This window comes from Amblyraja radiata, chromosome 1 (genome assembly GCF_010909765.2).
Source record: "Amblyraja radiata isolate CabotCenter1 chromosome 1, sAmbRad1.1.pri, whole genome shotgun sequence".
Lineage (NCBI taxonomy): Eukaryota > Metazoa > Chordata > Chondrichthyes > Rajiformes > Rajidae > Amblyraja > Amblyraja radiata.
Window position 1 is genome coordinate 90,740,327 of NC_045956.1, and position 144,179 is coordinate 90,884,505.

A 144,179-nucleotide genomic window follows, 5' to 3' on the forward strand; every position below is an offset into this window, starting at 1 on the left:
GGATTAAAGGGCGCTCTTTTAGAAAGGAGGTGAGGAGGAACTTCTTTAGTCAGAGGGTAGTTAATCTGTGAAACTCATTGCCACAGAGGGATGTGGAGGCCGTCAGTGGATATTTCTAAGGCAGAGATAGACAAATTCTTGATTAGAATGGGTGTTAAGGGTTATGGGGAGGAGGCAGGAAAATGGGATTAGGAGGCTGATATCAGGTATGATTGAATAGCGGAGTGCTCGATGGGCCGAATGGCCTGATTCTCATCCTATGACTTGTGAATTAACTTGTTCTTTCCATTTCTCAGTTCCCCCAACACCAACCATTCCCCGTAATGACCTTCATTTTCATCATTATCTCCCAAAAAAGACAGTGCTTGGCATAGATGGTGGTACTACTGCTTCACAGCGTCAGATTCGAACCTGACATCAGGTAGTGTCTGTATGGAGTTTGCAATGTGAACGTGCCAAATCAGGGGGCGTAAATCCGGGGGGTGGGACAGGCGTGACACGCCTGCCCCTGTTTTGAGAGGTGGGGGGACCCCCCCACCCCCCCATTTTTTGTAATCCGGATTTTAAAACACGGTGAAATCTCCGCTTTCCGCGAGACAGTGGGGGCGGGTCTGCTGATCGAGGGCGCCGATTGGACAAGAGGGACGTCGGTTATCCGTCAGACCTGCGCCTCATCCACAGCCAGGATCGATCCCGGGTCTCCGGCGCTGTCCCGTCCCCACCCGAGTGCCCCCCCCCCGCCCGGGGGTGGCCAGAGACGTCGGGAGTCAGACGGGCGTGGTGCCCCCAGGCCCACAGCTAGCGCAGAGAAGCAGCGCAAAACCCAGCTGAACTCTGCCTCTCCCGCCAGGTTAACCTACAGCCCTGCCTGGACTTGCGGGAAAAATGGCCCAGGTTTACAGCCTGCACGGAGAAGCAGCGCTGGTGTCCCGTCAGTCCAGACAGGGCTGTAGGTTAACCCGGCGAGACAGGCAGTTGAGCTGCATTTAGCGCTGGATTGAGCCTCCGAAGCCTCGCGCACGTGTGTGTGTGCGCGCGCATGCGCGCGCGGCCGCCAAGAAATTGTGTCCCCCCTGTCCCCTCCATGTTCGATATATTAATTGATCATTTGAGTTTCGATTTGAACGTATCAAATCGATATATTAATTCTGCTATCAACCTAAATCATTATAAATAAAGAGGCCAACGTCAGGCAACGCCATTGTAGTGGGAGACTCCATTGTGAGGTACGGACAGGGGTTTCTGCGGCAACAGACGGGATTCAAGGATGGTGTGCTGCCTTCCTGGTGCCAGGATCCAGGATGTCACGGACAGAGTGCAGAAAATCCTCAAGGGCGAAGGTGAACAGCCGGAAGTGGTAGTGCATGTCGGCACAAACGATGTCGGAAAGAAGGGGATGAATATTCTGCAGCGTGACGTCAGAGAGCTCGGAAAAATGCTGAAAAGCAGGACCTCCAGGGTTGTTATCTCCGGTTTGCTTCCTGTTCCTCGTGCTGGCGAGAGCAGGAACAGGGAGATACGGGACCTGAATGTGTGGCTGAGGAACTGGTGCACGGGGCAGGGATTTAGATTCTTAGATCACTGGGATCTGTTTTGGAGTAAGGGGGAACTGTACAAAAGGGACGGATTGCATCTTAACAGGTGGGGGACCAGCATTCTGGCAGGCAGGTTTGCTACTCCTACACGGGTGGTTTTAAACTGAATAAGGGGGGTGGGGTGTCAAATGGGATAGTCGAGGATGGAGTTAAAGGGAAAGGGTTTCTTAAATGTGTGAGCGTAGAGACAGAGGGGTGTAAAATGAGGGTAGAAGCAATAGGTAGCAAGGTGAAAAGTAAAAGTGGCAGGCAGACAAATCCAGGGCAAAAATCGAAAAGGGCCACTTTTCACCATAATTGTATAAGGGGTAAGAGTGTTGTAAAAACAAGCCTGAAGGCTTTGTGTCTCAATGCAAGGAGCATTCGTAATAAGGTGGATGAGTTGAATGTGCAGGTAGCTATTAATGACTATGATATAGTTGGGATCACGGAGACATGGCTCCAGGGTGACCAAGGCTGGTAGCTGAACATACAGGGATATTCAATATTCAGGAGGGATAGACAGGAAGGAAAAGGAGGTGGGGTAGCGTTGCTGGTTAGAGAGGAGATTAACGCAATAGAAAGGAAGGACATTAGCTTGGAGGATGTGGAATCGATATGGGTAGAGCTGCGAAACACTAAGGGGCAGAAAACGCTAGTGGGAGTTGTGTACAGGCCACCTAACAGTAGTAGTGGAGTTGGGGATAGCATCAAACAGGAAATTAGAAATGCGTGCAACAAAGGTAAAACAGTTATAATGGGTGACTTCAATCTACATATAGATTGGGTGAATCAAATTGGCAAGGGTGCTGAGGAAGAGGATTTCTTGGAATGTATGCGGGATAGTTTTCTAAACCAACATGTAGAGGAACCAACGATAGAGCAGGCTATTCTAGACTGGGTATTGAGTAATGAGGAAGGGTTAGTTAGCAGTCTTGTTGTGCGTGGCCCCTTGGGCAAGAGTGACCATAATATGGTTGAGTTCTTCATTAGGATGGAGAGTGACATTGTTAATTCAGAAACAAGGGTCCTGAACTTAAAGAAAGGTAACTTTGAGGGTATGAGACGTGAATTGGCCAAGATAGACTGGCAATTGATTCTTAAAGGGTTGACGGTGGATATGCAATGGAAGGCATTTAAAGACTGCATGGATGAGCTACAACAATTGTTCATCCCAGTATGGCAAAAGAATAAATCAGGGAAGGTAGTGCATCCGTGGATAAGGGAAATCAGGGATAGTATCAAAACAAAAGATGAAGCATACAAATTAGCCAGAAAAAGCAGCCTACCAGAGGACTGGGAGAAATTCAGAGTCCAGCAGAGGAGGACAAAGGGATTAATTAGGAAAGGGAAAATAGATTATGAAAGAAAACTGGCAGGGAACATAAAAACTGACTGCCAACGTTTTTATAGATATGTGAAGAGAAAAAGATTAGTTAAAACAAATGTAGGTCCCTTGCAGTCAGAAACAGGTGAATTGATCATGGGGAACAAGGACATGTCAGACCAATTGAATAATTACTTTGGTTCTGTCTTCACTAAGGAAGACATAAATAATCTGCCGGAAATAGCAGGGGACCGGGGATCAAATGAGATGGAGGAACTGAGTGAAATCCAGGTTAGCCGGGAAGTGGTGTTAGGTAAATTGAATGGATTAAAGGCCGATAAATCCCCAGGGCCAGGTAGGCTGCATCCCAGAGTACTTAAGGAAGTAGCCCCAGAAATAGTGGATGCATTAGTGATAATTTTTCAAAACTCTTTAGATTCTGGAGTAGTTTCTGAGGATTGGAGGGTAACTAATGTAACCCCACTTTTTAAAAAGGGAGGGAGAGAGAAAACGAGGAATTACAGACCAGTTAGTCTAACATCGGTAGTGGGGAAACTGCTAGAATCAGTTATTAAAGATGGGATAGCAGCACATTTGGAAAGTGGTGAAATCATTGGACAAAGTCAGCATGGATTTATGAAAGGTAAATCATGTCTGACGAATCTTATAGAATTTTTCGAGGATGTAACTAGTAGATTGGATAAGGGAGAACCAGTGGATGTGTTATATCTGGACTTTCTGAAGGCTTTCGACAAGGTCCCACATAAGAGATTAGTATACAAACTTAAAGCACACGGTATTGGGGGTTCAGTATTGATGTGGATAGAGAACTGGCTGGCAGACAGGAAGCAAAGAGTAGGAGTAAACGGGTCCTTTTCACAATGGCAGGCAGTGACTAGTGGGGTACCGCAAGGCTCAGTGCTGGGACTCCAGCTATTTGCAATATATATTAATGATTTGGACGAGGGAATTGAATGCAACATCTCCAAGTTTGCGGATGACACAAAGCTGGGGGGCAGTGTTAGCTATGAGGAGGATGCAAGGAGGCTGCAAGGTGACTTGGATAGGCTGGGTGAGTGGGCAAATGCATGGCAGATGCAGTATAATGTGGATAAATGTGAGGTTAAAACAGGAAAGTAGACTATTATCTGAATGGTGGCCGATTAGGAAAGGGGGAGATGCAACGAGACCTGGGTGTCATGGTACACCAGTTATTGAAAGTAGGCATGCAGGTGCAGCAGGCAGTGAAGAAAACGAATGATATGTTAGCATTCATAGCAAAAAGATTTGAATATAGGAGCAGGGAGGTTCTACTGCAGTTGTACAGGGTCTTGGTGAGACCACACCTGGAGTATTGCGTACAGTTTTGGTCTCCTAATCTGAGGAAAGACATTCTTGCCATAGAGGGAGTACAGAGAAGGTTCACCAGACTGATTCCTGGGATGTCAGGACTTTCATATGAAGAAAGACTGGATAGACTCTGCTTGTACTCGCTAGAATTTAGAAGATTGAGGGGAAATCTTATAGAAACTTACAAAATTCTTAAGGGGTTGGACAGGCTAGATGCAGGAAGATTGTTCCCGATGTTGGGGAAGTCCAGAACAAGGGGTCACAGTTTAAGGATAAGGGGGAAATCTTTTAGGACCGAGATGAGGAAAACATTTTTCACACAGAGAGTGGTGAATCTCTGGAATTCTCTGCCACAGAAGGTAGTTGAGGCCAGTTCATTGGCTATATTTAAGAGGGAGTTAGATGTGGCCCTTGTGGCTAAAGGGATCAGAGGGTATGGAGAGAAGGCAGGTACAGGATACTGAGTTGGATGATCAGCCATGATCATATTGAATGGCGGTGCGGGCTCGAAGGGCCGAATGGCCTACTCCTGCACCTATTTTCTATGTTTCTATGTTAAATGCATAAGATACCCTCGTGATTTCGCTGTCGGCAATACATCGATAGTGTTCCCACGTTGCGAAATGTTGGTATTTTTACATCCTAGGCAGTTGACTGAAGCCGGGTCTGAAATCGAAACATCGCCTGTTCATTATCTACACAGATGCTGCCTAACCCGCTGAGTTACTCCAGAATTTGTTATTTTTTACACAGTTAATAGTACAAATTGGCCGACTGTGACAATAAAAATCCCAAAAATCATGATCAGGTAGTCACAGCAAATGTGCAGAGGGAGCCGATGAGAATTCTGGCTCCAAAGAACATCACTGTCAACTCCCCCTCAGTGTCCCATGGCAGCAGGACCTCAGATCGTTGCTCTCTCTCTCTGCCACCAACCCTTGGTGGGGATTGCGACGGGCTCCGCAGATTCAACGTGTCTGCCGGCAGGTTTTCATCCTCAACTATTCCAAGCTGGAACTCTCATCGGTTCCTTCTCTTCTGCACATTTGTGGTTGCGCTGCTAACGACCCGATCCAGAGTTCGGGATTTTTTTGTTGTCGCAGTCGGCCCCAAAAAACCCCACACAAATGCTGAAGTAACCCGGCGGGAGCCAAGACCCGGCTGCAGACAAATAACGGCTCAGGGTGTAAATACATTGCAAACAAGAGCCAGAGACAGTGTGTGATCTAAACACATCTGATCGATCCAGGCTCTGCTTTGCTCCAACGCCTCGGGATTCCCTCTCCCGACACTCAGTCTGGATGAAGGGTCTCGTCCCGAAACGTCACCTATTCCTTTTCTCCAGTAATCAACCAGAACCAGACACGCTGTTACTCCAGTATTTTGAGTCTAATCTTCCATACCGCCCCCTTCCTCACTCACTCATTCACTGCGCCTCCATTGAAGACTTGCGACGGTTGCTGTGACTGTGGGGGGGGAGAGCGCGCCCGCGCTGCGTCTCGGGGGGAGGGGGAGGGGGAGTTTGTTTGTTTGTTTGTTTGGGGGCGGGGCTGTGCGGGGCGGGGATGGGCGGGGCTGTGCGGGGATGGGCGGGGCTGTGCGGGGATGGGCGGGGCGGGAGAAGGCGATGGGAGGAGGGACTGAAGCTGAGGGTCAGGCCGGGCGCCGCCTCGCGAGACTAGGAGTTTGGGGAGAGTTTGTGGAAGATGGCGCCTGTTGTGACAGGGTAAGTGTCCGGTTGTATGAGGTCGCGCTGCTCGCTCGGCGCCCCGCTCCCTGCCTGCCCGCTGCCTGCCTGTCTCCCTCTCTCCCTCCCTCTCTCTCCCCGTCCGGCCTCCCGCCCGGGCCAGCGCCCCAGGCCGCCGCGGCGAGCAGGGCTTGTTGCTCCGCCGTCCCATTGTTCGCTGCCCTGCCTTTCACGGGCTTCCCCCGGGTCTCCGCTGGGCGACTGACCCGGCCCCGGAGCCTGGTGCCCTGTCCCGACTGCCTCCCGCTCTCCCGGTGAGAGTGGCCTCACTCCCGGGACTGGACAGGCCCTTGGCCAGCGCCTTGGGACACTTCGTGGGTTAGTTTTTTTTAGGAGGAGCACTGAGCTCGGGAGGGACAAGCGAGGCCCCGCTGCCCGTCAGGCAACCGGGCTGTTCCCGCAGGCAAAACATTCCGCGTCCGGAGCTGCAAGCGCCGAGCTATGTCTATGTGAGGATTAGAACCGTCCTTCCTACTTCTTCTTCTTCCTCCTCCACCACCGCCTTCTCTAGCTCCTTCCCTTTTTCTCCCACATTTATCTCTCTTTAAATGTTCCCATTGAGTTTAAGTGTTTGGTTGATAGTCGTCTTGGGTGTTTTCGACTTTTTTGTATGTTTTCTTTGTACTCTAGTCAGCGAATTTTAAGCGGTCAGCTTTTACTTTCTAGATTAGTGTGGGAAGTGGGGTGGGTTATTGGGGGTTACCTAGTCTTCCACCGTTTATCACTTCGTTACGCAGCGAACAGTGTCCGAAGTGAAAAATCGCAGCTGGCTACGGATTACCTAAATCAAGGGAATCAAGCTACTATCTTGTAACACAAACACATATTCACGTCTACATGGTGTCAATAGGGAATTCCGCTTGAAATGATTGCAACCTTCTGGGATTCTATTTCCAAATTAACCCCCTCGCTCCATGAATTAAAATGTTGCTTTGTTCAGATAATCTTAAAGGCAATTGATTTACCGTAATTAGTGAAACTGTCAGATGCTATGCTGACATGTGTCATGGATAATCATTTTACTTGTATGAACCCAATCCAGTGTGTACGTTGCTGTAGTGTATGAAGGAACATGCCAGTCAACATGTTTTCCCTCTACTCTTTATATTTTGAGCGTCACATAATTTATGGTATGTTTGTCATGCTGGGAGGCCAGAATTTAAAGCTATCCCAAATTGCCATGAGAGTTTTGGAACTGAAAATTAGTAAGCCACTTCAGAGGGCAGTAAAGCGAGACCCAGGTTTATGTGTCTAGTCACATAATGCGTGTGGTGGTTTTTAAATTTCCTTCCCTAAAAATAGAATAATTTTAGGGAATAATATCAGTTTGTATTTATAGATCTTTAAAAACAATATGAACTACCATTATGGTATTTTCCAATAGCACTACTATTAACACAAGCCAAATCCTGTAATATTTAAATAAATCAACCTTGAACACTTCAGAATATTCACTGTCAAATATTCTGAATTGAATACCAGATTCAGACGTACCAAGATATAGCTGCTGACTTTTTCCCGACATTTGTAACTTATTTTGTAAGTGACTCGTGTTGAATTTAAAACATTTATTTTAGCACCAAAGCTTATCTTAAAAAATGAAATCCATGGTCATTCAAATGCATTCTTCATTTCGAAAGTGAATTTGCAAAAATACTGAATTCTATATTAAAAGTTACAAATAAGCCATGCTCACTTTCAATGAATTAAGTTTCCTATTTAGATTGTCCAAAGTAGCAGTCTCATTCTTATGCATTCTTTTTGAATGGGATGACCATTTTGCTGATGGCTAACTTTGGATAAGTAAATATGGATGAACAGAAAAGCCCTTATTTACAAATATGATTCTGAATTAATTAACTACTCTATGGGCACATATGTTATATTCTATGATGCATTTCGTTTTGGGGAACTAATGTGACTAAAATGTATTTGAGCATTGAAGCTAGAATTAATATTCAGGTGTCGGTCAGAGTTGGCAGATTGAAATTGAATGTGATTTTTTTGTATTTGGATAAATTGACAAACTTTGTGGTGGTAGGATTTAAGTTTAAGGTCGTGTACTGCAAGAAACACTTTGAGTTTGGAATAAGAATGTTTCAAACGTCAGGTTATTGCCGTCTTAATAATGCTCTAAGTTGGGCTCTCTTTAGTGCTGTTGCAGTGGCAAGGGATGTGAATATTATTTGAAAAAAAACTTGTGCTTGCCATTCTTTTTTTCTTTTGTTCCTTAATTTGTAGTAATGATTTATCTTTCTAAAAACCTAGTCAAGCACTGAATGATATGACATTGCCAAAACTATTTTGAAAATAAAAGTTAAAATTAGGGCCCTGATTTCTCCTTGGGTAAAATGTAATTAACCCAGAAGGACCGCACATAGGCAGATTATTTTGTAGTGGAAATTCTCTTGAGCCAATAATGCCTGTAGTATTTTTCATATTGCTCTGCACAAATTGTCTGCTGTATTCATAAGTGAAACTTCAATACCGCTGTGACAATTAATTGATTTAAGGGCCTCCTTTTTGTAAAAGGTGCCAAAAATACGTGTTGTCTCACTTAAACATCTTTAAGTGAATTCCCATTCCGAATCCGACCTCTCTGTCCTGGGCCTCCCACATGGCCAGAGTGAGGACCACCGTAAATTGGAGGAGCAGCACCTCATATTTCGCTTGGGAAGTTTGCACCCCAGCGGTATGAACATTGACTTCTCTAATTTCAGGTAGTCCTTACTTTCTCCTCCAGTTCTCAGCTCTCCCTCAGCCCACTGGCTCCATCTCTTCCTTTCTTCTTCCCGCCCTCCCACCCTCACAGTCTGAAGAAGGGTTTCGACCCGAAACGTTGCCTATTTCCTTCGCTCCATAGATGCTGCCTTACCCGCTGAGTTTCTCCAGCATTTTAGTCTACCTTTGATTTTCCAGCATCTGCAGTTTCTTCTTAAACATCTTTCTTGTTCTAGACAATGTGTTTAGTAACTAATTCAGAAACTTAAAAGTAACATTTAATTATTCCAGTAGAATGCTCAAAGAATTACTTTGTATGATATTGCAATTTAACTTGAATTTGCAAAGCTTGGCTCTTCCAGAGCAAAATTCATGGGCTGAATAATTGTGATATGTTCAGTTTTCTGAATTATTGTGACTTTAATTTAATCTAATTATTAATCTGATTAGTTGAATATCTTTCATTTGACTGGTCAAAGCAGGGTTTCAGATGAAGTACTAAAGTAGAGAAGCATGTTAAGATTTTAAGTTTTCTATATTCAAAAGTTATTTGAATGCCTTTTTGGGAGGTACTGAAATAGATAATGATTCTGAACTGATTTAATTCAATATTTGGTTTTGTAATTGAGCTTGCTATTTTTCATTACTTTGGGAGTTTTGTAAAGTTATGTCTGGTGTGAAAGTAGTTTTGTTTTGAAATATTACATCCAAGGAATTGAAACTTTTAATTTTCAAACAAGTTCTTACCTTGTGTTGTTCCCAGGTGAAGAGGCTTTATAATTATACCGTAATAGATTCTAGAATCTCATTACAGTGTTGGCTAAAGGCCTGTCCCACTTGGCGAATTTTTTTCGGCAACTGCCGGCGTCATCAATGTCGCCAAAAGATTTTGAACATTTCAATATCCAGCGGCGACAAAAAAAATGTTGCGACACTTGAAAAAACACCGCGCGTCATACGTCATCACGCCGCGAATTTTTCGGTGACCTGATACGTCAGTCAATGATGCTGGCAGTCGCCGAAAAAATTGCCAAATGGGACAGGCCCTTAAGTTTGACCTCATGCCCTCCTCTCTCATCCACTTTCGGAAAGCACCTAATATCTACAGTGTGCTTGCCAAAGCCTAAGTTTGCTGCATGCAAAGTAACATCAGAAAATGCTTCCTACTGGGTAAATTTTCAAAACAGTCTAGTTTCATATTTTGAGAATCTTTGGATTTACACAACGAAATTTATAGCACAAATCTATTTTCCTGGATTATATTGATGACTTAAAATATTTAATTGTCTGTGAGGAACGATGAGACATCTTGAGGTCATGAAGGGTTGGATTAAAAAGAGCATCATACTTTCAACTTTCATCTACATAAATGTGATTTGTAATGCTGTTATTTTTTTTCTTGCACTGAGATTTAGTAGATTGTGTGTCAATTAAGGTGTTATTGTTTGGGGAGTGTCAAGAAGGCAAATTCTTTAACTTGGGAGTTAGAAATCACAAAAAGAAGTGCTGTCTTGGTCATACCTCTCCTGGAGTGTTGAGTTTAGTTCAGAAAACCACATTTGCAAAAAATATGCAGAGGTTTAAAGCATTAAATTATTGCATATTGCATAATCTGTTTCTAATTGCTTCAATTTAAACAATTAAGATGATGTCTAGAGACACCTTTGGAGACTCAATATCCTATTTCATATAGACACAAAATGCTGGAGTAACTCAGCGGGTGAGGCAGGAATGAGAAGGAATTGGCGACGTTTTGGGTCGAGACCCTTTTTCAGATATTTGATATTTCATATATTTGGTTGGCAAATATAGGTTCAAGTGAGAGCATGATCTTTCAAATAACCTAGTTTTAATTTTAATGCGCAGAAGGCAATGGAAGTCTGGAACTCTGTTCATCAAGGCTGCAGACTTTAGATCAATTGAAATCTTCAGTACTAACATTATTAGAGATTTATTAGGTTATGATACAGGGTGAAAGTAGGTAAATGTACTTGAAGTAAAAATAGGTAAGGATTGACTTTTGCGTCTTTTCTAGCTAATGGTGAGATCCCAGAATATTGGAAAGTAGCCAATGTTCCTTTCTTTAAGAAGGGAAGCAGGAAAAATCCAGGGAATTATAGGCCGATGAACCTCACATCAGTGGTAAGGAAGATATTGGAAAATATTCTTTGGGCTAGGATATATTCCCCTTTGGAATATAAATGACTTGAAGGTAAATGTAGACAGGTTGGTTCGTAATTTTGCAAATGACACCAAGATTGTTGGGATCGTGAACTGTGAGGAAGGCTGTCAAAGTATTCAGCAAGATATGGATCTGCCACCGAAATGGGCAGCAAAATGGCAGCTGGAGTTTAATCCGAGCAGGTGTGAGGTGTTGCACTTTAGGAAGTCGAATGTAAGGGGGAAATATGTAATTAATGGCTTGAGCCATAACAGCATTGGTGTAGTAGAAGGATCTTGGGGTCCAAATCCATAAATCTTTAAAGTGACACACAAGTAGATAGAGTGGTAAAGAAGGCATGTTGTATGCTTGCCTTCATTGGTCAAGTGATTGAGTATAAGAGTCAGGCAGTCATGATGCAGCATAGGGGTGCATGTGGCACTTGGGAGTATATTGTGCCATTCTCACGGCGCTCCCGTGAGGACGGCCTGGCGCGGGGCTGAGGCTCCCGTGAGGGCGTCCTGGCTCGAGGGTGGAACGGCGCTCACGTGAGGGCGACCCGGCTCGGGGCTGGAACGGTGCTCCGGTGGCTGAGACGGCGTTCTGGCGGCGGCGTCCTGAGTCCGGGGTTCGGCCGCGGGCCAGTGGACGACATCGTCAACAGCTGCGTCCGCTGGACTGGAGGGCAGCAGCTTTGTCCATCCCAGGCCGCGGAGTTTGAACCGGCCCGTTCGCGGAGCTCGGTGAGCCGCGGGACTGACTTACCATCGCCCGGTGGGGTATCGTCTCAGCGTAGAGGGAGAAGAGGAGGGAAGAGACAGCAGCCCTAAGATTTTTGCCTCCATCACAGTGAGGAGGTGCTTGGTGGACTCACTGTGGTGGATGTTAATTTGTGTTTACTGTCTGTTCTGTTGTTTATTATTGTATGTATGGCTGCAGGGAATGACATTTCGTTGAGACCGTAAGGTCTGAATGACAAATAAAGGATCTAATTCTAATTCTGGTTGCCCCGTTACAGGAAGGATGTGGAGACTTTGGAAAGAGTGCAGAGGAGTTTACCAGAATTATGCCTGGATTAGAGGGTATTGGGTACAGGGAGAGGTTTGACACACTTAAATAGTTTTCCCTAGAATCCCGGAAGTTATGGGAGACGTGATAAAAGTGTGTGAAATTATGAGAGACATAGATAGGGTAGACAGTTGGAACCTATTTCCCAGGATGGAAATATCATATACTAGAGGCACAGCTTTAAGATGATAGGGGCAACGTTTAAAGGAGATGTGCAGGACAAGTTTTTTTGTTGTGAGTGCCTGGAACACGCTGGGTATGATGTTGGATCCGATACGATAGAGACATTTAAGAGACTTTTGAAGAAGTGCATGGAATGCAGGGATGTGGATTATGCGCAGGCAGATAAGGGTTGGCCTTGGCATCATGTTCAGCAAAAACATTGTGTTGTTCCTGTGCTGTACTGTTCTATGTTCTATGTAACGGAATTATGAAATGTGCCCAAGAACTTGAAATTCCTGTTTTTGTTTCTGTTTTTGTTAATGCAGTAGCCCCCAAAATGTTGGAACAGTACCATTAGTGCCATGACTGGTTGTTTTACATTTGCATCTCACCAGATATTGTTAAAGCCCGTTAGCTTTCTAAAAAGCAGCCCTTTGAATTGTTTTAGCGGTTGTTTCATAGCAAAATTTGCTTCAGGTAAAATGTTACATTTTTGTTATTGATCATGGATCAGGCTTTGCAGGCTGACTTGTAGCTTAATTCAAAGCTCTGATAAAAGTGGTAATTTTTTTACAAGTTTACAATAGGCACTGGTTACGCTGCCATTTTAAGAGGTCAAAAATAATGTTATCTCTTTGCACTGTGGTATAATGCAAAGTACTTGCTGCTTGGTGAAATAAAACACATCACTACTTCATAAACTTCATTCCTAGAATTGACTTGCAAATCTGCAGCTTGTGAAAAGGAAATTGTATTCTTTGCTAGTGCATATGTAAAGAATAACATAGGCGGCACAAGATGTCACGGAGAATGATATATTTTCAGTTCTGACTAGTAAACCACAACAGCAAAACCTTTATATCTTTGTGCCACCTCAATGCAGCACACGTACTCAAGGAGGAAATCGGGATGTAGTAGTTGGTTTACTTCAGTGCATCCTGAGTTTAGCAGATTGTTTGTCAAGAAGGGTAGGGGTTGTTAACCAATATTTTAAGCAATTTGTTAAAAAATTTAAACTGCTTGATGTTAATTTTTGTGCTGTGTGAAACATGTTTTATAATTATGTCCTGTATTCAAAAAATCTTTTTTCTTTGTTTTATTCTTAAATTGGTACAAGACTAACATCTACTCAAAGATAGAATTGCCCAACTGTCCTATTCACAAGAAGTACGACAAGCCTTATCTATTTATCTATCTATTAGTTATATAAACTATTATTCTCTATTAGTTATCTAATAACTATTCGATCAGTCACCAGCAAAGTGACAGATGATGTCATCATCAGTACTCTTTAAGTGGTACTTGCCACTAGTAGCTGTTGACCTTTGCCCAATTTGTTTTGTCAGTCTCCAGACTTCATGACTTTCTTGGTCCAAAAATCGGCCTATGAATTCAATGGTGAGATTAGAGTTACCGCTCTTGACATCAAGGTTGTATTTGACCAGATACAGTGCTATCAAAGAGCTCTGATAAAACTTAAAATAATGGGGATTAGTGTGAAAGAACTCCCACGGTTGGAGTAATATCCAACACGGAGAAGGTTGTTGTTGTTGGAAGATGTTCAATTCAACCCAAGCACAAAGCATGAATTCCTCAGGGCAATATTTTGCGTCCAACCATCTGCTTAATCAGTGATGTATTTTCCTTCGTAATCAATTCTAGTTGCAATTTCTCAGAAAATAAAGCGGTCTCTGCCAGCATACAAGCACGTCCAAGATGACCTTCAGGCATTGACTGATAAGGTCAAAAATAAGTCACACCATGAAGGTGACAAACAATGATCAGAGAGTGAGACTAACCATGCCTTCAATCACATCCTCTGGATTCCCATTGATCAAAATTCAAGTGAGGCAGCTGCAAATGCTACAAAGGGTGGTTGAGTATCCAGCAGTGAGTGATTTGCCTTCTCGCACTGTAGGCTTTTCACCATTTGCAAGACACTTCAGGTGATCACATTTTCTTCACTTGCCTGTATCAGCACAGGATCAACGGGATTTTAGTAGGACAACACCATCGAAGACAAGGTAGCTCAATTAATTTGTACTCCACTATCAAGACATTAATTTCCTGCACTATTCGTGCAGTGTAATGTGTAACATCTACAAATGCATTGCAGAAACTCACCTCGGCTACAGACTGTACCTTCCAAGCTCATAACTTCAACTAAGAAATGCATGGTCTTCAGGGACATTAGAACACCACCTCCTACATAGAATCATCGAGGGTTATAGTACGCTAACTGGTCCTAGAGCCTTCAAATCCATGTTGAGGAACAACCAACTTATTTTCATTAACTACACACATCCACCCTTGAAATTTAACACTCACCGACATAAACACATAAAGGGAAATGTTAGGCTGACCAGTTAGCATCTTTGCAATACAAAAGTTGACTGGAGTATACTTTGTGGTCGTGGAGAATGTGTAGACTGCATACAAACTGCATCTGATGTCAGAATTTAATCCAGTACTCTGTGCTGGGCTGAATCAGCATAATTGGTGAAAAGGCAGCTAATGCAGTGTTATCTGGTAAACTAGCTGAGAGCTATATATTTATTAGGGATATACATTTTGCTGGTTGCATTTTTAATCGAAGTGAGTAAAGGACAATGTTGATGTTCTTTGGCATTTTTGTTTGCATTTGGAGTTCAAGCAAGATGAAAATTAGAGTTGGCAAAGGTTTGATTTTTGTTGATCATGATGTAGTTCATCAGCTAAAATGGTGTGTTACTCGTGAAAATGGTGAACTTCAGTGTGATGGAGTGAATTCAAAGTGAGAAGTCATTATTGATTTGGATGGCCAGTTGAAATGAATGGCTAGGCAAAAGAACGGAAATAGATGATACAGAGATGCAAGATTGCAGACTCCGTATTCATGAGCAAAAAAAAAAAGGATTTCAGCAGCATCTGTGGCGGGAAAAGGACAGATAATGTTTCGAGGTTCGAAGTGTAAAAAAAGTTTTTTGGTCCATCTCACTCCGCAGATGCCGAGATAACGAATCATTCAAAAGAGACATGTCATAACAATGGCAGCAACTATTTCCTGGTTGGATAGCAGGGCCTCATTATAGAACATTTTCAGGGGTCATACTGTAATGAAAATTCCACTTGCAACAGCTGGTCAAACTTTTTGAAATTGGTCTTGGGTGTGTTGAGCACTAAGATAAAAATTGAATTCTAAAATGAAATAAGATTGCAAAGTTTGAACTGAATTTTGTAAATGCTAAGTAAGTTAGAACATGTGTTCTCCAACACTTCGGTGCTGGCTCGACTGGGCGAATGGCCTACTCCTGCACCTATTGTCTATATTGCAATTTATTTTGCATGCAAAGCAAATTTCACTAAAATTATTTAACACAAGGTGGCCATGTTCAGTCTTGTGAATACTTGGCAATTTCCATTGCATAGCATTTTTTCAGGAGTCCACCATATGGGATGACCAGCGAGTGTAAAATTGATTTGAGCCTCAATAAATTGTGCTGCAGAGGGTGAAATTGATAGGTCATGTTGGAACAAGTGAAGGATTGATAATTCATTTAAGTTGTAATTATAGAATAGTACTTGGTAAAATAATGACTTCATATTGTCAGCATTAAATATCTGAACAAAAATAATATTTAAAAAAAAACAGCAGTCAGTATATATGGTGTGAGTGGGGCAAGGGGGTTGCAGAGACATTTTAATGTTTTAAGAGAGCATTACTGCTATTTTCTAATAGTTAACAATTCCACAGGAAGGATTATTCTAACTTGAAGCAGTGTTCATTCAGAATAAGAATTAGGGGTGGAAAGAAATTGACTGAGGACTGGGAAGCAACAGGTGATGGGTGCAGCTAAAAACAATGCTATTTAATGAGTGCCGAAATTTACTTGATTAGCTGGTCAAATTAGTAATAATAAATGAAGAGTAGCAGTTGAATCTGAGTGGTCATGTTTAAACCGACAAAGTAATTGCAAATTATTTTCCCTTATTATTTGTCATTTTCAACTGGAAATGGAACTGGAAACTGACTAGGAAGATTATAAATGGTAAATCATGGAGATCTACATCCTTGCATCAAACCAAAATGTGCGGCGAGATCCAATGGATACGAGGGCAAGATTCCCAAATGGAGTTTGATGTTTGGAACTTTTTCATGCAATGCTGGTTATATAAACTGTTTTATGTAGGAGCACTTTTTGATAAATAAAAAAAATAAAAAAAGATGGTGCTGACCAACTCCAAAATCTTTGATTGGGCTGAATAATTTTAACCAGAAACCAAATCCCTTGTGACAGATGATAATCCTCTTCAATCATTGTTTATTTAGTTGATTAAATAAATTTTGCTGCTCTGAGTAAATCCGTTTTCATTTTGGACAGTATTTAACCATTAATAGCACAAAAACCTTAAATTCTGAATCTGCTTTCAAACTTTTGGCAAACTGCAATTTAAATACAGGTCCACCACCAACTTTCTGGCAACTGATGTTCTGGTACCTCCTTTAATCCAGACAAAATGAAGTGAGCACACATGAAAGCACCCCCCCCCCCAGCCAGAAACTGTGGAGCCTAGGCTGGGTGAGGAAGCCAATCTCAAAGTCATCGGGACTTGCACTCCGATCGGTGGGTTGAATTTGCCCCTTGCGTCTGAGGCTCTGGAACTCCGGCCCAACCGAAACCGACACATCGATTCCCATAGCCGACGTCCAGAGCAAATTGGCAGGTTGAATTTGCCCCCTGCAGTAAAATACAGAATTTGAAAGTTTCCCATCAGTAAATCTGGATTGTATCATGATTAATGTAAGATTTGTACCTTTTTTTGTTACTCTACTAACAAATCCAAACGTCATCCATAGTCCAAAGACATGCGTGCTTCCAGGTTAACTGGCCCCTGTAAATTGTGCCATGTGTGTAGGAAGTGGATGAGAATGTGGGATAACATAGAACTAGTGTGAACTGGTGATCGATGGTCACCTTGGACTTCGTGGGCTGAAGGGTGAATACTTGAGGGCATAGGGTTAAGGTGAGAGGGGCAAAGTTTAAAGGACGTGTGCGGGACAATTTTTTTACAGAGAGTGGCGAACGCCTGGAACACGCTGCCGGGGATGGCGGTTGAGGCTATTATGCATGTGGCATTAAGGAGACATTTGGATAGGTATATGGATGTGCAAGGAACAGAGTAATATGGAATATGTGTAGGCAGCTAAGAGCTGGTCTTGGCATCATGTTCGGCACAGACATTGTGGACTATAGGGACAGTTTTTGTGCTGTATTGTTCTATGTTCTAAATTATGTTCACCATTTCTCAACCCCATTCTCCTGTCTTCTCTCCATAACCCCTAACAACTTACTAACCAAGAATCTGACAAATCTCCACCTTAAAAATATCCAAAATCAGAGGGCGGTGAATTTGTGGAATTCATTGCCAGAGATTGCTATTGAGGCCGTCAATGGATATTTTTAAGGCGCAGATTGACAGATTCTTGGTGAGTAAGGGTGTTCGGGGTTACGGAGAAAAGACAGGAGAATGGGGTTGAGGGGGAAAGAGATCAGCCATGATTGAATAGGGGAGTAGACTTGTTGGGCCGAGTGCCCTAATTCTGCTCCTATAAGTTATGAACTTATAAAGGCTGCCTTGAACCACCTTGTCCAGCGCTACTAGGGAACAGCAATAACCGCTGCCCCTGCCGCTGATTCCTGCATTCAGAGATTGAGAGAGAAATGAGACATCAGGAGTGTGGGGCGGCGTTGTGAGGAAATCCTGTCGCCACCCCAGTTGTAGCAGTGAGATGCCCTCAACCAATCGCCCGCCCGGAGATCGTGGTGAAAGGACAACCTTAAATGTTAACTCTGTTTCACCTTCCAGAGACCCTGCATATCCTGCTGATTGTACAAAGTTCTTTTTAACAGCTAATAGTGCATTTTCTGTTACTGTAAGCTAAAAATACAAAAGGCTGTTATAATGTTTAATAGAGTATCATTGCACAATTGCGGATCGAAGCAATTGCTCGTCAATTACAATCATCTCCTGCAGTGTAACTAGCAGCCTGTGTTCATAAGGATTACTGTGGGGGCGCTCAGTCCACTACAACCTAAACCTATTATAAAGGGGTCCATAATAACAAGGGAAGCCTGTATAAGGTGATTTTTGTTTGCAGTTGAAATTTTTAGAATAAATCTCTTGGAATTATTTTTACCACTTGAAGTATGTGAACCTCTTGAATTACATCATCTTGGTTTAAGGAAGAGGCGAGGACCAATGAAGTATCTTTACAATCTTAACAAAAATAATCTCTTACCATAAATTGTTCAGCCTTAAGGTGGATGTCCAGCATTAAAACATTTGTTTGAGAGTTTGTATTTCCTGAATGCTGCAATGACTGATAGTGCTTTGTGGTAACGAACAAAATAAGTTCTGATGTACCATGTTGCTTGTCAGCAGTGTGATATTTGATGTGGTGAAATGCTAGTTATCTAGAAAAGATATCTTCCACTGAGAATAGAGGAAAGCAAATTTAAATATAGAAAATATCTTCAAACATTGTTTTTATAATCTGTTTAATGATGGCTACGCTACTAATTTGGCCTATCTGGACCAGGCACATGCCGTGAGTAATTACTCGGGGTAGGCAGCCAGTTGGCTTTAAAAAAACAACTAAAACCGTGCATGCACAGATTGTTCTCTCCGTAAAAATAAAAATAAAGACAGTAGCAATTCAATTTGCCCAAGGCTTCCAAGTCTCCTTTATTTTGAATTACTGAATGGATGGCGGGGGGGGGGGGGTAAAGGTTGATGGCAGGTGGAGAGATGGTGGGGGGACATGGGAGCACAGGGAAAAGTTGAATCAGTTGTCATCTTATTGAATGACAACACTTGTTCAAGGGACCAATTGGGGGGACAGTTCCTTTCACTGTGTGTGGAGAGTCTGACCAGGGGTAAAGTTGCGGGGAGGGCAGGAGTGTTGAGAAGGAGGGGGTTGGGGATAATGGCAGTAACTCACTCACTCACCGCTGCTGCGGCGCTCCGGACGCAGAGCCACCGCATTGTAACCGGGGATAGAAGCAGCTCTGGTGGCTGCGAGTGGCCGCCGGGACCCGACAGCAGAACTGGCCGCCACTTCAGTGCCTTCTGCCGGCCCGCTCACCTCTGGCAGTGCTCTCCATCTGAACACCTCTCACCTGCCGCTCGCTGACTTCGCTCATGTCAGCCGCTTCCCGCAAATCCTTAAATTGCCACAGCCAAGTAACCTGAATCGCGCTGTCGGAATTTAAGGATTTGCGAGAAGTGGCTGACAAGAGTGAGGCCAGCGAGCGGCAGGAGAGAGGTTTTTAGACTGAGAGCTGCCAGAGGTGAGCAGAAGCCGGCAGAAGGCGCTGAGGTGGCAGCTGGTTCCGATGTCCGGCCCGGCGGCCGCTCACAGCCACCCGAGCTACTTCTCCCTCCCCCCGGCCTCAATGCGGTTGCATTGCACGCCTCCGTGCAAGGAGCGTCGCAAGTGGCATGATCCCGACCCCCACCTTCACAACACTCCTGCCCTCCCCGCAACTTTACCTTGTCCAGACTCCCCAAACGCTGTGAAAGGAACTCTTCTCCCCCCCCCCCCCCCCCCCCCCCCCCGGGAAATATGGTATTTAAAAACATATAGCACTAAGAAATGTACTTACCGTATTATTGGTACACAAACTCCATTCTTCTCTCTTTGTTTCCTAATATACTCTTCAGATAATGGCAATCCATATTTGAAAAACCCGCCAAGAAACTAGCGCTGCACATGCGCAGTAGGCTGCTACACCTGCGCAGTACAGCAAAGGCAGAATTTCTGCTGCCTTCAGTTCCCCTTGAAATTGACGGCTTGAAGCAGCGCTGACGGCACGTGGGCTGCACAGACCTTCGCCTGTTGCAAGTGCTGCAGATGAAAGCACGGAGAATTATGTCTACCTAACAGATCGATCTCTTAGATAGGCATAATTTTCCAATGCATTTACTATTTATATTTAGTAATTACCATTTTATAATTTTAGTCAGGGTAAGCAGTGCCTACCTTGCCTACCCTGACGGCACGTGCCTGATCTGGACCAATCGATAAAATGTATGGAGCCTTAAATGTTGACATTGACTCTCCATTTTTCTTATATCATGGCCAAAAAAGATTACCATTATGTTGTGATTTGGAATGGATGGAAGGTATTATTGAAATTGACTTAATTTTCACGCATTATTCGAATTGACTTAAGTCCTAATGAATGGTGTGTTGTTGATACAGTAAACCCTCGTTATAACAGACCCGGGGGAGCGATGTCTATTATTGCTGATTGTCCACTATAACTGAGTAAGGTATTATTGTATGTAGTTGAAACAGAACTGTAGATAATTGTTAATACATAAAAGGACACAAAATGCTGGAGGAACTCAGCAGGCCAGGCAGCATCTCTGGAGAACATGTCAGGACCCTTCTTCAGACTGATTCAGTCTGCTGAGTTACTCCACACTTCATGTTATTTCTCCTTAAACCTGGACGCTGATGCCTGTACCAACAAGCCCTTCTTTAGATACTGCATGGTCCGGGTGAAACAGCAGTTGTCGCGGCTCACTTTGCAACGTGTTGCTGGCAGCGATTTCTTCTGGCAGCTGCCATTAACCGACAGGATGCGCTCGGTCATTGTTCCGGTCAGCCATTGCTTTCTCTGCTCCCTGCTTCCAAGTTGGAGTATGTCGGCTACTCTGAGGGAGAAGGAAAAGGTGGCAGTGGAGGAGGAAGCAGCGGAGTGGATAGAGGAACAGGACGAGGAGGAGGAGGCGGCGGTGATGGAGGGGAGGGAGGGGTGGTGGGGTGGCAAGTGAACAAAATGGCAGCTGGGGAGAGGGGAGGGAGCCACATGGTGACCAAGCACATTCTGTTGTTGGCCGCTCTCTGAAGAAATCATTGTCCCCAGGGCTATAACATGAGCCACAATAACAGCCTTGTCAATGGACCTTGCTGTGGCTTACTGGTGCACCTCGCGAGCTGGTGCTGCCATCAGAAGTCGGGACTGGGTGGGCGGTACGAACCGGGGATGGGCCAGCAGGTCCATCAGCCATAAGCAAAATATGTTATAAAGAGGCAGTTAAAGCCAGGGTTTACTGTATACCAAAGTGCAATATTCAAGCCATATAACTTATTCCCCATTTGAGTCCTCATTGATTAAGAGCTTCTGACATGGCTGTTAGATATTGTATTAATATGCATTATTTTTTCCAACAGCTGGTTTTTGTTGATGTACATTCCGGGGGAATGAAATATCTGCTAATCTTAAGTCAATGATTGAATGAAACAGCCAGGTTTATCAATATTAGAAACATAGAATATAGGTGAAGGAGTAGGCTATTCGGCCCTTCAAGCCATTCAATGTGATCATCGCTGATATTGTTTAAAAATTAAATCATAAAATATAATTGACTTATTTATTTAATCTACAATTATAAAAGTGAGGTATATTTAGCAGCCCATGTTACCAGTACTGATCTTAATGATTTTAGATGGATCTCAATAAGTTGACATTGTGAACCCACATTTTATATGCTATGCTTTTCTTGAAGAATTTGCCGAAGAAATTAGGTCTGGAGCAAAGAGGATTTATTTTACCTTGGTTAGATTAGTTATTGTTTACCAAATATTTCAATTTCAGCAGACGAGACTACAGATGCGGGAATCATGAGCAGAAAAAAACTGCTGGAGCATTTTAGCAGGTTAGGAATAAAGTATGGAAGGAATGGACAAATTACATTTAAGTTTGAGACTTTCTTCAGAGTCGAGAAGGCTCCCACACGCGCACACACAGGAAGCCTCTCTTTTCAGCTCCTGAGAGTTTCCACATGGGCACACTAGGGATAAACCATGGTGAGCTTAAACCAAGAAATGTTAAGTGGTATTCAGTGGAAAATGATGTACAAAAATGGAGAATATGATTTTTCAAAATTCTCTGGCACTAATTAAATCAGAGGTCATATTATTGAAGAACTTGTTTGCTAACAGTAAAGGCTTGCCCTCTGAGTTACTCCAGCATTTTGTGTCTACTTTCGATTTAAAACAGCATCTGCAGTTCTTTCCCAAACAGTAAAGGCTTGTTGCACTTTATTTGAAAAATCCCTTAGTTGTATGGGTTGACTCCTAACTCACCATGGCATGCAAAATGGTGCCCAGGATATCAGGGAGAACGCTTCAAATCTTTGGAATAACGCCATGGGATCGAGCAAGTATATCAATATATTTCCACATATGAAAGAAGGCACCTCTTGGAACAGCAATGAAATGTTTGTCTTGTTTTTATTTTGTACTTGTATCTCTGGTGTGGAACATGAACACACAGTTTTGAATTACTCAATATGTTTGGCAGCGTGGTGGCAGAAACTGTAAACGCCTTGGGTTGGTGATCTATGTCACTCTTGAAATGTTAAAAGTTTCTCTTTCCGCAAATATGTGTTTTTTGTATCTTCTGTTTATTTTAGATTTCTTATGTTTTTCTTGGCCTGGGTTAGAACAAGCTCTGGCACATCTTGAGTGACACTTTAAAGAAGTGCGCAGTGTGCAATTTATAATTGTAGATATATCTTAATGGCTCCCTATGGTGTTTTTATTGGTCATACGCTGTTATGACAGCTGCTTAACTTGTCTCTTTAAAGCATTTGGACTTGTCGGCAATTCTAAGTAATCGAATATGATGACAACATTATACAGATTTCTTAAGAATATCAAACTTCAGTTTTGGGTGTTATTCATAGTCTATAGTTACACTATTTTTCAACAAAAAGATTTGATTGGACAGTTTTTAAATTTTATGCAAGATGGCTTGGAGCTAATGAAGCAGAAAAAGTGTGATGCACGAAGGGCTTACACAGGCACCAATCGGCTAAATGATCAGGTTATCTGTTTCAGTAATATTGACGGAGAAATAGACTCAATGATGGAAAAATTCTATTGGTGTTCACAAAATAACAGGATCTTAGTAACCTTCTAAAGGGATGGGTGGGATGATACCGCATCTAAAATACTGAGAAGTATAATAGTACGGCTCTCACTAAAAGCAATTTGACACTTTAGAAATTGTGTTAGATTAATAACAGAATGCAGCGTTTTAATGTGTAATAAACAATGTGATGTATGATGTGTAACCATAGAAAAATAATAGATAGAAATCTTAAACTGCATGGTTATAATTTAGCTCAGTTGTAGTTCTTAAAGTCAATTGGTGTTTAATTGAAGTGTTATAAAATGTAATCGGAAAGAATTCTGGTGAGTGTTTTCCTTCAAGGATGCATACTAATTGCAGAGCTCAAAATGTAGCTGTTTAACATTCTGATTGTTTCATTGAAAAGTGCATTGTTTTGTCAAAATGCGTTTGTTGCAAAGTGTGACATCTGATGTACCAAAATTTGATACAAATTTTCTGTTACTGAATCCTTTTAAAATGGGGAAATATGGAGTCACAAGAAACTGCAGATGTTAACTTCTTGAACAAAATGTGTTAGAGAAACTCGGTGGGTCAGGCATTATCTGAAATGCTAGCTGCACTGCTTAGTTCCTCCAACATTGTGTTTTTTGATGGGGAAATATGTATTATGACCAGGTGACACATAAAGAACAATTGCTGGATTTGTTTTGTTTGCTTGTGTGCAGGTGTGGGAGGATAGGAATAAAATAAAATAATTCTCAAATCTAATCGCAAAATATTAAAGAATCACAATTGCAGAATGAATTTTGTTTATTTTATGGATTTGATGTGGATGTTGCTTTTCATTGTTTTTTTCATAGATTATGCTCATTATGTGTTAACGGTCAGTTTGTTTGCACAGAATAAAATATCAGTTTTGATTGTTAAACCCATGGGCCTGTCCCACTTAGGCGACTGCAGGAGAGTATGCAGTCGCCACATGGTCATCACATGTTCGCGGGTGGTTGCCGGGGAGTCGCCTTCATGGTCGTGAGGAGTTCCCGCATTCTGGAACTAGTCGCGGCCTCATTATGGTCGCCGTGAATTTTTCAACATGTTAAAAAATTAGCGGCGACTAGAATGAAGCCACCATGGAGAGTAGCGAGAATTCTCTTGCCGTGGGTGGGTCGCCAGGAGGTCCTAATAGGTTGCCAGGAGGTCAAAGGTTCTCGTAGGTTTGATTTCCAGCTCGAGCACTGTTTGAAGAACGTGGCATCAGACTGGAGTAGACATCGGGTATTGGTGCCTTCAATCTGATGGTGTAAGATGGGTCTCGATGGTGGGATTTTGTCAACAGATGGAAAACTAAAAATAATTTAACTTTACAAAATTGGAGAAATGAAAATTTAAATTGTCATCTGGTATGACTTGTGGGAAGTGGGTCTCTTGTGGACACTTTGAAACAAAACTGAAATTTTGAAGATTATATTCTCAAAAGAGCGATCGTTAGGTAATATGCTCATTCAAACCATTGGAATATGTTTTAGCAGTTATTACTTTATCATATTTGTCATCAAATTATTGAGTAACGCAGATTTAAATATAGATAAGGTTTTGTTATATTGTCAAAATGATTAAAAAGTTGGACCATTTTAGTATTTGCTGTTGTGCTAGTAACATGTCATAGCCATGGGAAATTGGGATCAAAAAGTATGATGCCATGAGGAAAAAGTATTGAGTTATTGTATCATTTTGAGCATCACAGCTGGAATGCATTATTCTTGAATTAGTTATGTTTTACTTTTGTAAAATATTTTTGTGGAGAAAGAGGTTGCAGTTCACACGCAGGCTCTAAATTAAGAGTTTTCGATACTGTGTGGAAACGGGCCCTTTGGCCCACCGAGTCCATGCCAACCAGCCATCTCCATACCCTAGTACTATCCTACACACTAGGGACAATTTACAATTTTTACTGAAGCCAATTAACCTACAAAACAGTGCATCTTTGGAGTGTGGGAGGAAACCGGAACACCCGGGGGAAACGTATGCGGTCACGGGGAGAATGTACAAATTCCTTACAGACAGTGCCCATAGTCAGGATCGAACCCGGGTCTCTGGCGCTATATGGCAGCAACGCTTACCACCGTGTGATGCATAGTTGTCCCATGCATTTCCCAGGTTGTGGGTGTCATTGGCAAAATATTCCTTTATTGTCTACTCCAAATTTCCTTTGAGAAGGTATGGTTTTGGTATGTTGTGGACCAAACATTATAAACAATTCTTGAGGCAGTTTGTGGCTTTGGAATGGGTGACAATCAATCATAGTCTATTTCTAAGTGATGATGGCATGTGACATTGGAGGAAAATTTGGTGGTAGCTGCTGTTATAATTTTAGGCTTTCAAAATCGCAGTATGTTCTGCATTACACATTGGAAATGGCACTATAAATGGTGGTGTGTCAGTGGTGAAGGAAGGAGATACTTAAAGTGAAGAATGAGATGATCAAGCAGACTGCTTTGTAAAAGATGTCAAACTTGAGTATTGAAACTCCAGATTGTTGGAGATAATTTTATCTCCCTTCCTGCGTGTCTTACAGGTGGTGGGAACGTTTTGTTGTTTTAGCAGGAGAGCCGATCACCACAGAGCATCCTGGTTTTGTTGCATCATTTGTGTAGTTGACAGTGATGACCATCTACTCCCTTCAAATTTGATGATGAGGCATTTGGCAGTGATCAAAATATTTCATTGCAAAAGGAGGGTGGTTGGCTCATGGGAGATTGTTATGGCCTGCACTTAAGCAGTATAAATGTATTTTCTCCATCAGTTCTGGGCACCAAATTACTTGACTGATGTGAAAGTACAAGAAATATTTTGGGATGTTATCATGACAGTCATTTTCATAAGTGCAGAAGGACCGTTCGGTCCATCGGGTCTACTCCACCATTCAATCATGGCTAATCTATCTTTCCCTTTCAACCCTATTCGCCTGCCTTCTCCCCATAATACCTGGCACCCTTACTAATTATAAATCTGACAATCTCCGCCTTAACATACCCAATGACTCGGCCTCCACAGGCATCTGTGTCCGTAACTTCCACAGATTCACCACCCTCTGACTAAAAAAATTCCTCCATCTCCCTCCTGAAGATACATCATTTTATTCTGAGGCAATGCCCTCTGATTCTAAACTCTCCTGCTAGTAGAAACATCCTCCACATCCCCTCTATCTATTTTTGTATGAGGAATGATTGTCCAGTGCATAGTTGAGTATGTTAATTAGATGAAGGGACACTAGTTAGGGTGAATAAGAAGGATCAATTTCTCCTCTGCAATCAAAATATTAGATTAAAAACTAGGGGATAAGAGAGAAATTAAGGATAAATGTTTTCATTCAAAGCATAGTGGTGTTCTGAAACTCCTTAACTAAAGAAACCATCTCATCCTTTTTAAAAATAAGTTTATTTATGCACATTACATGTGCTGGGTAAACCAAGAGCTTGGTAGAATGCCAATATGGGCTTAATGGGCCAAATAGTTTTGTTCTGCACCATAAATTTTTATGTTTCTCTTATCCTGGTCTGGCACTTGTAGGAAGTAGCAATTTGCAATTTACTCTTCACATCATCCCAATTTTTAATGCTCTTTAGGCCCTGCTGCAGCCAAACCACCTCATTCTCTGAGTTGCAAAAGTAACTGAAGGCAAAATTATCACATATTCAATTTTAATCTTAAAACCATTAAAGTTGTTGTAGATGAGCACATGAACATCTTCTCTGAAAGACTTAATATTGATGTAATTGTCTCTCGAAGATCGCAATTTTTTTGGGTATATGGAACGTTGCCTGATGAAGTGTAATAACAACATTAAAAAGACATTTGGACAGGTACATGGATAGGAAATACTTGGAGCAATGTGGAACAAATGTGGGTGAATGGGGCTGACAGTGCATGTTGGTTAACATGGGTAAATTGGGCTAAAGAACCTGTTTGCTGAATCACGGGAAGAAATTCTCCCAAATCTTAAATCGAGCACCTTTGTTCTGAGGTTGTACTCCATGTGTCCCCTAAGCCATTCTGTGAGGAGAAACATCCTTGTGGCTTTCACCCTGCCCTGTCCCCTAAAACTAAACTGCTTTAAAATGATAGTCCTTCATTTCTCTGAACTTCTTGGTACTATTATCGTTATGTTGAGATTGCTCATGGAACTGCCTTATCTTATTAATTGAAAAATCAAACACTCAATTCAATAAAGAAAAGCAAAATGCTGGAAATACTAGAGGTCAGGCAGTATCTATGGGAAGAAAATTAAACATTTCATGTTAATGACTTTCCAGAAGAATCCTTGTTCTGTTTTGAAGAAAGATGCAATATGAGTTATTTCTCTCTCCACTAATGTTATCTAACCTGATTGATATAGGTAGCATTTTCTGACTCCTCGTGTTAGTTTAATTGTCTGTTTCATTGACTGAGAGGACTCAAGAGAATCAAGAGTGTTTTATTGTCATATGAAATTCTTACTTGCTGCAGCACAACAGAATATGTCATTATGTAAACATAGTACATAACAGGGGAAGAGAAAAAAAAGTTCAATGAATAACAAATAGCAATAATAATACTACTAATAATAGTCTTTTGCAGTTCAGAGCTTATTTGTTGTTGTGTTTAATAGCCTGATGGCTGTAGGGAAGAAGCTGCTCCTGAACCTGGAAATTACAGTTTTCATGCTCCTGTACCCTTTTCCTGATGGCAGGGGTGAGATGAGTGTGGCGCCAGGATGGTCCTTGATGATTTTGGCTGCCTTTTTGAGGCAGTGCTACGATAGATCCTTTCGACTTTTTGTAGTCTTTTACACTCCTGGACATTCAAGTTGCCGAACCAGGCCACGATGCAACCAGTCAGAATGCTCTCTACCGTGCGCCTGTAGAAGTTTAGGAGAATCCTCTTCGACATGCCGAATCTCCGTAATCCTCTCTCAGGAAGTAGAGCCGCTTTATAATTGCATCGGTATGTTGGGTCCAGGAAAGATCTTCGGAAATATGCATGCCCAGGAATTTCAAGTTTTTGACCCTCTCCACCATCGTCCCATTGATGTAAACAGGATTGTGGGTCCTCTTCCTTCCCTTACCAAAGTCCACAATCAGTTCCTTGGTCTTTCTGAGGTTGAGTGCCAGGTTGTTATGCTGGCACCATTTGGTCAGTCGGTCGATTCGTCCAATAACAGTGGTGTTGTCGGCGAACTTGATGATGGAGTTCGCACTATGCAGTCATGGGTAAAGAGTGAGTAAAGCAGGGGGCTGATCACGCAGCCTTGAGGTGCTCCCGCACTAATTGTTACTGAGGATGAAGTGTTTCCACTAATTCGAACAGACCTGTGGTCTGTGGATGAGTAAGTCGAGGATCCAATTGCAGAGAGATGCGCAGACCCAGTTTGTAACATAGAGATTGTAACATAGAAACATAGAAAATAGGTGCAGGCATAGGACATTCAGCCCTTGAGCATGGTCATGATCATATTGATCATGACCATGCTCTTATTTACATATTGTTGAACTGGGTTTGGTTCCCTGTCTGCTCATTAGAGAATGCGAGATGCGGGGGCCATTTAGGTTTAAATTGTTTTATTTAGCGGTCACGCTGGTATTATTTTTTTTTTTAAAGTACATTTGAACAAGCATGAACAAGCCATCCGTGCTTTTAATATTATTCGGTATTTTTATAGTGCAGTGTTATTTCAGATTAAAGATGGTAGCATGCAAAACATTGCATTATAATCACAGTTGCAAGTAAACTAATATGGGTACAACTCGTCCAATGTGTACAACGTCTTGCTAAAAATTGTTGCCATATTTTTTCGGGCTGATCATGCTATGCTGCAGGCTTTCATGTTCTTCAATAATTTTAAATAAGCACATTTATTTCCTATGATCTCCAGAACCCTGCTCCTTCAGCAGTAAATCATTACCTCCACACCCTGCAACCATAACCTTGGCTCCTGTCTGCTCATCCAGACTTTGATTCAATTCTTCCTATTTTAATGGTTCCAGGTTATTAGAAAATTACAATGTAAAAATCTACAATATTCAAGGAAATTGTTTGGTTTTCCTTGAACGTGCTAGACATCCACTCAAGTCACTGGTGTGAAAATGCACAGCAAAAGTCAGTATCTAAGGTGCTTATTTTTGAAGATTAGTTTTTTTTAAATGTCGTTGTTTCAAACATTAAATTCTCAAAACATGAGATCACAGTGAAAAATTACAGTTCAAATTTGAGCCCTGTTATTGCAATAATGTGCAATTTTGCTACAATTCCCATCCTAACGTATAGTAATGGTTGAACAAGTTTGAAAATGCAGACTGTACCAAGTTGAGTTTTGAAATATAAAAATAGAATTCGGCTAATTTACTCTAAACACACTTGTCGTCAAGTCACATCAAGTCACTTTAAATATCTGAATTATATTTTGTAACATATCTTATTTGGTTTTAGTTTCTTAGTTTAGTTCAAAATGTAATTTTTAATGTGATGTTTGAGCTTGATTTTCTTTGTGATTTGCACAAAACTTTTCAAATTGTCTTTTTTGCTGGTGTTTTGGAATGAGCAAATATTCAGTTCAGTTTAATTACCTTGGTTTCCGGTCTTGCCACTTGCACTTTGCACTTCAGTTTACCCTTTTGACTAAGGTTTTACCAGAATACCCTCAATTCTTTTACACCTGTTTTGGTATGCATTTTAAAGAAACTAATTTCTGGAATTGATTTATTTTGTTACAGGAAAGGGTGAAATTTCATATTTAGCTTGCACATTGTTATTTTTGGGTTTTATAAAATCATACCAAAAAGAACACTCATAAGTTCATCTTTATAAACTATGGTATGAAAAAGAACACTCATTTGAATAATTAGCTCATCTTATGGTTACCACTGTGTATGTTGCAAGCACTGTTGTAATATATAAACCATCTTAAAAAAAGACATTAAAAATTAATTTTTCAGTCTATAATACTGACATTTAATTTTTTTAAATCATATTTGTCCGCACCAGATTCCATTGTATCACGGCTTGATTTCATTATTATCAGTCCAAATATGAAAAAAGATCAAAAAACCATTGATAAAATTCAATTAAAAAAGGAGGGTTAATATTTCGGGTTGTTGATCATAGCTTATCCATGAAAGAAAGTTATACATTTAAATTCTCTCTCCATTGATGCAGCCTGAACTCAGTTTCATGCTGAACCAGCATTTTCATTGTTTTTCATAAATCCAGCAATTGCAGAATTTCAAAAATAGACACAAATTGCTGGAGTAACTCAGCGGGACAGGCAGCATCTCTGGATAGAAGGAATGCGAGACGTTTTGGGTCGATATCCTTCTTCAGACTGCCTCAAGCCTCCAACCTTATCGTTCGTTCCCCAACCACGCAAGGCCCGGTTTTATCTTCTCCCCAAAATAGAAACATCCTCAATCGCAGGACTTCAACACAGTTGCAAATTGTACTGTATGCATAAATATTGCATTGTATTCCTACTATTCACCTTTTATCAAATGGTACATCATAATTTTATCTGAGAATTTGGATAATAGTGACAATGCATTCTTACTATTTCTGGTGGTACTGGCACTACTGAGCATAGGCTGCTGTACTCTGTCTGGGGTGCCACGTGCCACCAAGACTGGTTCCCAACATCTGGATACGTTAAGAAGAGCTGTGGAGGACTGCTGGAGGTGGTAACTACTGAGCAGCAGGACCTGGTCAGCAAGATCAGATGCATTGAGAGATTTAACTCAGGTTTTGCCTATTCTTCCTTGGCAGCAATTGGAACATATTAGGTTTTATAAGTGGGGTGGAACTTGTTTTATCTTGAAGTGTGTCTGCTGTTTTAAAAAAAATATTTTTAAAACATCAATCGTATTGATCAATCCCATTGGTGTTATTTTGGTCCTTCAATATTGTAAAAAATGTGTAACTGGAAGGTGTTGCTTTAATTTAGTATTTTTAAGATCTCCATATACTAAAATTGTAGCTATTGAAGTAACTTGTATGGTTAATCTATTGGAAATATATACAATGTCCTCCATAATGTTTGGGACAAAGACCCATCATTTATTATTTGTCTCGGTACTCCAAAATTTGAGATTTAGACAATAGGTGCAGGAGGAGGCCATTTGGCCCTTTGAGCCAGCACCGCCATTCACTGTGATCATGGCTGATCATCCACACTCAGCACCCCATTCCTCCCTTTTCCCCCATATCCCCCGACTCCGCTATCCAACTCTCGAAAGCATACAGATAATTGGCCTCCACTGCCTTTTGAGGCAGAGAATTCCACAGGTTCACAACCCTCTGTGTGAAAACGTTTTTCCTCGTCTCTATTCCAAATGGCTTTCCCCTTATTCTTAAACTGTGGCCCCTGGTTCTGGACTTCCCCCAACATTGGGAACATGTTTCCTGCCTCTAGCGTGTCCAACCCCTTAATAATCTTGGCCAGGACTCTCTTGTAAAAGAGATTTTTAATCTCAATGAGATTGAGTAAAATAAAGGTTAAATTAAAAAAATAAAAATAAAAATCTTATATGTATCAATAAAATTCCCTCTCATCCTTCTAAATTCCAGAGTGTACAAGCCCAGCCGCTCCATTCTTTCAACATATGACAGTCCCGCCATCCCAGGAATTAACCTCGTGCACTCCCTCCAATAGCACGAATGTCCTTCCTCAAAGTTAGAGACCAAAACTGCACACAATACTCCAGGTGTGGTCTCACTAGGGCCTTGTACAACTGCCGAATGACCTCTTGCTCCTATACTCAACTCCTCTTGTTATGAAGGCCAACATGCCATTCGCTTTCTTCACTGCCTGCTGTACCTGCATCCTTACTTTCAATGACTGATGAACAAGGACCCCCAAATCCCGTTGTACTTCCCCTTTTCCCAACTTGACACCATTTAGATAGTAATCTGCCTTCCTGTTTTTGCTACCAAAGTGGATAACCTCACATTTATCCACATTAAACTGCATCTGCCATGCATCTACCCACTCACCCAACCTGTCCAAGTCACCCTGCATCCTCCTAGCATCCTCCTCACAGTTCACACTGCCACCCAGCTTTGTGTCATCTGCAAATTTGCTCATGTTACTTTTAATCCGTTCATCTAAATCATTAATGTATATTGTAAATAGCTGCGGTCCCAGCACTGAGCCTTGCGGTACCCCACTAGTCACTGCCTGCCATTCTGAAAGGGACCCGTTAATCCCTACTCTTTGGTTCCTGTCTGCCAACCAATTTTCTATCCATGGCAGTACCCTACCCCCAATCTAATTTTGCCCACTAATCTCCTATGTGGGACCTTATCAAAGGCTTTCAGAAAGTCCAGGTACACTACATTCACTGGCTTTCCCTTGTCCATTTTCCTAGTTACATCCTCAAAAAAATCCAGAAGATTAGTCAAGCATGATTTCAACTTCGTGAATTCATGCTGAGTTGGACCGATTCTCCTACTGCTATCCAAATGTGCTGCTATTTCATATTTTATAATTGACTCCAGCATCTTCCCCACCACTGATGTCAGGCTAAGTGGTCTAGAATTCCCTGTTTTCTCTCTCTCGCCTTTCTTAACAAGTTGGAAAATATTATCACCCTGCAATCCACAGGAACTGATCCTGAATCTATAGAACATTGGAAAATTATCACCAGTGCATCCACGATTTCTAGAGCCACTTCCTTAAGTACCCTGGGATGCAGACCATCAGGCCCTGGGGATTTATCAGCCTTCAGTCCCATCAGTCTACCCAACACTATTTCCTGCCTAATGTGAATTTTCTTTATTTCCTCCGTCTCCCTGGATCCTCTGGCCACTAGTACATCAGGGAGATTGTGTCTTCCTTAGTGAAGACAGATCCGAAGTACCTGTTCAACTCGCCCGCTATTTCCTTGTTTCCCATAATAAATTCACCTGTTTCAGTCTTCAAGGGTCCAACTTTGGTCTTAACTATTGTTTTCCTCTTTGCATACCTAAAGAAGCTTTTACTATCCTCTTTTATATTCTTGGCTAGCTTACTTTTGTACCTCATCTTTTCTCCCCGTATTGCCTTTTTACTGGTGAGCTTACTAATCGCAAAGGAATTGGCAGGCCAAGGAAGACGTCCACAGCTGATGACAGAAGAATTCACCCAATTATAAAGAAAAATTCCCAAACACCTGTCCGGCAGATCAGAAACACTCTTCAGGAATCGGGTATGGATTTGTCCGCAGAAGACTTCATGAACAGAAATACAGAGGCTACACTGCAAGATGAAAACTACTGGTTAGCCGTAAAAATAGGATGGCCAGGTTGCAGTTTGCCAAGAAATAGTTAAAAGAGCAACCAAAGTTCTGGAAAAAGGTCTTTTGGACAGATGAGATGAAGATTAATTTATATCAGAGTGATGGCAAAAGCAAAGTATGGAGGAGAGAAGGAACTGCCCAAGATCCAAAGCATACCACCTCATCTGTGAAACATGGTGGTGGGGGTGTTATGGCCTGGGCATGTATGGCTGCTGAAGAAGGTACTGGCTCACTTATCTTCAATGATAAGGAGTTTTTCAAAGCTAAAAAATTATTGAGTGGCCAAGTCAATCACCCGATCTGATCACAATTGAGCATGCCTTTTATATGCTGAAGGGGACTAGCCCCCAAAACAAGCATAAGCTAAAGATGGTTCAATACAGGCCTGGCAGAGAATCACCAGAGAAGACACCCAGCAACTGGTGATGTCCATGAATCGTAGACTTCAAGCAGTCATTGCACGCAAGGGATATACAACAAAATACTAAACCTGACTACTTTCATTTACATGACATTGCTGTGTCCCAAACATTATGGTGCCCTGAAATGGGGGGGGGACTATGTATAAACACTGCTGTAATGTCCACATGGTGAAACAAATGTCCTTTGTTAAAATCTGACAATGTGCACTTTAACCACATGTGATTTTTTTTCCTTACCAATCTCAAATTGTGGAATAGAGACAAATAAATAAATGATGGGTCTTTGTACCAAATATTATGGTGGGCACCGCATGATTTTCCACGGGCAACTTTTCACATGGTGCCATGAAATGATCAGATATTTTGTTTTAATGGTGCAGGTTATATGATCGGGATAAACGGAATCATTTAGAATATGGTGGGGTGAGCCAAGTCCAGAAAATCTGGCATTGGATTTTGAAACCTGATTTCATCCGTGTTATTTGATTAATCATGGGGGTGGACTACGTGGGGCAAGGGATATGAAGATAATAAAAAGGATCTCTGCATGAAATGGAAATTGGTGTGTGATTGGTGGACACGTGGCTCTGGGTGAGATGACAGGTCTCCTGCTCACTGCTGTGACAGGGCCCCCAGTGATACAGTGGGAGTGTCTGCCCCTCCATAAGTGTTGGCAGCCAGCCAAGGTGTAAAAGGGCTTTCCCGGTTGTAATAGAGGCCATAGAATTTTAGTTGTAAAATGTGAACACATGCCTTTTAGTTGTATTTCAGAATTCAAAAAAAAAGTTAGTCAAGAGTGTTTTATTGTCATATGTCCCGGATGGGACAATGAAAGTCTTACTTGCTGCAGCACAACAGAATATGTGAATATGTAAGGTAGACAAAAGTGCTGGAAAAACTCAGCGGGTGCAGCAGCATCTATGGAGCAAAGGAAATAGGCAATGTTTCGGGCCGAAACGCTTCTGAAGAAGGGTTTCGGGCCGAAACGCTTCTGAAGAAGGGTTTCGGCCCGAAACGTTGCCTGTTTCCTTCGCTCCATAGATGCTGCTGCACCCGCTGAGTTTCTCCAGCACTTTTGTCTACCTTCGATTTTCCAGCATCTGCAGTTCTTTCTTAAACAACATGTGAATATGTAAACATAGTACATAACGGTGGAAGAGAAAAAAAAGAAAAGGTTCAATATATAACAAATATAGTGCAATATTAATATTGTCTTCTGCAGTTCAGAGCTCAGAGCTTATTTGTTGTTGTGTTTAATAGCCTGATGGCAGTAGGGAAGAAGTTGTTCCTGAACCTGGATGTTACAGTTTTCAGGCTCCTGTACCTTCTTCCTGATGGCAATGGTGAAATAAGTGTGTGGCCAGGATGGTGTGGATCTTTGATGATTTTGACTGCCTTTTTGAGGCAGCGACTACGATAGATCCCTTCGACGATGGGGAGGTCAAAGCCGGTGATGGACTGGGCCGTGGTCTAAACTTCTTGTCCTTTTCGCTCCTGGATGTTCAAGTTGCCGAACCAAGCCACGATGCAACCAGTCAGAATGCTCTCTACCGTGCAACTGTATAGTTTCTGCAGTCAGACCAGTGTGGTCTGACTGCAGAAACATTTGATGAAGGAAGTGAGGTAATTGAATGGTCATGGCAGCTGGTTAGAAACATGTTCTTAAATGTACTTGGACCTCCCTTGATAACTTTTTAGACTTAATTCTGTGGTACATTTGAAATTGTTCTGGTCATTTACTACAGTACAACAATCATTTAACTTTCACTTGGGCATCAGCAACTTTGAATGTGTGCAGTATTGTGCAGTAAACGTTTTACATTTAAGGTGATCAGGTAAAACTAGTTCCTCTGTAGTATACCAGGTTGAAAGATAGTGGTTACTTGTGATAGTTTCCAAGGTACCGGTAATTTTAAAAAAAGCCAACACCTCCTGTGGCAATTCCGCAATCAATAGCAATGTAAACATGTTAATATCATTCCTTCCACAGAGCGAAATGGAGACCAGTTGCCTGGCCTGAGCTGCCTGACTATTTGTGTTGGGATCAGTAGTGTAGATTCTTAAACTATTTGTAATTGAAGTAAGTCCTGCTGCACTACACAACAAGAGGGGCAGAGAAGAATTGAAGCTGAAAGGCAGAAGTGTGTATCAAAACGACTGAAAAAGGGCAAAGAGGCGCAGGCATGCGTATAGACAATACGTGGGTTTGAAAACATTTTCAGGTACACTACCTTGGCTTGGGTTGTACCAGATCTGATTACGTTGCTAAATGGGTTACATAGATTTCATAAATGAATTTCATATTTTGTAGATACACACAAAATGCTGGAGTAACTCAGCGGGACAGGTGGCATCTCTGGAGAGGAATGGGTGACTTTTTGGGTCGAGGCCCGAAATGTCACCCTTTCCTTCTCTCCAGAGTTGCTGCCTGTCCGGCTGAGTTACTCCAGCATTTTGTGTCAATCTTCGGTTTAAACCAGCATCTGCAGTTCCTTGCTACACTCTTTATAGCTATTTTGTATTACAGCTATTGGGAAACACCCTTCAGCAGAAATAATTGTACTCATGACTTCCATGCAACGGCATATTCAGTTTCTTACTGCCAGGGGCCCAATTTGTTACTGTCACAGGTCACTAGGTCAGCCCCATGATATGAAAGACATCCCCTTGAATTACTTCAGTGGTGGCACACTGGCGCATTTGGTGGAGCTGATGCCTCAACGTTAAGAGGACCGGGTTCGAAACTGACCTCGGGTACTATCTGTGTGGAGTTTGCACGTTCTCCCTATGACTGATTATGATTCTACCAGTCAATCATTGTGATTGTGACTGATTATGATTCTACCAGTCTACCAGTCTACCATTACCTTCTATATCCCAAAGACATGCATGTTTTTTGGGTAATTGGCATCTAAATTGCCCTACCGTGTAGGACGTGGATGCGAATGTGGGATAACATGGAACTCGTTGAGTGGGTGATTGATTGTCAGCGTGGATTTGGTAAATAGAAGGGCCCATTTCCATGCTGTATCTTTCAATCAATCGAAAATAAATTCCCATCGCATTATTGCAGAGGCCTTAGTCACATCACACTAATTGAAAACACAGTATGTTATGTCTCTTGGTTTATCATGACTTTCACTGTGTTCACCAATCAACCACATTATTTTCCTTTGTGGGACCATTTACGAAATTTGGATCTCAGCAGTAGGTTTCCTTTTGTCTTGCATTTACCGTATTTCCTGGCAATGAAGACGCACCTGCATCGAAGACGCACCCCCAATTTAAGTTGCTAATTTTTGAAAAAAGGATGGAGGGACAGGATCAAGGGTCTGGTTTAGTCCAGGGGTCGGCAACATCACCTGAGTGCCCTGGGACTGGCTGCAGTTCCCAGATCCCTCGCGTCCCCGGGACTGGCTGTAGCGCCCAAGTCGCCTGCCCCGGCACTAGTAGAGAGAGAGAGAGCATCAGAGCAGCCAACCTTCCGCCCAGTAGCTACCCGCCAACCACCACCTCCACCGGTTGCGCCTGTGCTGAAGGACACCGTGGCTGGCGGGCGATTCGGCAGAAGGTGCTGAGGTGGCGACCGGTACCGCTGTCTGGTCCCGGCGGCCGCTTGCAGCTACCCGAGCTACTTCCCTCCCCGGCCACAATGCGGTGGCTCCGTGCCCGGAGCGCCACGGCAGCAGTGATTGACTGAGTTGCTGGCATGATCCCCGACCCCCTCCTTCTCAACGCTCCTGCCCTCTCCGCAACTTTACCCCTGGCGGCCCAGCCAATTTGTGCAGCCCAGGCCATGCTGACCCGGGCCAGACTCCCCACACGCTATGAAAATAACTCTTCCCCTCCCGCCACCCCCTCCCCCCTCAGCGGCGCTGCCCTTTTACAGCCGGTTCCCATCAGCTGCCAGCAATGAGGGATAGACTTGGCTATCCCTCGGTACAGCAACATCATTCTTGATATTGCTGTACTGAAGGATAGCCAAGTCTATCTTTCTTGGCTAACAACCTAACCTTCGGCCTCCAAGATGCAGGTAAATTTTCGCGCCTTATTTTTGTGTTATAAAAATAGCGCCTTCATTGCCGGGAAATATGGTAATCCTTTTTAATCTCAGACTGTTCAAAGTAAAGCTGTTCCCATCAGCAAAGATTGGAAACATTGTATAATTTTGAATAGGAAGGTTAGCGTTGTGGGGAGGGATGGAGTGATGAGAGCTTGTTAATGAAGTGACTGGGAATGACCTGGAACTTACTGCCTAGGAGTGTTATGGAAGTGGAGATGATCAATACATTCAAAAGAGGTTTAGATGATTGCTTGAAGGATACTTGCAGAGATGCAGAACTCGACTGGAACTCACTGAATTGCTCTACAACGAGGCAACGTGGACTTGATGAGGCAGATTGGCCAAATGGCATTCTTCGGTGGAATGATGATGGTTCTACCTTTTACATCTGACCTTTTCCTCGCTTCCTAGATCTGTTTCTGCTGATAAACTTGTTTAAATTTTGACGTAAAACAAGTTAAAAATTCATATATTTAACCTTTCCTCTTCACAGGTTCTGCCTGTCCCGTGTTGGTTTTATCTTATAAAGTCATTAGTATTTTGTTTTGGAAAAAATGCGAACCTCTTGATACCAGAAAACTAATCCATAATAGGAAATGTAAGGGTGGCTTGTTCAAGGTTATATTAAGTCCAAGACAAGGGAGTGTAGAATTAGAGAGTACAGGTTTGAGGTTATCTAGGACGAGCTGGCAGAAGAAGTGGTTGAGGCAGATAAAAATAGAATATTTAAAAGGCATTTGGAAAGTTTCTTTATAGGAAAAGCATAGAGAGATGTGGGCATAATGCAGGTAAACGAGATTAGAACAAACGGGTAAAATGGTTGGCATGGAACAGGTGGGCCAAAAAGTCCCGTTTCTGTGCTGCATTCAAGTGGTGGTGGTCCATTTATCTGTTTAAATATTTGTCTGATACTGTGCACAAGTTACGTTTCTAGCAAAGAAATGTTTTGTCTTTTTTGTTTAAAAAAAAATAAAGTTGTGCATACATGCGTAAATCAGTTTAGTTTATCAGTTCAGTTTAGTTTATTGCCATGTATGAAAATACAGTGAAAAGCTTTTGTTGCTTGCTAGCCAGTCAGCGGAAAAACAATGCATTTACCGTGTATAGATACACGATGACATTTAGTGCAAGGTAAAGCCAGTAAAGTCCGTTCAAAGATAGTCTGAGGGTGACCAATGGGGTAGAGAAATACGTTTGCAAAGGCTGCAATTATAGTGCCAAATATAACAGATTTGCCATTGTATATTAACTTAATCTTTACCCAATGGTATATGTAGCATTTAAAAAATACAGAGTAGAAACATAGAAACATAGAAAATAGGTGCAGGAGTAAGCAATTCGGCCCTTCGAGCCTGCACCGCCATTCAATATGATCATGGCTGATCATCCAACTCAGTATCCTGTACCTGCCTTCTCTCCATACCCCCTGATCCCTTTAGCCACAAGGGCCACATCTAACTCCCTCTTAAATATAGCCAATGAACTGGCCTCAACTACCTTCTGCAGCAGAGAATTCCAGAGATTCACCACTCTCTGTGTGAAAAAAGTTTTCCTCATCTCGGTCCTAAAAGATTTCCCCCTTATCCTTAAACTGTGACCCCTTGTTCTGGACTTCCCCAACATCGGGATACAATCTTCCTGCATCTAGCCTGTCCAACCCCTTAAGAATTTTGTAAGTTTCTATAAGATCCCCCCTCAATCTTCTAAATTCTAGCGAGTACAAACCGAGTCTATCCAGTCTTTCTTCATATGAAAGTCCTGACATCCCAGGAATCAGTCTGGTAAAGCAAATATATTTCTCATTGTTCAGATAAAGGGTCCCAACCCCAAATATCGACTGTCCAAGGTGGCTGCCTGACCCGAGTTTCTGAGTTGTAATCTTGCCCAAGCCTTGATGTGTTTTCCAGCATGTGTACGTGATCAATGTTATTGAAATTAATCCTGTTCAGGTAGTTTGTAATACTCAACATATTGTCAGCTAGATGTGAAGGATTCATCAAGTTTGGGATTTCCAACTCTTGCCAATGAGTTTGGGGAACCACGTTGACTGCATTTTTTACCTTTAGCATCATAAAAGCATTATTCAAAATATGCCATGATAACTGAGCAAAATATTTATAAATGATGAACAAAGTGCAGGCAGCAGAGGAGTAAAAGGAATAATTAAAACACTTACATTGTGGGGTACATTTTTTAATTATTAAATCATTCTAAGCTTAATATTTGTGCGTTTTGCCATTAAGACTTATTTACAAGCTATCACAATCACTTTGGACCCCGAGTATGTGTAAAACACAAAATCCTGGAGCAACTTGGCAGGTTATGATGCTGCCTGACCCGCCAAATTCCTCCCAGTACTTTTTCTCAATATTCAAGCATCTGCAATTTCTTGTCTCCATTGTGTTGAAGTCTGAGGACCAGCCAGCAACGTTTAGCCTAGCTCATAGCTCAGAGTGTGAGTAAAAGTTCTCCTGCATACTGTTATAACTGCAATGACACATGAGCAGGAAATGCAAATTCATTGTGTTATAAGTAGTAAATTATATGGAAGAATAATAAATAACCAGATCTTGTCATTTTGAGTTTAGTTAATGACATAATTCAGTGATTATTTTCCGCAATAAATTTTTTATCTAATAACTTGAACTTTTGAATTCTATAAAACGTTTGAATTTGTTCATCTATCATCATGTAGCGTGCAATTATTTTAGTCTGTTGCTCCATCAGTAACTTTATGCATTTCAGTAAAGAGTATGTTCAGTTTGTCAAAGGATTAGAATGCTTTGTAAATCCAGAATTATTTGTAAATAATACTGGGGGCTAGTCATGAATTGAAAAATGAAATTTATATATTTTTGGATTTTGTGGTATTGGAATTAATTAATCATCAGCTACATTTGTGAATCTTGGAACCATGTAATTTAAAAAATAATAATTAAATCGCATATTTAGATAGGCAATGTCTATTTTATGTACATTAGGAACATGATGCACTGGTTCATGAAATAAAGTTAATATCCAGACAGTGAGCAATTGGAAAGGGAAATAGAGTAGGCTGTTACTCGAATATCTCAGTGAAACATTAACTAAAGGGTTTAATTCTTGTAAGCTGTGAGATATCAAGGTGGCATTTGATGAGGGGAAGAACAAGGTGGTTTAGGGAACATTGAAATCATTGATGTCATATCTTGCCTCGAGGTAGTTGTGGATTATGGAGTTCGGTCATCTCAACTCCCTGACGGATGCATGCAGTCTTTTCGCTGTCTCAATAGCATGCAAGAAATCTTGTCACTGTACCTCGCTACACATGACAATAATAAATCAAACTAAACTAGATTTCACTCCAGTCATTCCTTGAGTCCCTCATTTCCATTTATTTCAGTAGTGACTGGTCTATCATTAGGTCAGAAGTAGGGATATTTGATTATTAAATGTTCAATTCCATCCTTGGCTCCTCAGCATCTAAATTAATCCATATCTGCATGCATGAGTTTAAGTGGCAAGCAATATTTGCACCCACGAATGCAAGTCAGAGACTGGCTAGCTTGCAGCAAGTGTATTTGAGGCCTTCAAACGTTAATTTACATACTAAGGATTATTTGTGAAAATATCAGCAGTTCTCTTCATTGTAAACATTCTGATATATGGAAAATAATATGGAAAAAAACACTCAAAGAATGCAACGTTGATTTAAAATGTGGTTCATGCATTGGGCTTATTCAGAATTAACAAATGCAAGAAGTATTCTTGCTATCTATTGATTGCAATTTGCTGCTGTATGGATATCTCATTTTGTTATGAGGTCGTGTTCTAAAATATTGCATGGTGTACAACAGTAGTTGACAGTACTGTTACGTTTATTTACAAACACAAATTTAATATTTCACCATTTGGATCATAAATCAAATTGAAGGGCATCATGGTGATATTGTGGTGAGGGACATTACACTATTGGAGTGTATCTGTGTTACAGCACTAGATAAGGCTTAGATTAGAACATGGATAAAAGTAACAAAACCAGTGGAAGTTTTAGGGCTGGGATATACATGTGGAAGTCATGCTACAGTTGTACAAAACTAAATGAAATAAAAGATATGCTGGAAATACGCAGCTGGTCTGGCATCATCTACGAGAATAGAAAGTGTTTCGCTTTGACTTTGCATCATAAATACAGTGCCCTCCATAATGTTTGGGACAAAGATCTATCATTTATTTATTTGCTTCTGTACGCCATAATTTGAGATTTGTAATAGAAAAAAATTCACATGTGGTTAAAGTGCACATTGAAGGGTATATTTCATTGAAGGGTATTTTTATACATTTTGGTTTCACCATGTAGAAATTACAGCTGTGTTTATACATAGTCCCCCCCCCCCCATTTCGGGGCACCATAATGTATGGGACACATGGCTTCACAGGGGTTTGTAATTGCTCAGGCATGTTTAAATGCAATCTTAATGCAGGTATAAGAGAGCTCTCAGCACCTAGTCTTCCCTCCAGTCTTTCCATCACCTTTGGAAACTTTTACTGTTGTTTATCAACATGAGAACCAAAGTTGTGCCAATGAAAGTCAAATAAGCCATTATGAGACTGAGAAACAAGAATAAAACTGTTAGAGACATCAGCCAAACCTTAGGCTTACCAAAATGAACTATTTGGAACATCATTAAGAAGAAAGGGAGCACTGGTGAGCTTACTAAATGCAAAGGGACTGGCAGTCCAAGGAAGACCTCCACAGCTGATGACAGAAGAATTATCCCTAATATAAAGAAAAACTCCCTAACACCTGTCCAACAGATGAGAAAAACTCTTCAGGAGTTGGGTGTGGATTTGTCAATGACGACTGTCCGCAGAAGACTTCATGAACAGAAATACAGAGACTACACTGCAAGATGCAAACCACTGGTTAGCTGCAAAAATAGGATGGCCAGGTTACAGATGGCCAAGAAGTACTTAAAAGAGCAACCGCAGTTCTGGAAAAAGGTCTTGTGGACAAATGAGACAAAGATGATGACAAGAGCAAAGGTAGACAAAAGTGCTGGAGAAACTCAGCGGGTGTAGCAGCATCTATGGAGCGAAGGATGTGGCAAGAGCAAGGTATGGAGGAGAGAAGGAACTGCCCAAGACGCAAAGCATACCACCCCATCTGTGAAACACAGTGGTGGGGGTGTTAAGGCCGGGGCATGTATGGCTGCTGAAGGTACGGCTCACTTATCTTCATTGATGATACAACTGCTGACTCTCGTTGCATAATGAATTCTGAAGTGTATAGACACATCCTATCTGCTCAAGTTCAAACAAATGCCTCAAAACGCATTGGCCGGCAGTTCATTCTACAGCAAAACAATGATCCCAAACATACTGCTAAAGCAACAAAGGAGTTTTTCAAAGCTACAAAATGGTCAGTCTTGAGTGACCAAGTCAATCACCCAATCTGAATCTAATTGAGCATGCCTTTTAAATGCTGAAGAGAAATCTGAAGGGGACTAGTCCCCTAAACAAGCATAAGATAAAGATGGCTGCAATACAGGCCTGGCAGAGCATCACCAGAGAAGACACCCAGCCACTGGTGATGTCCATGAATCGCAGACTTCAAGCAGTCGTTGCAAGCAAAGGATATGCAACAAAATACGAAACATGACTACTTACATTTACATGACATTGCTGTGTCCCAAACATTATGATGCCCTGAAATGGGGGCACTGTGTATAAACACTGCTGCAATTACTACATGGTGAAACCAAAATGTATAAAAATGGCCTTTATTAAAATCTGACAATGTGCACTTTAATCACATGTTATTTTTTTTACTATTACAAATCTCAACTAGTGGATTACGGAGGCAAATAAATAAATGATGGGTCTTTGTCCCAGACATTATGGAGGGCACTGTATCTCCTCTTCAAAATCCCTACCATCTACCTTTTGAGCCTGTTCCCTCCTACAAATTCCCCCAATGTATTGAAGATAATTATGCTGCTGAATGTCAAGGGGATGTAGTTAAAATTGCATATGAATGTTACTGCTACTTGCTGGCCCAACCCCGACTGATGCTGCTGTATTACTGCAGATACACACACATTGCTCTATTATGGGAAGTGATGTAAATGTAACTGATCACTACCCTCATCACCAAAAACCTTTTTTGACACTGTGGCAGGGTCATTGATGAAAGATCAAAATGGCTTATTACTCTCACTTTGAATCCGGATTTAATTTTCCTGTGTATTTGGGCCGAGCCTGTAAGAGCTGGTGCTGTGATATAGCCCCATTTAGATTATTCTGAAGTGGTGGAACAGCTTTGTTAGTAAGTATTGCATAAAGGTTTAGCCTTGTGAGCCATCCAATATGTGCCATTTGCAAGGGCAGGGAATATGCTATATTGCTGTGATTTTTGGAGTTGCATGTAGGCCAAGTCAGCAATTCTGGCCAATTTCTTTCCTAAAAAGAATATCAAAGTGGATTGTTTTCCAACAATCCTGTACATTTATAAGCACAATTATAATAGATGGCTTTTTATTGGACTTATTTAGTTATGGCATTATTCAAACTTGTCTCCAGATGTTCACTCTTATTTTACACATTGCTTGTCTACTACTGTAACTAGTATATTATACTCTTTGAAGTCCTACAAATCTTGGTTGGGCTAATTGCTCACTTGCAGATCACCTTGGATACCTAGAATGGTCTCTAATGCAAACAGCCGTTTCCTGGCTCCTCTATTCGGACACCAACAATTGCAATGAGCCTTTGTCACTAAGATTGAGACCATCTGATCAGCTGTTTCTATCGGCTTCCTTCCTTCCCAAACCAAACTTTAATCTGCCATTCGATCTGTTTGAGGTGGTCTTGTACTCATGAACTGAGTTTATCTTGCCCATGAGTTCTATCTCCTGTTCTTTTGACCCTGCCATCACCAAAATCAATGAGGGTGTGTGCAGAAACTAGGAATCAGATGCTGATGTACCAAAGAAAGACACCAAATGCTGGAGTAACTGTGGTCAGGCAGCATCCCTGGATAGTTTTTGATTCTGAAGAAGGGTCCTGTCCTGAAACTTCACCTATCCATGTTCTCCAAGGATGCTACCTGACTTCCTGAGTTACTCCAGCACTTGTAGAAAGAACTGCAGATGCTGGTTTAAATCGAAGACAGACACAAAATGCTGGAGTAATTCAGCGGAACAGACAGCATCTCTGGAGAGAAGGAATGGGTGACGTTTCGGGTCGAGACCTTTTTTCAGACTGAGTGGGCGGTACAGAGATAAAATGTAGTCGGAAACTGTAAGACTGGTAAGAGAAGGGGGAGGGGATGGAGAGAGAGGGAAACTCCTGTAAAGACTCTATCCCCTGCTCCCAATTCCTCTGTCTACGCCGCATCTGCGCCCAAGATGGGTGTTCCATACCAGGTCATCGGAGATGTCCTCATTCTTTAGGGACTGGGTTCCCCTCTTCCATTATAGATGAGGCTCTCACTGGGGTCTCCTCGATATCCCACAGCTCCTCTTGCTCCCCCTTCTTCCCCCCCCCCCCAATTCGTAACCTTGCCCTCTCCTTCCACCCCATCAGCCATCACATACAGTGCATAATCCTCCGACATTTTCTCCACCTCCAACGGGATCCCTACTACTAGCCACATATTTCCATCTCCACCCCTTTCCGCAGAGACGGCTCCCTCCGCAACTCCCTGGTCAACTCGTCCTTTCCCACCCCCTCCCCAGGAAGTTTCCCTTACAACCGCAGAAGATACAACACATGTCCTTATACCTCTTCTCCCCCCCCCCCTCGACTCCATCCAAGGACTGCAACAGCCTTTTCAGGTGAGGCAGAGGTTGGTTCATTTGTACCTCCTCCAACCTCATACTGTATCTGCTGTTCCAGGTGTGGACTCCTGTATATCGGCGAGAACACCTACGCTCAGTCCGCCTAGACCTACCTGATCTCCCGGTTGCTCAACACTTTAACCCCAACTCCCATTCCCACACTGACCTTTCTGTCCTGGGCCTCCTCCATAGTCAGAGTGAGGCCCAGCACAAATTGAAGGAACAGCACCTCATGTTTCGCTTGGGTAGCTTACACCCCAGTGGTATGAACATTGACTTCTCTAACTTCAAGTAGCCCTTGCTTTCCCTCTCTCTCCATCTCCTCCCCTTCCCAACCAGTCTTACTGTCTGCGACTACATTTTATGTCTGTACTGCCTGCTACCCTGACATCAGTCTGAAGAAGGGTCTCTCCTCATCCATCCCTTCTCTCCAGAGATGCTGCCTGTTCTGCTGAGTTACTGCAGCATTTTGTCTTTCTCCGGCATTTTGTCTTTCCTCAGAAGATGTGTGCTTTAGTGATTTCCTATCCTCTACGCCCCCCTTTTCCTCAATGTACTGTAGCATTGACCACATCCTATGAATCCCATGATGATGCCTCATTCTTCCTCGTCATTCATACCAATTCCATCTCCCTCTCTACTGCCTTGGTTGAGACTAAGTCAAACTTGCAATTTAACAGAAAATGTTGCAATTACACAGCTGATTAGGCTGCATCAGTAGAAAGAGAGTTTGTTTGAGGGTCAATGAAAAGACTGCAAATGAGATGTCTCCTTTAATCCTGTGAGTTTTAGACCAGGCACCATCCCATCATTAAAACTGGCCTTCTGAATACCAGCCTCACCCTTTAGTTTGTAAACTCTTTTGCGAAGGGCCGTCAAGCATTTTAATAAATAGAAGGTGCTATATTGTTGACATACTGGACTGGTATATCTTGCATTACATGCAAAATGGAAATTAAGTCTGCTCTTCATACAGATCATCCCATAGCGTGAGTAAGAAATATTTTGGGTGCTCAGAAATCTTTGTTGCCTTGCGACAAAGCGGAGTGGGGAAATTAAGTAGAGCATTGTTGTTAAATTAGATGCTTTCAAATTGTTAGATTCATGTTGATTCCTAAATGAAGAAAAATAAATTTATTTTGGGGAGTTGGTGAATTTGAGGACATGGGCATTATGAGATTAGGACTTAATCTTTTAATACCTGTCATGTATTTTGTTTTATTATTTGCTTTGCAGGAAGTTTGGGGAGCGACCTCAGCCCAAACGCCTTACCAGGTAAGATTCCATAATATATGGTGCTTCCTCCTTTGGTTTAGAGCCACAAAAATATTGCACGTCTTCCACAGAAATATGTTATCATATTGCAGTAGAAAATGTGAACCTTATTATTTAAAACAAATAGATAAAAGCTGCAAAAATAAATAAGGGTTGTGAAAGTTGTTGGTTGTCAAATTAATCTTCAATTGTACACTACTGCATCGCATAGCTCAGATTATTTTATTTTGTAGCTTCAGTCTTTCATATAAAATGGGTTTAATTTAAATCTAACCACTGCCACATTTCTAACCAATATTCGAATCAGGAAACAAATTCTCATAGACATTGTATCCAGGCTTTGCAGCTCTGAAATCCTCTGTTACTTTATATTGTTAATTGGATTTTATGATATACTAGACCGTGCAGACCCGTTGGGTCTACTCCCCCAACGCAAGATTCCACCACTCACCCGTTCACCCAATGCAAGCCGTTCCCCCAACGCAATATTGCACCACTCACTCATAGCCCCCAACTGCTCATTTCTCCTCATCCCCCAGCACTCCCTCCTCCCCCTCTTCAATCCCTAGAGAGGGAGGGGGAGGAGTTAGAGGGAGGGTAAGGGGAGGGGGGTAGAGTGGAGGGAGAGAGAAGGGGTAGAGGGTGGGAGTGAGTAGATAGGGGGTAGAGAGGGGGAGGGAGGGTAGAGAAGGAGGGGGTAGAGAGGGTGGGAGTGAGGGGCATCCTCCTCCTCCACCCCCTCCCCCTCTACCACCTCATCACCCTCTCATCCTCCTCCCCCTCCCCTTATTCCCATTCCTGCCCCAGGACCTCCCAGGTCTTAGAGCATTGCCAGGGCCGGGAACAAAGCTTGGTTCTCGTACTCTGCCCGGCCCTGGCTGTAGACTCCAGCCATCAGCTCGGCCGCCGCCCTGGCTGTAGACTCCAGTGGGCTCGTCCCTGACCCCGGACCCAGGCTCGTCCTTGGTTCCAGCGACTACTTTTTCAGCCCCGGTCACGGCTCCATCCCAAGGCTCGGCTCTCACTCCAGCACCACCCTTCCCACCGGGCGCCGGCAACGGCCGGTGCGCTGGAGTGCCCCTCCCTCCCCGAGTGTCCCGCCCTGCTTTGCGAGTCGATTGTGACGTCACGGGGGGTTTTTTTTTTACGAAATGGGTGAATTTTCTGGCTTTTTTAAAAACTTTAAACGATGAAAAAGTCCGGAAATATAGGTGGGAATCTGACAGTAAGACGTTTATTGCCTCGACGGGAAAAATGTGAGTAGGAGGTGTGAAAATGGGAAAGGCTGTGGCCTAACGTTTTGAAGAAAATAGGAAATTTAACCAGATTGACACATACACCCACACAGCCACAAACAAGACGAAGAATTTTAGTATTATAGAGATACTCTATCTTATGTTTTTATTTAGGGAAGCAATGAGAAATTACCTTAAGGAGCGTGGTGATCAAACCGTACTAATTCTACATGCCAAGGTTGCACAAAAATCTTATGGAAATGAAAAAAGGTGAGTTTGTTGCGCAATATATCTTAGTTGTTCAATTGTCACATTTAAAAAGACAAGAAGGTTGAATTTATATTTTACTTTAAGCCCTCAAGATATTCTAAAATACTTTGCAACCATAGGATAACTGTGCAAAAGTGCTCACTTTGTATTTAGGCATGCAGTCATTTAGTGCAGTAAGTTCCACAAGCAGTTAATAAGTTCAGAACGCAGATCATTAGTTGGTTGTAGAATATTTTCCTAAATTTCTCTCTAATCTTTCTACCAGTTATCTTAAATTTAATTCCCCCTGATTGTTGGTGCAAAGTGAAGGAAATACTTTTGCAAAATTTTAAGTATTCTTATAGGGCTTGACAGTACATTTTGAGTGGCTATTTCTCTTAGGTGTAGACTGTAACAAAGGTATAATTGCCTATTTAAGAACCATTTTATTTTCAGCCAGTCATTGAAATTGGCTGGACTAGAAGTAAAATTTATGTTTTGTCCATTTTAAATCTGGGATTATGATTTAATTGGGAATTGTGGTTGTTAATATTATTGGGATAGAGTTGAATATTGAAATTCATGGTATTAGCTTATCTGTACTTTTTGGAATGAAGCAGACTTGGAAGCTTCCATGATCTACTCTTACATTATGAATCCCTCCTGCCCCATATTTCTGCAAGCGCACCTACAGTCACTACCCACTTACATGTTTCTCCCCATAATAATAATTTGTTTTTGATTCTTGATTAACAATAAGGTCACAAATGTTATTAGCATCATGGATATATGGCAGGACCATGACACCCAATCCTATTAAAACTTATTTCCTGGCTATATTTTTATTATCACTGTACATAACATTGTGGCAGACATTTATCTGAAACTCTCACATAATCCTATTCTTCCGCCTTTATCTTGGCGCACACTGCGTAAGTGCACAAAGGAAAATAATACACATTGAGCGGATTATATAAAGAAGAGCGAGGCAGGCTCTGACATTCTGATGCTTGAGCATGGTGTAAACCATTTCAGGGATATTGGAGCATTCAAAGTTTTCAGTGAAGAGTTGTTTCATTTAAACCACACCACTGTCAGCTTTCTTCTTGTAGGCCACAGGTTTCTTTCAACTGCAAAGAATAAATTCCGAAGGTAATTCAGAAACTATTTTACTTGTCTGATCGTACGACATTTTTCCACCATTCTGTCTGTAGGTCTGTGACTAGTGGAGTTCCGCAGGGATCAGTGTTGGGACTTCTCTTGTTTTTTGATGTATGTAAACTGCTTAGATGGTTTAGCTACAGATAGTTGGTAAGATTGCAGCAACACCTAAATTGGTGGAGTTGCGGACAGCGTGGAGGACTTTCAATGTATACTGCAAAATATACATCGGCTACAGGAATGACAGATGGAGTTTAATCCACGCAAGTGCAAGATGTTGCACTTTGAAAGTAAAGAGAACGTATACAGTCAATGACAAGATCCTTAATGGCATTAATATACAGAGGGGTCTTGGGTTCCAACCAGGGCTGTGGCGTCGTCGATTCGGAGTCGGAGCAATTTTGGTGCTGCTGGAGTCGGTAAAAAGTCCCAACTCCGACTCCAACATAAATTTCAGAGACTACGTAAATCGAAGAAAATCCCACTTTTTAAACATACAGCACACTTTATTTCCACCTGAGAGAATGGGAAATCACATCGGTGCTGCCATCTGGCAGCAGAACGACGAGAAACAAAACATAAACAAATGCCATCGCCAGCGTTTGCTTGATCTAAAACCCTTTCTAGAAGACATTGATAATCCCAGTGTCTTAATGACTAAAACAATTTAAAAAAGCCACGAGAGGTAACCATTAGACTAAAAACTTTAAGGACATGGGTTTAAAAGGTAGCCTGATGATTCATGTAGTTATGAAATGCCATCTTGTGTACTGTCATCATAGCAGATTTAGAATTATTATACATGGGGTCGGGGTCAGAGTCGGAGTCGGGTATTTGGGTATTGACTCCACAGCCCTGGTTCCAACAACTCCCTGAAAGTGGCAATGCAAATAGATTGAGTGGTAAAGAAGGCATATGGGCTTGCCTTCATCGGTCTGGGCCCTGAGCATTGGAGTCTGCAAGTCATGTTGCAGCTTTTTGGAACTTTGGTTAGCCTGCATTTGGAATATTGTGTGGAGTTTTGGTTGCCCCATTTACAGTAAGGATGTAGAGGCTTTGGAAAAGAAGCAGCAGCGGTTTACCAGAATGTTGCCTGTGTAAGAGCTTATTACCTATAATCAGACATGGTATGAAATTGGATTGTTTTCTGGTTGAGGGGAGATCTGATAGAAGTATGTAAAATTATGAGAGGCATATAGGATCATCAGTCAGAACCGTTTCCCATCAGGGAAATGTCATAGACTGTAGTTGAGAAAGGCAAAGTTAATAGGAAATTAACAGAGATAGCTTTTTTCACAATGGTGGGTGCCTGGATCACTCTGCCCACGGTAGTGGTGGAAGCAGATTCAACAGTAGCATTTAAGAGACTTTTAAATAGGCAAATGGAAGGGAATGGAATGATATGGATTACATGCAGGCAGAGGAAATGTTTAACTTGGCATTATGTTTGGCACGGATATTGTGGGCTGAAGGGCCTGTTCCTGTGCTGTCGTGTAACGTTCAATGTACTTTCTATAAGAGATGAAGGAATTAATTTCCCAATCAGTACCCTTAAGGGCCTGTCCCACTGTGGGGACCTAATTTGTGGGTTTAGGAGAGTGTCATGGTCTTGTTGTATCGCCGAAGTAGAACACCTCCTACGACCTCCTTCGACTATGTAGAGAACCTTCTACGAATATGTAGAAGACCTCCTACGACCATGTTGAAGACTAGCTTCGACTATCTACGATTTACTCGCCGATGCTCTCGGGAAAATTTGACACCGAATAGTGGAGACTGAAGACAACCACTTTCGACCTCCTTCGACTGCCTTCGACTGCCCACGAATAACATGCCGACCTACTACGACCTACTTTGACTAAACCTATGAGTAAAAAAATATCGATTTTTTTCCATGCCGACCAAATTTTACTCGTGGACAATTTTTCAGTATACTAAAAAATTCTCCTTCATACCTCTCTCGGGCATGAAGGAGAGTTAGTGACCTCCTAGGACCACATGTCGACCATGCTGCGAGTTTGTGGCGAGCGCAAACTCTTCTAAACTCACAAATTAGGTCCCCACAATGGTACAGGACCTTTATAAACCTTTCAGTCCTATCACTTTTGGTGCCCACTGTGACTCCCACATTATCCCAGTTTCCACCACCATTTCGGTATTCTCTCTGTTCCCCACTTTTTCGTTGAAATGTTTTTTGCATTGAACTGTACATTTGAATTTCTGTTGCAGCCTGTGGTGGTTTGGATATATATTGCTGACATGCTTAATCATTGCTCACTAATCACCCTTCTTGCAGGACGTTATAATCCCTTTGGTACAGGAAACAAAATTGAAAGAAGCAGAAGTCCACTGGTTCCTCTCTCCCAGTGTTTTCCTCTTGCAACTTTCCACTTGCACCATTGCATGCTCCCTGGCCAAACATTTCACAACTTTTCCGTGGTATATTTCCCCCTTCACATTCATGTCATTATTCTCTGGCTGCTGCAGTTGTATCTTAAGCTGGTCTTTAGCATGCAACAAAATCTGGTTAGCACGCGATGAAAGCTTTTTAATGTACCTCAGTACATGTAACAATAAACTCAACTCGACTGAAAATTTTGTCAAAATCTCAACATGCTTTTCCTACTAATTATTAACCTGTCCTTTCTTGACCTGTGATTCATTTTCTATGCATTTGATATACTCCATTATAGTTAAAATTTACTACCGGTATGTGGATGTTGAAATGAGGAGTTACTATGAGCAGAACATTCATAATATTGCTCCTTTTACTGTAACTGTATAGATTGTTTCTGTATTTCTGGTTGGTTGCCTGCTCTGTGGTTGGCATAGTCATATGTAGTGGATGATGTGGTTTTTATAACTGGAAGGAAAACCTGTATTGATATCTGGAAATAATTGTTCATAAGGGCCAACAGCTGGGGAACTTGCTTACTTGGATTGTTTCTGAACGAGTTCAGCTGAAGAAATGGTAGCAAGATGACTTGTAGTCTTAAATAAGGAAGATTACTCATTTCAGATTGCCAAGAATGCACTGAGGATGTGAAAGTAGACACAATTAATGCAGTAACTTACCTTGAATGAGCAAAGTATGGAATATGAAGTGGCAATTGCACTCCATTTAAACTTTGCTACTCTTCTCGTGTCTGCGTTGCTGTAAATGAAAAATGAAGAAATTTCCCCTTTTTACTCATTCTGGTTATTTTCAAAGAAAAGTTAACTTTTATCATAATTGCAGCGCATACTTAATGAAGGCTCAGTTTTGTATTTCAAATGGACTTGCGGTTATAGTATTGTTAAACCTGAGAATTGGTTAATGGGGTATTTTTTGAAGCATAGTCACTGTTATACTCTCAGAAAACAAGTTCATCTTGATAACAAGTTATGTACAGAAAGCTCCCACAGAGAGAGTTATTTAATTAAATAAATTATACATAAACAAAATAAATTATTTAAATGTTATAGAAGAATACCGTTGGCGATGAGATTGAAGTTGGACGGTTCTGGAAGCAAATCTCTCCAATCATAGTTTTTTTTTTAAATTGCACTATTTTTTCTTTCCATGTTAGCAGTGTTCCTTTTTGTCTCCTGAGGAATCTCTCCTTGGCAACCATCCAAATTGAACCAACTCAAGTGCACCTAACATGGAATTCAAGAATATTCTACAAGGATGTAAACACAAAAAGTTATAAGGCGAGAGTTGGAGCTAATCAGCGAGCAAAAAGGAAACACACAAAGTACTGGAGGACATGGACTGATATACTAATTTTTAAATGTTCATTTCTTGGCTCTGGGTATCACTGTTAACCCTAGCATTTACAGCCCTTCCTAACTGCTCTTGCTAGGCTTCTAGAACCACAACAGTTCTTCTGGCAAAGGTTTTTCCACAATGTTATTCAGGATGTAGACCCAGTGGCTGTGAACGAATAGCGATTAGGAAGGAGGTTCTGCAACACTAATTTAGAGAGTTAGGAAGAAGACTGAAAAGCAGGACTTCTATGGTGGTTATCTCTGGATTGCTTCCAGTACCTCATGCTAGTGAGGGCAGGAACAGGGGGATAGGGAACCTGAATGGGGGGGCTGGTGCAGGGAGCAAGGATTTAGCTTTATAGACCACTGGGACCTCTTCTGGGGTAGGGGTGACCTATACAATAGGGACGGGTTACACCTTAACTGGAGGGGGACCAACGTTCTGGCAGGCAGGTCTGCTAGTGCTACACGTGTAGGCTTAAGCTAAATCGTGGGGGGAGGGATTGACAAATTGGGAGTATAAAGATGGGGTTAAAGGGAAAGCGAGTACAGGAAAAGTTACAAAAGACTCCCGAAGTAATGGGAAGGAGAGTTCGAGAAGGGACAAGAGAGTCAGATCGTGGCCAATGGTGACCGGTGTAAGAGGGGAGGTGAATACCGGTCACAGTGTTGTTTATGAATGCGCGAAGTATAAGAGATAAAGTGGACGAGCTTGAGGCTCAGTTAGAAATTGGCAAGTATGATCTTGTGGGAATTACAGAGACATGGCTGCAAGAGGGCCAGGGCTGGGAACTGAATATTCAAGGGTATACGTCCTATCGAAAAAACAGACAGGTGAGCAGAGGGGGTGGGGTAGTTCTGTTGGTGAGGAATGAAATTCAGTCCCTTGAGAGGGGTGACATAGAATCAGGAGATGTAAGTGGTTGGTCTGACTAAGTCTCTGGTCAATAGAGGCTCCACCACCCCAAAGATAATCATGTGTAACTTTACAATGGCAAAGATAGACACAAAATGCTGGAGTAACTCTGTGGGTCAGTCAGCATCTCTGGAGAAAAGGAATAGGTGACGTTTCGGGTCATTCTTCAGACAGTTGGAATGGCAATACCATTTGAATGTCAAGCACTCTTGCTGGAGATTGTTATTGTCTGCCAATTTTGTTGTTCATTTCCGTATGTGTTCTGGGTCTTGCTGCATGCTGACTTGGATAGCTTCATTTTCTGGGGAGCCACAAATGTAATTGAACCATAGGCAATCACTAGTAAAAAACCCCAATGACCCAACGATGGAATTCTTTACCAGGAAGAAGATGCTGCTGTAGCCTCAACAAAGGAAAATATTGACATTATGAACTAAAATTGAATAGAAAGGGAGTACTAGAAAGACAGCTGCAATTAGTGGATGAATCCAGATGGGATGCATTCTAGATTACTGAGAAGCACAAGAATAAATTGCAGAGACCATGCCTGTTTTTTGAAAATCTGCTGATTCAGGATCTGAAGATTAGATATAATCAGGCATTATACCAATTGGGGAGGGGAGGGGAGGGGAGGGTGGGGGGGGGGGGGGAAACAGACCAATAGATCAGTCAATTTAAGTGTGAGAGTAACAGGGTTTGAGAAATAATCATGAAGCACCAATTTAGTTGTCAATAGGGTAAGTATGGATTGATTAAAACAAGGCATTCATTTGTTTAAGGTAAATTATGCTTGATTTTCGTTGAGGTTAATGTATGTATGGATTTCCTAAGTTGTGATTCAGGCCCATTGAATTGAGTAACTTGGATCGAAAATTGGCAAAGTACTATGAAACAGTCACCATGAAAGATTCATTTTTTGGACTGGTAGGAAGATGTCCTCAGTTAGGACCACTAGTTTTCTGAGTATTATGACGTGTGTAGGGCACAATTTCTAAGACTGGATATGACAAAGCGTGGAAGGGCCGTGAATTGTTAAGAGGATAGTAAAAGATATCAAGGACATGTGGAATGGCTGTTGGAATGGCCGGATGGTGGCAAGAAAAAATAAAATGTTGAGAGGCTGCATTAAACTTTGGTTATAAGAATCAAATGGAACCAATATAAACCAGACAAATGGGTTCAAGAAAGAGATCTGGGAGTATAGATACATTATTTGTTGGAACTAGCAGGACTAGTGGAAAAAGTTTTTTTTAATAAATATATGGCATCCTGGTATTTGTGAATGCATTCAAGAGCAAGGAAGTCCTATTGCACCTTTTTAAAATGCTGGGCACAATACTCCTAGTGTGACTAAACTAACTTCAGGAAGCATAGTGGAGTACATGTACCAATCATCATCAATAGTGCCAAGTGGAAATTGTTGAGAGCTTCGGGTTCTTTGGTGTTAATATTGTCCGCAATCTGTTGAGGACCAACCACATTGATGTAACAGTCTCCTTGGAAAGTAGAGGCATTCGGTGCCACCTTGGTTGTAAAATTCTGCATGTCTCCAATGATTCTTATAAACTTCCACAAATGCACAATATAAAGTATACTGTTTGGTTGTATCACAGCTTGGTTTGGGAACAGCTCTGTCTGAGACAACAAGAAAGTGCAGAGAATTGTAAATGTAACCCAGTCTATCACATAATCCAAACTTCCCACCATTGACTCCATCTACACCAAAAAAGCTGCCAACATAATCAAAGACTAGTCTCACCCTGGCCATTACTCCTCCTCTGCTTCAGTCTGGCAGAATGTACAGAAGCTTGAAAGCATACCATCACACTCAGGAGCAGCTTCTTTGACTCTTATCAGGCTTCTGAACAGTTCTTCACTAAACTAGGGTACTGTCAGATTAACCTCTACTCAATTGTGGACAATGGGCTTAGTTTAGTTTATTTTAGAAATACTGCACGGAAACAGGCCCTTCGGCCTACCGAGTCCGCACCGACTAGCGATCCCCGCACATTAACACTATTTTACACGCACTAGGGACAATTTTACATTTATACCAGGCCAATTAACCTACAAACCTGTATGTTTTTGGAGTGTGGGAGGTAACCGAAGATCTCGGAGAAAGAAGTTTGCCGCCTTGTTACTGCAGTACTATGAGCAGTTTGCCATGATACTGGAGCACTGCTCCACCCCTGCTCCCCGGTCTCTCTCCCTGCCCCTGGTCCCCACTCCCCACGGTACTGCACCACTGCGAGCAGTTAGTTCTCCCCCCCCCCCCCCACCTCCTCTGGTCCCCACTCCCCGTGTTACTGCAGCACTTTGCCTCTGTAACTGATCCCCTACAATGCTGAGAACTATATTCTGCACTCTGTATCTTCCCCCTTGCTCCAGTTATTGCATTTGTGTTTGTCTTGATTGTATTTATGTGTAGTATATGTGATCTGTTTGGATAACGTGCAAAACAAAGTTTTTCACTGTACCTCAGAATAATAATAAACCTAAACCTACCTAAACCAATTCTGATGTCACATTGAATGAAGGCTTTAAAGAAGAAGAGGATTTGTAAAATGATTCCATTAATTAGGTTAATTAATGGCACTGTTGGCCCATATTCCTCTTAACCTTTCCTAACCAGATGTTTTTAAAATGTTATTTTACCTGCTTCAACTACTCCGTCTAGCAGTCGCCCCTCAGGATCCTATTGCACCTTTCCCATGTCACCTTGAACTTTTTTCTTCTAGTTCTTGATTCCCCTACGTTCGAAAAATGACTTCATTCACCCTATCTATTCCTCTTATCATTTTATACACATCCAAGATCACCCCTCGGCCTCAAATGCTCCAAGGAAAGAGTTTAGCCTGCCTGCGTCTACGCTTCACATTGCTTTGGGAAAACGGCCAACATAATCAAGGACCATAAAATACAACAGCTTGAAGCGAGTCTCAGACCTGGCCAAGCACCTTGATATTAACGTCATCACGGATTTAGTTGTGCTGGACTTTTCTAAAGCATTTGATGTCATCCCACACCAGAGACTGCTTCGGAAGCTTGACTTCTATGGTATTCGTTCCAACACGAAACGATGGATTTCCAGTTTTCTGACAAAACGTCTTCAGCGTGTGTGTGTGAACGGAAAGAGCTCCAATTGGCATCCAGTGTTCAGTGGTACACCTCAGGGCACAGTACTTGGCCCACACCTATTTTTGCTTTACATAAATGACATCCATGAAAAAGTCGCAAGTACGACCAGACTTTTCGCTGATGATTGTTTGCTGTACCGTCCAATTAAGTCAGCTGATGATGAAGATGCTCTCCAAAAGGATCTCGATACTGTGGTTGAGTGGTCACAACAATGGGGCATGCAGTTCAACCCTTCCAAATGTGAAACCATGCGTGCCACCAGAAAGAGGAATCCAGGCGAAACATCTTACAATATACTTGGTGCCAACCTTGAAGAATCCAAACAAATCAAGTATCTTGGCATCAAATTGCAGAATGATCTGCGTTGGAATGGTCAGACTCATCATGCAATGGTGAAAGCAACAGGTGTCCTAAACTTTCTGAGGCGCAACTTTCATCATTGTTCAACTTCTGTCAAGGAGAAGCTATACTTCACCCTCGTTAGACTTCATTTGGACTACGCAGTTGCAGCATGGGACCCATACACACATTAAAACATTTTTTCCATCGAACGTGTCCAAAGACAGGCAGCTCGATTTGTTACTAACACCTATGAGAGAGAAGCGAGTGTCACCAAACTTCTGAATTCTCTGGGGTGGAACCCACTCCAAGACAGACGTGAAGCTCACCGTTGGACCTGTTTTTACAAAATGTTAAATGGTCAGCTCGACATAGATTACAAGACATACGCCAAACCCAAACCAATTAGGAGCAGACGAGGGCATTCGATCCAATTCGTGATCCCAGCTACAAAGACAGATGTGTAAAGCAATTCGTTCTTCCCCCGCACAATTAAAGCATGGAATAATCTCCACCCTACTATAGTTACCCAACCAGATGCAACTAAATTTAAAGTAGCTCTTTCTTCCCAATAACCCTTTCTGGTTTAAGCCCTCCCTTCACCACCTCCAGTTTAAATTCCATTTGGAATATTTTGGAGGACCAAGAAACCAAGAACCAAGCACGTGCAGCCAAATTTCAAATCACCTCTTTCGCTGTTGTCAGACTACTGAATGGTCCTTTTGAACTAAGGGTGCAGTTCTGATCTCCTGACCTACCTCATTGCGGCCCTTGTACTTTTGTTTTCCTGCACTTTCTCTGTCGCTGTAACATTGACACTCTAGCATTATATTCTATACTCTGGTTATTCTTTGCATTACCAGTTTTGCCTATATATGTCTTGAATGTACTCATGCAAGGTATGATTTTCCATTACATGCTGCCATGCTTTCAGATTCAAAGGCCAAAAGATTCATGAATTGTATGTCTGTGCAATTCTTCCTCTAAAATTCATTATGAAAGTACCTAGACTCAAGTCTTTGTCATATCATCTCTGGCACAGTGACATAATTCTTCTCAAATGTCTTTACATTATTACTTTTATCCAACTTCTTAATCAAATTTTTATTGAAGAAAATGTCATGGTGAAACCGGAAGATAATATCACCATTCTGTGTTCATTATTTGAATTGTTGTCCAAAGCATTGATAATATTTTTTTCCACGCTAAATCAAATACATGAGATAGCAGCCGCAATTTCATTTTTGATTTCTTTCAATGGTTTTACATAGATTTGTTCTTCTCTCATTTTTGACATTGAATCTCGGCTTGTGCATTTCCGTGACATTCAGTGTGCATTTCGTTAAGGTAAAGATATCCTACTGTTTGTAGGTGATCTTTTGAACTTTGATGTAAGTGCCATGTTTCAGCTTTATAAGTGGTACTTTGTTTTTGGCTGGCACTATGCAGTACTCTTCAAAGTGACTCAGTTTATTTTTAATCGCAATTTTTCTGGGAAATTCTGTTCCATTAATCTCACCAAATTAGTGTGATTGTCGACTCAAAATGAGATTTTGCTTTTTTGAACATTTTTTTCTACGGGGAATGATTTTGTTTTGATGACACTTGAAGGTGTAGAATTTTATACTTTCTGAAGATCTTTGTCAATAGAAGTTCAAAGTTTTAGGATGAGTAATATCAAAATGCGTTTGACGCAAAGACACTACTTATAAAACAACGAGGTTAGCTGCCTACTTCATCCCAATATTTTAACATTTTAAATCAGTTATTACACAACCTTTAAATCAAATGAGTGGAGAGCACATTAAGCAGGCATGCGCCAGTATTGATCAAAGACATGTCAATAAAGTTTAAAAGAAGCTCAAGTTTGCAATGTAAACAGAAACCTTTTATTATCAGTTTGGGTTGGTGTAACTTGTTACGTCACATGAGCTGAAGTAAATTAAGGTAACAGGATTACTTTATTTTATTTTTATTTTTAGTTTGATTCTTCATTAGAATAAAGGTGCTTTGATGTTCAGAATAGCATATTTTGCTTTACTGCTGCTCAAAAGCAGTGTTACCTGTCCTACTGAGTTACTCCAGCATTTTGTGTAAATCTTCAGTGTTAAAATGAGTGTTTTTAAATTGGCTTTTATTGATTCATGTAATGAACTATTAAAATTGTGCTCTTAGGACGGGGGTCGGCAACCTACAACCCACGGGCCGAATGCGGCCCGTAACCCGAATTCATCCGGCTCACATGCAAATTTTTTCCCCATAATCATCCGGCCCGTAGAGCTCCCCGAGCAGCAGCAGCCGAGCGCCGAGCTCAGGATGTACCGCATCCTGTGGAAAGCGGCCGGCACGGAACACTTAAGAAAGAACTGAAGATGCTGGAAAAATCGATGGTAGACAAAAATGCAGGAGAAACTCAGCGGGTGAGATGCAAGGATTGCATGAGGCTGCCTCACCTGCTGAGTTTCTCCAGCATTTTTGTCTACCTTCTGTGAACATGTGATTTGATGCCTGCCATCCGGGGCGGGATGGGGGCGGGATCCATGTGTACACGTGATAGATGTGGTCCGCCATCCACTCACAGACATGCGTCCTGGTCCCTAGGCAGAACAAGGTTGCTGACCCCCGTCTTAGGATTTGCTGATTCAGGTCATTAGAGTACTGGAGTAGCGGCCCCAGCACCGACCCCTGCGGAACTCCCCTAGTCAAGGGCAACCAACCAGAAAAAGTCTCCTTTATTGCCACTCTTGGCATTCTGCCATCCAGCCAGCCTGCTATCAATGCTAGTATCTACCCTTTGATACCATGAGCTCTGATCTTCCTCAGCAGCCTCACATGTGGCACATTATCAAAGGTTTTCTGATATTTGAAATTATGAAGTACTGACAACCAAAATGTAAACAAGCAGCAAGAATATACCAGGAAAATTATTTAATGGATGCGTGTCGAGAATAATATTTTTAAAACATACATGTCTAGCTCCTGACTACTCAGTTATCAATTTGGTTTGGTAAAGTAGTGTGCATTTCTTTAATATTCTCTAAGATCTCACTTGTGTTATATGAGAGAGTTAAAAATGTTTAATGCCAACGACTATTCGCCAGTAAAGTGATACTTTTGAAATGTAAACAAGTAACATTTAGCAAGTCGGGCAGTAACAATCACTGTCAGCTCATCGTCCTCGCTGGTTGAAATAGTATACATGTGCTTGTCAAAACAGTCTTGAAATGTGCATACTTAGTTAAAAACAGATAGTCATGTGCTACAGATGCGTATGGCTTTAAAAGCACTAATTGTAATTTATCTAATTTTGCGAAGGTAGTATAGATCATAGGAAAAGGCTATTGTTGCGAAGTACCATAACCAGGATTGAAATTTTAGTTCGATCATATTGAATTGGATGGTGCAAACACTAACCATGGCACTAAAATTATCATTGTGAGCATTAAATTATGCAGTGGAAAGTGCTAACTTGTGGCAAATGCTTTTGTGTTCATCAACCCTAAGACACAGATTTTACACATTATTTTGCAGATTCTTCTGTCCTCCTCCATGTGTATATCTAATGGGAAGTGGATGGAAGAAAAAGAAAGATCAAATGGAACGAGATGGATGCAATGAGCAGGAATCACAGCCATGTGCATTTATTGGGATTGGAAATAGTGACCAAGAAATGCAGCAACTTAACTTGGAAGGAAAGGTAAGAATATGTGTCCATTAGTTGATCAAAGACATTGCTAAACACCAATGATGACCTTGTGCTTCAGGTGCTAATAATATAATTGTTTGCAATTGTTGACTGGGTGACGTTTCAGGTCGAGACCCTTCTTCAGACTGACGTCAGTGGGGATGGAGATAGATAGTTAATAGATAGATAGATTATCTACCTCCATCCCTCCCTCCACCCCCCCTCCCCCCCCCCCCCCCACCCCCCACATCACTCTTTAAGTGAATTCAGTTGTTTAGAGGTCAATTGAGGAATACAAAGATGAGAATGCGATTCCAGCATGGATTTTCTGATCAGAAAGGATTCTAACTATTATAACTGAGAGTATTCCAGAATTTTTCAGGTGGAGGTATAATTCCATTGGAAGAAGGAGAAAGGAAATGTATACAGTAAACCTTTGTTGGACCGGACCCCTTTATAAAGTATTTTGTTTATAGCGGATAGACCTGCTGACGCCATCCCAACTCGCATGGCCTCCCCTGCCCTGGCTCGCAAGGTGCACCAGCAAGCTCCTCTTCACCCAGTGTGCAAACTGGTTAACGCAGCTGTTGTTGTGGCTCACGTTGTAGGCTCTAGGAACAGTGCTGTCTTCAGGCCGCTGGGGAGTGCTTGGTCACCGTGGGGTTCCCTCCACTCTCACTAGCTGCTGCGTTTTCCTTGACTTTGTCTGCTCTCCACTTCACTGCTGTCCCCTCCTCCTCCTCAATGCTCTGAAGGCAAACATATCATATATCTTCTTTACCACTTTTTCTATGTTACACCTCACACTAGCCTGATAAAAACCTGCCTGCCATTTCTCCTCCCATAACTGTAACTGGTCTATATCCTACTGGATCCTTTGACAGCTTTCTTCATTGTCCGCAGGTCCACCAATGTTAGTATAGGCATTAAAGTTACCAACTAGCCAACCACAATTTCACCCAAGTCATTGACATTGAATCACAAACAACAGAGGTTCTGGCACAGATAGCTGCGGGACATCATTGGTCACGATCCACCAGCCAGAATAACACCCTTCTACCTATTCTTTGTCTTCTACGGGTAAGGTAATTCTGAATCCATGTTACCAAGCCACCGTGCACTCTGTGTATCACCATGAGAGACTTTGTCAAATGCTTTAGTAAAGTCCTCTGCCCTACCCTCAAGAATCACCTACATCACCTCTTCAAGTAAACTCAAATCAAGCTTTTAAGACATGACCCGCTGTGGAAAAAAAACAATGTTGAATCACTAATTACCCCATTCTTTTCCAAATGTGTGTCACCTTTTATCCTCCTTTTCTTCAGAGTAAATAGCCTAACAGTATTTAAGCCCTGAAATCCTGGTGATATCCTTGCAAATCTTCTCTGCACTCTCTAGGCAGACCAATTTCCCTCCGGGGATGCATAAGGTTTATCGTATCGTAGTTTAATTATAATTAAATGCAGCCTAACCAATGTTTTGTGCAACTGTATACACCATTTCAGACAATATCTTCAAATCCAATAAAACTGACTGTTCAAAAGACATGGTTTCTCTACATGCATGCAGAAATCTTGTGCTACTGAATATATTTTCAATATTTGAAGAAATTGTCTTTTGTGGCATTAGTTGTTATCTTGCACCAGTGATCTGATTTTTTTTTTTTTTTAAACTAGTTGATTGGCATGCTTTTCCCCACCATAAAATGGCATGATTTTTATCTCATTTTTCTTCTAAAATCTATTTGAGGAATAAGAGGAAAAGCTAACCATTCTGTGACGAGAATTAGTTTCTGATAATATCAGAAAGTAGAATCTCCAGCATCTGCATGGGTTTGTCAAGTGATACAGACGGCATGGAAATAGTTAATTTTGCCACCATGTCCACTATTGAATACCTAAGTGAGCCAAGTATTTAATTATCACTGGGTTCAGAATAATGTAATTCTTAAAAAACCTTGGGGTTGATGGAAAATAAGCTGTTCTTCACCCTGGGGGTAATGGTTCTCAGCCTTCTGTAATATCTTCCCAACAGCAGCAGTGACATAAGAGAGTGGCTAGAGGAGTGTGGGTCTCTGATAGCAGCTGCCGCCTTGAGGCAGCACTTTCTGCAGATCCCTTGGATGGTAGTGGGATCCACACCCGTGATGGATAGTGCAATATCCACCACTTTCTCCTTCAGTCTTGGGCTTTCATTAATAAAACAAGACAGTGATGCAACCTTCTCCACTGTATTCAATCGAGTATTCGGTGACTAATTGGTATTAGATGCTAAATCTCCACAAATTTCTGAGGAAGATTTTACGTGTGCTTGATTTGCATGTTTTTAGAGTAACACACTTGTCTAATTACTACTGAAAGTTAATTTATACAAAACAAAACAAAGGACATTTATGATCACATACACCAAATGGTGAAGTGAAATTTGACTTGCCATTGCATCACACGAAAGAAGATAAGACACAACATTAAGGAATTTAACAATGAACATAAATACGTCCCCCCACAATGGTTCACACTGTGGGGGAAGGCAGCAAAATCCAGTTCCATCCCCTGTTCACCCATGGTCGGGCCTATTGTGACCTCTGCAGCCGGTCCAATGTTTTCAGGCCCTCTTGCCGGGAAGATGGAATTCCGGCGTCGGGTGAACACTCCTCAGCGGCTTGCAAATTTCTGGAACGGCCGCTCCCTTGCCGGAGCCCGCGGCACCCGAAGTCCTCAGGCCACGCTGGTTGGAGCTCCGACTCTGGCGATCTCGAATCCCAGGCTCCACGGTGCAACTTGGATAGGTGACGTTTTGAGTCAGGACCCTTCAGACTGATTGTAGTAGGGGAAGGAAATTGGAAGAGATGTGGAGGCGGGCAAGTGATAGGTGGATACAGGTGATGAGGGTTTTGATTGGCAGATGGCTGAACAAAGGCCAGAGAAAGGAAGAAGTCAACAGGCTGTGTGATAAGGAGAGAAGATGCACAGAATGTGAAGCCAGATGAAGGGAAAGTGGTTCAAGGGGAAGGGAATTAGTTGTTGTGGGTTATTCATCTAAATTGGAGAATTCAATGTTCATACCATTGGGTAGTAAACTACCCAAGTGAAATATGATGTGTTCCTCCAGTTTACGTGTGACCTTGCTCTGGCAAAGGAGGCTTCCCAGGACAGATTGATATGGGAAGGGAAGTTAAAATGGTTAGTGACTTGGAGATCCAATTGGTCTTAGTAGACCAAGAACAAGTGATCAGCTGAAAGGTTGCCTAGTCTATGCTTGGTCTTGCATAGACTAATTGTAAGGAGGCCACGTCGGGTGCACTGAATGCAGCAAATGAAGTTCGGGAGGGTGCATGTGAATCTCTGTCCCATCTGAAAATACCTTTCATTTTGCAAATTAATTAACTCAATCTTCCTATATTGGAAAACTAATGTTCACGATTATTGAATATTGCTTGTTTCATTTATATATAACTGGGAAGCTCATGCTTAGATTTTGCAAAAGATTTGTTTGTAATGCAACTTATTTTTATGATCTTTCATTTTAGTTTTACGAAGGCGAAACTTGAAGAGAACCTGCTTTACATTTGAAACTTTAAAAAATTATCTGTCTTATGGCTTTTACAACAATTGCATTATTTGGGTGATAAGCAAAATCTATAAATGCTAGGAATTTGGCTTAAACCATATTTGACAGACAGAGTCGTAATGCTACTGTTGTAACTTTCCATCAGAATTCATTTCTAATGGTTTCTTTAAGGCTGAAATAAGCAGATTTTTCGTTGTTTTATGTATGATCTGTCATTTTTGCATCAGAATGCAGTATCATTCTGAATAAGCATAACAAAATCTGTATATGTTGTTTGGGAGTAAGAAAGGAAGAGGAATTTTTCTTTACAAATTGTGCGAATGGGGGAAAATGGTTATAAATGTTATGTTAATTCAACAGCCAAGGACAACCAATGGTTATGACACACTCCTTTGGTATTAAGGCAATCCAGTTATCATGAAGTTAGAATATTGTATACATTTTATTACAATAAGTGGCAGCAATAAAAGGTTGCTTTAGTTCTGTATATTGGTAATATATTGCCATTTTTTTAGTTGGTGATATTGAAGATTTAATCTCTCCACAGTAGGAGGATGTTAAGGGAAAGGGATAAACTCAAATTCAATCTTGACACTATTGAATTTAGCAGATGAAAATATAATTTGATTTCCAATATTAAAAATTGGTGAAGCAACCCCAGTCCCTGGCTCTGACACTACTCCTGCATCCGCAACCAGTGTACGTCGTTTTTTTTGTTGTTTTATTGTCATTGTATACCACTGTATGTAAATATCCATATTATCACTTCAAAAGATATATGTAGCTCACCCAATGTCAGTTAACAATGAAGATTTTGTAAATTTCTAAGAGATTTTCTTCTGATTGGGATGGTTTTATTCATTGGTTTAATCCTATTATTACTTTGAACCTGAGCATCCAATACATAAGGGAAAGAAAAGTAAAGTCTCAAAGCTGAGCAGCCTTAAGAATATTTCACGGGATGGAAATGTTTGAAAATGGGCCTTTCGGCCCATTGAGTCCATGCCGACCAGCGATCTCCCATACACTAGTTCTATCCTACACACTAGGAGTAATTTACAGAAGCCAATTAACCTACACGTCTTTGGAGTGTGAGAGGAAACCTGAGCACCCGGAGAAAACCCACACAGTTGCAGGGGGAATATACAAACTCTTTATAGACAGCATCTGTAGTCAGGATCAAAACCAGGTATCTGGCACTGTAAGGCAGCAACTTTATTGATGTGCCACTGCAATTTATATTGTTAATTGCAAGCAAAATAAGTAATCATTTCCTTATACTTGAATCTAACAATGAATTAGACTGTTGTAATGAGAAAAATGGAGAGATTAGCCAAATTTCACATACGCCCTCTTAAGAAAAAACATCAAAGACAATCAAAGTTCGAGAAGCTGTTTATTGGGCTTGTGTCAGAAAATAAGATGCACTGGTGAAGACAAAAGTGATGGGGTAATGGCACCAATGTGTCGCTTCTGGAAACTGATGTGGGCCCTACAGGCTAAGATGGCCCTCCTTTGTTATAAATGAGACATTTCTGAGCGTAGGATTTGAATCCATTCTTCACCTATTATATTGAATAGCCTTTTCATGATCCCAGGAATGTAGTGAAGAAAATCTAAGATACAATTATCTTTTCATTAAACAATGTTTTTGTTTTTAAAGTATTAAGTCAAATGATTTTGCATAATTTGTTTAGTTCCATGTAGCTTCATCTTGTCTCATTCACACAGGGCTGTTGCTTCTGCTTTTATTTGCTTAATTGTGCAGTCTTTTGTCCTTTTTATTTTTGCAGAATTATTGCACAGCCAAAACATTGTACATATCTGACTCCGACAAGAGAAAGCACTTCATGTTATCAGTAAAAATGTTTTATGGTAATAGTGATGACATTGGCGTCTTTCACAGCAAACGGATCAAAGTAATCTCCAAACCTTCCAAAAAGAAACAGTCCTTGAAAAATGCCGACTGTAAGTATATACACATTTGGCTGCCCAATTTAAAATGTAATGAGTAGTAACATTTCACTACAAACCTGTGCTATACTTTTTAAATGTGACATTAGATAACGGTTCTTTAGAAATAAAATCATAAAATGCAGGAAGCACTCAGTAGGACCGCCAGTATCTGGGGAAATAGAAAGAATGAACATTATAGGCCAAAGACCCTTTGTCTGAAGAACGGTTTCAAACTCAACCTTGATACTTGTTTTTCCACAGACCTGCTAAGAGTTTCCAACATTTCTAGCTTTTATTTCAGACTTAAAGCATCTGCAGTTTTTTTTTTCCTGTTTGTCCTTCTCTTCAGAAACTTGTAAGGTCATCCTATAGCTTCTGGTTTTAGGAAATTACGTTGGAAATTATTTTGGTCATCAATCTTTTTCATTAGGTCTGGAATTTCAGGGACAAAAGAAGTTGTGCATATTATTTAAAATTTTATTTAATTTTTTATACATTTCTGTACAATTGAAATCATCAAAAGCAAAACTCAAGACATTGCAGTTAGTTTTAATGTGCTGGCATTACAATGCAATGCAATGTAGAGAGTATGTTTGTGTAGGTACACAAAAATACTGGAGAAACTCAGCGGGTGCAGCAGCATCTAAAGAGCGAAGGAAATGGGCAACGTTTCGGGCCGAAACCCTTCTTCAGAATCTGTTTGTGTAGATTGGGTGACAATCAAGTGTACTGTTGTTTTCCATATTGAGAGCCTTGAGGGAGTTGAACTTTCCAAGCAAGTTAAAGGTATTCCATCACTCACCTGACTTGTTCCAAAAGGCATCACGGAATGAACTGCTCATTAAAGCTTGCTGTCTTTGATCTACTATTATAATTTTGAGGTTGATCAAATTAAGTTTTGATCATTGGTCATCTCCAGATGTTTATTTAAGATTTTTTTTATCATAAAAGATATTGTAGGAAGGTGATTAAATTATTTGTTAAAATTGTTCCCTTAAGTGGTGTAGATATTATCTTGCTACCTATAAGCAAACATCTGAATGGTGCTGTGGTCTTTAGGCGCAGATGTTTGGTTATCTGATGAGATGATCATGAAAGCTCCTCCTGCCACTTGGGCATTTGCTCGGAAATTACGTTTTTTGTCCTTCCATTGTGGTTTTCTGGGTTCTGAGGTGGCCAGTAAAACCAAACTCGTCGATAGAAATTACTGGAGTTGTCTAACAGAGTGAGTGGGTGGGTAGCTTTTGAGGTTGTGTGTTTCTAATGGATTGGCTTCAAGATCCTCAATGCGATCCTGATTGCCGCTTCTCCATTTTGAGTGGTCGTGGGCTTATCTAAACATGCAATCAATGCCAAGCATCCCCTTCTGTACATGCGATTGATGCAACAGATGAAAATGGTAGCCTACAACATAGATCTAAAGAACAACAGTTCCTCCTAAAAAAGACTCTAATTTTGTGCTGTGTCACTCCAGTTGGTACATATCTTTGCCCTGGTTCACATTGATTTCAGCTTTGTTAAGGTGGTTTAATGCCAAACTCAGTGTTAGCCTGACTTGACTTTTTTTCATAAACACGTTGTGAGGCCTATTAAAATTCTGTGTGCCAATGCCTAGTTTAACAGCTAATTTGTCGACATAAGATTAAACCTTGGCTCTTCCTGGTAGGAGCCTTGTGTTCACTCCCAGACCATTGATGGAGTGAAAAATGCATTCTAAACTATATAGGAAAATGTGGACATTTTGGATAAATTCAGTTTGTGATAGCTCTTTGAAAGCAAAATAACTGAGAATGTAAACTAATAAAAAAGAAACAAAGTCAAGAAACTGCAAATAGTAATGAAATAAAATTTGATTTTGTTTTTGGAACACCACCAGCGTGTTTTGTGCAACATTTAATGCTGATTTATTGACCCAGGTTGTTCATTTAGCAGAGATGATCTGCTAAGATATTCCAACTTTACCCGGAGAAGTGTGAATGAAGTTTAGGACTCGTGTAGTCCAGAATGGTAGACACAAAATGCTGGAGTAACTCAGCGGGATAGGCAGCATCTCTGGAGAGAAGGAATGGGTGACGTTTCGGGTTGAGACCCTTATTCAGACTTGTGTTAAGCAGGTCATCTGATTCAGGCCACTGTATTCCTGAAATAGTCCAGCAGTGAGCATAGCCACCAGCAGTTGAGCACCAGTTCAGCGGTGGGGGGTGGGGGACTGCTGTGCAGCAATAGAAAATAGAAGGTAACACTCTTGAATTAATTGGATTTAATTTTTTTAACTTTTTTTTTACTGATTATTCCAGTCTTTTAATTTTGTTACTGTATCAGAATTTAACATTTTAATAACCTTTTCAGCAAATTTTGACTGTCTTTGAAGGTTTGTGCATATCAGAGACGTTCAAACCCCTTCATTGCTTTGGCAGCCAATAGGCCTAGAAATGTAGCTTAACATCTCTCAAGGCAAGTCCGTTATAATCCAAAGACCTTCAGCTGGGAGACAACTTCCTAAAGGGAAATTGCTCCTTAAGATGTCAAAGTACAAATGAATTCAATGGCAGCAACCCAAGCTAGTGCAAGATCTAGACTGATACAAGGCAACAGTTTAAAATACTTCATGAAATTGAGTTTGTCTTTGTGAAAGGTGAAATTTCATTAAGGTAGCTCAATTTGTCCTACTCTTTATATATACCCCTTAAGGCTAACAGTTTTTTTTTTCTTTTTAGTATGCATTGCATCAGGAACAAAGGTGGCATTATTTAACAGACTTCGTTCACAGACCGTCAGCACACGGTATTTACACGTGGAAGGAGGGAACTTCCATGCAAGTTCACAACAGTGGGGAGCATTTTACATCCATCTATGTTAGTATCTGCAATTAACTTTATCTTTGTCCACTTATGCATTATTGATTTGTACCTTTTTATGTTAAATTTTCATATAGCTATCTTCACGTAAAATGAAATCCCCAATGTAATATTTCTCAACAATAAAGCAGAATTGTAGGCTGAAAACATGAATGTTAATTCTGCAAAGAGTAATGCTGCCAGAAAATTCACTACCATTTATGATACATAAATTATGCATGCTCAGATAGCTTGAAAATGGGAGGTATTACAATTCAAATACTAGAATTTTGGGGGGTAAATGACCACGGGACAATTCAAATGAGATTCAAAATGAGGGATGCTTTTCAAAGATCTGAAAATAGTGGGAAACAGTGTCTACTGAGAATGAGGAATTTAGAGATTAGCTTTCAGAGAAAAAATGCACTCGAGATGTGGTTTAGTGAATTGCAATCTTGTTTCTGAGTCCGAAGCTTCTGTTTTGAGGGCCCACCTCAAGAGACTTGAGCACAGAAATCTTGGATTTGACAATCCAGCTGCATTAGAGCTGCTGGTTTTTTGGTTGAGCTATCTGGCCTGGTCAGTGTAAAAGTGTCAATCAACGTAACTAAAATCAGGTGGTTGTCATGTTGCTCTTTAACAAGGCTTGCTCTGCATAAGTTGGCTACCACACTTGTCCATTACAAAAATGACCATATCTGGAAAATAATTGAAAGGGGCATCCAGAAAGACAGAATATAACATAAATAGTTTATTTTAGCTTTAATGGGTCTAAAACATAACATTACCTGAGGGCAAACCAGGATTTTAAAACTTAGCTACCGATTTTCAAATGTTCCACATGCATTGCAAATACAGATGTAATCTCAGATGTAACTTTTGTGTTCATGAAAGGAAGAGGGATGGAAAATGGGGAATCAATGAGAAAGACAACCTGGTGTCAGTTCTAGTCAAAATAGTGGAATTCCTTTGGGCAAATGACCACGGGACAAATCAAATAACTGCATAAAACTGATTTATGCAAGGGAAAGCGCATCTGAGAAAGCAATGTTTTGAAAATATCACCAGTAGAATAGATTAGCGCAAATTTTATTTGATAAATATTGAACATTAGGGTTGAACGGATTGATTATCACTGATTGAGGTTTGGTTAATGGATAGAAACTGAAAAGTTGGGAACGAATGGGAGTTATTGTGAGTTACAACTGTTTCTTTGATGGTTGGCTTTTTACTATCCATGTCATTACTTTATGTGCGTACACTAATACAGCTAAGTAATTGACAAACCTGGGAAACAGTTAATTCTGCCAAAGGCACAAACGGATTAAGGATACGAGCTGTGTGGTAAATTTCGAGGTTATCAGTTCAGTTGAAAATTGAAAAGCTTGCCTTTTTTTAAAAATGTGATAGTGGAATATTAGTTTACTAAATGCAGGTGCAGCCAGTACCAAAATGATGTGTTAGAAAAAATATTTGTTTGGAAGAGATAAAGAAATCCTGCTAATCCAGACATTGTTGACATCACATCTAGATGTACACGTCTTGTGCAAAAAAGGATATATTTAAAGTGAGTGCAATAAAGGTTCCAGGAGAGATTGAATGGACTAGGCTGCAGTTTAAGAGAACAAAATGTGTCTTTGTAAAATACTAGGATCTGTAATAAATAATTTAAAATGATCATTGGGTTCATATTAAGCACTGAAATATGCAGATCGTTGCTGTATTTGGGTGTTCTGCATGTGAGGTTCACTATACCCTATCCAACTGGCTTTTTACATGGAAAACGTGTTCTTTGCAAATATCTCTCCAATATCTTTAGTGGAGTCAGTGATATGAAAACAGTTTCTACAACAATCTCTTAGGTCATTAATAACGGCTCTTGTGCATGAATGTCACTTGTTTCTCATCAATCACAGTGGTAAACAATTATTTGTATTTTGTGTCCACCGTACGATGATTGTTATGGTTACGTGGTTCAGCTTTGCATGGATTCACTGATTGTCAGTTTGGACTAACAGTCATCTGCAACATTAGTTTTAAAATCTCTCTTGCTTGTGTATCTTTCAGCTCTGTACTATCGTCAAGACTTAACTAGTTAGAATCCCATCAGGCCATTGTTTTACTCATTAAACTAGTCCTCCGAAATGTATCCTGTTTTAAGTCATACCAAAACAAATAGAAAAATAAAAAACTGCAGATGCTGGAAATCTGGAAATAAAAACAAAATGCTAGAAATATCCATCAGGTCAGGCAGGATATGTGGAGGACCAAACAAAATCAGTGTTCAGATTGATAATTGGTGTGTTTCATTTCAGCACTTTTTTGGAATTCCAACGCTTGCCATCTCTGTATTCATTAACGTAAATTAACTTCCAGATAAATATAGCCTCTTTAAAAAAAAAAAAAATCAACATTGTTGTCAAATTCCTTTGTAGCCTTTCTGCTCCCTATCATTTTTTTATTCCTGCTATGCAACCCTCACTATGCTATGCCAATTCTTTCCTTGTTTATCTTTAAACTTGACCCCTCCAACAATGGTGGTCATTCACTCAATTGTCCTGGTGCTAGGTTATGGAGTTCCCGTCTTGGTCTTCTACTTCACCTCTTTAGTTTCTGGTTGACTGCCTTAATATCTCATGGTCCAATGTCGTAACTCATTTCATGGTCTCTGGAGTAGGCTCATAGAATCAGCAATTTATACAGTTTGGAACAGGCCCTTTGGACCAACTCATCCATGCTGACCAATAAGATGCAACTACACGTCCCATTTGCACATATTTGGCCCATTTCATTCTCAACCTTTCCTAAGTATGTATCTGTCCATGTCTTTTAAATACTGTTATAGTACCTGCTTCAACAGCCTCCTTTGGCAGCTCAATGCACATACCCAACACTCGCTTTGTGAAGAATTTGCTCCTTGGGTTCCTATTTAATCTTGCCCATCTTACCTTAAATCTTTGAACATAATACTTAATTCCCCTCAGCTGGGTAAAATACTGTGCATTCACCCTATCTATTCCCCTTATGCACTTCTATAAGATCACCCCTCAGTCTCTTATGCTCGAAAGAATATAGTCCTGGCCTCCAACCTTATTAAGTCCTTCGAGTCCTGACAGCATCCTTGTAAATTTTCTCTGCACTCTTTCGAGCTTAATGACATCTTTCCTATAACATGGGGACCAAACTGACCACAGCATACCAAATGTGGCCTTGCCAACATCTTGTACAACTGTAATATAACATCTCAACTTCTATGCTCAGTACTCTGAAAAAGGCCAAGTACCAAGAGTCTTTAGTGCCCTATTTACCTCTGACATCATTTTCAGGGGAATATGTACCTGTATTCCTTATGTGTCCCTAATGTGAATATGTACCACTGTTACTCCAGCATTTTGTGTCGATCTGCACTCCTAGATTCCTCCGCTCTGCAACACCCCCCAGGGACATGCCCTTCACTGTGTGGGTCCTGGCCTAGTTTGACTTCCCAAAATGAAACACCTAGCACTTATCTGCATTAATCTCCAATAGCCATTCCTCAGCTCACCTGCCCAGCTGATCAAGATCCTTCTGTAATTTTTGATAACCATCTACACTGTCTACAATTCCACCTATTTTAGTGTCATCTGCAAACTTACTAATCGTGTCGTACATTCGCATCCAAATCATTGGTGTAAAACACAAACAGCAATGGTCCCAGCACCGATTCCTTCAGTGCTCCCTTCAATATTGCAGAAAGCTGCTGTGTAACAACACACTATCACTTATTTTATCAGGGTGAGAATGTTTCAGGCAAAGTACCATTTATAGCCCATTCCTAATTGGCAGAAGACCGCTGAGTATAAAAAAAATAAAATGCTTATATTTCTCAGCAGATTAGGCAGCATTTGTGGAGATAGAAGCAGAATTTACATTACAAGTTATGTAATTTTCAGCAGAATTCAGAAAACTTAATCAAAAAGTTAATTTATAATGCAAGGTTTCATTTAGTAAGCTACATCGTGTGAAACAAGGATGACATGTAGGAGGGAAGGTATACCTGATCATCTGCAAAGTAGTTGTTTTAATCAACATTATCAACTCTGCCATGTTTTCACAGGCAAGGATTTGAATTCACTATATTGTTTGTTAATATAAATATTCTGATTATCAGACATTTATATGCACTGTCCCTCCCACTTCTCTGAAAAATTCTAGCTGGTTGTATTCCACCTGTTAGAGCTAGTCCAACTACTCTTTTCTGATTTACAATATCTCTACTGATTCCATTGCAGCTACTGTATTCATATCTCCTGCAGATTTGACAGCTTTGTTTCTTTTCTGCATCTGGTTTAACCATGTTGGGAACATTGCTGTCTTTGCACTAACCTCAGAGACATTGGACTTGGTGGAGCTACTTTCTCCAATTATCCTTGCTTTTCCCATCACTCCCTCCCTTTTCTGGCTTTCAGTGAAGGAATGACTGAAGTACATTGCTAAGCTTTAAGCCCCTGTCCCACTTACGTGTCCTTGGCACGCTAATTACACGACCTCGTGGCCGCGTTGAGGCGCGACGGTCCCGCGAGATTTCATGCGCCCGCACAGCCGTCTGGAGCGCGTGACGTCATTTGAAGATGGACACAAAATGCAGGAGTAACTCAGCGGGACCGACAGCATCTCTGGAGAGGAGCAATGGGTGATGTTTTTGGTCGAGACTCTTCTGTCTGAAAGAAGGGTCTTGACCCGAAACGTCACCCATTGCTTCTCTCCAGAGATGCTGCCGATCCCACTGAGTTACTCCAGCATTTTGTATCTATCTTCAATTTTCTTGGCCCCGCTCTGGGAGTAGAAGTGGGGGCGGATCCAGACCGCAACGGCCGTGAGCCCCAGGCCGAGTTCAGCGATCGTTTGCGTGCTTCTGCTGCTGTTGGAGGTGAGACGTTGCGTCGCGCCAGGGTATTGGGCCTGTCCCACTTTGGCCGTCAGTTACGCGACGCCGTTGGCACGCAAAGATTTCGTTCGCTAAAAAATTTCAGCGATATCGCGCACAACTACATACCCCTCCGTGCTTCTCAGTGTGACCAGCCCCGCGCGGCCACACGATGCCCGTGCGCCTCTACACGACGACGAGGTCGCGTAATTTGCGTGACAAGTACACATAAGTGGGACAGGCCCTTAACTCAGTGTTAAGAAGATAGAACAGTACAGCATAGGAATAGGCCCATGTGTTAAATTTAACTAATCCCTCTGTCTGCACATGATCCACATTCCTCCACCCTGAATATTCATATGCTTATCTGAATCCTCTTAAATGCCACTAATCCTATCTGTTTCCTTCACCAACCCTGGCAATGTGTTCCAGGAACGTATCATCATGTGTAAAAACAAAACTTGTTCTGCATATTTCCTTTTATCTTTCCCTTTCCTACCTTAAAACTATGTCCTTTTGTATTTGACTTTTCCACTCATGGGGGGGGGGGGGGGGGGGGAAGAGCACTGACTGTATAACCTATCTGTGTTTCTCATAATTGTATAAACTTCCAATAGATCTTCCATCAGCCTCTGACACTTCAGAGATAATTCAAGTTTGCCTAACCTCTCTTTGTAGCAAATACCCCCTAGTCCACGCAGTATTTTACTAAACCTCTTCTGCACCTTCTCCAAAGTCTCCACATCCTTTCTTTGATGGATTGACCAGAACTGCATATAAGACTACAAAGCTTTGGTTGGGCCACATTTGGAAAGCTGCAACATTGCATCCTGACTCTTGTACTCAAGGCCCAGCCCAATAAAGACAAGCATAAAATAACCCTTATTTTTCTATTCGTGTTGCTGTGGACTTAGACCCCAAGATCCTTCTGTGCATCAATGCTGTTAAGGGTCCTGCCATTAATTTTATACTTTCCCCTTAAATTTGACCTCACAAAGTGCAACACCTCATACTTGCCGGGATTAAACTCCATCTGTCATCTCTCCGCCTATATCTGAAATGGATCTATATATACTGCTGTATCCTTGACAGCCTCCTTCACTGTCTACAACTCCCCATTTTTTCATATCATTTACTAATCAACCCATCTACATTTTAACCTAAGTCATTGATGTATATCACAAACAGAAATTCTAGCACTGGTGTCTGCAGAACGCCACTGGCCATAGACCTCCAGCCAGATCAACACTCTTCCACTACTATTCCATCTTTTTAGGGTAAGTCAGTTCTGAATCCAGATTACTGTGGATCCCATGTATCTTAATCTTTTGGATCAATCTACCATGCAGAACCTTGTCAAATACCTTATTAAAGTTATTAATGTACAAATAATTCTCCAAGCTTTTCCTGTTAATGTTTGCCCATTATAAATGGGTAAAATTAGCTTACTCTGCCAACATGATTTTTGGAACCAATCTATCATTTCAATTATTTTATTTATAAAAGCACTGTTTTCAATCAGTTTTTAGTTGGAATTCTGGCTATGAGATTGAGTAGAGAAATCTTTATTCTCATCTGATCCTGCAGTGCATGGTCTTTTACTCTTCGCCTGGCTATATTACACCCTCGTGTCTCCTCCAGGTGCTTGAGAAGGGAGGAGCTCTGTCAGGCAGACTAGACCCACCACCTTCTCCCGTGCCACCTGTGTACTCTTGCTCTCCCTGTTTGGTCCAGCTATCTTGTTGATACAGGTGGCAAAGTGCAATTGAAATGAAGGCCAATGAAGGCAATTGCGAAAACTCTGGCTTGGTTTTGCCAGTTGTGGAACCTGTAAATGAGAGCTTATTTAGTTAAGATGCATTTAGTTAACCTAATACTGAAAAACAATTTAATTAGCTAAAATTGATAAAATGATTTTGCCAATAAAAGGCATAGTTATGAACTTTCAAGCAAAATATTTTTCTAAAAACATAACTGGCCTAAAAGGAAGCAGTATCTAAAATGGCATTGCCAGGAAGACTGCGCCTTGCTGCTGGATTTTGGAAACATTTGTGAGTTTGGGCCTTCTGAATCTGTCAGTGGGTTGTGGACTTTGATTAAAGGTGCACAATTGCATTTGTCTCGTGCCAATCATTATCTAATCAATTTGATGCAAACCAACATTAGCCCTTAAAAGAGGTCGTTATTGAACACAGCTGTTGGTTACTGTAATACAAAGAGTGACAGAATAATGTAAAAACGGTTAATCAGGAAATGATGTACTTGTGATTCATCAGGGAGAAAAGAATTTATAGAACATTTATTGCTATTTCAGAAATGTGTTTGATATTTTGAACGGGTTCCTTGAATAGGTAATTAAATATGTAAAAAAACACCTTGGTTATCAAGTTCTTACTGTAAATATTTTTGTTATCTGCAGTGGATGATGAAGAATCGGAGGGTGAAGAATTTACAGTCCGTGATGGATACATTCATTATGGTCAAACAGTGAAGCTTGTGTGCTCTGTTACTGGGATGGCACTACCCAGACTGGTACAGTGGCTTTTATTTGCTTGTCTTTGATAGCGTTGTATTCAAGCATTATAGTTTGGAATTTTGTGTTTTGCTATTTTTATATCATAAAAGCAGAGAAGTTTCTGCAAGATGACAGTTATTTGATTATTGCCAGACCTTCAATTCCTTCCTTCCAGAAGACCTATTTTTTCTTCTTGTTATTCTAAGAGATTGCAGTAGGATTGTTCCATTTCGTCCCTCATCCTGCTCAATAGTTCAATAAGAACATGGTTGGTCATTTACTCAGTGCCACTCGCGCAAAAACCTCCATATCCTTAATTGCCTTAATATCTAAAAATCTATCAATCATGCTCTTGAATGCACCCAGTGACTGGGTAGAAATTTCAAAGATCTCATTCCTCTAGGTGAAAACTCCAGACTGCAGATGCTGCTAAAACTGTTGGAAGATCAGACATCAGAAAGGGATAGTGGATATTCAGACAGCATCCGTGGAGACAAAGGGACAGTTGAGTTTTGACTTTAGAGATACAGCGCGGAAATAAGCCCTTCAGCCCACTGAGTCCGACAAGCGATCCCTCGTACACTAGCACTTTCATACACACTTGGGACAATTTACAATTTTTACTGAAGCCGGTTAACCTGCAAAACCTGTACATCTTTGGAGTGGGAGGAAATTGGAGTACCAAGAAAAAACCCACAGAGAGAATGTACAAACTCCACACAGACAGCAGTTAAGGTTGGTATCTAACCCGGGTCTCTGGTGCTATGAGGCAGTAACTTTACTGCTGCGCCACTGTACCACCCTTCGTTTCAGGTCAAATTAGTGCTTCAGGGTAGAGGGGTGAGCTAACAGATGATGGGTGATGGACAGATGGAGCTCGGTTTAGGGAATGATCAGTTGATTTCTATTTGTGGTATTTATGGGGAGGGAAAGGAGTGTTTAATACGAGTGCCTTAATTTTTAAATAATAGGTCAGATTATGTTAATTCTAAATGACACCTGTAATCAGTCCTCCATTCACCACCTCACTGCTGCATTTTCCCTGCAACTGTTTGGCACCAACAGTCTTGAGCTCTTGCTTCTACAGCTGTCCCATGAGCAGAATGGTGAATTGGTCTCTAGATGTCGTATCCTGAGGACTCCTGCTCTCACCCCTCCCCATGTATAATTTTGGTCATTTATGAGGCAATAATTTAAATTGTCTGATAGCAAAATAGTTGAAATTGATTTAATTTAAAAAAATAATAAAAATGTGTTAAAACACTTCTGTTAACTGTGTAAAAAGTGAAATAAAAATAAACGTAAAATGACCATGATAAAGAAGATTAGCTCGTCTATTTAAATGAATGTGGATAAGCTGAAAGTGCCAGAGGTGAGGAACTGTTTGCAAAGTGCATTTGCCACCTCTGGTGGCAAGTTACAAGATGTGCAAGGCAGAGCAATGTGCTGACATTTTATCTCCAGTGGGACCCATACTTGTGCACTCAGCGGAACTGCTGGCTCGTCATCAGCACGATCCAAAAAATGCTGAACTCTTTACGAACTCTAAAAGACTGAAGCTTGATTTTTTTAAACTTTTTTCCAAATGTTGAAATTTCTGGCATAGTAACTTTACAAAAACATTGGTCTTCATGTCTGAACCCGCAAAGTTTTTTAATTATACAAAGTGTTATATTGAGCACTTGTGTTACAGAGGTGAATCTCAAGTTATTTCAGTTTGAGGCACACGGTGCTTTTACGTCCAGGTTAATAGGCATCCTGAATGATGTACCCATCAGTTAAGCAATGGTGTACAAACTCGTTGACAAATTGCCATCTTGTGTTTTTGGAAACTTACCATTTGCAGTTTCCTCATTCTGAAGGTCTTGCATTTGAAAACATTTTTCCTTTCTACAATAGGTTTGTGCTTTTCATCCATTGTAAATTGAATTTCCTTTATTGTCATTCAAACAAGTTTGAACGAGATTTTGTACCATGCAGTCATGACAGAAAAAAAGTACCAAAACACACAATTTAGCACAAACATCCATCACAGTGAATCTCCAGGCACCTCCTCACTGTGATGGAATGCAAAAAGACATATCACTTCCTTGCTTGTTCTCCCGCTGCATCGAGGTGATAGAGGCTCTCTATTTTGAAGCTAGGTGATGGTAAATCCCGCGGCTGATTTTAAGCTCCGCGAACGGGCAGATTCAAACTCCGCGATTCGGGATGGACGAAGCTGCTGTTGCGGGAGCTCCCGAAAATCGGTCACCAACGAGGGACCTGCGAGCTCCCGATGTTACCGTCCACAGGGCTCGTGGCCGGAAGCTCCGAAGTCGGGTCACAGCCACAGCGCCACCACAGCCTCCGAAGTCAGCCAGCTCCGCGATGGTAAGTCCACAGGCTCTGCCACCGGAGCCCCCAAGGTCGATTCCAGTTGGAGGCCGCCAGCTCCACGATATTAGGCCTCAGTGCAGACGGAGACGGAGATACGACAAGGAAAAGGTCGCGTCCCCATTGAAGGACGAGATTTTAAAAAAGTTTCCCCCACCCTCCACATATACACAACTAAAAATAGACTAAAACATACATCTAACAAGACTAAAAGAAAACAAAAAAAGGAAAGACAGACGGACTGCAGGCGAGCCGCAGCTGCTTGGGCAGCGCCGCCACTTCCGGATGTAATAAGTAAGCTGGTAGTTAAATCATTCATGTCTTTGTGTTTATGTGAGCAATCTCAAATGGAAGATACCAGATTTGGAAGTTGTGATAAGACGGCCATTTCTGTCATATCTTTGATTATTAAGTTTACCCCAGAATCCAGTAAACTGACCTCGACCATGTTGATGTTTTACAGATAATTCGGAAAGTGGATAAGCAAACTGCGTTATTAGATGCAGATGATCCAGTTTCGCAACTCCATAAATGTGCATTTTATCTCAAGGATACTGAAAGGATGTACCTGTGCCTTTCACAAGAAAGGATTATCCAATTCCAAGTAAGAAAGTATTGATTTTTTAAATGACCGTAAGCAATGTCGATGGACAAACCTCACAGATTGAACAGTCTTTGTGGTAGTCGTTGCTGAGGTAATGCCAATCTTGGATCTGTAATCTGTCCAGAAGAGTAATTGGGTCAGTTGTATTACACATCACCTCACACATTACAGATTCTAGCCTGCATCAATCAACCATCATCATAGCCACACAGCCTACAAAGCTTTGCTGGTATGACCAAGGCAGCTTTTCTCTGCAGCACAGCAAGATCCAAGCGGTGACCAGGCAGAAGGAACCAAGCCGAAGCTCAAGGATCATACTAATTTCTGACATTTTAAAATATTTTGAGGAAAGTCATTGATAATAACAACGATTTTACAAATTTAATTTGATTCATATGCAAGTGTTATTACTTAATTAAATATAAACATGATAAACAAATTTACTTAAACACTGTTTCCAAATTAAAGATGCGACCCCAAATAGCGTCACCCAGCGTGGCAACAGGCTCTTCAGCCCAACTTACCCACACCGACCAACATGCCCCATCTACACTAGTTCCACCTGCCTGTATTTGGCCCATATCCTTTTACTTATCCAATTCATTTACTTGTCCAATTGTCGATTAAACGTTGTGATAGAATCTGTGTCAACGTCCTCCTCTGGCAGCTTATTCCATATATCCACCACCCTTTGTGTAGAAAAAAACGTTGCCCCTCGGGTATCTATTAAATCTTTCCTCCCTCATCTTAAACTTATGTCCTCTGGCTCTTCATTCCCCTACTCTGGGTAAAAGACTCTGTGCATTTGCACTAACTAATCCCATCATGAACTTATACACCTCTATAAGACCACTCCTCATCCTCCTGCACTCCAACAAATAAACTCCTAGCCTGCTCTAACTTCTCCCTTGAACTCAGGCCCTTGAGTGCCAGCAACATCCTCGTGAATCCTCTCTGCACCCTTTCCAACTTGACAGCATATTTGAAGTTGGGTGATCAAAATTGAACACACATTTCCAAATATGGCTTCACCAATGCCGTGTACAACAAAAACATAATCTCCCAACTTCTATACTCGATACTCTGACTGATGAGGGCCAAAGTAGTGAAAGCTGCCTTGACCACCCTATCCACCTGTGATGCCACTTTCAAGGAACTATGTATCTGCACTCTTATATTCATCTGCTCTACAACACTCCCCAGAACACTGGCATTCACTATGAAGTCCAGCTCAATGCAACATCTCACACTTGTATGTATTAAACATCATTAATCATTCCTCAGCCCACCTGCCCAACTGATCAAGATCCTGATGCAATTTCTGATAACCACCTTCACCACCCACTTTTGTGTCATCCTCAAACTTGCTAATCATGCCTGTACGTTCTCATCCAAATCATTGATATAAACCAAAAACAGCAAAGGGTCCAGCACTGACCCTGAGGCACATCACTAGTCACAAGCCTCCAGTCTAAAGAACAACCTTCCACCATCACCCTCTGCTTCCTTCCATGAAGAAATTCTGTATCCAGTCAGCTGGCCCTCCCTGGATCTCATGCGATCTAACCTTTCTGAGCAGTCTACTATGTGGAACCTTATCAAATGTCTTGCTGGAATCTATATAAACAATGTCTACGGCTGTGTCCTCATCAGTCTTTTAAGTTAGTATTTCCCGGCAATGAAGACGTTATTTTTTACTCAAAAATAAGGCACGAAAATTTACCTGCATCTTGAAGGCCGAAGGTTTGGTTGTTAGCCAAGAAAGATAGACTTGGCTATCCCTCAGTACAGCAACATCAAGAACGATGTTGCTGTACTGAGGGATAGCCAAGTCTATCGGATAGCCATCTATCCCTCATTGCTGGCAGCTGATGGGAAGTGGCTGTAAAGTGGGAAGCGACTGTAAAAGGAGGGGGCGATGTTCCTTTCACAGCGTGTGGGGAGTCTGGCCAGGGGTAAAGAAGCGGGGAGGGCATGAGCATTGAGAAGGAGGGGATCGGGAATCATGCCAGCAATCACTCACTGCTGCTGCGGCGCTCCGGACGCGGCGCCACCGCATTGGGGCTGGAGAGGGAAGTAGCTTGAGTGGCTGCGAGCAGCCGCTTAGACCAGACAGTGGAACGGGCCTCCACTTCAGCGCCTTCTGCCGGCCTGCCCGCCGGCCAGTCACGGTGTCCTTCGGCACAGGCGCAACCGGTGGAGGTGGTGGTTGGCGGGTAGCTACTGGGCGGAAAGCTGGCTGCTCCGTCCCGGGCTCTCTCTTTCTACTAGTCCCGGAACAGGCGACCTGGGCGCTACAGCCAGTCCCAGGGCAGGCGACTTGGGAACTGCAGATAGTCCCGGGGGATCTGGGAACTACAGCTAGTCCTGGGTCACGCAGCCGACCAGGGTGTCACAGCCGACCTGGGTGTCACTGCCAGACCTGGGGAAAGCGAGCCGTCCTGGGGACGCAAGGGATCTGGGAGCTGCAGCCAGTCCCGGGGCACGCAGGCAATATTGCCGATCCCTGGACTAATCCAAACCCTTGATCCTGTCCCGCCATCCTTTTTTCAAAATTTCGCACCTTAAATTTGGGGTGCGTCTTCGACGCAGGTGCGTCTTCATTGCCGGGAAATATGGTACAAGTGAAATGAATTTGCCAGCAACGGTACAATGAAAAAGAACACAAAAACGCATCAAAAACATTTAACACAAACATCCACCACAGCATTCATCACTGTGGTGGAAGGCACAAAATTTGGCCAGTCCTCCATTTTCACCCGTGGTCGGGACCTCAACCCCCGTGGTCGCGTACCACAGACGTTTGGCTAACAGGTCTGTAGTTCCCAGGCTTTTCCTTGCAACCCTTATTAAACAGAGGTTAAACTTTAGCCTCTTTATCCCTTTTTTAAACAGAGGTTAAACTTTAACCGTCATGCAGTCCTCCCTAGTATATAATGATGACTTTACATATCTCAGCCAGGGCTCCTGCAATTTCTTCTCCAGCTTCCCACAATGTCCTTGGATATACCTGAGGTGGTCCAAGATGTTCAGCACCTCCTCGACAATAATACTGACTGTCCTCTAGTCGCTTCCATTAACTGTGTCAAGTTTCCCAGTCTTCACATCTTTCTCCAAAGTAAACACAGAGGAAAATACTTATTAAGGACCTTGCCCATCTCCTTCGGCTGCACACAGAGATGTTTGCTTTGGTTTCTAAGGGACCCCATTCTCTCTCTAGTCACCCTATTTCCCTTAATGTACAAAACAAATCTCTTGATTTCCCTTAATACTATCTGCCAGAGCTATTTACTGCCCCACTTTTGCCCCTCTGATTTCCTTCTGAAGTATGTTCCTCAGTTCCTGTAACTTCTCCGAGGGTACACTTGATTCCAGCTTCCTATACCTGTCCCATGCCTCCTTTTTCGTGTCCTGTGCCTCAATTTCTCTCGTCAGCCAAGCTTCCTTACCTGCTTTGACCTTCACTCATACAGGAACATGCATGCCCTGAACTCTTTGTCACCACACTTTTAAAACATCCCACTTACTGGACGTTTGTTTGGCGACAAACGACCTATTCCAGTCAACTTGAGCAGGTTTCTGTCTGATACCATCAAATTTAGCCTTGTCCAAATTCAGAATTTTAACTCATGGGCCTGCCCTGACTTAATCCATAATCCATGGGGATGATTGGGTTAACATTAGATCGCTGATCCCAAAAGGCTCGCCCACCAACACTTCAGTCACTTGCCCTTCCAAATTTCCCAAGAGTTGATCCAGCTTTGCCATCTCTCATGTAGGGCCGTCTACATATTGTCTGAGGACATTTTCTTGAACAATTTCACAGATTCCACCCTGCCCAAGCCTTGACACTGTTTATATCCCAGTCTATATCAAGAAATGCCCCCAGCTGTGAGGCTCAGCATTTTCCATAATGCCCCTGACCCGACAGTGTGTCCAGTTGCATACCTCTGCCTTGTGTGTGAAGAAGAAATGGTCAAGATACCAGGACCATCGACGTAGTCTGTATAGCCTTCAGCAAAACCTTTAAGGTTTTACCTGACAGGCTGCTCTGGAAGGTTAAATCACATGGGGATTCAGGGAGAGCTAGCTAACTGGATGTAGAATTATCCTTGTGGTGATGGAAGGTTGCTGATCAGACTGAAGACCTGTTACTCTAGTTGTGTCTCAGGGATTGGTAGTGATCTCATTGCTGTGTTATCTAAATCACCAATTTGGTTGAGAATGTATAAAGCATGGTTAGAAAGTTTGCAGATGACAAAAATATGTAGTACCGTAGACAATGAAAATAATTATCAAAAAGGATAGTCAGTGAATTTAGTATAGAGGTTGTGACATTATGTTGCAATTGCTCGAGGCATTGCAGAGGCTGCACTTGGAATATTGTGTTCAGTTTTGGTCATCCTACTGTAGAAAAGATGCAATTAAGCTTGATGTATTCAAGAGAGATTTAGAAATAGCTCTTAGGGCTAATGGAATCAAGGGATATGTGGAGAAAGCAGGGACGAGGTAATGATTTTGGATGATCAGCCATGATCATATTGAATGACGGTGCTGGCTCGAAGGGCCAAAATGGTCTACTCCTGCACCTATTGTCTATGTTTAAGCTGGAAGGGGCGCAGAGAAGATTTACAAGCAGAGTAAAAATGTAATAAAGAACTGCAGATGCTAGTTTATACCAAAGATGGACACAAAATGCTGGAGTAACTCAAAGGGTCAAGCAGCATTTCTGGAGACAATGGATCTGTGATGATTTGGAGTGGGACCCTTCTTCAGACTGATTGTACAAGGGAGAGTGCTTATCATTCTCTGTCCTTATCTGTCTCTACATATCAGCCACCAGCTGTTGTCTCCTATTTCTATCCTTCACCTGGTTACGCATATCATCTGCCTTAGCCCTCCTCCTCGTGTGTTTATACTGGCTATCTCCTCTCTGCTCTCTCAATCAAGGTGTTGCAAGGTTTTGACCCAAAACATCAACTATCCCTTTGCTTCTACAAATGCTGCCTCACCTGCTGTGTTTCTCAAGCAGTTTGTTTTTTTGCTTCTGATTTCAACATCTGCAGCCTCTTATGTCTCCGTCTACATTGAATTTCTCCCAAGTGAAAGTTTAGTCTGTAGTTTAGCAATTAAATCTGGAGATAATGGAAAAATTAAGATTAGGCAGCATCTGTGGAAAGAGAAATTGATAACATTTCAGGTCAAGGAACCATAATCAGAATTGTGAAAGATAGAAAGCAGGTTAATTGAGGCAGCAAATGTGTCTGGTGATGGGCCAAAGGCAGGAGAATGAAGTTGAGAGAGAAAGATAGATCAGCCATGTTTGAATGGCAGAGTAGACTTGATGGGCCGAATGGCATTCTGCTCCTGGAACTCATGAACATGAGCAAAGATGATGAGGCACAAAGGGGGGCAGCAGGGAATGAATATAAATAAATGAAATAGTTTAACCATTAAATGCACAGTTAAAATGCTTTTATCCATGTAACGTCACCTTCTGGGATGTGTTCGTAGACCAGAATACCAAAATGAAAGAACAAAAGAAGGGTAGGGGGCAATAGCAAAGGCAAATGGCCAGTGTTTACAGCATTTTCTGTTATTATTTCAGATTTGTAATGTCAGCAATTTTTTATTTTCATGTTTTTCAGTTATAATTATAATAATAATTTGTGCAAAGTTAATTCGGATAAATATTTTGATAAATTAATTGTATGCTATCTTTGATAAATAATGTCCCAACTAATTTAATCAGTATTTTTAATCATAAGATCATAAAATATAGGAGCTGAATTTGGCCGTTCAGCCCAAGTCTGCTCCGCCATTCGATCATGACATCTATTTTTCCCTCAACCCTATTCTCCTGCCTTCTCCATGTAACTTTTAACACCCTTACTAATCAAGAACCCATCAATTTCTACTGTTAAATACCAAACGACTTGGCCTCCACAGTGGTCTATGGCAATGAATTCCCCAGATTCACCACCCTCTGGATAAAGAAATTGCTCCTCAACTCTATTTAAAGGTATATCCTTCTATTCTGAAGCTGTGCCCTCTGGTCCTCGACTCTCCCACTACTGGGAACATCCTCTTCACATTTGCTCTATCAGGTCGTTCGTTATTCATTGTTTCAATGAGATACCCCTCAACCTTAAACTGAGTACAGGCTCAGAGCCATAAAACTCTCCTCTAATGTTAACCCAATCATCCCCAGGATTATTCTTATAAACATTCTCTGGACTCTCTACAATGTCAGCGCATCCACACATCATCCCTCGGACATGGGGCCCAACATTGCTCACAGTATTCCAAATGTGTTCTAACCAGCGCCTATTAAGCCTCAGCAATACATCCTTGAAATTAATGCTAACATAGCATTTGCCTTCCTTATCGGTGGGGGCGCTGCAATTGCGGCAGCCCTGTCAGCAGCGCGTTAGTTTTTTCAACTTTTTTTATTTTTTTTAGTATGTTTTAAAGTATGTTTTTAATGTTTCTTTGTGTGTTTTGTGTGGGGGGTGAGGGGGAAACCGTTTCGGCCGCCGCCTCCATGGAGAGGCGACTTTTTCCAGGTCGCCTCCCCCGTGGCCTAACAGCAAGGATCGGCGCGGCCTTTCCCGGAGACGTGCCCGGGGCTTCAGCGGCGGGTGCAGTGTGGACTCTTGGCGTGGAGCGGGTGAGCCCTCGCTGGAGGGGAGCGCTCCGTTTCGCTGGCCCGGGGCAGCCGGCAGCCTGAAGCCGCGCGCGGTCTGCACAGCTCCAGCTGGCGCGGCGTCTACAGCCCGGGATCCCTCATGGGGGACCCGGGGGAAGAAGAAGCCATCACTGCCGGCCCGCGGCCAACTTCTGGCGCGGTGGCGGCTTACCATCACCCCTGGAGGGGAGCTTCGACCGCCGACCCTGCGGTCTGCAGTGCTTCTGGCTGCGGCGTGGCGGGAACTTTAAACTTTAAATCTCGACCGCCGGCCCGCGGCCTACACCAACTTAAAGCCGCGGTCTCCGGTGGGGAAGAGCCGATCCTGGACTTACCTGGACTTGTACCTTGTCCTTTTACCATCTGGACGCCCGCAGCAACGGCTGCGGAGGGTTGAGGTCCCGACCACGGGGGAAAATGGAGGAGGACTGGCCAAATTGTGTGCCTTCCACCACAGTGATGAATGCTGTGGTGGATGTTTATGTTAAATTTTTATTGTGTTTTTGTGTGTTTTCTTTATCATTGTACCGCTGCTGACATATTCATTTCACTTGCACTTTATGTGCAATGTGACAAATAAACCGTATTGTATTGTATTGTAACTACCAACTCAACCTGCTTTTGAGAATCCTTCACCAGCACTTCCAAGTTCTTTAGCAATTCCAATTTTTGAATCCTGTCCCCATTTAAAAAATAGTTTGTCTTTTATTCCTTCTACCAATGTACATGGCCATACACTTTGCTACGTTGTATTCCATCTGCCACTTCTTTGCCCACTCTCCCAAACAGTCCAAGTCTTCCTGCAAACTGCCTGCTTCCTCAACACTATCTGTCCCTCCACTTATGTTTGTATCATCCGCAAACTTGGCCACAATCCATTAATTCCATCATCCAGATCATTGACATATAAAGTTAAAAATAGCGGGCCTAACAGCGACCCCTGCGGAACACCACTAGTCACTGGCCGCCAACCAGAAAAGGCTCCTTTATTCCCACTCTTTGCCTTCTGCCAGTCAGCCATGCTGGTACCTCACCTCTAATACCAGAGGCACCTATTTGTTTATCAGCCTCACGTGTGACACCTTATCAAAGGCCTTCAGTAAATCTAAGTCAACAACATCCACTGACTCTCCTTTATCTATCCTGCTTGTTACTTCCTCAAAGAATTCAAACAGATTTGTCAGGCAAGATCTACCCTTAACAAAATCATGCTGACTTTGACTCTTTTATCATGTTCTTTCAAGTACCCTGAAATCTCATCCTTAATAATGGACTCTAAAATCTTACCAACTATTGAAGTCGGGCTAACCAGCCTATAATTTCCTTTCTTTTGCTTTGCTTCCTTCTTAAACAGTGGACTTACATTTGTGAATTTCCATTTCCCTGGAACCACTCCTGACTATAGCAATACTTAGTTGATCACGACTAATGCCTCCACAACCTCTACAGCTACTTCTTTCAGAACCCTGGGGTATAGTTCATCTGGTGCAGGTGACATCCATCGACTGACGTTTCAGCTTCCCAAGCACCTTTTCCTTAGTAATAGTGACTGCACTCACTTTTGCTCACTGCTCTCTTGATGGGTTTTAGGGGTTATACTTGCTGCTGTTTTGTCAGCAAGTCAATTTACCGATGTTAATGTTCAGAATCAATGATGTAAAAGTACTTTGGTAGTGGCTCAGTGCTTTTCTTTGAAAAAGGACCGTGGAATGTTTTGTGCCATTTGTGCATCTGCCTTCCCTTTGCATTAAAGAGTTGACCTCGATGTGGTCATAAGTTTTTGAAGTAGTTCTTGAACCCATAAGGTCTGTTTCAGAGATGAATGATGATACTTTTGTATCCTAAATCTTAATTTCCTAAACAAGTTAGTCCAAGATCTTGTCATGACTATGCTGCCTATGTAAATAATTTTATTTGATTATTCATTTTCAATCCAGAACACTATAGCTGAATGAAGAAAGAATTTGCTGTCCAGCAATTGCAGCAAATTGAGTATTTATAATTTATAATTTGCTTATTTCTAAGCCATGTTATTGTCAGTATAACTTGTAGGATTTTGAAATATATTTACAGTGGAAATATTATTTGTCATAATTGATGGCAACCAGATTTGTTGCCTTATTGGGAAACATCTTGAAGCTATTGCATAGCAATGACATTAAACTTAGAATTCAAAATACACAGTCAAGAGTGATTTGTATTCAAGTGAGTCTTCAATCTTGAAGTTGATTTCATGTATTACAGAGTTGTGCGTGAAAATCTGTTGTGCATCGAGGTAGTATTTTTTTTTTTTGGCCAGAATATTTACAGAAAGTTGAAGTACAAATGATAGAAGTTTCACTGTACTTGGAAATCTGCAATAGTTTTTCACTCCTTTAAATGCAAAATCAAGCCTCCATCTAGTTAATTACTAACTTGCATCTTTAATTAACAACTTTATTTATTATGGTCACACTTATATTTTTAAATATCACTTTGACCCCTCTCTCCCTCCACAGGCCACTCCATGTCCAAAAGAACCAAACAAAGAAATGATAAACGATGGAGCCTCTTGGACAATCATAAGCACAGATAAAGCTGAATACACATTCTACGAGGGAATGGGGCCCGTACATGCACCAGTGACTCCTGTACCTGTAGTGGAAAGTCTTCAGGTACTAGCACCTAGATATGAATGTTTTATTATAAACACTTTTATTAAGACCAAGAATGTATCAAAGCAGGTTGATTTTTTTAAACTGTTATTGAAGAACCAAATTTCTGAAAACATTGTTGTGCTGAAGGGGTAGTAGCAATATGTGTACTATTTGATGTCCAAAGGATTTTCTTTGGCACTGATTGTCTGAACCAAATGCGTAATTCTCCAAAACCAAATTATTTTATGAGCATGGGGTAGCAGGAAGTTTTCATTTTGCACAGGTCATCCTACCTTTTCTAAATTTGGATAAAGCTGGCAATAGTCTAATTTCTGAGAGACTCCAGGTATGCACATTGGCAATTGTCTGCAGCACAAAACTGACAAATCTGGTTCTTGTCCAGCTACGTATAGTTTGAAAAATGAATTGCATGATAAAGTGCCAAGAATTTCCATCCTTGTGACAGAGGTGAAAGCGGTGGTCACAGAGATTAAATTCCTGCTTTAGAATGTTCTTTCCCTGAACATAGACCAAGAAACTGTTCTTGTTCCTATTCTTTGAAGTATAGCCAAAAGATAACCAAGTGCGAGAGGGCACCGTGATGAGAGATGCAATCGCTCATAAGTGATAAGATGAGCAATATTAACAACCATTAAGCACAAGGGTGACTGTTTATTTTATATAAGAGATGTCTGGTTGCTGAGCAGAAGCTTTGTTCTCTATTTAAGTTGGATGCTGAAGCTTGAAATATGCTTTGATGTTCTAGATTTCAAAAACTGCATAAAAAGGTTGCTAATTATCCATCAAGCATGTCGCCGACAAAGATCTAGCTTCGCTTACTCAGACATTGGATATGGCAATCACTGTCCAGCGGATAACGTCATTAGACAAACTGAGTAGCCAAATACATTCTTCTTCTTGCGTATGGCGTGCACAGCCTAAAGTTGTAGGACCACATGTTCTATTTGATCTTATTTGATTGTGCAAGACGGGTTGATTGGATTCATCGAAACAGGGCGTACCACGTGAAGGTTGCAATCTTCCACCCCAACCAAATACATTGAGGAGTGCTCAGACAGGAATGAAGAACAGAATTTTAGTCAATTTTTCCAGAATTTTTCAAACATATTATGCATTGGAACATCAGTTTTTGGTAAATGTAATTTTGTAGAAATTCAGCATTAGGCAAAAAGATGGAGTCTTCTGTGCCGTATTTTTTACTTTAAATTTGTGCACATTTCATGCACTTGGTTTGTTCCCTGCCACAGGGGGTTCTCCTTTTGTCCGTGATGGAATAAATTTATACTCGCTGGAGTTCAGAGTAATCCAAGATAACTTTATTGAGGTATATTAGACCCGAGAGGCCATGTGCCAAGAAGCTCTTAACACTAGCTAGGGTATCTGCCAGTAATGGGCATAGTCATTGAAGTCATCTGTTCATAGCTGAGTTGAGGAGAAATTTATTTATGCAGAGAGCTGTAAACCTCACTGTCCCATGGGTCCATGCTCGACCATTAAGTATATTCCAGGTTGTGATCAATACACTTGTGAGGACCAAAGAAATCGAAGGATATGATGGTCAGGCCTGCTGATGTATGAAGCACTGGATCAGCCGTGATCTTATTGAGGGGAGGGGGGACAGACTGGAGTGTCCTCTTGGGCTACTCTTGTTTGATTGACTGACACTACTCATTAGATCTGTCAGAGGTTATTAAGTTCTAATGCAAGTTGAATACAACATTTTTACTTGGTTGCTGCCACATTTCTTTTCTACCATGATATTCTAAATTTCTGAAGTTGTAGTTCTTGACCACTTGATGACTTCTATTAGTTGCAGTGCAAAAGTACAGAAACAGACACCGTGGATCTGCACGAATCAAGGCCACATTCTAGATTTCTTTGTATAACCTTTTATGGGAGTAGTCCAGAAGGTGGGTTTCTTGGCTTAAGAACAGCGATTGCAGATGAATTGACCATTATTTTTCACAATGAATTTTGGAAGCTTTGAGAAAGTGTCATGCTTGTGAAGAGACCTTTAACAGCCTCCCCCACAGTGTAGATGGTGACAAGACAGAACCTACATTTTAATCCCTGTCCATGGGTGCCAATTTGTATTTTTGAGTCATGTTGTTTTACTTTTTTTGTTTTTAAATGTTTGCTATGCTCTCTTTGTTCCAGCCTGTGGCTTTTTAATGTAAGAACAGTACACATTCAAAACCATATTTAAAAATAAATCTGGGGCTTCTGATTTTCTTTTTTTCCATGAATGGAAATCGAGGACATTTTTTTTCAAAACTCATAATTTTAAGTACCGTATTTCCCAGCAATGAAGACGCTATTTTTTTTTTAAATCCAAAAATAAGGCACAAATATTTACCTGCGTCTTGGAGGCCAAAGGTAAGGTTGTTAGCCAAGAAAGATCCCTCAATACAACAACATCAGATGTTGCTGTACTGAGGGATAGCCAAGACTATCCCTCATTGCTGGCACCTGATGTGGAAACGGCTGTAAAAGGACAGCGCCGCTGGGGGAGAGGGGAGAGTTCCTTTCACAGCGTGTTGGGAGTCTGTCCCGGGTCAGCACGGGCAGGAGCGTTGTGGCCGGGGAGGGAAGTAGCTCAGGTGGCTGCAAGCGGCCGCCGGGACCGGACAGCGGAACTGGTCGCCACCTCAGCGCCTTCTGCAAGTCCGCCCGCCTGCCACAGTGTCCTTCAGCACAGGCACAACCGGTGGAGGTGGTGGTTGGCGGGTAGCTACTGGGCGGAAGGCTGGCTGCTCCGTCCCAGGCTCTCTCTCTTGCTATCTCTTTTTCTCGCTCTCGCTCTTTTTCTTTTTTTCTCTCCTAGTCCCGGGGCTCGCAGGCGACCTGGGCGCTACAGCCAGTCCCGGGGCAGGCGACTTGGGAGCTGCAGCTAGTTCCAGGGCTCGCAGGCGGGGACGTGAGGGATCTGGAAACTGCAGCCAGTCCCGGTGCACGCTGGTGATGTTGCCGACCCTTGAACTAAACCAAACCCATGATGCTGTCCTGCCATCCTTTTTTCAAAATTTAGCAACTTAAATTGGGGGTACGTCTTCGACGCAGGTGCGTCTTCATTGCCGGGAAATGCCAGATTTTCAAATTAGATCTTTGGGAATCTTTTGTAACAGCAAGATTGTTAGTAGTACGTAATGGGCCCGTTCTTTGGAAAGTGTCACACACATTACCAAATGGTATCACTTAAAGTAATACGTAAAAAAATTATTGTAAGAAATTAATCTTATTCATTACTATTTTCCTACCTGCAGAACTATAATGCATGTCTGCTAAAGATATGAACATTCTAGCTTTTTAAAATTCATAAAAGTTTGTATGATAAAACTGAGTTATGGAAAAAATGATTCTGTGTGAGGTCACACACGTGTCCACTCATATCTGACCTCTGACCCTAAACAAGCATTGTCAGCATAACAAACTTTTCTCGATAAACTTTGAAAAAAATATGGATCATATATACAGTACAAAAAATATACATGTAATGCTTTCAGAATTAGATGTATTCTACCATTTTTCATATTTTTGGTCACACACGTGACTGAGAATGGGCTACTGGAGTATTTTCTGTGAATTCGTGATTTTAGAGTATGATGGAATCATCAGATGAGGCATACATTCAAAATGGAATATCTGAATATCGGTGACAATGTTGGGAAATTTATTTTTGCATTTGCAACAGCGTATTTTGAAGAAAACAATTTGACCATTTGCATATAGAGGGCTATATTCAAAATCTTAGCAAGGGACAAGTGAAATGTTTGTTTAAATATATTGATAATCAAAGTCTGTTAGGCAAATGATGAAGACAAGTATAATACAAACCATAACATGGGGGCTTCTTGTCTTAAAGGCAAACTATGGACATTGTTTCCAAATAGATCAGTTTGGCTGATATATGCACAGACATTAGATTTCGGTAATTAAATATCTTCTTTTCTGGAAAACATACCATCAGTTACTCTCATGTGTGGGGGAGAGCAAGCATCATTGTGGTCTTGTATGATAACTCTCAATTAAATCATTGGAGATTACGAAAGCACAGCATTTTGCATAAGACAATAAAGGAAAATTATTTTAATCCAGGCTGAAGGTTATTTTAAAACAAAATTAGAGATGTGAAGTAAATTTAATTATTTTTATAAAGCAGCTATTATTTTTCATTTATTCTCTTTATTTAAACTGGTCTTGTCCTGCTTTGAATTATTTAATAATTTCACTGCTTATACTTTTCCTATTGCAATGTTATATGATTCTGTTTTATGGCCTTGGACATATTTTGTCTATCAAACTGCTGTCTTGTCAGATTGCAATTATATTTAGTGGGAAGTCTAATGACCCTAGAGGAAAGAACTTAAAAATTGAGAAAAGCTTCAATGTTTTGCTTTAGACAAAATAAAAATGCTGCACCATACATCTTTAGATGTTTTGTTGATATGTTCAGCGAGGCATTCAAAGAAAACATCTAATGATGTTAAAATGCTGTGTCAACTTGTTCTGATACATTAGAGATTTTTTCAAATGCTATAATTGTGATTTTAGAGTTATGTTGAAGCATTCATTTAATTTACTAATACCAAATAATAATTCAGCAGTGAAATGGTACAAAGAAGGAGTTCAACAATTTGTCACATTCATTATGAGAAATGTTAAGTTTGGAATTTCTGCCAAGTATTTCAATGCAGCTTAGTGTGAAATTCAGTTAACTCTTGCAAAATGTATTTTGTCCTATTACAACATTTCTAAGTTTAAATTATTGAAATGCACAGCATGGAAACAAACCCTTCTGTCCACCAAACAATCGATCACCCATTCACATTAGTTCTATGTTATCTCGCATTCTCATCCACTCCCTACACACTAGGGACAATTTATAATGGAAAATTAACCTACAAACCCTGACCATTTTGGGATATGGGAGGAAACTAGAGCACCCAGTGGAAGCCCACACAGTCATGGGGATAGCATACAAACTCCATGCGGACAGCACCCGAGATCAGGATCGAATCTGGGTGTCTGTCGCTGCAAGGCAGCTACTCTGCCTGCTGTGCCACATTTGCTTTGTCGTAGAGAAATTTGCTACAATGGCATCTAAAAATTTGAAGTAGACAAACTTTAGTAGATAAAGTAGAGTATTCTTTAAGAATTTATCATAATTTTAATGATTCATATTCAGCAATGCAAACATGCTGTATTGTTGGTGGATGTACTTATCAAGAAACCTTTCATGTACCAATGATGTAGTTGCACTAAATAGGTAGGCTTACGACGATAATCAGTTCTTGATTATGATGAGATATCGATGTAACTTTTTTTAATAAGAGATGGTTGTACTTAACTGAGCTTTGTTTATTGTTATATAGCTGAATGGGGGTGGAGACGTTGCAATGCTCGAGCTCACTGGACAGAACTTTACCCCCAATCTACGAGTTTGGTTTGGTGATGTCGAAGCAGAGACCATGTACAGGTAATTGTCTAGTTGTAAAAGGCAAGCAATCAGAATTATAATTTGGAGGTTAATTTAATTGTGTTCAATTCACAAAATTGAAAGATATTCTCACACATTACTGTGTACTCTCTAAGAACAAGCAAACAAACGAGAGAAAGAATGACTACTGGCACATTATCTCACTGAATGTGTGCATCTTATCAATCCTTACTCATGCTGTAGCCAAGGTGTCTTTCCCAGCTTGTTTATCCTGTTGCTAACTCTGTCTGTTCCCATTTCTATGCAGTCGCCTGCTTCTACCATTAACGGTAATTCTGCCATAACACTTGTTTCCATGACAGACTGGATATAATGCAAGTGAAATATTAGGAACACTATTTGTATTACGCTGGCCAAATTTGCATTTGCAATTTCAGTTAGAAACTAGCAAACCACTTAAAAGTTTTAGAAATAGGCATGCAGGAAAAAAGCTGTCATATTTAAACAATATAGGGGAAAGAAAATCTGTTTCTATGTGACCTCCTGCGGTAATCAGACACTATTGTCTCAAGAACACAGCTGTTACTTTAACTGTTACTGAAATTGACTATTTATTCTTCTGCAATATTATTATACTAAGCAATACCATACTCTGATATTGTTTATCTAAACCTGATCTCTGCCAAGTTTTTTCTTTCACTTTTGGCCATGACCCAAGTATACTCGGGTGTGGCACTGAACAGGTTAATACATATTGCAATTAAAAAGACCTTTAGTTTTGAAAATCCTGATGGGGAGAACGGGAAATAATTTATTGCATGTCTAAAACACTAGCCCAAACACCCCTTTTTCCTCCCTCCCCATTGACACAATTGTCTTTATCTCAAATTTCTACACCAAGGTTTCTTAGGAAATTAATAATCTCATTATAGCAAAACTACCTGTATTTACAATACTTCAGACCTTTCTAAATTGATGTGATATTTCAAAAATGGGTCCTTGCATCTACTTTTATGGTCCTGGAGGGGCTAATGATTAGTCCAAGGCATAGAACCCAATAGATTTTACTGGTTCAATCGGATAATTTTTTTGTCTCCTAACCCATTGCAATATGTTGATTAAAGACAGAATAGGAATTGAAGCTTAGTTTTTGTTTCATCAAGTATGATGGCGTATGCCATTTGGCACTGCTACCGAACAAATACAGTGGAAATTTATGATATAATTGCAAAAAATATCATGAAATTAATTGTGAAAATTCTAATAAAATTGATCCCATCATTTTGGGATTGGGCAAATACATTTTGCAAGTTTTCCACTCAAAGCCACTAACCAGTGGCCTGGCCCAAGAAATGAGGAGCTTCCTTCTGATGTTCCCTCCTGTATTTTTAATACTTTTTTAGATTCTGTGCAAATTGTAGTGCGATTAAGAATGCATGCGATGCACCCAGATATTGCACTACGTGGATTTTTTAAAGTCAGCATCTGTTGCTCAGTACCTTACCCCACGTGATGTGTTTAAATGTAAATAACAACAGAGTAAATTACACTTTTTTTGTGCAACTCTTTTTGCTAATCTCCTTCACTTTGTGTCCTAAGGTGTGCGGAGAGCATGCTCTGTGTTGTTCCTGATATTTCTGCATTCCGAGAGGGTTGGCGATGGGTGCGTCAACCTGTCCAGGTTCCTGTCACACTGGTTCGAAATGATGGGATTATCTACTCCACCAGCCTTACTTTCACATACACCCCAGAGCCTGGACCGCGGCCGCACTGCAGTGCTGCTGGAGCCATCCTTAGAGCTAATTCCAGCTTGATGGCAACAAATGACTCAAATACAAACAGTGAGGGAAGTTACACAACTGTCAGCACAAACTCGACTATTGTCACATCAGCAGCAACTGTAGTTTCCTAACTACTGAAATGGTTTAAAGACAGTTACCAACTTTTGGGGAAGAAGAAGACAAAACTGTTGAAATGCTGCAAAAGAAATCAAAGAACTACTAATGTCAACAGTTCTTGTGGTATTCTGGAAATCACCTAGTTCAGATGCTGAACATTTCATTCAAGCATTGATAATCTGCAGGAGGTGTTATCACAGTCAGAAAATACACGTGAATATGTATAAAACTTTATAAAAGAGCAAAATGAAAATCTATTTTTCAGCTGTTTAAAGTGTGGGCAAGATATTAAAGTGTTTGGGTGGGATGGTGGTAAAGCATACTAGAGAATGCATACAAAAATAACATAGTTTCTATGGACCAAGAAACTTGTATAAGCTTTAGTGAAGGTACAGTTTCACCATACCTTTTTTGTATTATACATATAGTACACTTTTGTTACCAAATAGTTTATATTTTCTTCCTCTGAGCAATGGGCTCTGAAGTATCCAGGTTCCAGACCTGACCTTGCTGTATATTCTCATCATCTAAACCAGTAAAGACCTATATTTTGGTCACAGGCTGGAACTGTCCTAATTTTTTTTTTAAACTTGAGTCATGTGACTTTATCAGTTGAAGGTGTTTACGAGAAAACCCTACTTTTTGTGGTTACTTGTCAGTCTGCATATTGTACTTAAAGGATGTCTCAATATAGCACCTTCATGATGTGGGACAAAAATCACAGTTAACAAATATCATGAAACAAAAAACAAAGAAACAAAGTAGTACAAGAAACAAAGAAGCACTCGTCAAGGTGTCTAATTGTGATCTGTTACACAAAGGCAATCTAAAATATAATTGTGTTACTTTATAAAAGGCTTACCAAAATATAGGTGAAAAAGGAAAGTGAAATATTTTAGTTCTGATTCTTCAATTAGAGCTTTACTTCCAGTGATATTTTTGACAACCCCTGTATTAAAATTGTGATCCTTAAAGGATGTGTATTCAACTATGCATAGGCTACAGCAATAACTTGTACGGGTGTATGTCTATATGCTTACTGATGTCTAATTTACCTTGCTGCCATGCTTAAAAACATTGTTTATAAGCGGGTTGGTAAAGGGTATTTTTTCATGACATACCACTCGTGAATTCTCGAAATTCTGTCCAGTTGCAAAAATAAAAACAATGCGTCAGAATTTCATGATACCACATGAAGAGAGTTCTACATACAACGTCTGGCTTTCTTTCATTGGTTTCATGCATGGTAACAATTCTGTATAAATAAATACCAGCAGTGTGCAAACATCTTTTATAAAAGAAAATTAACATGTGACAATGGGGTTGACTACACTTCAATCACACATTGTTTTTGTTAATACCGTCAACTTCCTCTTTTTTTGTTAGAAAAGAATACCAGAAGGGTTATTTACCCTTTGAATTCTCAGGATTACCACTGCAATCAAATTATGGCTGCTATCACATTCACTATGATATGTAAACCCAAATTGTGATATATTTTCATATCATTTCTTAATGCATTGTAATATTGGGACACCCTATGTACTTTAGAAATGAGTATCAAAAGCTTTAAGTGACTTCTGCCCTGTCTGCAAAACATACAACAGTACAGATATGTTAAACATAGCTTTATTTTTTCAACCATTTTAATAAAACAGTATTTAGTAGTAACTGATAGATTTGCTTTGCCACTTGTGAGTTTAAAAACTGAAGGTTTCTGGATACACTGACGTCTGATAAATGAGATTCTGCATTTAACAGAATTTGGGAGTGGCTATAAAATGTTGAGTCAACCTTGTGTGTGTGTGTTCTTCACCTCAAAGCTCTGCTTTTATACATTGAAACATATCATGTTTTTTTAATAGTTATAGTACCTGCAACTTCGTGCCAATGGATCTTTTTGTCAATTTGATTACCATAGAGGTTTATTTTTTTTATTACTAGTGTTGAAAGTGAAAATGGTGCTTTAGTAAATTGTTGTAATTTGTTGAGTGCAACACATACTTGACAGATCACTGGGGCTCCTGCAGGAAGTTAAACTGGTGTGGCAGGGCCAGTTGCTTCACGCTGAGTGGAACATTTCTGGTTGCCCTTACTAATTTCCCTTTGCCCTCAAACAGGGTCACCTGGAAGACCCCTCTCCCCTGCGAGGTGCTGGGCATAACGGTGATTTAAAGTGTTGAGACACATATTTGTTACGTTCAAGTTATAAAAGCCAAAAAATAAGCAATGTGAAGCTTAGTTCAGTATTTTGCATTTTCTACAATACAGAATACCTGTCTATGCCCAATTGAAATTTGAATGTTACTAAAAGTTGCTACGGTCACTCAATAGTGGATTTGCTTTGAGAGTTTACTGGCTATAAGGGCATAAACAAATACACATGAATTTGGCTTTGAAATAAGATTATCAGAGCCAGTACAATGAATGCCTCTTCATGGGAATACTTTTGTGGCAAATGTTGATCATTACAACAAACGATGAGGTGTGATATGATAAGCATAGTTGATTTCAATTACTCCATGATTTAGATTTAAAGAGTTCATTATGAGCTGATTCAAAACTACTTGGTAGGAAAGCTCCTAGCTTCTAAACTCTATTTGCAGGATTACCAGTGTACCTCACAAGTGATTAATTATTGTTAGAAATCTAATTGCTTTTATTAATGTAGGCAAATGAGGCAGCTGATTTCTGCTTGGCAAGATGGCACAAATCTCTTTTTTACAGTTGTTGGACCACATACAGAACGGTTCCATGTTCTTCAAACTGCACCATGTTTTAAAGTCCTTTCTTGAAAGCATTTTTACTTCTACTTTCCATTAGAAGTATTTAATGAGTTTAATTTTTAATCCTGTACTTGTTAAGTTGACAACACTTGAGCCCAGCCAGTAAGCAGTTTGAAAAGCACAGACATTTAATACCAAAAAGCTTCTGTAAGACAGCAGAACCACTTACTTGTACCAAAGCTATTGGTCTTGTATAATAATCTGTATTGAAAACATTATAATTAATCAAGAAAAATAATGTGGTGAATGTAAAATATGCTTCAGCCTTCAGAATAAATTGCAGTCGCAAGCTGTCTTCAGATCTGGCACTTAAGGTCTGAAATCTGGAGTAGGCTGAAGACAAACTGATATATTAGAAACATTTTGTTATTTACTCAGCAGAAGACTGGAACCTATTTTACATGAGCCATGGTATCTTGGTTACTTTTAATGTTTGTTGCACAGGTTATGACTGATAATAACTAGTTCAATAATATAAGCTCTTGAGTAATACTAAGGGAATAACATTTTAGATATTTGGCACTTTGATCTCCTTCAATAGTCATATACTGGGACTGGAGTGAAAATTACTGTATGGGCCAAGCATTCGCTGCTTTTGGATGAAAAAAAAACATCAGTCTATTTGTTCCCGTATATTTTTTTTTAAAACTTATCCAATCTTGGGTCTACCTGCATTACAGACTTCCTGTTAATGATTTCTCTCAAGGTGAGCAAATCATTTATTGCAGTTTGTTCTATTAATCTAACCCAACAATACAGAAAATTCCCTTTTTTCATTTGACTCTTTGCATGTCTATGTACTTTACCCATTGTTCATCCACTTTACTTCATGCAGTAATTCTATGTGTTTTCCACATCCTTTCAATATTTCAGTATTTATTTTTTTTGAATTGATAACCAAACTTTGGAAGGGGAGTTTACTGTGCATTTGAAAACGTGTGCTCTGTTCGTGCTGTGCATTCAAATTATTTTGAAATGCCGCTTCACATTTTATAAACATTGAAAGTAATTATTATCAGTACAACATTCTCTTCCAGCTATTCTTGTGCTTCGCTCATGGTACATTTCTGCTTTTTGTCTTCATATCCAATATGTAGCATTGCTTTAAATTTAATTTGCCATTTACGTCCACAAATTATTAATTGACAAAAAAATGTAAACAAATTCTCATCTGCACCCTTCATTCAGTGCATATATTTCTGTAAACGAAATCGGTTTACACAGTTTCTTTCTACCGTAAGAGTCAGTGGATTTGTGGGAATCCAGATACTATATCTTCTGCAATAATTCATATTATCCCTACGATTATGTATATTTTAGATTCCTGATGTCAATCCCGTTTCCAGCCCACTCAATATTTGGTCCTGGATTTTCTGATTTGACAATATATGATACAATACAGCATATGTTTCAGACTTTTCATTTCTATTTAGGATATATTTTGATTTCTGTTCAGGAACTAAAATACCAAGTCATTATTATTGACATCCTTGTCTTTAACCCCACCTTCCCTCACACGTTGCATATCAAATGCCAATGTGTAAAGTTGTAAGCTGATCTGGACAAGCAAAGCTGGATCAGAAATGTGCTGCCCTTATCAGTGACGCACGTTCTGAAATATGAGTAAAAAAGGCAAAGCCATGCATGTAAACATAGCGTGCACACGAATGATAAGATGGCATATGTAAAAATAAATCCCTGGAATAATGTTTAAATTGCAGGTTTTAATTTTAGGTATTCTAGAGAAATTGATCTTAAGGATATAAACTGATTTCAACAGATACATTCAATCAATTTGGAGCGGTATATTATAAATTAAGATCTCAAGATAAATCAATACTTTGTCATGGATGTTACATGACAAAGTAACACATTTCTTGTTAAATTTTAAATATGCTGGCAACTTAAGATGTTTCATTGATGCTTAAGATCAATGTTTAGAATGTTGAAAATGGTTCAGGAAATGAATGAAACTAGTTTCCAAATTTAATGTGCAGTATTTATTCAGTACCTTGCTTCCAAGGGAATTAATGCTGCCTACGCTCCATTGAACATGGGCAAGCTGCTGTTCAATTGGAAGCTGTTGATACATTTTGAGGAAATAGTAGCTTGGACCAAAATGACATTATTTCTGTGGGCCAGGATTTTGTAAAATGGTAATATGCCATGTTGCCATAGGGTTAGTTTGATGACTGGATTCATATAAAAATGGCTGTTGTGATAAGAAGACAATAGTGGTATCCAGGAAAGAAGAAATAAAATGTGCTGTAAGTGTGTTAACTATAGAAAAGTTGTGCTCAGTTGAATTATTTGACAACCCAGTTTTCAACTAAAGAGGTGGAGTTATTAACTTGTACACGCAAGAATTTATGAGAGCTATTTACTAGATTTTGGATTTGGTTCCTATTACCACGCTCTCTTGACATGAGGTAGACCTTCTCGTAGCACCATCTGGCCTGGAACAGGAAGCCTGGTATTTTTTTTAAAAGGAATGTACTCACAGGCATTCTTTTTTCAACCTAGTTACAACAGGGGTTTTTTATAAGGGATGTCTATGAAGCCCTTTGAGCTTTGATTTTTTTATTTTTAAGCTGGATATACTCCAGAGATCAAACAGTACCATGGGAGAAAAGGGTGTTGCCGCTTCAGTTATGCTCTTAACTCAGCTACCCTCTCTGCAGATGTTGCCTGACCTATGTATTCCCAGTATCTCTTGGGTTTTTGTATTTCAATTTGGAGCTTTTTGTTTTTCTTTGCCAATTCTCAAGGCTTGCATGTGAAAAATGGACCGTGGGGAATTACAGAAATATGCTCAATGCCCACAGAATTTAAAACTATAATTACTTTCTTCAGAAGATGGAATTTCAAAAGCTGTACTACCAAATGGCTAAAGAAAGTAATGGTTCTATATCTGAAATAGTTTTGCTCTTTATGACAGGCATATAAAATTATTTGGCAGTATGAATATGTTTGTACAACTGTCTTAATACAATATGGGAATCCATTTCTAGGCTTATTAACTTTTGATAAAACACTTTTACTATGTCTGAAATTTTGATTCAATAAATGTAGAAGTTTGTTATTGTAAACTTAAACCATATCAATCCTTATGTAGAATTAACCAAAACATCGATAATCTGCACTATCCTTTGCCTTGGTGCTCTGCTTGCGAGCGGAGCACCAAGGCAAATTCCTTGTATGTGTACATTCTTGGCCAATAAACTTATTCATTCAAATGTCCAAGCAAGATTTCTGTTAAAGTTTAAGTAATTTAAGAAAACCCATATTATACTAAAACACATATGTAATCCATTTAACCACAATAGAAGCCACTATCCACCCACTTCAGAGATGAGCCCCAACAGAGATGTCTGATTTTAATAATATAAAATATTTAATTTTTATCTTATGACCTTTCAGTTAAAGTTATCTGATCCAATAACTTGTTTGACATGCAATGACATTTTCTAATTTCTTGGGTGTTCAGAAGTTTATCTCTGCAGGTTACGCCTTACACCATGGATTCTGTTTGTGTATTGTACTTCTGCTCAAGGTGAAGGTGTTATGAAGTTCATTCATCCAGGCAATGTCCATTTCTTCATATTCTAAATTCATTTTTGGGATATTGCAGCGTGGTCAGTTATTTCTAGACATTGCGTTATTGTTCTGACAAGCTTGTTGGGCAAATTAAATCAACCATGTAGTCATGGTACTGAAGTTGAATATAGTCTAGACTGGGTAAGGACATTGTATTGTTTTGTGTAAAAGATGTTACGGAATCAGTTTATAATATCTGACGGGTTTAATATTCAAAACAATTTTCAATCATTTGACTTTACTCTGAAATGTATATAGTGTGAATTGGACTGCTCCAGACCTCTGAATTACTCATCCAATAATATTACAGCACTCCTGTATCCTAGATGTAAATATTGGTTTTATTGTCATACTAAAGTGATTTCAATCTACCAGCACGTACCCTCAAGGATGTTTAGAAGTGTTAGTATAAGAGAAAGCCAAAGTAAGTCATTAGTTTCTTTCATTGTGAGAATGCAATTTGTAAATCATTTTATTTTCTTGAACTCGAGTGGTCATTGGAATTGCTTTTGCAACTATTATACCTCTATCCCCATTTCACTCCAACCAAGCAGCTTGACTATTGCACTGAAATGCAGTATAGTACTTCTTTCACTTGAATCCACAAAGTTTTGAATGAAAGGGGTGATTCCATCTGTTTTTCTTTACAATGCACTTGTCATTATTGAAGTCAGCACCAATGCAGGATTCGATGTTTTTGTAATTAACAGAGTAGACCATTCTTAAACTATACTTTTGAAATAAAAATGGGAGTACTTCTTAAATTACACAGAATTGACCTTTAAATGATGGTTTAAAAATTACAATCCCAACTTCTTTATGGGCTCATCAGAAATATAGCATGGTTGCATTTTTCAATGTGGACACTCAAGAAATTGTGGCTCTGTTGCCTATGCCGATGGAAAATAAATTTGTTCCATTGAGTAGAACAGTTTAAAAGGATTTTCTCTTTCCATGTAAAATCTGTCATGGCAATGCTCAAATCGAATCACTGCTTATTATTGGAGGACAATAGGGCTTGTTAATTTGTGAAGATATAATTGGAAACCACACCGTTGGCGGAGGGGGTGGGAAGAGGAGAAAGCTAACTTATTTGTCTCTCAGTCGGCATCCGCATGGTTTGAATGTTCAGATTTCTCATGGTTCCCACCATATTACAGTGTTCACACCTACCCGTTTTCTAACATTTCCTCATGGTGATGAAGGATCATTTGAGAATTTTCAGAGTTTTAATTTTTCAGATTAAAATTCTATTTCTTCTATTGCCGCCTTAACATACAGGTTTACTCCGTTGCTACTAATGTCTAAGTTTCAGGATATGATTTATAACAATACATAATGGCCAGATCTGGTCTTGTCTTCCAGGGTCATAAAGGTGTCCCTATTAATAATAATAATAACAATAATAATCTTTATTGTCATTGTACAAGACAACGAAATTTTGTTGGAGCAGTCCTCCAGCTGCACAGGAATATGAGTATAAAAATACGTTTAAAAAAGAACTATTAAAAAATTAGACTATAAACATATAGGAGTATGGGCGGGTGTGTGAGAGAGAGGGGGGGGAATCAGTGTGGGAGGGGGAATAGAGTTCAGTAGTGTCACAGCTCTATGGTAGAAGCTGTTTTTTAGTCTTGTTGTGCGGGCGCTCTGTCCTGTATCGTCTTCCTGAGGGCAGGGGGGTGAAGAGGCAGTGTCCAGGGTGTGTGCTGTCTCTAATGATGCCCTTGACCCTCCGGATGCAGCGGGTCCGGTAGATGTCCTCCAGTCTGGGGAGCTGGGTGCCAGTGATCTTCTCAGCAGTCTTAATGACGCGTTGGAGAGCTTTCCTGTTCTCTGCGGTGCAGCCAGAGTACCATACTGTGATGCAGTATGTGAGAACTGACTCGATGGCTGACCTGTAGAAGCTCACCAGCAGCTGTTGTGGGAGACGTGCCCTCTTCAAGCACCTCAGGAAGTGAAGCCTTTGAAGTCCTTTCTTGACTGTCGCCGTGATGTTGACGATCCAGGTCAGGTCGTGGCTGATGTTGACCCCGAGGTACCTGATGTTCTGCACAGTCTCCACTGTCTCGCCGTTAATGGTGATGGGCTGATGGACGAAGGTCTTCGGTCTCCTCCTGAAGTCCAGGATCATCTCCTTTGTTTTTGCTGCATTGAGGATCAGGTTGTTCTCACGGCTCCAGCTCACCAGGTTCTCTACCTCTGTCCTGTAGGCGGCCTCGTTGTTACTCGTGATCCTGTCTACCACGATGGTGTCATCTGCAAACTTTAATATGGTGTTGGCCTCGTGGGTGGGTTTGCAGTCGAGAGTGTAGAGGGAGAAGAGGAAGGGGCTCAACACACAGGCCTGTGGTGCACCGATGTTCAGGGTGATGCTGGAGGAGACCTGCCTCCCCATGCGCACAGTCTGGTCGGCCGGTTAGAAAGTCCAGGACCCAGCTGCTCAGGTGTGTGTTGAGGCCCAGGTGGTCCAGCTTGGTGACTAGTTTATGGGGGGGGATGATGTTAAAGGCGGAGCTATAATCTATGAATAGCATCCGCACATAACTGTCCCGCTGGTCAAAGGTGTGTCAGGGTGGAGTGGAGGGCCAGTGACACTGCGTCCTCCGTCGACCTATTTGCCCTATAGGCAAATTGGTGGTGGTCTAAGGAGGGGGGGATGCTGTTCTTCAAGTGTCCCAGTACCAGGCATTCGAAGCACTTCATCACCACCGGTGTCAGCGCCACTGGCCGATAGTCGGTGAGGGACCTGATGGCTGATTGTTTTGGCACAGGGATGATTGTGGCTGTGTTGAGGCATGTAGGGACAGAGGCCTGCAGCAGGGAGGTGTTAAACAGGTCCATGAGCACCGCAATCAGCTCCCCTGCGCAGTGCTTCAGAACCCGCCCTGGTACTCCGTCAGGTCCGGTGGCCTTGTTGGGGTTGATGTGCTGCAGGGTCTGTCTCACGTCGTGGGGGCTCAGAGTCAGCACCGGTGGTGAGGGTCCCTGCTGTGCCCGTATGTTGTCACTGCTGTCGGCGCAATCAAACCTGGCAAAAAAGCAGTTCAGGTCGTGTATATTATCTTTATACATGTTGTAGATTTCCTGTGATCTCCCTAAATGTAGATTTTGCCAGTGGTATTGTTATAGGAAAGAGTTTAACTGTCTTATACATGGCAGGAAATGACCTACAATAATGTGCAGGTGCGACTTGCCAAGGAATTGAGCACATGGTACAGGCCATCCCTGGGATATGAACTCATGTGTTACAAATACCCCACATACAAACAAGGTCGCATTTTATTCAATTCAAAAATCTAATATACATACTGTATGTTTGGGACAAAGACCCATTATTTATTTATTTGCCGCTGTAATCCACAATTAGAGATCTGTAATAGAAAAAAATCACATGTGGTTAAAGTGCACATTGTCAGATTTTAATAAAGGCCATTTTTATACATTTTGGTTTCACCATTTAGAAATTGCAGCAGTGTGTATACATAGTTCCCCCATTTCAGGGCACCATAATGTTTGGGACACAGCAATGTCATGTAAATGAAAGTAGTCCTGTTTAGTATTTTGTTGCATATCCTTTGCATGCAATGACTGCTTGAAGTCTGCGATTTATGGACATCACCAGTTGCTGGGTGTCCTCTTTGGTGATGCTCTGCCAGGCCTGTATTTCAGCCATCTTTAGCTTATGCTTGTTTTTGGGGGCTGGTCCCCTTCAGTTTTCTCTTCAGCATATAAAAGGCATGCTCATTTACAAAACCATGTGCACAATTCCTTGGCAAGTCGCACCTGCATATTATACATGGCAGGAAATGACCTACAATAAGACAGTTAAACTCTTTCCCATAACATTAACACTGGCAAAATCTGCAACATTTAGGGAGACCACCACTGACTAGAAAGATAATAGGGACACCTTTATGACCCTGGAAGACAAGACTGATCTGCGGTGTGATGTGCAGAAAAAAACAGAACGAGAAGAAGATGACATGGAATTTTTATCTGGGGCAGCATTATATCATTTGATATTTTTAAATTATCAATCTGGTAATATTTAAATAAAAATAAAATGTTTGCTTTGTCAAGGCAAAACCTTTGACAATGCAAGAATATTGGTATTGATTACGTTCAAATCAAGTGCAATCTGTTATGTTCCACATCTCGCTGCGCAATACTCAAAGGGTTTTTGTCTCCATAGTATACATGGACAAAGACTGCATTCCATCAATGCCAATGAGTTCCTATAAATGTCAATGTAGGTGCTTCTGAGCATGTTAGCGATCACATTAAATTGTTAAAACACACAAATATAATTAATGTTTAGTATATTGTGTGTGCTGAGGTACGGTTTGTTGCTTGCTAACCAGTTAGCGTTGAGACTACATGATTACAATCAAACCATCCATAGTGTACAGATACATGATAAAGAGAATAACAAGAAATGTCTGATTAAAGATAGTCCGAGCATCTCCAATTATGTAGATAGCAGCTCAAGACTGCTCTCTAGTTGATAGGATGGTGCAATTGCCTGATAACAGCTGGGATAACATTGAATGCATCATTGTGATGTTCATGGAGGTATTACACAGATTATGAAATACCAAGTCGGCATACGTTTGTTGCATTGTTCACAGGTTGAATTGTAATAATAAATGATATCCTGCTCGAAACAACATGATTGAATTCTAGTAGTGATCCTGCTGCAAAATCTTAAGGACTAACTGCACATAGAAGGCTGTGGGTCCCTGTGGGAATGTTCCTCTGCTTTGAGCTGATGCAAATGTTCTTCTGCTTTAAGTACGACTTAAAGAGCATGATTGGAAAAGGTAAACTATTTGCACTATTGGTTCTTAGTTATGTCACAAGTTCACAGTGGCTTAGTTATTGTCTCCAAGAGGATGAAATATAAATGACACATTTATATTCTGATAACAGGACTAACCCCAAATCATTTACCTGATCTTGATCTTTAAATATCAGTGATACTCTTTCCAGCACATCTTGATTCAATTTATGCCATTGTCAGTTGGCAGTTCTTTGGATAAAGTTGCCATGTTATAGTTAGTTTGTACCATAATTTTCAGCCTGAATTTTGAATGAAAATCATTTTTCTAATGGAGTTTATGATTGACCATTTGAACTGATTAAAAGATACATCATGAAAACAGGCTTATCAGCACACTGTCGACTCCATCATTTGATCAACCATTCTCACTAGCTCTGTTATCCCACTTCAACTTGCAATCCCCACACACTAGGGGCAATTGCAGAGGCCAACTAACCTACAAACCCACATGTCTTTGGGATGTTGGAAGAAACCAGAACACCTGGCAGGAACCCATGAGGTCACAGGAAGAACGTGCAAACTCCATACAGACAGTAGCTGAGGACAGGATCGAACTCAGCTCTCTGGAACTTAGGCGGCAGCTCTACCAAATGAATTTGAACACTTGCAAGTGCTGTCCTGATGTCAGTCATCTTTTTAATTGATAGAATCTTTGCTTTCTCAATTACATTGTTAGAAAATTTTATAGTCAAAATCTATCCTATTCTTAAATAATTTCAAATATTTTGTGAATTTGTATTTGTCCACACTTAACCCTTTATTATGAACTTTAAAAAAACTTTGCTCTTCTGTTTTTCGTTAATATGTGGGTGGAAAACCTAAACCTGCCTGTCTTTACCCGTAATACCAACCCATAAAAGGCTTCAAGTGATCCTTATTAGCCAGTACTTTTTTTTTTAACACTTAATGTACTCTATGACTTTGTCAATCTCACTTAAGAAAACAAAATAAACAGCAGGCTTCTTATCTAATTTTGCAAACTCCAATTTATCTCTGGGACATTACATTAGTCAATGAAAATAATGAAAACCTGCACAATGCAATCTCAAATAAAGAGAAATTAAATCTCAAAAACACAATCAACAGGTCCAACACCATCTGTGCTGCAGTTAAGAATAAAGTATATTGTTTACAAGAGCAAATGGGGAAGGGGGGAAAAATATTTTACTAGGGTGAGACCAAACACTCAGCATAAAAATTGGAGACGCAGATGATGCTTGTCTGCTGCTGGGATCAAGGCTGTGGGACATAACTGTCGGGCAATGCTGTACTAATGGGAACAACAAAGCTGAGCTAAAATCACAGCAGAAGTAAGGGGCAGTTCTGATTTGCACGATAACAAAGTGGGAGAATTTTATATTGGATCCTGACAGTATTCCCTAGGACATTGAGGGAAGTTAATGTAGAAATAGCAGGGGCTATGACAGAAATATTTCAAATGTCATTAGAAATGGCAATAGTGCCGGAGGATTGGCTTACTGCGCATGTTGTTCCATTGTTTAAAAAGGGGTCTAAGAGTAAACCTAGCAATTATAGACCTGTTAGTTTGACGTCAGTGGTGGGCAAATTAATGGAAAGGATACTTCGAGATAATATATATAAGCATTTGGATAAACAGGGTCTGATTAGAAACAGTCAACATGGATTTGTGCCTGGAAGGTCATGTTTGACTAATCTTCTTGAATTTTTTGAAGAGGTTACTTGGGAAATTGATGAGGGTAAAGCCGTGGATGTTGTATATATGGGCTTCAGTAAGGCCTTTGACAAGGTTCCTCATGGAAGGTTGGTTAAGAAGGTTCAATGGTTGGGTATTAATGGTGGAGTAGCAAGATGGATTCAACAGTGGCTGAATGGGAGATGCCAGAGAGTAATGGTGGATGGTTGTTTGTCAGGTTGGAGGCCAGTGACTAGTGGGGTGCCACAGGGATCTGTGTTGGGTCCACTGTTGTTTGTCATGTACATCAATGATCTGGATGATGGTGTGGTAAATTGGATTAGTAAGTATGCAGATGATACTAAGATAGGTGGGGTTGCGGATAATGAAGTGGATTTTCAAAGTCTACAGAGAGATTTATGCCGGTTGGAAGAGTGGGCTGAAAGATGGCAGATGCAGTTTAATGCTGATAAGTGTGAGGTGCTACATCTTGGCAGGACAAATCAAAATAGGACGTACATGGTAAATGGTAGGGAATTGAAGAATGCAGGTGAACAGAGGGATCTTGGAATAACTGTGCACAGTTCCCTGAAAGTGGAATCTCATGTAGATAGGGTGGTAAAGAAAGCTTTTGGTGTGCTGGCCTTTATAAATCAGAGCATTGAGTATAGAAGTTGGGATGTAATGTTAAAATTGTACAAGGCATTGGTGAGGCCAATTCTGGAGTATGGTGTACAATTTTGGTCGCCTAATTATAGGAAGGATGTCAACAAAATAGAGAGCGTACAGAGGAGATTTACTAGAATGTTGCCTGGGTTTCAGCAACTAAGTTACAGAGAAAGGTTGAACAAGTTAGGGCTTTATTCTTTGGAGCGCAGAAGGTTAAGGGGGGGACTTGATAGAGGTCTTTAAAACGATGAGAGGGATAGACAGAGTTGACGTGGATAAGCTTTTCCCACTGAGAGTAGGGAAGATTCAAACAAGGGGACATGACTTGAGAATTAAGGGACAGAAGTTTAGGGGTAACATGAGGGGGAACATCTTTACTCAGAGAGTGGTGGCTGTGTGGAATGAGCTTCCAGTGAAGGTAGTGGAGGCAGGTTCGTTTTTATCATTTAAAAATAAATTGGATAGTTATATGGACGGGAAAGGAATGGATGGTTATGGTCTGAGCGCAGGTATATGGGACTAGGGGAGAATACGTGTTCGGCACGGACTAGAAGGGTCGAGATGGCCTGTTTCCGTGCTGTAAATTGTTATGTGGTTATATGGTTATCCTGCAGTCTGCAACATGCCCATGAGGTGTTGTTCCCTGGAATTATCTTGGGCCTCAAAGTTCAACACCACCTCTGATACTAGAAGGGAGAAAGATACAACTGAATGTGGACGAGGCAAAGGGAGACAGCTGGGACAACTGACCAGAGAGATGAGGAAAGCTTGTAAGTTGGCATTCTAGCAAAGAGGTAGCAGTGAATTTAACAGTGTGTGGATTTTTTTAAATAACGGGATGCTGGAAATCTGAAATAAAACAAATGCTGCACGTCTTGAGTGTTCACACTGCCTTATTTCCATGAGGAGATAGAAGTTCAGAATGGGAATGGCTAACAACTGGCCCTTTCCATTGATCCAGGATATTTATGCAGAGTTGGTCTGCAGACTCGTGAAACGTTTCACTGATTTGAGTCCATGCTAATAGGAGAGTGACATTGGAGGTCAATGTTTAGTTTTTATTTTGTCTATTTTAGTTTGACATTAAAAATTGCAATAGTTTCGGCTTGGGAGTTCCATTTCAAAATGACTCTCAGATTTCAACTTTTGTAACATATAATCAAGTACAGTTGTCTTTTATTACATAGAAAACAGGTGCAGGAGTAGGCCATTCAGCCCTTTGAGCCAGCACCGCCATTCATTGTGATCATGGCTGATCGTTCCCAATCAATAACCCGTGCATGCCTTCTCCCCATATCCATTGATTCCACTAATAGAAACAAAAAAGTCGGGATCGAACCAGGGTCTCTGGCGCTGCAAACGCTTTAAGGCAGCAACTCTACCGCTGCGCCACTGTGCCACTTAACACTTTATTGATGTTTAATAGATTATAAATGACAGATCATTAGCGGGTCAGATTCCCAAACAACTAATATTATAAAAGCTTTGGCCAAGATTTACAAATAAAGTGTGCCTGCACCAAAGGAGCGACTAATTGCTTTTTAGATTTGGCATGTGTGTGATATAAAATGGAAGTTGTAAGAGTATGCGTATCCTGGCAGCTGGAGCACCTGTTTCATTCCCATGTTATTTGTGTCATACAACATATGGAGCCTCTTTAATCCATCAATCCAAGACTGGTTCTCAAAGTGATCCCATAAACCATATTTCCCTGTTGCCTATTTATCTCTATCACGCCCATCAATGCCGTGCTGGTTCTCCTACCATCCACCTACATTGGTGGTGATTAACAGTCGCTGATTTGGCGTACCAACCCACACATCTTGGGGATGTGGGGGGAATCTGAAGCAGCTGGTGGCATTCCACGTGGTCACAAGGAGAACACGTACAATGCTCTGGAGGTTGGATTGAATACGGATTGCATGAGCTATGAAGCAGCAGCAGCATCTGCTGCCTGACTATCATTGAGAGATCATGAAAACAGGCCCTTGGCCCCACTAAGACTGGACATTTCTATTTTTCCCACTTCTCCAACAGCTCACATATATACCACAGACCAGTTACAGTGATCAAATAACCGAATAACCCATACAATATTTTGTTAGGAAACGAGTTACCGGCGAAACTAAGTAACAGAGGAGAATGTGCAAGATCTGAACGAAGGGCTCTGGAACAATGAGGCAGCAGCTCTATCAGGTGCACCATTATACCAGCATTATCTTTTTTAATTTGAGAAGAAATCTAAAAATTCCCTCCCCTTCCTGCTCACTCCTTGCCCACTTACTGCACCCTAATCGTTTTACCAGTTCTGCGGTTCTGCACATTGTTGCTCTTGAGATCGCACCTTCAGGAGCTCATAATGGACCTACCAGGTAGCGGTGTGTGTGAACATTAAAGATATAGCGTGAAACAGGCCCTTCGACCCGCAGACCAGCGACCACCTTGCACACTAGCACTAGTGTTAGGTATGTGATAATTAGCATTTGTAATTAGTATATGTGATGTCTTGTGCAAGTACGCATGTGCGGAAGAGACTCAAGGTGGCGTCCTGGAATAAAGAAGCTTGTTAGATTACTCCCGTGTCCGAGCCTTATTAAAGTCTTTGGCGACAATTGGCGACGAGGATAAAAGCACAAAGAAGATAAGAACAAGGACAGCCAAGAAAAACGAAAACAAGTTAAAAATAGAAGTAGTAGTTGGAAACAAAGTGGAACAGCACCAAGCAAATAGATTTGGCGCCAAATGGTTTTGAATTGGCGCCAAAAAGAAAAAAAAAGGTCGGAACGGGAAGGAAGACAAGCAGGGCAGTAAGGGTCACCGAGCACAGCTGGAAGCTAGGAGTGACGGTGTCCGCTTACCTGGAACGTTTTCCAGCGCTGTGCAGCCCAAAGATCCTATAGCAGAGCAAGATGGACTACTCCTACGCAAAACACGTAGTACAGTCATGGGTAATTCATGGGTAATTATAGGACCCATTTTCGTAACCAGCTTCCGTCCATCTTGCTTCCGCCCAAAGATAGGATCTTTGCTTCCGACTCCGCTCTCGATTCCAAAGAATCTTCGCTTTGGCCATGGCATCCACGTCTACTAGTGTTGCATTCTGCTACGCGGTAAATTGCTCCAATCAGCAATGTAGGAGACCTCACTTGTCTTTCTTCAGGTTCCCCGTTAAGGAGGAAAGGTTAGAAAACATTTATTACTTCTGTGGCATATTGAAAATTTTATTTAGCCTGTTCAATCTCTCACTGTAGTTAGATCATAGAGCTCAGATAGTCGAGTCCTCATGGCAAATCCTTGTAAAAATCATCTCCTGTTTCTGCCTCTCTGTTATTTAATGCAGAATAAGAACATATTGACAGTTTTATACTGAGAATTTTATTGTCTGCCCGGAGTCTCACTATAGTTCAGATCTTAGAGCTGGGTGCTCCCTTTGTCTCAGATACAGTCGAGGCCTCATGGTAGCATCCTTGTAAAAATCTTCTCCTCAAGAGCATTTTCTTTCTACCTCTCTGTTATTTAATGTAGAATAAGAACATATTGACTGCATGATATTTTCTGTAATTTCAGATGTCAACAATGGGTGCAGAATACCCGCTAACATGATCTCCTACACCGAACTGCGGAGTATTTGTCAAATAATTGCCGTCTTTGTTCTGAGCATTTCGAACTTGACCAGTTTTCCAACAAGCAAACCAAGAACAGGCTAAATTGGAATGCAGTTCCAACGCTCTTTGACATCCCTACCCGCATACATTATGGACTCAAATTCAAGAATAGATGCCGGAAGGACTTGACCATTAAAAGGATGTGTAGGAAAGTTCTAAAAGTGGCACATGTGAAGTACATGATTTGTTAAATTGAGTGGGTTGGTGCAATATACTGCTAATGTGCTGTTATGAGATATTCACATTAAAATCTTACCATGAATGACAGAATGAAAAGTGTTATCCTTGTTTGTTTATGGATCTTGCTTTTGAATTATTTAAAATTGAGTGCAATGTTGGTGCCATATGCTGCTAATGTGTCGTCATCAGATATTCAGTGTTAAAAAGATAAATAAATCACAATAAAAGCGATAAGATGCCTATGATCCTGGCCCGGATCAGCACGGCTGGGACACCAGTGAAGTTGCGGGGAGGTTTACAATATTTTTTTATTTAATGTCCCTTGTCTAGTCTGAAATAAAGTTATACATTCATGTATGTGTGTTCTTTCCAGCACAATCTAATCAGTTGTATGCTCGCTGAATAAAACCATCCTTAAGTTATACATCATTTGTAAATTTTGCTCAAAACAAATTTAATTTTGTGAAATACTTAATTTAGATAACCCCACCATTACAGACAGATCTCATTCCACTCTCTGGCTATTGGGAAGACCAGACCCATTTTATTGTTGAGAAACAACTCCATAGACACAAAAACATTAAGTAACATTCCAGGGCTAGAGCAACTGGAATCTTCATATTGCTATTATTTTCCCAAATACTGCAGTTATGAACAGTGTGATTAGATGAATGAATTACAGAGTGCAAGTGTAATACATAATCAACTCAAACACAGCATATGAGCCATTTAAAAAGAAATGATTTAAAAAACATTAAAAAAGAAAATTACCAGTCAAAATTTATAAACCTTTTATTCTTTAACAAGACTTAACAGAATCATGAATCTAACCCTATATTACACACACACAAACTGTTCCCTCACAACAGCCAGCCCGGCCGTGAGCACAGCCAGCCCTCGCCAGCGGGACACAGCCAGCCCCAGCCATGAGCACAGCCAACCCCCAGCCGTGAAGCCACAAGCCAGCAAAGCAGCAACAGCCAGCCTGGGCAGCCAGCAAAAGCCAGCCCGTAAAGACAGCGGAAGCCAGCCGAGAAACCAGCAAAGCCAGTCCGTAAGGACAGCCCGAGAGGTCGCTGAGGCGCCGGAGTCCCGGACTGTACGTATTTAATGTATTGGTCACTGTTATTAATGATTTAAGTAAATATGTGTGCATAGCAGGTATATGGCTTAAAATGTTCTAGTTTGCTATTAACATGAAATGTGGGTTAATAGTAGAAATCTAATAATATATGATTAAGTAATAGACAGTGATTTTTTCTAAAGCTAATTAATACAGAACTGTGTTTTCTTATCCTGGAGAAGTCACTGTTTTGTCTGTACAGGAGCAGCTGAATAGTGCATCTGAATAGCAACAGGTAGCATAGCTATTTAAAGGGTAGAAAAGTGGCCCCAGTTAGATTCTGGGTGCAATTTTGAGAAATGGCCTGATGTCTTGGAGGCTTCGTTCATTTCCAATAATATCACTGCAGAGGAGAAGAGAGCATGGTTCATATTAGGCTTAGGAAGAGAGGAGTATCACACCTTACATATGTTACTGCGGCCAGCAAAGCCCACTGATAAAACGTACGAGGAGTGTAAGGAGGCATTAATGGCTAATTTCTCGCCAAGGGCATCCAGAGGCAAGGAGCCTGAACTAAAGAGGGCAGGAAGTCCCTCAAAGGGACAAAGGTCAAGTGCAAAGGGACAAAGGTCAAGTGCAAAGGGACAAAGGTCAAGTGCAAAGGGACAAAGGTCAAGTGCAAAAGGATAGAAGTCAAATGCAAATGGAAATTGCCATCCAGAGGGCAACCCTAACTATTCATGCTGCATTCAGTGGTATGAAGGTACGGAGAGAGATCTGGAACAAACAGAAGGCAGCAACGGTAATACAAGCAGCATTTAGAATGCACAGAGTATACCGTCAATACAAGGCAATGAGATTGGCAGCTATAATAGTACAAATCCATTATAGGGCACACCTTCAAATGGAAAGTGATCGCAAGACTTACATGAAGGTATGCAGCAGCGTTGTGCTGCTTCAGGCTGCCTACCGAGGAATGCTTGTTCGAAGGCAATTGCGGTGCATGCACAAATCTGCCAAGGTCATACAGACTAATTATCAGATGCATAAACAGCGTCAGTATTTCAAGAAACTATGCTGGTCTGCCATTGCAGTACAGCAACGATACAGAGCATGCCAGATAAGAAATGTCCAAGTGATAGTTTGAGCAAAGCAGTGGTTTGTATTCAGGCCTTATACCGCGGGGCCAAAGCCAGAGTATTGGTTGAGAAAATCAAGGCAGCACGCCATATTAAGTCATTCATAAGTTGTACAGGGTCGTGGTGAGACCATACCTGGAGTATTGCGTACAGTTTTGGTCTCGTAATCTGAGGAAAGACATTCTTGCCATAGAGGGAGTACAGAGAAGGTTCACCAGACTGATTCCTGGGATGTCAGCACTTTCATATGAAGAAAGACTGGATAGACTCGGCTTGTACTCGCTAGAATTTAGAAGATTGAGGGGGGATCTTATAGAAACGTACAAAATTCTTAAGGGGTTGGACAGGCTAGATGTAGGAAGATTGTTCCCGATGTTGGGGAAGTCCAGAACAAGGGGTCACAGTTTAAGGATAAGGGGTAAATCTTTTAGGACCGAGATGAGGAAAACATTTTTCACACAGAGAGTGGTGAATCTCTGGAATTCTCTGCCACAGAAGGTAGTTGAGGCCAGTTCATTGGCTATATTTAAGAGGGAGTTAGATATGGCCCTTGTGGCTAAAGGATCAGGGGTTGTGGAGAGAAGGCAGGTACAGGATACTGAGTTGGATGATCAGCCATGATCATATTGAATGGCGGTGCAGGCTTGAAGGGCTAAATGGCCTACTCCTACTCCTGCACCTATTTTCTATGTTTCTATGTTTCTATCTATAAGGATGTGCATTACAAGAAAGCATTTCTTGATGCAAAAGGCGACTGTAGTCACTCTGCAAGCTGCATACCGTGGTTACCGATTAAGGGTACGCTACAGATCTGTGCATCAAGCAGTCATTTTGATCCAGAGATGGTACAAAGTATGCAAAATAAGGCATTCCCAGTTTGTGCAAGGTCAGTCAATGAGGAATGCAACTATTAACATTCAGGCTGCCTACCAGGTGGTTAGGCAGCAGGTTAAGCAAAAGAGAGCTACTGTAAAAGTGCAGTCAGTACTCCGTAGGAGTTGGTATCGGAAAGACTTAAGAAAACAAATAGAGGCACAACAGAAAAGGCTGAAACAATACAAAAGGCTTAAACGATATAGGAAATTCTTCCTCAAACTGAATTATATCAATCAATATTTATTACAATGAGGCTCAATGAACCTCAATGAGGCTCAAATGAAACTCCGTTTCCACAGCCATACAAGCAAAGACAATTTCCTACAGACATACACACAATTCAATTTACAAAAAACATCCATCACAGTGAACCCACTGTGATGGAAGGCAAAGACTTTTCTCTCCCCTGTTCTCATTTCTCTCCCGATGTCGAAGCCTCAGGCAGGCGCTGATAAGTCCCACGGCCATTTTTAGGCCGCGCGGGGCGATGTACGGCCCCGCTCCCGGTCTAAATATAGCAGTTTTAGTGCAGTCTCACTACCTTGCTTATGAAGCAAGAAAACTAAACAGAGCACAAATCAAAGCAACTGTTGTATGGCAAAGACAATATAGATCTTACTTCGTGATGAAGAACCAGAAAGGTGACTTAAGAAGACAAATAGATGAACAACAGAAAAGGCTTAAACGATTCAAAGAAAGGTTAAATAAATGTGTGGCAATGAGTAGGAAGCTCCTAATAGAAAAGTCTAAAGAAGAGAGGCGTGTCGGTCAAGACAAAAGTATGCAGGACCGATTGCAATTAGGACACTTCACTGTAGTCCAGCATGGAGCCTCCTTCACTGAGCAATGGACAAATGGTTATGCATTGCAGAATCTCATGAAACAACAAGAGCATATACCGTACAGGTGAAATTGACTTAAAAGGGGAGGAGTAGAAATGGTGTTACCTGCCTCCAAGTTAAAGGGGGAGGAGTGTTAGGTATGTGACAATTAACATATGTAATTGTACAGGGAGGAAGTGAAACAACTAGTGGACTGGTGCGGCAACAAAAACTTGGAATTAAACATTGACAAAACCAAGGAAATGATTGTCGACTTCAGGAGGTCGCAGCCCAAACATACACCCCTCAACATCAGTGGCACCACGGTGGAGAGAGTGGAGAACATAAAGTTCCTCGGAGTGCAAATCACAGACAGTCTCACCTGCTCCAGGAACAACACTGGGATTGTCAAACGGGCCCATCAGCGACTGCACTACCTGAGGAAACTCAAACAGGCCTACTCCCCACCAACGTCCTCAGGACTTTTTACAGGGGCGCGGTGGAGTCTGTACTCACGTACTGCATTAACATGTGGTACTCCAACTGTAACTGCTCAGACAGGAAGGCTCTGCAGAGGCTAGTGAGGGGAGCAGAGAGGATCATTGGCGTTTCCCTAACCGCGGTACAAGAACTGTTCCAGAGCCACTGCCTGAAAAAAGCACTGAGCATAGCTAAGGACAGACTGCACCCCCTCCACACACATCTGGATCTCCAGCCATCAGGCAAGAGATACCTTCCACAGGCTGTGAGGCTGCTAAACAGTCACTCCACCTGATTCTGCTGCTTTTTTGCACTGACAATGTAATAACAATTCTGGCACTGGCCACGTAAATCAGCCACCCTGGACAATTTATGACTGTTTTTACTTGTAGTTTAATGTTGCTGTTTTTTACCTGCACTTTTTAACTATTCGTATTGTTTTTATCAGGGACTGGATTGTTTTTATTGTTTTTATTTATGTGTGAAAGGTTTAAATTTTATGTGCGATGCTCTGGTATTCCCTGGGAAACGTCTTCTCATTTTGCACTGTACAACTGTTGCTTTGCAAGATGACAATAAAGGTTGATTGAATGATTGATTGATTGATTGATAGTATATGTGATGTCTTGTGATGTCTTGTGCAAGTTCGCATGTGCAGGGAAGACTCAAGGTGACGTCCTGGAATAAAGAAGCTTGTTAGATTACTCCCGTGTCCGAGCCTTATTAAAGTCTGTTCCAAGCACCCAAATACACAACAACTATCTTCACACGAGGGACGATTTACCATTCGCGGAAGCCGATTAACCTACAAACCTGCACGTCTTTGGAGTGTGAGAGGAAACCGGAGCGCCAGGGGAAACCCACGCATCCTATGGGGAACGTACAAACTCCATACAGACAGCACCCGCAGTCAGGGTATAATCCTGGCTCAGTAAGGCTTCAACTCTACCGCTGCACCACTGTGCCGCCCTGCAATTCATTAAGCTAATAAAATTCATGGCATCCCTTTCCTTGGAGTTGCTAGTCAATTAAACAAGTTGGGTCTTAGCCATTGCCTCCACCCCCCCCCCCCCCCCCCCCCACTAATAGTAACATAGAAAATAGGTGCAGGCGTAGGCCATTCGGCCCTTCGAGCCTGCACCGCCATTCAATATGATCATGGCTGATCATCTAAATCAATTCCCATACCTGCCTTCTCTCCATACCCCCTGATCCCTTTAGCCACAAGGGCCACATCTAACTCCCTCTTAAATCCAGCTATTGAACTGGCCTCAACTACCTTCTGTTGCAGAGAATTCCACAGATAAAATAAAAGACGCTTCACGATTGCCTAGCAACTTTGAAGAATAAGCACTGCTGCAATGCAAAGGGATGTAATTCTGGACGGTGGCAAACTCATACAATGGACTGCTTCAAAAGACAACAGCAATTTGTGATTTGCCTCACTTGGTCTGAGTTTTCTTTGGGGATCTTACTATGTCACTTATCTGTTGGCAACTAAATCAGTGGATTGAATTTCCACAAACACCCAACTTCATTGCAGATCTCCACTGTGCGAGACATTTGAATCCATTGATTGATTGTCTCTGCTCTCTGAACACGGGTTACAAGAATCCATTTAATTTACTAGCTTTCATAGGAGAAACTCTAGTGGGTGGAACTTTGTCTTCGGCAGTAGCTGAAAAAGAATAGTGACTGGAAAGATGGTTTTTAATGCTCGATACCCACCATTACATTCAACGAGCTGCCAATATACTGTAATCCAATTTCCAATTTGCACAAAAGACCACTTGTTGCTGGAGATGTCAACTGGAGATAATTAAACTCTAGAATTCTTGATCAGTTGTCAGAAGTTATGGGGAGAAGGTAGGATAATGGGGCTAAGAGGGAGAGATAGATCAGCTGCGATTGAATGGCGGAGTAGACTTGATGGGCCGAATGGCCTAATTCTACTCCTATCACATGTCCGTGACTCATTATTACCAAATTATATTAGAAACTATACAGCTTATCTTGGCTTTAGAATGGCAGTGGAATCATAGAAACAAGCCCCTTCCACTTGTATCCATCCCTCCAGCTTTACATTTCGCTCCTCACTTCTTAGCTGTCAACCTTTTCCTTCTCACGTCTAAATGTAGTCACTTATTTCACCGATCTGCTACTCACTAATCCTCACGTGTCCTATCATTCTCAGGCTTTGCTCCACCCCCAATGCTCTTTTCCAGTGTGCTCCCCGACCCCCCCCCCCCACATCTCACACTCCATCAGTCTGAAGAAGGGTCCCAAACAGAACTGTCGTCTGTCAATTCCCTCCGCTGATGCTGCCTACCCTGCATTCATTCCTCCAGCACTTGTTTGCTCAAGATTCCAACACTTGCCGTTTCTTGCCCAATTGCCCAACTGTTGGCTTGAGGTGGCCCATGAACGACTTAAAATCATGCTGGTTACGATGGGTCATTTTCTGCTGACGTTTCCACTGTGTGAAATTGACAGTTATTATATAGAGTGCTGAAGTCACATCAGTGCTACAAATTGATTGATTTTATGTTCTGCTCCTTATGCAGACTTCTGGAAGCCATTTCAGTGTCGGCAGATCAACACTCACTAATGTCACATCCAGTGTGCTGTGCCCACAAATCACATGGAGAAGATGCAACCTTCACATAGCACCGGCGATCAGGGCGGACCACTGGGAGACCCACAATTGTGTTCGTGGTATAGCCCAAGATCTGATCAGGAATCAGTCAATCGGCATTGTATTTATCTGCTCTCTACGTGTACGGATGAGGGGGGAGGGGGGGAGGAGAATTTGTCATCAAGAGGTATAGTAGTGGCATATAGTATTAGTTTGCACTAATATTGTATTTTTAAATGTATTAACGTTTATTTTGTTTATTGTGTTACGTTGCTATTAGTAAGAATTGTATGGTTCCGTTTTCGGTACATGTCGCAATTAAACACTATTGCCTCTTGGTCGAGGCGGTTAAACTGTATTCATGTCCTAACTGGTGCCAGTGTTCATATTGTTTTCCATTTTCATTGTCTATTCCACAAAATAAAATGAATTTTGTTTACTTTACATATTGATTGTGATGGGCGGTGGGGGGACGTGAATTAACTCCACTGGCAAAAACCTCCACATTTTAGATTGCTGTCCAAAAAATATCACGGCGCAATTTGTGAACGAGAGCGTTTGGATGATAGACAAAGTGCTTGAGTAACTCAACAGGTCAGGCAGCATCTCTGGACCCCCGTGCTAAACCAGCTGTTTCTGTGTTCAGTCTGAAGAAGGGTTTCGGCCCGAAACGTCGCCTATTTCCTTCGCTCCATAGATGCTGCTGCACCCGCTGAGTTTCCCCAGCAATTTTGTGTACCTTCGATATTCCAGCATCTGCAGTTCCCTTTTGAACACGTTTCTGTGTTATCCACTGGTTTCCCACTAGTTGAACCGTGCACCCCAGGATGGTTTGTCTTGTGGTTTACTGCGACTCGGCCTTGGTTTAGGTCGACATTTGAGCGGTATTGGTGTCAAGTGGGGACTGAATGGGGATGGGGTCAGCTGCGGTTGGTACGTGCCTGTAGGTGTGGTATAAGGACGCTGCAGGAAGCGCACCAGCAAGCTGTGAGCGGGAATCAAAACAAGAATACGCTGATGTGCATTTGTCGTTTATTGGAAAACCAAACATAGAGCAGCGGGGCAAGCGTGGCGACTTTGAGGGCTGGACGGGTGCACCGATCTTACAGACATCGTGACTTCTGGTTACACGTATTTCAAGGATTCCGCTTCTGTCAACGGACTGTGGATCCTGGCAAAGTAAACGCGGGGACGCATTTGTAACGACTGTGGTGGAGACTGAAGATAGACACAAAATGCTGGGGTAACAGCGGGATAGCCAGCAACTCTGGAGAGAAGGAATGGGCGACGTTTCAGGCCGAGATCGTCTTCAGCTGCCTCTCCTGGCTGATGGAGGCGAGGTAGAGGGGGGTCCAGGGCAGACAGATGCCACCATCCGCTCCTGGTGCACTGGCGGACACAACGTAGTCAGTGTATCGTATAGTAAATAAATACTTCAGCCCGTGGCGCTCACTGGCTGCCACACACCCTAATCCCCTAACATAATCATTGCCAGCAAAGTAATCACTGTTTTAATCATTTGCTTACAATCAGTCTTCTTCCTGCCGCCAATGTTTGAGGAATGGCCACAAGAAGCAGGCGACAGAGATGCATCGGAAAGAATAATTAAACGTAATCTCGACTGTGCAGTGTGTTTTATTCTCTGCAAATAATGTCCAGGGAAAGCGGTGTCTTTTTGCGTGTTTGTTGTCGTCACGTGTTTACAGAGTGGTGTTTACAGTACTCGGGAAGTAAGAACTTAATTGTTTCGTTTCGGGACATATGACAATAAAACTCTCTTGACTCTTGAAACAGATTTCATGGTCCTTCTCTTCTTGTGTCATTGTCGACGCATCGCTTGCAAACGAAATAAATAGTGGTCAATTGGACGAGGCGAATATCTGTTTAAATAGACGGGGCCAATGCGCGAACATTATAACTGAGGTCGTGGCGTCCAGGTCAGGAGGGGGGCGAGACGTTGGTGTAGGTGTTCTTGGACAGGGAGGCGGTGGTGGTCCGACCCTCGTCCTCCACTTCTCTCAGCTGGACACGCTGCTGGGGACAGCAGGCAAAAGTGGCGAAGCAAGCCACGCGGAATCGCTTATTCATGAAGCAGTAGATGATGGGGTTTACACAGGCCGATGTATAAGAGAGCAGATGGATGAATGAAATGGGCGTCCCGGACAGGAATCTGTCGGCGGACAGCTTGTCAAACGCTCGCCAAGCGTTGACACAGAAGATCGGAGTCCAGCAGATGAAGAACATGATCACAATCACAATCAGCATCCGAATCACTCCCTTTTTCGCCACTAAGTTCGCAGTGGAACTGGTGCTTCTTGCTCTGCTCGTTTTAGTGCGACTGCTGCTTGATAATCCCTGCATCTCCATTGTCCTCCTGCGTTTGACGTGTTGCATATAACACCCATCTCCCTCCTCACAGTTCCTGTCGCCCCTGTTGCTGTTCCGTTCTGTGAATAAAACACCGACAAATTCACACATGATCCGGAGTTCCCCGTTACCCATTTAACCAGTTCCAGTGACCCGTCGGCCAGTATAAGGTCATAATGTCATAAATGACAGGAGCAGAACTAGGCCATTTGGCCCATCAAGTCTACGCAGCCATTCACTGATCTGGCTGATCTATCTTTCCCCCCTAACCCCATTCTCCTGCCTTCTCCCCATTTCCCCTGACACCCGTACTAATAAAACATCTATCTCTGCCTTAAAAATATCCACTGACTTGGCTTCCACAGCCTTCTGTGGCAAATGATTCCACAGATTCACCACCCTCTGACAAAATAAATTCCTCCTCATCTCCTTCCTAAAGGAACGTTCTTTAATTCTGGGGCTATGACCTCTAGTCCTAGACTCTCCCACTATTGGAAACATCTTCTCCACATCCACTCTATCCAAGCCTTTCACTATTCGGTACATTTCATAGAAACATTGAAAATAGGTGCAGGAGTAGGCCATTTGGCCCTTTGTGCCTTTCAATCAGGTCCCCCATCATTCTTCTAAACTCCAGTGAGTACAGGCACAGTGTCGTCAAACGTCCATGATATGTTGACCCACTCATTCATGGGATCATTCTTGTAAACCTCCTATGCATCCTCTCCACAGCCAGCAATTCCCTCCTCAGATATGAGGCCCAAAAATGCTCACAATACGCCAAATGCGGCCTGACCAGCGCCTTATAGAGCTTCGCATTACATTGTCAATGGATATTTTTATGGCAGAGATAGATAGATTCCTGATTAGTACGCTTGTCAGGGGTTATGGGGTGAAGGCAGGAGAATGGGTTTAGGAGGGAGAGATAGATCAGCCATGATTGAATGGCAGAGTAGACGAAGACCTTATGCAGTACACAAAATGTGTAGGAAGGAACTGCAGATGCTGGTTAGCATCGAAGATAGACATGAAATGCTGGACTAAGTTAGTGGGTCAGAGAGAAAAGGAATAGGTGGAGTTTTGGGTCGGATCCCTTCTTCAGACCCATTCAGACCCATGTCCCCTTCTTTCTCTCCAGATTCTGCCATTCATTTATACGCGGGATAAATTACCATGGCCAATTTTGTTAAATATATAAGAATGTGAGAAATAGGAGCAAGAGTCTACATTCGAGGGATCAGCCCATTGAACCTTCCCTGAACTGCCTGCAATGCGAGTATTTCCGTCCTGGAAACAAGGAGAATAACATTATGTGCATTATGCCATGCGTAATTTTACCAGCTCGCAGACAGATGCATCAGAATGTTCCACTCTATCCCTCTGGCAATAAAAAACAACACTATTTGTCTTTCCAATTACTTGCTATAACTGCAGGCTGACTCACTGTTTGCTTATACCAGGATCACATTATCTGTAGTCCTTAAACACTATTCACGTTGTCTCTGTAACCTTTCCTTTTGGATCGATGTAATGTTTCTCCATTACACCACATCTGACGGATTTTTGCCAGCTCACTTTCCTACGTTCCTTGGTAGACTCTTTAATCCTTCCTCCCAGTTTGCATTCCCACCTATCATTGGACATTTGCCTAAAATATACTCAGTCCCTTCATCTTAGTCACCAGTATAGATTGTAAATAATTGAGGCTCCAGCACTGATCCCCTGGTTACAGCATGCAAACATGAAAAATAAGTAATTTGTCCCAGCCCTCTGCTTTCTGTTGGTTAAGCAATTCTCAAGCCATGCTAGTATGTTACCACCAATGCCATGAGCTCGTACCTGATGCAGTAACCTTTTATTGTGGATGCTGGTTTAACTGCAGATGCTGGTTTAAACGGAAGATAGAACCAAAATGCTGGAGTAACTCAGCGGGACAGGCAGCATCTCTGGATGAAAGGAATGGGTGGCGTTTCGGGTCGAGACCATTCTTCAAAACATATCTGCGTTCAGTAACCTTTTACATGGTGCTTGGAAATCCAAACACTCTCCATCTTGAGGTTCTCTCAACATCAAACAACCATCATTAAATTATCAAACAGGATTTCCCTTTCAAAAACCCATGTTGATTCTACCGATTTGGAAAATAATAACATGATTGCTCAGCTACAATGCTTTCCATCATTTGCCTCAAAGCACTGGAAAGAGTGCAGAGAAGATTTACGAGGATGTTACATGGATACGAGGGCCTGACCTATAAGGAGATGTTGGGCAGTTTAGGACTTTGTTTCTTGGAGCTAGGAATGAGATGTTTGCCTAATTTCAGCTCTCTTGTGCAAAGTGATCTTCTGGAAGCGGTTGAATAGAAAGAATGGGCTTCATGGATCATCAAGCACCCATTTTACACAAATGTTACACCGATCCCATTTTATTCTCCCCATTGGCAGGGAGTTTGAGATTAAGACTCAGCAATAGTGATGGGCCTGCAATCTATTTCTGAGTCTGGATAGTCAGTGACATGGAGGGGAAGCTGCATGGCGGTGGTGTTTCTAGACACCTGCCACCATTGTCCTTCCTGGTGATAGAGGTTGTGAGTTTTGGAAGTGCTGTTGTAAGTGCTGGGTGAGTAACTGCAGCATGGTTTGTTGAAGGTACACATTCGCTCTGCACAAGCAGTGGAAGAATGAGTGCTTGAGGTGACTGATTGGGTGCCAATCAAGCAACCAAGCAATCTGCTTCATCATGGATGGTGATGAGCTCCATGGAATTGTTGACACTGTCCCCCTCCTGGTAACAGGAGAATATTTTATTGTAGTCCTGATTTGTGTCCAGTAGATGGTGAAAAGGCCTTGGGGTGGCAGGAAACATAGAAACATAGAAAATAGGTGCAGGAGTAGGCCATTCGGCCCTTCGAGCCTGCACCGCCATTCAATATGATCATGGCTGATCATCCAACTCAGTATCCTGTACCTGCCTTCTCTCCATACCCCCTGATCCCTTTAGCCACAAGGGCCACATCTAACTCCCTCTTAAATATAGCCAATGAACTGGCCTCAACTACCTTCTGTGGCAGAGAATTCCAGAGATTCTGTGTGAAAAATGTTTTCCTCATCTCGGTCCTAAAAGATTTCCCCCTTATCCTTAAACTATGACCCCTTGTTCTGGACTTCCCCAACATCGGGAACAATCTTCCTGCATCTAGCCTGTCCAACCCCTTAAGAATTTTTTTGTAAGTTTCTATAAGATCCCCCCTCAATCTTCTAAATTATAGCGAGTACAAACCGAGTCTATCCAGTCTTTCTTCATATGAAAGTCCTGACATCCCAGGAATCAGTCTGGTGAACCTTCTCTGTACTCCCTCTGTGGCAAGAATGTCCTTCCTCAGATTAGGAGACCAAAACTGTACGCAATACTGCAGGTGTGGTCTCACCAAGACCCTGTACAACTGCAGTAGAACCTCCCTGCTCCTATACTCAAATCCTTTTGCAATGAATGCTAACATACCATTCGCCTTCTTCACTGCCTGCTGCACCTGCATGCCTACTTTTAATGACTGGTGTACCATGACACCCAGGTCTCGTTGCATCTCCCCCTTTCCTAATCGGCCACCATTCAAATAATAAGTGACTCACTTGCTGCAGGATACCCAGCCTCTGACCAATTCTTGTCATTTATATGGCTGGTGCAGTTCACCTTTGGATTAACTGCAATCTCCAGGACATTGAAAGGGTGGAGACTATCATTATCAAGGGATTTCAAGGGTAGGTGATTAAGGTCTTTCTTGTGTGCAATTTTCATGGCACCTATCAGCCCACATCTCAATGTTGTTTCGATCTTGCTGCGAGAATGCATGGCTTACTTCATTTACTGGGGAGTTGTGATTGGAATTGAGTATCGTGTAATCACCAGTGTACATCACCTTTACTAGCTTAATAATGGTAGGAATGACAAAACTGCTAAAAACAGTTGACTCTGGGTCACTAGGTTCTAATGTGCTTTACCTTAATGCCCATTGATATCAATTTTACCATGTCACATTTACACCATAAGGAACTGCAGATGCTGGTCTACAAAAAAGACATAAGGTGCTGGAGCAACTGAGTGGGTCAGGCAGCATCTCTGGAGAACTTGGATAAGCTACTTTGGGATCGGAACCCTTCTCCAGTAAGATTGTGGTGGCAGAAAGCTGCGAGAGAGGTGGGGGCAGAATCACAATCAGTTCCCCTCTACTAACCCTCTCCTCTGCCTGACACAACCTGCCCTCATCCTCAATAACTTTTCTTTTGACTCCTCTTACTTTGTTCAAATTGAAGGTGCAGCCATTGGCACTCGCATCGGCCCCAAGCTATGCCTGCCTTTTTGTTGGTTATGTCGAACAGACGCTGTTCCAAACATACATTGGCTCATTCCCCAACTCTTTCTCCACTACATCGATGACTGCATCAGGGCTGCCTCCTTCACCCATGTCGGACTCAATGATTTCATTAACTTAACCACTAACTTCCAACCTGTCCTCCAAATCATGAACTGTCTGGCATCTTTCTTGATCTCTGTCTCCATTACAGGAGAATGGCTGATTACCATAAACTCTTTGGCTCTCACAGTTATCTGAATTGCACCTCCTCCCACCCTGCCTCTTGCAACGATGCCATCCCCGAATGTCAATTTCGCTATCTCCGCCGGATTTGTTTCCAAAATAAGGCTTTCCATTCTAGGACATCCGAGATGTTGTATTTCTTTAGTAAACACAGTTTTCACTCCCTTCCCCCACCCCCCACCACCCCAACAAAATTACAAAAGGATTTAATATAGTCCCGAAGGTCCCTCTTCTCTTCTTAACCCCCCGGGCCCCTCTTTGTTCTCGGCAGCCCCCTCACATCGGGCCCCTCTTTGTTCTCGGCAGCCCCCCCACATCGGGTCCAGACCTGCTGGATCTCCCAGTTGCTAACCATTTAAATTGCTCTTTCCGTTCCCAAACTAATCTCTCCATCTTGGGCCTCTTCCATTGCAAGAGTGAGGCCACACGCAAACTGGAGGAACAGCGCCTCATATTCCACTTACAACCTGTTGGTATGAACATTGAAATCTCCAATTTTAGATAACTAACCTACAAACAACCCTCTCCCATCCCTCTCCTCCCCACCTCCCTCCCACCTTCCTGTGCCCCCCCCCTGGACATGCATTCACTTCTCCCGTTCCCCATTCCACCCTCTCCTTCGTTCCCCATTCCACCCTCTCCTTCCACCTATGTTCCACCTCGGGCTTCACAATTCGCACATCTCCTCTCCTTATCTCACACCTTTGTCTTTTCATCTCTTGCCTTTGTTCAACCATCTGTCAATCACCCCCCCCCCCCCCCCCCAATCACCTGTATCTACCTATCACCTGTCAGACCTTGTCCTCCCTCCACCTCACTTGCAGCTTTCTTCCAATACCCCACCCCCTCCCTCATCATAAACTAAACTCGTCTGAACAAGAGTCCCGGCCCGAAACATCACATCCACCTTCTCCAGAGATACTGCCTGACCCGCTGAGTCACTCCAGCACGGGTCAAGTGTTGCTTTGATGTTATGGGCAGTCACTGACCCATCTCCGTAATACAGCTTCTAGGGACATGTTTGTACGAAGGCCCTGATAAGGTTGGAAGTTGAAAGTTTCTGGTAAAAAAGATAATGGATTTTGGTAGGTAGTTAATGTGGAGTAATTTCCTCAAGAGAATACTGTCAATAATGGCTTCTGTCATTTTGCTCAGGAATAAGAGTAAATTGATTGATTTGGTAGTAATTTGCCGCACTGGACTTATCCTGTTTATTGTGAACCCTACATATCTGGACAATTTTCCACATGTTGGAAGTGCTTGTGTTATGTCTAGACGGCAACTAATTCTGGAGTGCAGTCTTTCAGTACCACAGCTGGGATGTTGTAGGACCCTATAGGCTTTTCTGTATTCAGAGCTCTCAGCTGTTCCTTGATACAATGCAAGGGACACAAATTGTCTGGAGCCTGGCTTCTGTGATGGGAGGAGATTCAAGAGGAATCTGAAATGGATCTTCCACCTGGCACTTCTGGCTGATCAAGCTTGTACATATTCTGTCCTTTTCTTTTGTATTCACATGCCGAGCCTTGCATTAGTTGAGGATGGGAATGTTCTTGTTCCCTTCTCCTTTTGGCTGTTTAATTGTTCATCAGGACTAAATGCGGTAGAATGCAGAGCTTTGCTCTGACGTTTTGATTGTGGGATCATTGAGCTCCCTAGTCTATTGCCTGCTGGTTCAGCGCACATTGTCCCATGCCATGGCTTCACAAAGCTGGTACGCCAGTATTTTTAGCTGGTCATGCTTCCGACAAGTTAATCTAAACTCCTCATTGAACCAGTGGTGGTTTTCTCGTTCAACACTGATAGACGCATAGGGAAGATGCTGAGCCATAAGTTTACAGAATGTGCTTCGATGAAATTCCACGTTCCGGCTGGAGCTAACGATGACTGCCACGGTGTACTGCTCTTTGTTGTGTTATATGTGTTTGTTCATTTGTGTCGTCTGTGAAAACCCAACAAAGATTACTTTCACGAGAGAGGCACTCATTAACATCGGACATACGGTACCTCCAAACATCGTACCGGATTTCTCACTCGCTGGATTATTTGGACATACTCGTCGGCGGGGCTGTGGTTGCGTTCAAGGTCTTGAGACGGAGGAGGACCTGTGGGAAGCTCTCTGGAGTACTCACCCGACTCCGGCGACGAGGATCACGCACACCACTCCCGAGCATATTCCTTGCACATCTCGGACCCGCAGACCCTCAGCATAGGAGCACCGCAAGGCTGCATACTCTCTCCACTCCTTTACTCTCTCTACACCAATGACTGCACCTCCACAGACTTCTCTGTCAAGTTTCTCAAGTTTGCGGACGACACAACGCTGATTGGACTGATCCAGGATGGGGAGGAATCTGCCTACAGACAGGAAGTGACACAGCTGGCGTCTGTAGATCAATTACTATTGATCAATGTCTGGTTTTGCTATTGCCGATCTGTAATCCATGTCGGGTTTCCACCATGCCATCTTGTGGAATGCGAGCAGCTATGCTTTTAGTTTAAACCACAATTTCAAGCCTACAGTACCTATGTGTATGGTTCCTGTATGTATTCCTATTAAAGTACTTATTATGAAGTTTTATGACTCAGTGTCAATAGTACTTTATACATGGTGTCAGAAGTGAATTTCGGATCGACTTCGGCTGCTATTTTTATGGGTTTTTTACACTCTCAGAGATGGCTGAAGCTTTACAAAAGCTGGAACCTCTCGTCTTCGTTTTGGGATATGGTGGTAGTGAAGTCAACCCGGTCGGTAGTGTAAAGCTGCAGGGCCATCGAGGAGATCAATCATAGAAGCTGGAGTTTTATGTCGTCGACAGCAAGGTCGTACCACTTTTGGGCTATGATGCCTGCAAAGTTATGGGACTGGTTTCCTTCAGCAAGGCTGTGCACCAACTAACTCCAGCTCCTGATTCAACACAGCGTATTCTCACAGACTATCATGATCTTTTCACCAGGGAGCATGGTATGCTACCGATTACGTATTCTATGACTATAGACCCAGATGTAAGACCCATGGTTCATCCTGCTCACCGTGTACCCATTGCCATGTGGGACCGGGTCAAAGCCGAACTGGACAGAATGGAAGCACTGGGAGTCATTGTACCTGTTTCGCAACCCACTGACTAGGTGTCTTCAATGTTAGCTGCCACTAACAAGCAGGAGATTCGCATTCGTATCAATCCCAGGGACCTAAACCCCGCACTCAAAAGGCCCCATCACCCCATGCATACCGTGGAGGAAGTAGCTGCCCACATGGGTAAGGCAGCAGTATTCTCTGTGCTAGACGCCAAGAGCTCCTTCTGGCAAATCCTCCTGGATCATGCATTATCTATGCTTACCACCTTCAGCACTGCTTTCGGCTACTACAGATTCCTGCGGATGCCGTTCGGTATCAGCTCGGCCAGTGAGGTATTTCAGCGTTCTATGGAACAGCTCTTTGATAGATTCCCTTGTGCAATCATTGTAGATGACATTATTGTTATTGGCAAAGACATGGAACAGCATGACGCTAATTTAAAGAAAGTGCTTGAGTGTGCCAGAGAAGTGAACTTGAAATTCAATCACCACAAGTGTCGGTTCTGTGCTAACCAGGTGAGCTACAAGTGACGGCCTCAAGGCAGATCCTTCCAAGACTGCAGCTATCAGCGAGATGTCAGCGCCAACTGATGTTGCCAGCCTGCAGAGAATTCTGGGCATGGTTAATTACTTCGGTAAGTTCACTCCCAACTTCAGCGAGCTCATGGCTCCCCTATGGCAGCTTACTCACAAAGACACTGCCTGGAAGTGGCACGAACAACATCAACTTGCTTGTGACACACTCAAACAACAGATGTCGTGCCCCCCTACCCTGGTTTATTTCGATGTCAATCAGCCTGTCACTTTGACCTGCGACTCATCCCAGTACAGCCTCGGCGCTGCATGCCTGCAGGATGGCAAGCCTTTTGCCTATGCTTCCAGAACGATGGCGGACACGGAGACGAGGTATGCTCAGATTGAGAAGGAATTGCTGGCGGTGGTCTTTGCATGTGTCAAATTCACACGATTACATCTTTGCTAAGGCTCTAACCATAGAGACTGACCACCAGCCTTTGGTCACCATTTTAAACAAGCCTATACACGCTGCTCCTGCGAGGCTGCAAAGAATGATGCTGCAGCTCCGGAAGTACAACATCACTCTCATTTACAAATGGGGTAAGCACATGTATCTGGCTGACACTCTATCTCGCGCTCCCAGGAGGACAAATGCCCAGCACACAGCTGAAATTAACACTTTTTATGTTATCACAGTCGACTTTATTCGTCCTTCCCGTCTGGATACTTTTGTGGTTCGCATGGCAGAGGATGCCACCCTGCAGATACTCACCTCAGTCATCAATCACGGATGGCCTAGCAAGCAGCATTTGCTTCCGCCTACTATTCAGCCCAACTTTCCTGCCCGAGACGAATTTTCCATTGAAAATTGAGTCATCAAGAAGGGTCACAAGGCAGTGATCCCGGCTTCGCTCCAACAGGAGTACTTTGACGCCATACACAGAGGACATCCTGGTTCTGAGGCAACCGTACAAAGAGCAATGAGCATGTTTTTCTGGCCTGTTATGTCGGATTACATAAGCCAGAGGGTACCGTCTTGTGCTGTGTGCAACAGCATGACGCCGCATCAACAGAAATAACTTATTTTGCAACGCCCTGTTCCTGACCTGCCGTTGTCCAACGTGGCTACCGACATCTTTGACTGGTGCGGCAATCGATAATTGATCCTGGTAGACTTAATCCGGGTGGTTCGAGATCGACTTGCTCTGCACAACCTCTTCTGCGACCGTCATCAAGAAACTTGCAAGACACTTCTCAGTTCATGGGACGCCTCGCTCCCCCTTGTCCGATATTGGTGGCCAATTCACGAGCCAGTGTTTTAAGGACTTTGCGAGACACTGGGACTTTAAGCACATCACCAGCAGCCTGGAGTATCCACAGTTGAATGGACTGGATGAGCGGACTGTCCCCAGTACTAAGGAGGTCATGGAAAGGTCCAGCAGAGCCGGGTCTGACGTATTTTTAGATCTTCTCAAACTCCGCAATATTCCATGCGATCCCACACTCGGTTCGCCAGCTCAGCGACTAATGTCCAGACAGACTCGAACCACTCTTCCCGTGTCAAGACACCTGCTTCTGCCACAAGTCTACGAGCCTCAGGTAATTCAGGCACAGTTGTAACATAAAAGACTGACGCAAAAGGCGTATTACGACCATTCCAGTCGTCCACTCCAACCGCTGACGGAGGGGCAGACTGTCCGACTACAGACCCAGAAAGGATATGACCGTATGGGCACAGTCAAAGAGGTGTGCCCGGAACCAAGGATTCAATCGGATGGAGTTCTCTACAGACGTTAACCGGAGACATGTTCTACCGGTGAATGAGCCGGTGCCATCGCAGCAAGTTCGATACGATTGTGCAGATGACCCAGATGATATGTTTTGGACAGAGGATGGATACGATACTTTAAACGATGGTCATGTGACAGCAGACTGTGAGCGGTTCTGGGATCAGGATTTTGTCTCTCCACCTGTGAAGGAACGCCAGTCGGGCCGGTGCTGATGGTAAAATCTCCTGTAAGGCCTGTGGAGAAGTCTCCTGTGAAACCTGTGCTGGTTTATTCATCGCCTGTAAAGAGTACTGCTGTGGGGCTGTACCGAACGAGTGTAGGACGAGTCTGCAAGCCTGTGATAAGATACAGAGACTTTGTCTAGAGGCAGATCCTGGACTAACTAACTAAAACTGACATTACTCATATTGCATCCATCCTTTGCTGTAGATGTAGATTATAAATTATGTCTTTGCATGCTTGTATTCAGCTTATAGGCAAACTCCCAAGAAAAGGAGGATGTAGATCAATCACTATTGCTGATTCAACTCCATGTCTGGTTTTGCTATTGCTGACCCGATCCGTAATCCATGTCAGGTTTCCACCATGCCATCTTGTGGAATGCGAGGTGCCATGCTTTTAGTTTAAGCTACGACTTCGAGCTGGCAGTACCTATGTATATGGTTCCTGTATGTATTCTTATTAAAGTACTTCTTATGAAGTTTTATGACTCAGTGTCAATAGTACTTTATACAGTGTCCTGGTGCTTTCGTAACAACCTGGAGCTCAATGCTCTTATGACAGTGGAATTGATAGTAGACTTTCAGAGAGCTCCCCCTCCCCTCCCCTCACTCACCATCAACACCACCACAGTCACATCTGTGGAGTATTTTAAGTTCCTTGGAACCATCATCTACAAGGACCTGAAATGGGAGGCCACCATCGACTCCACAGTCAAAAAGGCCCAACAGGGAATGTACCTCCTGCGGCAGCTGAGGAAGCACAATCTGCCCCAGGCAATGATGGCCCAATTCTATACGGCCATCGTAGTGTTTGTCCTCACCTTCTCCATCATGATCTGGTTTGGCTCAGCCACCAAGCACGACATTCGGAGACTGCAGCGAATCATCCGATCAGCTGAGAAGGTTGTTGGCTTCAACCTTCCCCCCCATTGACGAACTGTACAATGCAAGGGCCAGGAAGCGAGTGGGTAAGATCATCTCTGACCCCTCTCACCCTGGCCACAAACTCTTTGAAGCACTTCCCTCTGGAAGGCGATTCCGGACTGTCAAAGCCGTCACAGCCAGACATAAAAAGTTGTTTTCCACGAGTAATAGCTCTACTCAATAACCAGAAGTCTGTAGACTCCTTTTGCTCTGGTATTTTATTTCACTCACATGTTTAAACTAGAATGTTTTATTATTTATGTTTAATGTTTTATGTGTCATTCTTAATTGTCACTGTATGTCGTGTTGCTACTTGCGAGCGGAGCACCAAGGCAAATTCCTTGTATGTGTACATACATAGCCAATAAACTTATTAATTAATTAATTCATTCATTGTGTATATTTCTGCTGTCGATGATATTCCACAGTGCTTTAATGGATGATCAGATTTGAAATCCATTTGAAATTCCATTTAGCACCTTTGTTGTCAGGATTGGTGGAGCACCAAACTGGGTTTGGGTATTGCCAGTATGAGGCTGGGACTTCATCTCCACAACAAATGTGCGGTGCTGACTTCTACCTATTGAGTCATGAAAATATTCCACTGCCACAGATGGTGAAGACGATGTCAAGTTCACTGTTGCACTTTTAATGGTTGTCACTAGAGTTACTTGTTGTTTTACACTGGTGAAAGATGCTGGGACAATAGTACAGGAACAAAATCATAAGATCAAAAGTGATAAGAGTAGAATTAGGTCATTCGGCCCATCAAGTCTACTCTGCCATTCAATCATGGCTGATCTATCTCTCCCTCCTAACCTCATTCTCCTGCTTTCTCCCCATAAATTCTGACCCGATGGGCATGTGATTTGCTGTACTAATCTATTTAACTACTCTGGACATTATTTGATTGTATTTTCTATATTCATAATAGCTGATCAGTTTATTAGTGGAAATTTTCCATACATCCATGAAGAAGAATCAAAGTTTAGAGTGAAAATCAAATGCATCTTTGGTAGAAAATTATTATAGTCCAAAGCTTTTTAATGAAGATCAACTGAATTTAGTTTTGGCATTACATTTCCGTGGCTGAGCTTTGATAATGCCTCATTCATTCTGAAAAATAATTTCAGTTTTATAGTAAAATATCAGGTCAAACTATCAGAATTAAATGCCTTGAAATGTTTTTAGCAAAATTATTTCAACATCAATACCAAAAAAGTCACAGTTACTCTGGAAGTCAAATCTATTGATTCAACATCTCAATATATGCTATTTTCAGTTTGATTACAGTCGCTTTTCCGTTTGGTCCACTTTTACCAATTTCTCTGAAATTTTAACCTAAACTGCAACGATGTGTATTTCATTATGTGCTGAGGCCATTCATTTTTCAATCATCATTTTGACCATCACTGCCACCAGGTTTTCACCGATTATAGTCCAATTAAATGAACGGAATTTCAATTTGCAGTGAAATATCAAGATATGGCAACAATTTTTAATTAAATTAACAATGATGTTTTTAACAGATCATGGGACAGTGAGCGCCGAGGTTTCTATTCGGTTTTAGAAATCTCTGACGAGGGTCTGAGCGCAGCTGAAGTGAAGACCCACTGCCGCACCTTTTCAACTCCGTCTGCGCACTTACCTTGGTTCTTCCTTCTCCGGCTCATTTCAAACTGGATGCCGCTGTACAACTCACGGGATATTAATCCATATGCAATCATCATCACTATTCCGGGGACCAGGAAGAGAACCAGTAACAGGAAAATATACCTAAAGTGAGAGATAATGTAACGTTAGATTGAAGCTCATTTCAACCCAGGTGGGTGTTGATAAATGTTTAAATAAGAACATCATGAGTATGGAGATTACCAGAACTGCTGGGTGATGTCGTTGGGCCAGAGAAGGCGGCACATGTTACCGGTGCTATTGTTGACCCTGGTGAAGGGGACCAGCGTGCTGTAGATGGGATACGGTAACATCACGGTTACTGAGATCAACCAAGTGGCGGCAATCACTTTGAAGGCATGAGACCTGGTTTGCCACACCCTGGATTTAAGTGGTTTGCAGATGGCACTGTACCTCTCCAGAGAAATCGCCACCAAACTGAAGGTGGAAACGCTAACAGAAATACCTAGGAAACAAACAGAAATTATTCAAATTGGAAATATGAAAAGCATTTCCTCTATCATAGTCCACAATTCAAAAACAATCTCCCAATGCAAAACGAAGGTTCGGATTGGGTTGACACAAAATGCTGGAGTAACACAGGGGACAGGCAACATCTCTGGATAGAAGGAATAGGTGCCGTTTCGGGTCGAGACCCTTCTTGGGTTATGGATCTAAATACAACTATGGATTTCTTTGATCACAGCTAGGGCTTTGCCTTACTAGCTCTGCTTCCGGTTTTTTGTGGGTCTTGTTTATCTGTGCCATTGTTAGGGTTAGCTGTTTTGCATCAATGAATGTAATATGCATCTTTCAATATTTTTCCAGTATTCTATATGTATTTATTTATTAATAAGAGGAAATAGAGAACAATTCAGATTTGAATGAATGATTGTAGGGCGGTCTTATTGAAGGTTTCGTCTATACATCGATTGCATATTCTGTCCCAATTAACTATCAGGTGACAACTGATTAATTTAAACCAATAATATTTTCTATCAACTAGAATCTTAACAATCTGAGCCATTGTGTTGTAATTTAATGCATTTAGTGTTCGGGATTGGAAGCGTACTAAGGCACCCGGATCATAGCATAGAACAGAATTGGAACGGGCCCTTCGGTCCACCGTGTCTATGCCGACCACAAATCCAATATAAACTAATCCCATTTGCTTGCACATTGTCTATATCCCCCATTCCACCACCTGTTCGCGTGCCTGTCTGAGGTACTGTATGTGGACCTCTGGAAATGTGCTTTTAAAATAAGTAGGTAAGTAAGATAACTAGATCGAGATTTGACAATTATGCAATTTTATTACACAATTTCCCCTTGGAAACCGAACAAAATCTTTACCTTTGATAATTATAATATATGATCTCAGCCATGAACATGACTGAGTAGAAAAACAAAGGCTGGGTTATAAGAGTAAATGCAGATTATATTTAACATAGTTTAAACATTAACAGCCAAGCAAACGGCCACTATCTTTCCTCCTGTTGCTGAAATACGCAGATACAGTAAGGAGCATTCCGTTAGCATTTCTCACAGGTCCATACAGTGGAGAAAGGCAGGCTTACAACGGTGTAGGAAAAAACTGCAGATGCTGGTTTAAATCGAAGATAGACACAAAATGCTGGAGTAACTCAGCGGGTCAAGCAGCATCTCTTGAGAAAGGGAATAGGCGAGAGCTTTCTTTAGACCTTCAGAAGGGTCTCGACCCGAAACGTCACCTATTCCGTTTCTCCAGAGATGCTGCCTGACCCGCTGAGTTACTCCTGCTTTTTGTATCTATCCCATGCTTACAACGGTAGCCCTGTAAAAGTATGTCTGAGATGCACCTTTAGCTAAATGCCAAATGCCCGCTTTAGCCCAGTCTCGACTTTAGCACTTGTTTGAAATAATTTGTGTAAATGCAAAATGCATTGTCAAAATAAAAGCCAACGCAAGTTTTTTGAGTGAGATGCCAGTGTGTGTGCTGTGGTAGAAAGGCTATGCAAAACTAAAAACACACACAGTGCTGGAGCAAGGCAGCTTTGCCCCGTCTTTCAATAGATGCCACGCCTCAGCCGGGAGTTTCGCGCGTTGTTTTGGAGTCTAGTTACCCATGAAGTAGGCGACAGCTTTGCAGACAGCACTCCCGAAGATGAAATTCTTGAGTAGGTTGGGGATGAGGGTGAAGGGCATGCAGAAGAGGCAAAGCATCAGGTCGCTGACCGCCAGCGAGAGCAGGAAGGTGTTGGTTACAGTCCGCAGCCGTTTGTTCTTCAGCAGGACGGCGATGATGAGCACATTCCCCAGCACACTCAACGCGAAGAACAGGCAGTAAAGAAATATCCGCACGGTCTGATCGAGGTCTGTGAAGAGAGACATAAGAGGCAACTATTTAAAGTAGAAAACCGGGGGGGGTTGTGCATTGGTGTGTGCCAGTTAGGGTTGCCAACTTTCTCACTCCCAAATAAGGGACAAAAGGTCAAAATAAGGGACAAATTCCCGACGGCAATTCGTTGACCGACTCGGCCGTAGCTGGGTGAACATACGATTAGTTTGCCCGGGTGCTGGACTGCACACAAAGCCCAGCCTGCTGAGGAGTTTTGGCCCGGGCGCCGTCAGTCCGGCACCCCGTCCAACTCATGAACCGATGGTCGGCTGTGAGAAGGTGGTGTCGGCGGTCAGCGAGGGTCGGACAGCTGGCCGGGCCACGGCTGCCGCTGCTGCACTCCATGGGCTGCACTACCCCGGGACGGGTGCAGCGGGGCCGGACGCGGCGCTCCGACCCGACAGTCCCCTCGACCCGAGTAGTAGCAGTAGGTAGGAGCAGTCAAGGGCGGTCCCACATGGGACAAACCCACTTAGCCCAATATACGGGATGTCCCGGCTAATAGTTGGCAACCCTAGTGCCAGTAGCTGCCTACCTTTGGCGGGACGCGCTGCCTGGCGGCACTGGTCGCCCTCGCAGCTGCTCCGGCCCCTGGTCCCCGCTGTCGCTGCAACTCTCGGCATCTCCGTCAGATTCAGCAGCAGCTGAGTAACCGTCTCCATGTCTGTTTGCCTTCTAGCGCCGCCTCACAGTGCCGTCCAGTGCAATATACCCACACACTGATACATTCAAATAAATATCGCCCGAAATATATTCCCGACTTCCAAGGAACCCCAATGGCGATATCGGCTCAGCAGGGATGTTCTATATACGGGATGTCCCGGCTATGTTCTATGTCTCTGTTTATCCCTTTAAAACTTATTTATTGTGAAGGCACCGATAGATAACATCGCGGTCCTCCTGCGTGTAATACCAATGGTCCGAGCGCTTTGATATTTGCCAATCCGGAGCCGTGGCCGCCGCTGTGGGTCGTTTTATCGGGAGCTCCGGGCGGGACGTGTTGAAGCGCGTCCTGTAACGTGAAGATGCGGGGAGAGGCCGGCACCGAGCGAGTCACCTGCCGGGGAGACATTCAACTCCGCCTCCGTCCCCGTCCCCGTCCCACGGGCGCTCAGAGCGACGGCGGGGAACGAAGACACTCACTTTATTGAGGAACTGCAGATGCCAGCTTATTGATCTGTATTTGTTCTAATGTTGGGGACTATCAGGACAAAACATAGCTTTGCTTTCCCGCCACAAAAAAAAACTTTGGACGTTAGCAAGAAGGCTTGTTTATCTACATTTAGTGCGAAACAAGCTCGTTGCTCTTTATTGACTCAGCGGGTCAGGCAGTATCTCTGTTGAAAAGAAATAGGTGACGTTTCTGGTTGAGACCCTTAATCAAGAAGCAGGGTCTCGACCCGAAACGCCACATATTCCTTTTCTTCAGAGATGCTTCCTGACCCGCGGAGTTACCCCTTTTTTGTTTATCTTCGGTGGAAACCAACATCTGCAGTTCCTTCCCACACTATTCCCCTTTAGCTCCCGGCGTCTCCCCAGCGCTGTTGCCCATTTCCCGGGGTCTGGATCATGTGTAGGAGGGGAGGGGGTTGGTCTGTAGGGCACTAATCGGTTCACAGGATCTCCAGGCAAAGATCAATAGGAATCCCGCAGATCTGGCAAAGTCCAGAACAACATGAAGGATGTGTGAAGATAGACACTAAAAGCTGGAGTAAATCAGCGTGTCAGGTCTCATCTCTGGAGAGAAGGAATTGGTGACGTTTCGGGTCGAGATCCTTCTTTAGACTGGTTAGGGATAAGGGAAACATAGGGGCCATTCGACCCGTCGAGCCAGCACCGCCAGTCAATATGATCATGGCTGATCATCTAAAGTCAGTACCCCGTTCCTACTTTTCCCCCATATCCCACGATTGCTCTAGCTCTAAGAGCTAAATCTAACTCTCTCCTGAAAACATCCAGTGAATTGGCCTCCGCTGCCTTCCGTGGCAGAGAATTCCACAGATTCACAACTCTCTGGGTGAAAACGTTTTTCCTCATCTCAGTCCTAAATGGCCTACCCTTTATTCTTAAACTCTGACGCATGGTTCTGGGCCCCCCAACATCAGGAACATTTTTCCTGCATCTAGCCTGTCCAATCCTTAAAGAATTTGGTGGGTGGTGGGTATCCCCCTGCCCTGTTAGTTGAAACGTGACCTTGCCTACACTATCTTTTCCGTTAACTGCACGCATACGCTTCCACGCCCCCCTCGTGCCTGACCATCAAGGCTGAGCAGGCGAGGAAAGAGCTGAGCAGACTCCGCCCAGGCAAAGCCACGGGTCCCGATGGTGTCAGCCCTAGGGTACCCACGGTATGTGCCAGCCAGTTGTGCGGCGTACTCCAGCATATCTTCAACCTGAGCCTGGAGAGGGTTCCTGTGATGTGGAAGTGACATCCTGCCAAAGAGGACACGCCCCAGCTCCTCCAATGACTACAGACTCTGACTTCACACATCATGAAGTCCCTGGAGAGGCTGGTGCTAACTCACTTGCAACTCCTAATTAAACCCTACCTGGACACCCTGCAGTTTGCTTACCAAACAAAGATGGGGGTTGAGGATGCCATCATTCACCTGCTCCATCATTCCTATGCTCACTTGGATAAGCCAGGAAACATTGTGAGAGTCTTGGTTTTTTTTTCTTCTCCAGTGCTTTTAACATGATCCGGCCTGCACTGCTGGGGAGCAAACTGACAAAATGTGGGTGGATGCTCCATTAGTGTCCTGGATCACCAACTACCTGACTGGACGACCACAATATGTCAGGCTACAGAACTGTGTCTCAGACATGGTAGTGAACAACACAGGGGCCCCACAGGGGACGGTCCTCTCTTCCTTCCTGTTCACCATCTACACCTCGGACTTCAGATATAACTCCTGCCACCTGCAGAAGTTTTCAGATACCTCTGCAATTGTGGGCTGCATCAGTGAGGGGAGGGAAGCTAAATACAAAGGGGTAGTCAACGACTTTGTTGAGTGGTGTGGGCTGAATCACCTGCAGCTCAACACTGACAAAACTAAGGAGTTAGTGGTGGACTTTAGGAGGAGAGGAACACCAATGTTCCCTCTAATTTTTAGTAGTTCGTGTGCACAGAAATCTTGTATTGTGCAATTTTTATGCTGTTACAAATGTGTGTACGCACTGAATTCTTGTGCACATATATGACCTCATGAGCTTTTGGTGTAGCAGATTTTACTATTTTGTTAAGCCATTCAACTTGAAACCAACTTGCAGTTCTTTTGCACTTCACATCCTTTGCATCCTTTGAATTTGACACGGTGAATCAAATTTTTTTTCAATAAAAACTCAATAAGCCGGTTTCAGAATTTGAAATGGATCTTCGTAAACTGTACAATAAAGTCAATATGATTATGAGATTTTTACAAATAAGTATAAATTATATACTGTATAATACTATAATTATTGATTACTTCATTTATGTAACATTGTAGTGTCTATGACATACAGACTTGAATGCTTTAGTTTTTCAAATGAACAGTTCTTTATTTTAACTCTGTAACAAGTCCTCCCCGTCCCTTCCTCCTCTCTCCTCCCCCTCTCTCCTCCACCTCCCTCCTCCCCCTCTCACCCCCTCTCTCCTTCACCTCTCCTCCACCTCCCTCTTCTGCCTCTCTCCTCCACCTCTCCCCGTCTCTCCTCCCCTCCCCCCTCCTCCCCTCTCTATTCTCCCCTCTCTCCTCCACCTCTCCACCCATCTCTCTTCCCCTTCCCTTCTGCCCCCCTCTCCCCGTCACCTCCTCTCCCCCCCATCTCCCCTCCCACTCCTTCCCTCATTCCCTCTCCACCCCCACTTTCCCTTTTCCCCACCCCCTCCCTCCCCACCTCCGTCTCCCTCTTCTCCAAGGTCCAATCCTTTCCATTTACTGCCAGCAGCGCAGCCATATTTGAGGAGGGCAGCCCTGGCCCTCCCCTGGGTGAAGCGCGGGTACGGTTGCAGCGCCCAGAGCCAGAGCGGGTTGCAGCCTTTGGTTGCAGCTGTCCCCGGTGCCGGATCAGGCCGCCGATTTTGAAATTCAGAAAAAAAGTCTCCGCTATAAAATCTCTCCACTATCATTTATAGCGGAGAAATTTTATAGCGGATATTCCCCCCCCCCCCCCCCCCTCATATTTCTAAATACTTTGTGTGCACATAAATTTTCTTTGTGCGCTGGTTTCAAAACTTGTGTGCGCACATACGCACACAGCTTAGAGGGAACATTGAGGAACACCCCTGTCCCCTGTCTCAGTGTGTGTGGATGTGTAGTTTACCAGGGAATACAAATACCTTGGAGTTTACCTGGACAGTAAACTGGACTGGTCCAGGAACGCAGAGGCCCTGTACAAGAAGGGACAGAGCCGGCTGCACTTGTTGAGAAGGCTCCGCTCCTTCAACGTCTGCAGTAACATGCTACAGATGTTCTACTAATCGGTGGTAGCCAGTGCCATCTTCTTTGCTGTCGTGTGCTGGGGCAGCAGTGCGAAGGCCGCGGATGCCAATAGGATTAACAAACTCATCAGGAAGGCAGGCTTCATCCTGGGGATGGAGTTGGATTCATTGGAGGGGAGGACGCTCCTCAAACTGGGGAGCATCCTGGACAATACAACTCACCCCCTTCCATGACACACTGGTCAACCTGAGTGTTTCATCAAGATGTAGGACAGAACGCCACAGGAGATCCTTCTTCCCTGTGGCTATCAAACTGTACAACTCCTCCCCTTCTGTCGTGGGGTAGACTGACTCCCCTCCCCCCATCCCCAATCTTTGCACATCGTTTTACATCCCAATCCTTTCCACTCGTCACTTTAATTTTAGTTTTCATTTATTTTGTGTTTTTATGACTGTTGACAGATCAATTTTCTTCCTGGGATAAATAGTTATATCGTATTGTATCTTATCATATCATCAGTTTTCCCAAGGGATTTTTCTGCTGATTCGCTGCTGGAATTTGGATTTGAGTGGCACTTTGGGCAAGGGGATGAAGGCAGTGGTGGGATCTGCAGGTAAAGAGGGGATGAGAGGAAGATTAGGAGGGGTGATCAGTTTGGTCGAAGTATTGATCTTGGATAACATTGCGTACGTTTTTTTCTTCAATGGTGTGTCTTTGATCGAGATGAAATGGGTGGCGTGACTGCTTCCCAGCAATGAAACGCTGACAACGAATGTTGGACTCTCAGTATTTTCAGTATGCAGGTGATCTGAAGTGTTCTGCCTTGCAGTTGAACTGAACTATTGTTTACACATACATTATGGTCGAATGCCTTTGAATATGTTAACCAATTGTCAATATTAAATGTTTTCTCTTTGGAAGTCATTGTCGACTCTTTTTTGACAGATTTGATGTGAATTTTTAGCACTGAAACGGATTCTTCTGGTGTCTG

The 144,179-nt window shown here is 42.0% G+C and overlaps 2 protein-coding genes across 4 annotated transcripts; one reads left to right on the forward strand and one right to left on the reverse strand.

Annotated features, from left to right (window-relative positions):
• Positions 1-5,856: 5,856 nt before the first annotated feature.
• Positions 5,857-102,433, forward strand: rbpj (recombination signal binding protein for immunoglobulin kappa J region). 3 transcript variants are annotated; one of them, XM_033026590.1, is made up of 11 exons: positions 5,857-5,977; positions 46,863-46,901; positions 48,311-48,406; positions 61,221-61,386; positions 66,738-66,912; positions 69,618-69,755; positions 77,063-77,175; positions 79,998-80,138; positions 89,325-89,480; positions 94,856-94,959; positions 96,520-102,433. In XM_033026590.1, the coding sequence occupies exons 1-11, from the start codon at positions 5,958-5,960 to the stop codon at positions 96,830-96,832; spliced, it is 1,461 nt and encodes a 486-aa protein (XP_032882481.1). In that variant the 5' UTR covers positions 5,857-5,957; the 3' UTR covers positions 96,833-102,433. The 3 variants fall into 3 exon arrangements, with proteins under 3 accessions (XP_032882481.1, XP_032882493.1, XP_032882487.1); XM_033026596.1 differs by lacking the exon at positions 5,857-5,977 and adding an exon at positions 6,425-6,447; XM_033026602.1 differs by lacking the exon at positions 69,618-69,755 and having other exon boundaries at positions 5,876-5,977.
• Positions 102,434-122,170: 19,737 nt separating this feature from the next.
• On the reverse strand, positions 122,171-139,788 carry cckar (cholecystokinin A receptor). Its single transcript, XM_033026616.1, has 5 exons — positions 139,300-139,788; positions 138,490-138,741; positions 136,592-136,853; positions 136,365-136,492; positions 122,171-123,673 (listed from the first exon to the last, which is right to left on the reverse strand). The coding sequence occupies exons 1-5, from the start codon at positions 139,424-139,426 to the stop codon at positions 123,165-123,167; spliced, it is 1,278 nt and encodes a 425-aa protein (XP_032882507.1). The 5' UTR covers positions 139,427-139,788; the 3' UTR covers positions 122,171-123,164.
• Between the last annotated feature and the right edge of the window lie 4,391 nt (positions 139,789-144,179).

Bases quoted from the DNA above. Each gene is read 5' to 3' on its own strand.
- rbpj (XM_033026590.1), top strand. From the start codon at position 5,958: ATGGCGCCTGTTGTGACAGG. The intron at 5,978-46,862 runs GTAAGTGTCCGG...TTTGCTTTGCAG, and splicing joins ATGGCGCCTGTTGTGACAGG to GAAGTTTGGGGAGCGACCTC. The intron at 61,387-66,737 runs GTAAGAATATGT...TTATTTTTGCAG, and splicing joins AACTTAACTTGGAAGGAAAG to AATTATTGCACAGCCAAAAC.
- cckar (XM_033026616.1), bottom strand. From the start codon at position 139,426: ATGGAGACGGTTACTCAGCTGCTGCTGAATCTGACGGAGATGCCGAGA. The intron at 136,854-138,489 runs GTAACTAGACTC...TTTGTTTCCTAG, and splicing joins AGCTGTCGCCTACTTCATGG to GTATTTCTGTTAGCGTTTCC. The intron at 136,493-136,591 runs GTAATCTCCATA...CTCTCACTTTAG, and splicing joins GACATCACCCAGCAGTTCTG to GTATATTTTCCTGTTACTGG.